At 38.0% G+C, this 144,179-nt stretch overlaps 6 protein-coding genes across 18 annotated transcripts; 4 read left to right on the forward strand and 2 right to left on the reverse strand.

Annotated features, from left to right (window-relative positions):
• Positions 1 to 7,350: 7,350 nt before the first annotated feature.
• On the forward strand, positions 7,351 to 9,528 carry LOC120319285 (7-alpha-hydroxycholest-4-en-3-one 12-alpha-hydroxylase-like). Its single transcript, XM_039367985.1, has one exon. It carries the CDS (start codon positions 7,740 to 7,742, stop codon positions 9,273 to 9,275), a length of 1,536 nt encoding a protein of 511 aa, XP_039223919.1. The 5' UTR covers positions 7,351 to 7,739; the 3' UTR covers positions 9,276 to 9,528.
• Positions 9,529 to 13,007: 3,479 nt separating this feature from the next.
• Positions 13,008 to 32,164, forward strand: LOC120296691 (5-beta-cholestane-3-alpha,7-alpha-diol 12-alpha-hydroxylase-like). The gene is made up of 2 exons (XM_039318593.1): positions 13,008 to 14,974; positions 31,840 to 32,164. The coding sequence occupies exons 1-2, from the start codon at positions 13,801 to 13,803 to the stop codon at positions 31,869 to 31,871; spliced, it is 1,206 nt and encodes a 401-aa protein (XP_039174527.1). The 5' UTR covers positions 13,008 to 13,800; the 3' UTR covers positions 31,872 to 32,164.
• Positions 32,165 to 36,781: 4,617 nt separating this feature from the next.
• On the reverse strand, positions 36,782 to 91,287 carry SMIM11A (small integral membrane protein 11A). 9 transcript variants are annotated; one of them, XR_005553561.1, is made up of 6 exons: positions 89,384 to 91,287; positions 85,077 to 85,191; positions 84,143 to 84,320; positions 68,331 to 68,373; positions 62,456 to 62,585; positions 61,861 to 62,002 (listed from the first exon to the last, which is right to left on the reverse strand). XR_005553561.1 is itself a non-coding variant. In XM_039318702.1 (4 exons), exons 2-3 carry the CDS (start codon positions 85,095 to 85,097, stop codon positions 84,153 to 84,155), a joined length of 189 nt encoding a protein of 62 aa, XP_039174636.1. In that variant the 5' UTR covers positions 85,098 to 85,191; positions 89,384 to 91,287; the 3' UTR covers positions 81,286 to 81,493; positions 84,143 to 84,152. The 9 variants fall into 9 exon arrangements, 1 of the variants encoding a protein (XP_039174636.1); XR_005553562.1 differs by lacking the exon at positions 68,331 to 68,373 and adding an exon at positions 81,885 to 82,032; XR_005553560.1 differs by lacking the exon at positions 68,331 to 68,373 and adding an exon at positions 81,885 to 82,036.
• KCNE1 (potassium voltage-gated channel subfamily E regulatory subunit 1) lies at positions 37,241 to 70,147 on the forward strand. 2 transcript variants are annotated; one of them, XM_039318628.1, is made up of 5 exons: positions 37,241 to 40,811; positions 44,376 to 51,077; positions 53,633 to 58,307; positions 62,864 to 62,956; positions 67,413 to 70,147. In XM_039318628.1, exon 2 carries the CDS (start codon positions 44,410 to 44,412, stop codon positions 44,785 to 44,787), a length of 378 nt encoding a protein of 125 aa, XP_039174562.1. In that variant the 5' UTR covers positions 37,241 to 40,811; positions 44,376 to 44,409; the 3' UTR covers positions 44,788 to 51,077; positions 53,633 to 58,307; positions 62,864 to 62,956; positions 67,413 to 70,147. The 2 variants fall into 2 exon arrangements, with proteins under 2 accessions (XP_039174562.1, XP_039174554.1); XM_039318620.1 differs by lacking the exon at positions 37,241 to 40,811 and having other exon boundaries at positions 43,919 to 51,077.
• FAM243A (family with sequence similarity 243 member A) lies at positions 74,393 to 80,054 on the forward strand. The gene has a single exon (XM_039318606.1). It carries the CDS (start codon positions 76,716 to 76,718, stop codon positions 77,472 to 77,474), a length of 759 nt encoding a protein of 252 aa, XP_039174540.1. The 5' UTR covers positions 74,393 to 76,715; the 3' UTR covers positions 77,475 to 80,054.
• A 148-nt stretch (positions 91,288 to 91,435) lies between the features above and the next one.
• KCNE2 (potassium voltage-gated channel subfamily E regulatory subunit 2) lies at positions 91,436 to 109,599 on the reverse strand. Of its 4 annotated transcripts, none has more exons than XM_039318639.1 (3): positions 101,272 to 101,333; positions 96,122 to 96,263; positions 91,436 to 92,992 (listed from the first exon to the last, which is right to left on the reverse strand). In XM_039318639.1, exon 3 carries the CDS (start codon positions 92,974 to 92,976, stop codon positions 92,608 to 92,610), a length of 369 nt encoding a protein of 122 aa, XP_039174573.1. In that variant the 5' UTR covers positions 92,977 to 92,992; positions 96,122 to 96,263; positions 101,272 to 101,333; the 3' UTR covers positions 91,436 to 92,607. The 4 variants fall into 4 exon arrangements, with proteins under 4 accessions (XP_039174573.1, XP_039174582.1, XP_039174592.1 ...); XM_039318648.1 differs by having other exon boundaries at positions 96,122 to 96,199; positions 101,272 to 101,325; XM_039318658.1 differs by lacking the exons at positions 96,122 to 96,263; positions 101,272 to 101,333 and adding an exon at positions 109,430 to 109,599.
• Between the last annotated feature and the right edge of the window lie 34,580 nt (positions 109,600 to 144,179).

Raw genomic sequence — 144,179 nt, forward strand, 5'->3', positions numbered from 1 at the left:
CTGTCTAACCCACATTTTTTCTATCTTATCAAGTAATAGGTTGTGATCTACTTTATCAAATGCCTTACTGAAGTCCAAGTAAATTATATCCACAGCATTCCTCTGATCCACGAATTTTGTCACTTGGTCAAAGAATGCAATAAGATTTGTCTGGCATGATCTGTTTTTGACAGATGTTGGCTTTTAATAATGACTTTGTTTGCCTCTAGGTGTTTGCTGATTCGTTGTTTGATCATCTTTTCCAGGATCTTCCCACATATTGAGGTCAGACTGATAGGTCTGTAATTTCCTGGGTCCATTTTTTCCCCTTTTTTGAAGATGGGAACTACATCAGCTCTTTTCCAGTCCTCCGATAGCTCCCCAGTGCTCCAGGATCGTTGAAAAAATATAGTTCAATGGTTCTGAGATCACATCTGCCAGTTCCTTGAGAACCTTGGGGTGTAATCCATCTGGTCCCGGTGATTTGAACTCGTCTAGGCTGGACAAGTGCTCACTTACCATTTTCTTGCCTATCTTAACTTGCGTTTCTATTCTGTTTTTTATGGCACTATTTTTGGTAGGTTGGTCTGTTTTTTCCCTTTGTGTATTGACAGATGCAAAAAGCGAGTTAAATAGTTCTGTTTTCTCCCTGTTGCTTGTCACCTTCTTGCCACTTTCACCCACTAATGGACCAATCGTTTCCTTTACCTTTTTCTTGTTTTTTACATGTTGAAAGAAGCTTTTTTTTGTTATTTTTGACTTTGGTCGCAAGCCTTAGTTCATTTTGAGCCTTAGCTTTCCTCACTTCATCTTTGCAGGCTCGGGCTATTTGTTGATATTCTGATTTAGTTATGTACCCCTCTTTCCACTTTCTATACTTGTCCTCCTGATTTATTTTTTATATCTACAGAAATATTTACGAACATACGGAAAAAGTTTTTGATTCAGCAAAATACATTGATTAAAAAAGATACTGGGCAAAAAAAAAAAGACTAAAGTGGAAACTAAGAAAATAATGATGGGACTTACCAGAATACTTAAAAAAGAAACATTTGTTTGAATATGGTTAAAGAAATAGAAAAGTTTTAGAATATATATGTCATCTAAGAGGGATGAATTCTCTAAATATAATTAGTATGTTTTTCCCTTTTTTGTTCTCTTTCTTGATATGAGTAATATAAAAAAGTTGAAATGACTTAGATAAAGTAAATTTTAGATATTTAAATGTGATTGAATTTAAGAAAATTATAATGGATAAAAATGTTTTGAATAAGAGTTAAAGGACTAGATGACTAGATATATTAAATGGAATGTTTAAAGATTAAACGTATTTTTAATTATGGTTAAAAAGAATAAGAAATTTAGGAAATAAATACATATTAACTTAGGAGGGATATATATTTTAAGTAGCATGTTATTTTTTATGCTTCTTTACTCTTGCTTTTCTTTCTTTTTTTACTGTTTTATTTGGAGCTTTCAGAATTCTCAAGCTGCCCAGCATTTTCAAGGTGCAAGTGCTTAAGTCCTTTTTAACATGTTGCAAATATTCAATTTCAGAGGTGAGACCTTTCATTTTTTTCTTCTCTTACCAGAATCCAGCCTCTCTTTTGTCCTCATCTGTAAAGGCAGTATAAATGCCTTTTCAAACTCTGTCTGCAAGCTATCTCCCCCCCACCCCACCCCGCATCTACTTCTCCATTTCTTATCTTCTATTCCTCATGCCTTTGTGTGATCACCAAAGCCTTTCTTTCTTATTTTTCCTTCTTTCCTTCCTCCCTTCCTCCTTTCTTCCTATATATTTCCTCTCTCTCTCTTTTCTTTCTTTCTTTCTCTTTCTTTTTTCTTTTTCTTTTTCTTTCTCTACTTTAATTCTTTTCTCACTTTCTCTTCTCTTCTTTCTTTCCTTCCTTCTCTTACTCACCTTTCCTTCTCTTCTTCTGACTTTTCCTTCTCGTCTTCATTCCTTCCTTCGCTCTTTCCTTCCTTCCTTCCTTCCTTCCTTCCTTCCTTCCTTCCTTCCTTCCTTCCTTCCTTCAAGGTCATTCTTGTTGACCTGGAGCCCATATACCTACCTCTGACAGGTACATGACTGCTAACTGACCCAAGTTATATATTCCATGAAAATAAAATCTGTATCTGTGTTGGCTTCCTGGGGAGTTTTGCTTTTGAAATCCATTGCTCAACGAGCTGAGGCTTATTTAAGGTAAACAAAGCCAAGTGAGTCTGTGCAGTTGCTTATGTAAATGATCTTTTTGAAGATAGCGCTTAGTCATATTTGAGATGATAAGAACTGCTTCAGAAGATCTGAACGGACTTTGCTTATGGGCATTTTCAAAACAGGGAGTCCTCGACTTACAACAATTCATTTAGTGACCATTTAAAGTTTCACTGAAAAAAGTGACTTATGACCATTTTTCACACTTATGACTATTCGGGCATTCCCCATGGTCACGTGATCAAAATTCAGACCCTTGGCAATTGGCTCCTTTTTATGACCTTAGCATGTTCCAGAGTCACATGATTTTGTGATAAGCAAAGTCAAATGGGGGAAGCCAGATTCACTTAACAACCGTAAGAGTAACTTAAGAACTGCAGTGATTCACTTACTAACTGTGGGAAGAAAGTTTGTAAGATGAGGCAAAACGCACTTCCGGCTCTCCTTGTTTTGGCAATCCCAGCAATTTTTGCTAAAATGTCCCTCTCTCCCACACTGGAGGCAATGCCTGCAAAAAAAAAAAAATCCCTGTTATGTTCGCATTACCGGCATCTTTTTCTTTGCTGGAGGGGTTGGTGTTGTCTTTGACTACTATCCTCGTTTAACATTGCCAAGGCTTGTAGGTCCTCCCTCTTTCTGCACTACGTCTCTTTTCTTTCTCTCTCTCTCTCTTTCTGCTTCCTTTCTTTCTTTTTCTTCTTCGACCAATTTTTCCCTCTGGTCGAACACAAAGTTTGTGATTTTATGCAACTCTGAGATTTCTATTGCCGACCAGTTGGAGGCTATTTTATGAAAGTGCCCATAGATGTCGCTTTCCGATTGATCCACGAAGGCAGTGGCTAAAATTTTTTTGGTCTGTTTGGCAGTTTAAATCTAAATGAGCAAATGCCCCCCTGGCTTCTAGGAGGCAAACCCAGAAGGCATCTGGGATTTCTTTATCCCTCTGCATTATTCGCTGGAATTTGGACCAGTTCAGGGGCTTCCTCCCTGTCTCCTGGAGGGCTTCCATTAGGTTATGCTTAGCCCTTATCTATCCGTCCCAATGATTCGTGTAGTTATACTCCCAGTCTGGGCGGTTCAGTGGCCAGGTGACTCTGACGGTTGTTATTATTGGTCACTTGGCTATTTCCTCAATCTTTTTGAAAAGTTTCATTAATTCATCTTTCATCAGAAAGACATGCAATAGTTGGGTAACATTTCCCCATGACGGGTTGTGGGTCTACTCAGAAGAAGGTGGTATCCCGCTTCCAAATGACTAAATCAGCCAGAGAAAAGGGTGTGTGAGTTAAAACGTAGTCAAGCTGACCTCTCTGCCACCTGACTATGGGCCTGCTCAGCAGGGGCCATGAGTTTTGATTCTGAGTTGTCCAAGGATGTTTGAGCTCAATTTGTGTCTTGTCTAGGTTCTTTGATCTGGAGAGTTCAGCCCAGCAATACCAATAGGGTAGCTGAGCCAGTTCTATTCTGGACCTAAGTGCTTTCACGGTTTTAAATTTGAATTTACCGCCTTCTGGCCAAATCTGTCTCCCACACTCATTTTTAAGCAAATCCCATTTTTTGCACAATTTATCTACCTATCACTTTTCCATTCCTGGCTGAACAGGTAGCCGATTACCGTCCCAGGCCTCAAGCAAGTCTTTTGCAGGGGAGCCTACCTTGACCCTTGAACTAGAGCATCCCATGATACCTGTATTTCCAATGTAGGGATTCACTTCGGCTCTGCCGGGTCCTGACGACTTGAAGCCTCCTAGTGAGACTTCCACCAACCACTGCAGTTTTAGGACCAGAAAGGGGTCCAGGAGGACTCTGGTTCCCTAACAGAATACAGGTTGCTCCTTCAGGGATTCTCCTGCCACAGTTTCAGACCAAAAAGAGGTCTGCGAGGACTCTACAGCTGCCCGCAGAGAGTACAGGCCACTCTTTTACCGGCCTTACCTTCTCTTTTCACCTAACCACAGTTTGGAGACTTCCAATGTCTGGGATGACCTCTGCTTGCTTTTCAGAGGTAAGGGACGCTCTAGACTGGGGCTTAATTTTCTGAAGTCACACTGGCGGGAGGGCCCGGTCTACCAAGACAGAAATTTCTCCGACACTTTTGTTGCCCGCTCAGCTCCTCTCTCTTTCTCAGAAGGTCCCACGTTCCGGTGCCCCTCCTTGCTTTCCTAGATTCTACTGGTCATGGTGCCAGAAGAGCTACCAGGAGGCTGGGGAGGGGCGACTAGAGGGCACACGAAGGGAGTGGGATCCAGCTGTTGTCAGAGGAAGGTGCCCCACACATACATTCACACACTTCTTTTCTTTCTGTAGGACCCTTTTAAATCTAGAAATTTGAATTTGGCAGTACTCACCCTCTTTCCAAGTAGCTGCTTGAGTGCAAGTCTCAACGACTCCCTTTAATACCCCATTGCTGACCAGGCAAAGTCCGTGGAGGCTTCCCCGTGGATAAAGCATCCGCTGATGGCTGGGTAATGGCTCTTCCAGGCTCAGTCCAGTGGCTGGGTGAGCTGAGAGTTCCTTTGTGGTTGCCAGGAAATTGTTGAGAGGAACTCCCCCATTGGTTTTGTTTTTCCTGTATTGGCTAATATATTTTGTTTGCTTAAATTATATCCTTTTATTTATTTCTCATCAAAATCATCCCGGCTCCCCCCAAATTTTGGGGGAGCCCCATATTTAACCCATTTATTTGAATGTGTTGTAAAAGGCTGCCATGTTGAGATAATTCATTTTTTTTCTGCAGAGGATAGCTTCTTAGGTAAATGGTGCAATTCTTGCTCAGCCTTAGGATCACAATCTGTGTAAAATTATCTCCTGCATGGAAGATCAACCCTCTTTCTCCTCCTCCTCTCCCTCCTCGTCCTCCAGAATCAATGGGGCAGTGATTATAGCTTCCTAAGTGCTATTGTAGATAATTTTTATTTGAACACAAAGAAAATAAAAACATTCCCCTTCCCAATAATCCTGAGATAAACAGTCTCACATTCTGTCTTTTCTCTGTCTCTCTCTCTCTGAAAACCATCATCCTTCGGCTCATGGGTTCCCTCTAAATCAGTGGTTCTCAACCTGTGGGTCGCGACCCTTTTGGGGGTCGCACAAGCCTTTCACAGAGGTCGCCTAAGACAATCAGAAAACACATATTTCCGATGGTCTTAGGCAGGGCTTGTCAACCGCCTTCTCTCCCTCCCCCCCTCCACTCCACCTCATTTGTTTGTGGAAAATATGCTGCTTGGTGGCAGTCTGCACGAACTCTACCAAATGTGCCCTGGAGGGGGTGCAATTAGAGCGCAGGCGCAGAGCAAGGCCCTGCCCTCCCCAGAGACTCATTGTGTAGCAATCGGATTGACTTCTTCTCGTGCAGGCAGGTCAGCAAAGGGGAGGCCACACAGCACCCAACTCCTGCGCCTGTCAGCTGGCGACCCCCAAACTTGCGGTTATCAGCCGGGAGGTCTGGCAACGGCTACCAGTCTCCTTTGCCACCCCGCCCATCCTCGACTCCTCCTCGGCCCGTTCATGTCGAGCCCGCCGGGGCTTGACAGGGAGAGAGGGAGGGAAGGAGGAAGGGACTCCTCCTCCTCTCCTAAGCTTCAAAGCACGATCGGCTTCCCAAGGGTGCCACAATCCTCATGAAAGCAGGGGGAGAAGCAAAGGGGGCAAGAAAGCTTGCGGCCGGCTCAAAGTAGCACTTGTCAGCGTTGGTGATGAGAAATTCCCCACAAACCCAGGGAAGGAGTGGAGAAAAGGAGCCCCCTTTGGGAGGAAACCGCCACCTTCTTCTCCTTGGCTGTGCGCTCTTCTGTTCCTTGGAAGGCAGGCGGGCTGGCAAGCCTCTCCTAGCTGGAACTTCCTTTCCTTCCCTCCCTCTTGGTCTCTTCCTCCTTCCCTCCCTCTCCCATTGTCCCTTCCTTCCTTCCTTCCTTTCCTTCACCACCCTTTGTCCCTCCTTCCCTCCCTCTCCCGCTTGTCCCTTCCTTCCTTTCACCTCCCTCTTTGTCCCTCCTTCCCTCCCTCTTGTCCAGGATCCGGGCGAGCCTCTACAGCTGATCCGCACTTCTGCAGCTGTAGCTGCTCTCCTTGGCTCTTGCCCAGCAAACTTGCTCGAGCTTTGCTTGAAAACATAACACTAATTTAACAGAAGTGCGAATCAGCTGTAGCCCAGCACTGATCCTGGAGCTTCTGCTAACTTAGCAAGCAGCACATCTTTCGGCGAAGCTGAGCAAGTGAGCTGGGTGGAGCTCTCCTGTCTCTGCCTCTGCCAAGGCAGGTTTGTCAGCAGCAAAGCCCCCAGCCACGCTGGCAGCCTATCCCCCTCCCCTTGTCCCTTCCTGGGCACGAAGGGGGCGGATGAAGGAAGGGACGAAGAGGGAGGGAAGTAAGGAACAATGAGAGAGGGAAGGAAGGAAGAACAATGTAAGGGAGGGAAGGGAGGAAGGGACAAAGAGGAAAGGAAGGAAGGAAGGAAGGAAGGAAGGAAGGAAGGAAGGAAGGAAGGAAGGGACAAGGGAAGAGAAGGAGGGAAGGAGGAAGAGACTAAGAGGGAGGGGAAGGAAAGGAAGGAAAGAAGGAAAGAAGGGACAATGGGAGAGGGAAGGAAGGAGGAAGAGACTAAGAAGGAGGTGAAGGAAAGGAAGGAAAGAAGGAAGGGACAATGGGAGAGAGGGAGGGAAGGAAGAAGAGACTAAGGGAGGTGAAGGAAAGGAAGAAAAGAAGGAAGGAAGGGACAAGGGGAGGGAAGGAAGGCAGGCACCCACCCCAATCCCATCCCAAAGACCCACAGATTCCCCCCCACAGGCACTCTGCAACCTGAGTGATCAGCTGACCACGCCCCCCTGGCCATTGATCATGTGACCCTGGGACACTGAATGTCATAAGTATGAATCAGTTGTCAAGCATCCAAATGTAAATCACATGACCCTGGGGATACTGCAACAATCATAAGTGTGAAAAATAATCATAATTCGCTTTTTCAGTGCTTTTGTAACTTCTAACAGTCACTAAGCGAATTGTTGTAAGTCGAGGACTATCTATGCTTTCCCATTTTTTCCTTTTTTGGGGGGGTCAAGTTTTTGATACCCGCCCAGCCAGCTGGATGGGGGGTTGGGGGTCACCACAATATGAGGAACTGTATTAAAAGGTCGCGGCATTAGGAAGGTTGAGAACCACTGCTCTAAATATTCATATTTCTCCTGTTTCCATCTCTAAGGAGATTACACCTTGTTCTCAAGATTCCTGTTTGCACACCTTGAGTGTTTAACGCTTGCACTGGGTCAGGAAAACACATTCTCAAATGTAAAATAAACCCAGGCATATGTCCTGCCCAACTCACTTCCTGCTTGCTAATGATTTCTTTGGGATTTTCTGATGGAAACCCAATTCAAGGACTGAGGTTGGTTTCCTCTCTTCCTTTTTTTCTCCATTGCAAGGGTTAACTGCAATTCCTGGCTTGTTTGATCAATTGAAACTCCTCCCTGGCTCACAAAATGCCTATTTTTCTCCTAAGAGCTTATTTGTTAAAAAGGCTGCTTGTGCTGAACTACACACCCTCTTCAAGATGTCCTTCTGGGTGGCAGTCATGGTTGCCTTGGTGGTCGGTCTTTTCGGAGCCCTCTACCTGATGGGCTTCTTCCGCCGAAGACGACCCAATGAACCCCCTTTGGACATAGGACTCATTCCCTGGCTCGGACATGCATTGCACTTCCGAAATGACAATCTGGATTTCCTGCAAAGCATGCAGAAGAAACATGGAGACATCTTCACCACCTTGATTGCAGGACAATACTTCACCTTCTTGATGGACCCATTGTCTTTTGGTGGCATCATCAGGGAACCCCGCAGCAAACTGGACTTTACTTTGTTTGTACTGGAGCTGGTCCTCAGGGTGTTTCGATTCAAGGCCTCCCATGAGACTCGCAAGATTATCGAAGTCTCCAGTGCAAAACATCTGAAGGGAGAGGGCCTGGTGGTGATGACCCAAGCCATGATGGATGCTTTACAGTCTGTCTTACTCCAGTGGGAAGAAACCTCTGAAGAGGATCCAAAGTCCTGGAAAGAAGATGGCTTGTTCCATTTCTGTTACAACACGGTCTTTCGAGCTGGGTATCTGGCTTTGTACGGTACCGAGCCAGTTAAAGGTGAAAACCAGAAAGAAAAGGCGAAACGAAAAGACCAGCATCACACTGAAGAGTTGTACATTGAATTTTGCAAATTTGACAAGCTCTTCCCACGCCTATCATATGCCTTGTTGACCCCATGGGAGTGGGGCCAAATGAAGAACCTCTGGAACTATTTCTGGCAAGTTCTTTCAGTGAAGAACATCTATCAGAAGGACAACATCAGCCAGTGGATCAGTGACCAGGATCAACAGCTGGCTGAAAGTGGGATTTCAGAAGAGATGAGAGACCGGTACATGTTCCTGCTTCTTTGGACTGCTCAAGGTAGCACTAGTCCAGCTTCCTTCTGGCTTCTGGAGTACCTGATGAAGCATCCCAAAGCCATGGAAGAGGTCAAGAAGGAGATCCTGGAGGTGGTGAAGAAATCAGGCCAAGAGGTGACCTCCTGCGAGAAGCCCTTGAATGTCACCATGGAGATGCTAAACCAAATGCCCATCCTGGACAGCACTTTGGAAGAGACACTGAGGTTGGTGACAGCGCCATTGTTGATCAGAGTGGTTTTACAAGACATGGATTTGAAGCTTCACAATGGGAAGTCCTACCTGCTGCGTAAAGGTGATAAAATCGGCCTCTTCCCTTACCTCTCAGTCCACATGGACCCCGAAATACATCCGGATCCCCAGGTCTTCAAATACGACCGTTTCCTTAGCCAAAACGGCAACAAAAAGGAATTTTTTAAGAATGGCGAGAAGGTAAAATATTTTGCCATGCCTTGGGGAGCTGGGACCTCCATGTGTCCTGGCCGCTACTTTGCCACCAACGAAATCAAGCTTTTCACCTTCCTGATGCTGGCTTGTTTTGATCTGGAACTGATCAATCAGCAGGAGGAGATCCCTCCCATCAACAAGACCCGCTACGGGTTTGGGGTGGTACAACCCATGAATGACGTCCAATTTAGGTACCGATGCCGGTGCTAAAGGCCAAGGCTGCGATCCACACATGACAGTCCAAGATAATTATCTCTATATAATTGAATCACTCTCTCTTTCCTCCCTCTCTCTGTCTCTCTGTGTGCATGTGTATGTGTTTGTGTGCTAACCCTTCCTTTCATTTTCACACTTAGCTTGCACACGATAATCTAGGACAGTGGTTCTCAACCTTTTTAATGCCGCGACTCCCAACCGGTCATAAGTCGAGGACTACTCAACCAGTCATAAATCGAGGACTACTCAACTGGTGCAGCACCGTTTGCAGAATGGGACTTTTGGCGGGCTCAGCAGGGCAGAGACAGCCTGGACAATTCCTATTGGCTTTTGAAAGCCAATAGAATTAGACTCTATTCAAGAGAGTCTATTCTATTGGCTTTCAAAAGCCAATAGAATAAAAGGGAGTAGCACAGCTAAGGAAAAGGGGAAAAAATGGCGGACTGCGTTGTTTGGCGACCCCCGTGAAATGGTCATTCGACCCCAAATGGGGTCCCGACCCACAGGTTGAGAACCACTGATCTAGAATAATCAGGGACATGTCACTAGTATATTAATTTATCTGTGTTATGGAATCAGACTCTCTGTGTGTATGATTGTGTGTGTGTGTCTTTGTGTTTGTGTGAGTGTGTGTGTTAACTCCTTCTTTTCCCTTTGCACACAATCTAGGGTAACCAGGGATAGCTCACCAGTGAACTATAACATTATGGAAACACTCTGTGTGTGTGGGTGAGTGCGCGCGTGCGCATGCGTATGTACATCCATGTTTGTGTGTGTGTTAACACTTTTCTTTATTTGTGCACACTTGCAAACGATAATCTAGGATAACCAGAATATGTCACTGGTGAACTAATTCTGTATTTGTAATGGAATCAGACTCTCTCTGTCTCTCTCTCTCTCTCTCTCTCTCTCTCTGTGTGTGTGTGTGTGTGTGTGTGTTAACTCCTTTTCTTTTTCCACACTTAGCTTTCACATGATAATCTAGGACAGTGATGGCAAACCTTTTAGAGACCAAGTGCCCAAAAACTGGCCTCGCCCCCACTTCAACCCTGCCCCACCCCCATTCCGCCCCATCTCCCACCCTGCCTGCCTACAGGGCCACTCACCACCTCCAGGGCCTATCACAGATCACCCAGGCAGCCCAGCAGCACTATGGTGGTCACATCCTGTACCCGTGTCCTGCAACATCAACTGTGCACGATGGGGTATGAGGGCAGAGTCTTGTCTATGCTGCCTGGCTGCCATGTCCTTGGCTGTGCTGCTCCGCGTGGGCCACGCTCAGGGGCGACTCTCCTTCAGGGGGGCTGCTGGAGAGGAGGGGGTTGCGGGGGGAGGAAAGGCTGGGGCAATGGCACGTGTGCCCACAGAGAGGGCTCTAAGTGCCGCCTCTGGCACCCGTGCTACAGGTTCGCCACCACTGGGCTAGAATAACCAAGGATATCTCACCAGTGAACTGTTTATTTCTATGTTATGGAAACAGTCTCTCTCTCTCTCTCTCTCTCTCTCTCTCTCTCTCTCTCTCTCTCTCTCTCTCAATCTCTCTCTCTCTGTCTTTGTGTTAATTCCTTCCTTTCTTTTTGCACACTTAGCTTGCACTAAAAAATAATCCAGAAGCCTTCCTGAAATTAATCCTCCCAAATGGTTTTTCTTTCCTTCCTTTCCTGTTCAAGTTCAGCTTTCCAAACTTGCTATATTTTTTAAGTGCATCCCGAGCCAGCATATTAATGTACACAAACGGAGTTGTGTCTTTTGTTGATCTGAGGTTCCTAGTGAAATGTACTAAGGGGCTTTTGAAGAGACAGAGGAATTCCAGATAAGGGATTCTTCCTTTGTGAGTAGCAAAAATACAACTAGTCCTCAACTCAGGACCACAATTGACCCCAAAATCCCCAAAAATTAGCTATAGAACCTATAGCTAATTTTTTTGTTGCCCAGGCCCAGAATGGACTTCTGGAAGCGGCATGCACACAGAGAACCGGCTGTTCACATATTTGAATCTCACCACTGCCAAAATCTCTGTTGTTAAATGAGACAGATATTAAGTGAATTTTGCCCCATTTTATGACTTTTTTTGCCACAGTTGTTAAGTGAATCACTGCAGTTGATTAGTTAGTAACCTGATTGTTAAGTGAATCTGGCTCCACCATTGGCTTTGCTTGTCTGAAGGTCACAAATGGGGATCACATGGCCCCATGACACTGCGACTGTCATAAATATGAATCAGTTGCCAAGTATCCAAATTTTGATCGCATGGCCACAGGGATGCTGCAACGGTCATATGAGAAATTGGTCATAAGTTACGTTTTTTCAGTGCCATTGTAAACATGAAGGAACACTAAATAGAACTGTTGTAAGTCAAGGACTGCCTGTATCCATCACCTATCTTAATTCCAACTCTTCCTCAACAGAATCCCTGTCTGCTATGAAGAAGGAAATGCTTTGATAATAAACTGAAAATTATACCTACTGTGCCCTTGTTTTTATCAGATGTGGACAGAGGAAACATGAAGAAAAGTGAACTTTGGCTGTGGCAAACATTGACCAAAGTGTCATTTTTGCTGAGCTAGTAAAAACATGGCAATGATAGAGATTGCAAAATTTTATTTTATTTTTCCAATGAAAAGCTAAGAAAAAAGGAAATAAATACCCACCCCTTTACAGTTTGTTTTTAAAAGCCATGCTCAAAGGCAGCCAGAAACCTTTCTAAATCACTGGAGGTTTTTAAGAAGAGATTGGACAGCCATTTGTCCAGAGTGAATAGAGATTCCTGCTTGAGCAGTGGGTTGGACTAGATGACCCCCCAAAGTCCCTTCCAGCTCTGTTATCCCCTCAAATAGGAGATGAGCCCTATTTGAGGGGACAGAATCAAACCATCAATTCTGGTTGTTAAGTGAATCCGGCTTCCCCATTGACTTTGTTTGTCAGAAGGTCACAAAAGGGGGATCACGTGTCCCCAGGGACGTTGTGCCCACCATAAATATGAATCAGTTGTCAAGTGTCCAAATTTTGATCACGTGATCCTGGGGTTGTTCCAATGTCATCAAGTGCGGAAAAATAGTCATAAGCCCCTTTTGTCTGTACTGTTGTAACTTTGAACGGTCACTAAATGAACATCTGTAAGCACTGCTAAAAATGTGACTTACAACCAGGCCTCCCCCTTATGACCATCACAGCATCCCCACAGTCATGTGATCAAAATTGGGTCCTTTCCAACTGGCATGTATTTATGACTGTTGCTGAGTACTGTGGGAAGAATCCAGAGAAAGAAATATTTTGGAAAATATTAAAGAGGCAGAATATATTTCCCCAAAATATTTTAAAGGCAGAAACCAACTGCCCCCCAAGTCTCTCTGCCCCAAACAGAAACCAGGTCGGCAGAAATGCAGATGTGATAATCTTGTCTGAAAGATTGGAGTCAGGAAACTGGGATTAAGAAGAAAGATCCCTAGAATCAAAAATTCCTCACACCAAAAATCCAACAGCCATCAACCACAGCCCCAGGGAAGCAAGATATGACCTCTGGGACATAATAGGATTAACCCACCACCATCAGAATATCAGAAAGGCACACTCAGACTCAGATCAAAGTTCATGCCTCAGGAACAACTACAAACAAAAGCTCAAGAAGGTATAAAACCCACTCCCTACTACTTCATGTGCTCTTTTTTCTTCCAGAGCCATCTTTCTGTCTAGCTCTCTTCTTCAATAAACTGCAATCTTCTTTCTAAAGCAGTTACCATGTTGTTTATTCCTGGCTTGAACTGAACCCTGAAGGAGACTTTTCCTTCAACAATTTGGCATCCCAGATAGGACTCCAAGCTAACATCTCCAGTGGACTGTCTCATAAGTCCCATTTGTGGACGGGTTTCCCAGACCCTGGCCATGTGGAGCGAGGGTAGTAAAAGGGAGTTTTGAGTTTGAGCTCAAGGACTGCTTTGGAAAGAAGGTGGGTACCTCTAAATTTTAACTTTTAAAGCGCAGGGGAGCAAAGGAAATGTCTGTATGTCTCTGTGAGAATGAGAAGACCCTTTTTCCATCACAGTTGGATTTTGCTCCTTCCGGCTTTTCCTAACTGCAGAAAGGATTTTTTTAAATGACAGACCCTGGAAAGCATGGGGGTTTGGCCAGAGCACAGAACCTTTTGTTAGGGAAAAGGGAGAGGCTGTGTCTTCTGCATGCTTTTTTCTCTCTCTCTCTCTGAAAACCACTGTCCTTCGGCTCATGGGTTCCCTCCAAATATTCATTACATTCTCAAATGTAAAATAAACACAGGCACACATCCTGCCCAACTTGCTTCCTGCTTGCTAACGATTTCTCTGGAATTTTCTGATGGAAACCCAATTCAAGGACTGAGGTTGGTTTCCTGTCTTCCTTTTTTTCTCCATTGCAAGGGTTAACTGCAATTCCTGGCTTGTTTGATCAGTCAAAACTCCTCCCTGGCTCACAAAATGCCTACTTTTCTCCAAAGAACCTGTTTGTTAAAAAGGCTGCTTGCACTGAACTTCAGACACTCTTCAAGATGTCCTTCTGGGTGGCAGTTGTGGTTCCCTTGATGGTCAGTCTTTTGGGGGCCCTCTACCTGATAGGCTTCTTCCGCCGAAGACAACCCAATGAACCCCCTTTGGATATAGGACTCATTCCCTGGCTCGGACATGCATTGCACTTCCGAAATGACAGTATGGATTTCCTGCAAAGCATGCAGAAGAAACATGGAGACATCTTCACCATCTTGATTGCAGGACAGTACTTCACCTTCTTGATGGACCCGTTGTCTTTTGATGGCATCATCAGGGAAGCCCGAAGCAAACTGGACTTTATGTCATATGCAGCTGAGCTGGTCCTCAGGGTGTTTCGATTTGAGGCCTCCCATGACACTCACAAGATCATCGAAGTCTGCAGTGCAAAACATCTGAAGGGAGAGGGCCTGGTGGTGATGACCCAACCTATGATGGACACTTTACAGGCTGTCTTATTCCAGTGGCAAGAAACCTCCAAAGAGGATCCAAAGTCCTGGAAAGAAGACGGCTTGTACCACTTCTGTTACAACACGGTCTTCCGAGCTGCATATCTGGCTTTGTATGGTACTGAAACAACTAAAGGTGAAAACCAGAAAGAAAAGGCGAAACGAAAAGACCAGCATCACACTGAAGAGTTGTACGTTGAATTTTGCAAATATGACAAGCTCTTCCCACGCCTATCGTACGCCTTGTTGACCCCGTGGGAGTGGGTCCAAGTGAAGAACCTCTGGAACTATTTCTGGAAGGTGCTTTCAGTGAAGAACATCTACCAGAAGGAAAACACCAGCCGGTGGATCAGTGACCAGGATCAACAGCTGGCCGAAAGTGGGATTTCAGAAGAGATGAGAGACTGGTACATGTTCCTGCTCCTTTATCTTGCTCTTAGTAGCCTCAGTCCAGTTTCCTTCTGGCTTCTGGAGTACCTGATGAAGCATCCCAAAGCCATGGAAGAGGTCAAGAAGGAGATCCTGGAGGTGGTGAAGAAGTCAGGCCAAGAGGTGACCTCCCATGAGAAGCCCTTGAACATCACCAAGGAGATGCTAAACCAAACGCCTATCCTGGACAGCGCTTTGGAAGAGACGTTGAGATTGGTATCGACATCGTTTTTGATCCGGGTGGTTTTACAAGATATGGATTTGAAGCTCCACAACGGGAAGACATACCTGCTGCGTAAAGGTGATAAAATCGGCCTCTTCCCTTACCTCTCGGTCCACATGGACCCTGAAATCCATCCGGATCCCCAGGTCTTCAAATATGACCATTTCCTCAGCCAAAATGGCAACAAAAAGGAATTTTTTAAGAATGGCGAAAAGGTGAAATATTTCACCATGCCTTTTGGAGCTGGGACTTCCATGTGTCCCGGCCGCTACTTTGCTACCAAAGAAATCAAGCTTTTCACCTTCCTGAAGCTGGCTTGTTTTGATCTGGAACTGATCAATCAGAAGGAGGAGATCCCTTCCATCAGCAAGACCCGCTATGGGTTTAGTGTGATACATCCCATGAATGATGTCCAATTTAGGTACCGATGCCGGTGCTAAAGCCCAAGGCTGTGTTCCTCACACAATGGTCTAAAATAATAATCTCTATGTAATTGAATCATTCCCTCTCTCTCCCTCTCTTCCCCCCCTCTCTGTCTCTGTGTTTGAACGTGTGCATGTGTGTGTGTTTATGTGCTAACCCTTCCTTTCATTTTCACACTTAGCTTGCACAGGATAATCTAGGATAATCAGGGACATGTCACTAGTATATTAATTTATCTATGTTATGGAATCAGACTCTCTGTGTGTATGATTGTGTGTGTGTGTTTCTGTGTGTGTTTCTTTCTGTGTGTGTGTGTTAACTCCTTCTTTTCATTTGCATACAATCTAGGATAATCAGGGATATCTCACCAGTGAACTATAACATTATGGAAACACTCTGTGTATGTGTGCATGTGTGTGTGTTAACCCTTTTCTTTATTTGTGCACACTTAGCTTGCACATGATAATCTAGGATAACCAGAAGTATGTCACATTTCAATTTTCCAAACTTGTTGATCTGAGGTTCCTAGTGAAATGGGCTAAGGGGCTTTTGAAGAGACAGAGGAATTCCAGATAAGGGATTTTTCCTTTGTGGGTAGCAAAACTGCAGCTAGTCCTCAACTCAGGACCACAATTGACCCCAAAATCTCTGTTGCTAAGTGAGACATATATTATGTGAATTTTGCCCCATTTTATAACTCTTCTTGCCACACTTGTTAAGTGAATCACTGCAGTTGATTAGTTAGTAACCTGCTTGTTAAGTGAATCTGGCTTCACCATTGGCTTTGCTTGTCTGAAGGTCACAAACAAGGTCTGCGCCCTTGTTTTTATCAGATATGGACAGAGGAAACATGAAGAAAAGTGAAATTTGGCTATGGCAAACATTGACCAAAGTGTCATTTTTGCTGAGCTAGTAAAAACATGGCAATGATAGAGATTGCAAAAAAATATTTCCAATGAAAAGCTAAGTAAATAAAAAGGAAATAAATACCCACCCCTTTACAGTTTGTTTTTAAAAGCCATGCTCAAGGGCAGCCAAAAAGCTTTCTAAATCACTGGAGGTTTTAAAGAAGAGATTGGACAGCCATTTGTCCAGAGTGGAATATAGATTCATGCTTGAGCAGTGGGTTGGACTAGATGACCCCCAAGGTCCCTTCCAACTCTATTATTCTGCATTCTGTTTGTGTGGTTGCTAGGAGATGAGCCCTATTTGAGGGGACAGAATCAAATCATCAATTCTAGCTTTATATGGGCAGTCCTCAATTTACAACCACAAATGAGCCCCAAATTTCCATTGCTTAGTGAGATGGTTGTTAAGTAAGTTTTGCCCCATTGGGGATGCTGCAACAGTTGTAAGTATGAAAAACGGTCACAAGTGACTTTTTTTCAGCACCATTGTAACTTTGAACAGTCCCTAATCAAGCAGTCCTAAGTCGAGGACTACCTATACTTATTGTTTCTGCTTCACCATTGTAATAATTATTCTTTTTTCCATCAGACCCCCAAGGTACCCAAATTCACTTTCAAACAGAAATTCGTTTTACCTGAATTATCTGGGTCAGGTACATGGTTGTCATGGAAGCCATGAGCTCCTGAGAAGCACCGGAGGATTCGCCGAGTGACGGCAGGTTGAAATCCCCCAGTACCATAAGCCTGGGGAATTCCACCGGCAACCCGGCTACCCCCTCCAGCAGCTCAGGCAGGGCTGTTGTCACATAGCTGGGAGGCAGGTATGTCAGCAACAAGCCCAACTGAACCCTTGAATCCAACCTCAAGAGAAGGGACTCACACCCAACAATCTCTGGGGCCGGGATCCTGTGAGGTCTCAAGGATTCTCGGACAAGAATCGCCACTCCCCCATCCGTTCCCTGGAATCGCGGTTGGTGCATTATCTGAAACCCATCTGGGCACATCTCTGAGAGAGGAACACCTCCCTCTTGGCCCAGCCAGGTCTCAGTGATACATGCCAGGTCGGCCTCCTCATCCAGTATCAGGTCCCGGATGAGGGGAGCTTTATTAATAACCGACCTGGCATTAAGAAGCAGCAACCTGAGGCCAGGGTCCTGAACACCCCCCTCTCCAGGTATTGGAGAAGAGTCCAAGGGGCCGGAACAGGTAATCGCTTTAACACAGAGAGTCCTTGTTCCCCGAAGATGGCCCACCCCTTGGTTCCCGCCATATCTACCTCTCCCTACGATAACTGGGATGTTTCGGCCCACATCCACCCCTGAAAACTCCCCACCCACCCCGTAGGTCTCCCTCCCACCATCCCCCCCTCCCGGCAGTCCACATCTCACATTCATATCGAGCCGGGAAGTACATCCGCCCCCCCCCACTTCTGTTTACACACTCAGCAGAGGGGGCAACAGTTCTCCTTCCCAGCTCCATCACTCACACCCGTACACACCCTAATACAATAAAAACTAAAAGAAAAAGAAAAACAGTCAGTCATACTGTCAGCATACGCTGGCTGAGGGATTCTGGGAGTCGGAGACCACAAGTCACAAAAGGGCCACGTTTGAAAACCCCTGTATTAACACCACTGCAACAGCCAGGCTGGGACATCTCTTTCGGCTGTGCTCTTCTCCCTTCTGCAGCTGCTGGAGGCCATCCAGGAGCCGAGGGCTTGGGTATGTGTTAAACTACACATACCCAATTCCAGCAGCCTTTCCTTATATGCTTTAGCCTCCAATCCCCTAATCATCTTTTTTGCTCTTCTCTGTACTCTTTCTAGATTCTCAACATCTTTTTTACATTGTGGTGACCAAAACTGGATGCAGTATTTCAAGCGTGGCCTTATCAAGGCATTGTAAAGTGGTAATAATATTTCACGTGATCTTGATTCTATCCCTCTGTTAATGCAGCCCAGCACTGTGTTGGCCTTTTTGGCAGCTGCAGCACACTGCTGGCTCATATTTAAGTGATTGTCCACTAGGACTCTGAGGTCCCTTACTATTGAACAAGGTACCCCCCTATACCAGTGGTTCTCAACCTGTGGGTCGGGACCCCATTTGGGGTCAAACGACCGTTTCACGGGAGTCGCCAAACACTGCAGTCTGCCATTTTTTTCCCCTTTTCCTTAGCTGTGCTACTCCCTTTTATTCTGTTGGCTTTTGAAAGCCAATAGAATAGACTCTCTTGAATAGAGTCTAATTCTATTGGCTTTCAAAAGCCAATAGGAATTGTCCAGGCTGTCTCTGCCCTGCTGAGCCCACCAAAAGTCCCATTCTGCAAACGGTGCTGCACCAGTTGAGTAGTCCTCAACTTACGACTGGTTGAGTAGTCCTCAACTTACGACCGGTTGGGGGTCGCGGCATTAAAAAGGTTGAGAACCACTGCCCTATACTAGACCTGTACATTTGGTTTTTATTGCCTAAATGTAGAACCTTACTTTTTTCACCATTGAATTTCATTTTGTTAGATAGCGCTCAGTGTTCAACTCTGTCCAGATCCTTCTATATCCTAAGCCTGTCTTCTGGAGTGTTGGCTATTCCTGCCAGCTTGGTGTCATCTGCAAATTTGATGATTTCCCCATCTATCCCCTTGTCCAAATCATTGATGAAGATGTTGAAGAGCACTGGGCCCAGAACAGAGCCCTGGGGCACCCCACTACACATTTCCCTCCATGTAGATGCGGTTCCATTGAGGACCATACGCTGAGGGGCGGCACCATACGCTGAGGGGCGGCGTATGCGCAGGGACGGCACCATGCATGCGCAGTGCTCCCGGGCAGGGAAAGTCCTCAACTTACAACCAGTTGGGTAGTCCTCAACTTACGAACGGTTGGGGGTCGCGGCATTAAAAAGGTTGAGAACCACTGATGTAGATGCTGTTCCATTGAGGATCACACGCTAAGTACAGCCGGTCAGCCAGCTATGGATCCATCTGGTGGTGATGCTGTGTAACCCACATTTTTTCTATCTTATCAAGTAGCAGGTTGTGATCTACTTTATCAAATGCCTTACTGAAGTTCAAGTAAATTATGTCCACAGCATTCCTCTGATCCACTAATTTTGTCACTTGGTCAAAGAATGCAATAAGATTTGTCTGGCATGATCTGTTTTTGACAAACCCATGTTGGCTTTAAGCAATGCCTCTAGGTGTTTGCTGATTCATTGTTTGATCATCTTTTCCAAAATCTTCCCACGTATTGAGGTCAGGCTGATAGGTCTGTAATTTCCTGGGTCCATTTTTTTTCCTTTTTTGAAGATGGGAACTACATCAGCTCTTTTCCAGTCCTCCGGTAGTTTCCTAGTGCTCCAGGATTTTTAAAAAATATAGTTCAATGGTTCTGAGATCACACCTGCCAGTTCCTTGAGAACCTTGGGGTGTAATCCATCTGGTCCCAGTGATTTGAACTCGTCTGGGCTGGACAAGTGCTCACTTACCATTTTCTTGCCTATCTTAACTTGCGTTTCTATTCTGTTTTTTTATGGCACTATTTTTGGTAGGTTGGTCTGTTTTTTCCCTTTGTGTAAAGACAGATGCTATATATCATCAGCAATCTGCTCAAATTATTATTAATGGGGGATTGACAGAGACTTTTAATATTGAAAAGGGTACAAGACAAGGTTGTCCATTATCTCCTTTGTTATTTGTGTTGACAATGGAGATTTTGTTAATTCAAATTCGAGAGTCTACATTACTTAAGGGAATAAAAATAAATAACAATGATTATAGATTGAGAGCTTTTGCAGATGATTTGGTTTTAACTTTACAACAACCGATTCAATCGGTTAGTTATCTATTGGAACTTATAACTCAATATGGAAAAGTTTCTGGTTTTAAAGTTAATAACAATAAGACTAAGATATTATCTAAGAATATGACTGAGAAGGATAATGAAACTTTAGTTAGACTTACAGGTTTTCAGATAGTGAAGAAGGTAAAATATTTGGGAGTGTTTATAACTGCTTCTAATGGAAAATTATATAAGAATAATTATGGAGTATTATGGACAAAACTACCAAAGGATTTAAATGATTGGAAAAAATTGCAATTGTCGTTGTTGGGGAGAATATCAGCTGTTAAAATGAATGTTCTACCAAAGTTTCTCTTTTTGTTTCAAATGATACCTATTTTAAAAAAAGATGCTAATTTGGATGAGTGGCAGAAGGATATCAATACATTCATATGGTCTGGGAAGAAACCAAGGGTGAAGTTTAAGATTTTGCAAGATGCTCATGAAAGAGGAGGGCTTGAAGCATCTAATTTGAAATTATATTATGATGCATCCGCATTAACTTTGATAAGCAATTGGCTTAATTTAACAAATAAGAATATTCTTTCTCTCGAAGGGTGGGATTTATTATATGGTTGGCATGCATATTTAATTTTTAATAAGAAAGTTGATTGGGCTTTTAGATCACATATTTTAAGAAGTGCCCTCCTTCGAGTTTGGAAGAAGTATTATTATAGGTTAAATTATAAAATACCTATTGGGGGATTCCTGGACATGCAATAGAGGGGATATTGAAGGGGATGAATTTTGGAAAAATTTCATATAAAGAATTATTTGTATGGTCAGGTAATGACTGGCAATTAAAGTCTTTGGAGGTATTAAGACAAGAGAATATCTTACAGTCATGGTTTCAATATTCATAAATAGTGGACAGGTGGACTTTAGACAAGAAAGTGGGGATAACATTAGGAGATGAAAATCTGATAATACAGATTAAAGATCAGAACAAGGCTCATATACAAAGAATTTATAATATCTTAATAGAATTGGATTCGGAAACGGAATTGGTTAAAGATTGTATGGTGAAATGGGCTCAGAATATTCAGGAACCAATCCCATTGGATTTATGGGAGACAATTTGGATTAAAAATGTTAAATTTACACAGGCTCAAAATTTAAGAGAAAACTTTTATAAAATGTTTTATAGGTGGCATTTGGATCCTAAAAAGTTATCTTGTATGTATCCTAGTTTACAGCCCAAATGTTGGAGATGTGGTAGTTCTGATGCAACTTATTTTCATATTTGGTGGACTTGTAAAAATATTAAGGCTTTTTGGATTATGATTTGGTGGAACATTCAAAATATTTTTAATAGGAAGATAAAGTTTACTCCTCAACTATTTTTATTAGGGATTTTTGAGGATTTTGATGTTAAAGAAACTATTTTAATGTTGAATTTAATTACAGCGGCAAGGTTATTGATTGGTCAATATTGGAAGAAAGATTCGTTGCCTACATTAGAAGAATGGATATTTAAAGTTTCTAATTTGGCAGAAATGGCTAAAATTTCTGCTTATTTAAAGGATCATACACAAGAAAGATATATTATGGTATGGAGAAGATGGATAGATTATATTCAGATTAAATATGGAAATGAAAAGTTCCATTTATTTTATGATTAAAAAATAAGTTATTATTAATAATAAGGTTTAAAGGGAATTAAGGGTTAAGCATGATATTAATTGTTGCACAAATTGTTAAACTTGTTTAGCATATGATTGATATATTTGTTAACTTAATTAGATTATGTTTAATGTTTGTTATACCCTGTATTTGGTTCCGGGAAGTGGGGGGGTGGGGGGTAGGGGTGGGTGGGTTATTGGGTTTATTATGTAATTATTAATAAAACTTTTTAATTAAAAAAAAAGACAGATGCAAAAAACAAGTTAAATAGTTCTGCTTTCTCCCTGTTGCTTTATCCACATTCCCCTCAAACCTTTAAGAAATTGATCAGGTCAATAATATAATTGACAATTATATAAAATAATGTAACTATATGCCAATTTCTGCAGTTCAAATCTATCATTTTTTGTACATCAGGTTTCTTCAATTGTCAGGGCAAATAATAGATCTGTTCTTGAATGCTATCAATTTCCTTTATCAAATGTGCATTTACACATGCAAAAATTGAGGTAGTCACTTTTGCTCTCCCAGCCAAATGAGCAACCAGAAAAGCTCAAAACGTTGTTTTCTTTTTCTTTGTTATTCAATTTCCCATTTCCCCTTCCTCCTTTTTTCTTTTTCTCTTTACACTTTACAATTTCATTTTTTCTTTTTCATATTTTTCTTAACTTGTATTAGTTTTTTTATATTTGTACTTTAAAACTTTAATGAAAATTATTATAAAAGTTCAAAATAGTGGGGAAAAAAAATACACCTTTTTCCTCAGTGTTTCTCTCTAGAAAAGACTCTCCCCATAAATGTCCTTGTGGTAGTTTAAGCACTCATCAGTGGTGCAAGATGAATGGAAGGTGCTGAAACTCTAAAAAGTAAAACAACATTTTGCATACCAAATTTCCTGGATTTACTTCATCACTTCTTGAGTAATTCAGAAGATTCTGATCTGAAACTCTAAGCTAGGAATGTTTTGTATATGCAAATTTTAATGCAGCTTTAATTATATGTTGCAATAGAATAATACAGTTTCAATATATAGGTCAGAAGATTTCTTCCTTCATATTTCTGTGGCTCTCTGTTGCTACAGTCACCTGTGCAGAAAGCCTGCTACATTTGCTTGCATAAATCTTATACATTTCTTAAATATTAGATAGCAAGAAGTCTTATATTAATCTTATTATCTGAAAGTAAAGTAATAAATTATAAAATGTCCAGAAGCAATTCAACTCAAGAGCCACCTAGAGAACACTAAAGAAGACTTTTAAAGGTATTAGTTGCTTGATAAATCATCTGATGTCAAACTGCTCTCCTGCTATTTAGCCTAATTTTATGTATTTTATGATGGCCAGTCTTCTCAAAGAAGTTTCTTCTGTTTGGATCATTCTACACTTTCACAATGCAGAATGAAGTAATGTGGTAATCTATGGCCTCAGGTTGCACCTCTAAGAAGGTGAGGGACAGGTGTGCCTTTTTCAATTTTTTGAAAGCTACTTACTTACTCAAGTGATCTCAGCATCATTCAGGACTTCAGCAGATATGGTAGTGGCTGTCACTGTGTGACAGATTTCCCTTTTGAATTGGAGTTGTATTGTTGTGCGAGGGTGGCACAATTGACACAGAAAAATAAGAGTGAAGGCTTTTATGCTTTTTTACTATGTAGAGTGACAATATTTACTATAGGTATTTGCAACGGTGTATGCAACACAATACTACTATTCATCTGATGCCAAGCTTTCTCCTAAATCTCCTCCCAGAGATTATTCTCCTCTAGCTCTCCTGCTTTCTTTTCATTCGCCCTCCCCTTGTGTCCTGAGCCTGCAGAAGCAGGCTCGGGACAATGCTATGGTCCCAGACCAGACTGAGAGGCGCCAGCTGTGAGCGCATGCACAAGGCGCGAAAGCACGCCATTAACTGTTGCTTTTTTGCCCAGGGATCCGGTCACTAGATAAGAGGCCTGCGAGCCTCATTGTTGTTGGTTGGAGTGAGCAGAAGGTGAAATAAAGAGCTATTGGTTCTACCATGTGTGCTCTTTATTCACCATCGAACGGACTTAACACCCCCCATCTCCCTTTTCCATTTCTGGAATGAAAATGAAAAGAAAAGAATGAACTGGAATTCATTGCTGTGTGCTCACCACAGCTTGATTTTCTCCTGGATCTGCTCAGCCAAACACCTTACTGTTTCTGTCTTGGGGAAGAACCTCTTTCAGGTCTTCTCTTCCTCAGAGACGAGGGCTTCTCCACCCACATCCAATCTTCTCCTTGGTCTTGAGTGAAGCCACTGTCTGCAAACAACCAAATCCCTCCTTCCCATTCAAGTGAAGGTCTCTGAGTCTTCATTTCCCCAGGGATGCCATCCATAGACCTTTTTTCTTCTTTCCCAACCAAGAACCGATAACTGCTCCACGCACTCAATTCCTCTCTTCCACTTTTCTCTCCAGCCATTCGTTCACTTTGTTTTGTACATATTATCCTCCCTGCCTCCCTCCCTCCCTCTCTCTCCCTCTCTCTGTCCCTCTCCCTCCAGTCTCCCTCCAGTTTTCAAGTTAAACCAGCAGCTAGTAACTCAGCAACAACAGAGGTGGCTGTCCCTCCAGGGCTGTAAACTCCACTATCTGCCACTACATTCCAGCCTCGACTAATGGGACAAGCTGCCTCAATAACTCAACATACCAGCCCTGGCTGGCAGCCAGGTCAGCTCATCAGGCCTCATGACAGTGCATCTGTTCTTCAGGGCCAGAATTGAGCTTCTTTTTCTCCCTTTAACCCACTCCATTGGCTGGCTAATGCTAGCAGAATAGCAACCAGGCTAGGCTATTAAAACCCATATGCTACAGTGGGAGTGTTTACTGAGGAAGCAGAGTCATTCAAGTTGTGGCATAACAATCTGTGATTATTATGCAAATATAATCATCCTGTAGCAAGTGCACACGTGCTTCCCAAACATGCCCTCTCATAGAGTCTATTGTCTAAGGAAGGAAACCAAAAGCAGTTCCATTTGCACAAGTCATAGAGTTACAGAGCAGGAAGAGACTCCAAGACAACCTAAGGCAATTACTTGCCCTGAGGCAATGGCTATTTTAACTGCTTCCAATATATCATCTATCTGATCTTGGCGATTTCATGAGAAATATTTGCACTTGGTACTTCAATAAACAGGAAACAGCTTTTTGATGATCTCGGATCAGCTTCTTCAGAAAAAAATGTGGCTTAGCAGGCCAGGACTGTTTGCATATTTATCAAGGGGCAGATGATTTGGGGATTATATGACTAAATCAATCCAAGACATCAGACTATATCATAGAATGAAGACTCTTTGTAAACACAGAGAAGCGCTCTAAAGGATAGGGGAAACAACAACACGTATGCTTTGAACCTACTGAGTAATTTTGCCACAATCTTATGCATGTTTATTGGGGCATCCATTATTAGAAGAAACACATTTGTCTATACAGGTGGTCTTTGAGTTACAGCCATTCATTTAATGATCATTCAAAGTTACCACAGCACTGAAAAATGTGACTTGTGACCACTTTTCATACTTTGCAGCATCTCCATGGTCACATGATCAAAATCCAGATGTTTGGCAACTGGCATGTATATATGAGAGTTGCAGTATCCTGGGGATCACTTTTTGTGACTGTCTGACAAGCAAAGTCAAAGGGGAAGCCAGATTCACTTAACAACTATGATATCAATTTAACAATTGTGGCAAGAAAGGTCATAAAATGAGGCAAAAATGATTTAAGAACTGTCTTGCTTAACAATGGAAATTTAGACCTCAGTTGTGGTTGTAAAGTCGAGGACTACCTGTACAAACTTTCACTGTATATTCAAAACACAAATCTTTGAAGTTCTCCCTCCCCTTGATATTGATTGTATGTGTCTCCTTCTCCAATAATTTTAGAAAAAAAAGTTCTTTTAAACTAAATTTCAGAGAACAGAATTCTAGTAGGGTTGTTGTCTCATTACCTTTATATTTTATTTTTCCTAGTAAATTCCTTTTTACATCTATAAATTTGGCATTATTAGTTTTACAAGGGAATAACTTATTAAAACCTTTACCATGTGCAGTGGTATCTACACCAAATGATTCCAAAAGGACACATTTGCAAATGCAGCACTATACACCTGTATCTCAACATCTGATACAAGTATAAAAGTTCCACACACTGCACGTGGTATCATTTCATACCCACACTTACAGCTAATTCCTTTTATAGATGCTCTTGCCCATATGCAAGACTGGTTACACAGCAATCCTTTGTGTTTCCAGATTGGCCCAACGTATGCTAATGAAAGCAACTTTCTTTATTTTTCTACTGAAGGGGGAGGTTCCAGGTAGAAGACTTCAGAACACATCCAAACACACACCCATTGGGCAGATCAGGGAATATTAGAAGTTCAATCTGACCAATGGCAGCCTACTATAATTACATTTTATTTGGGAACCCGGGAAGAATGTTTTTAAATTATCCATCCTCCTGCTTTGAATCTGCATAGCCCAAGTAGACAGATATCCCAGAACAACAATTTGATTGTCACCATTGAACTTCTCATAATGTTTGCAGCCACAGATTGCTGTTGAGTGTTTCTAAACTGCACAGTAATGTTAGAAAAACATTATGAAGTCCAACATGATTAACTAAAGATTGAGACAAGACTAATCACAGACAAAAACTACTGGACAATAAAATAAAGTAAGCACATAAAGAAAGAACAAAAACTGCCTGTTCTGGTGCCCATGCTCCTGAGTGGTGCCAAGATAAACCAGTCAGTAATTCACCCAAATGGAAATATAATTCCCACTGTGCAGTGTTGAAGGATCAATGAGAAAATTTCTGAAATCGTTGCAAGTATGTGAGGATTTTGTGTTGTTCAACACTGGGCACGAGGAAAATCTGGTATCCCCAAAACAACAGACAAAGCTTTGAAAAGTAATTAATTTATTAAAGAAGTGAAACAAATTAAAACAAAATACATGTGAGGAATTAGAATGTTTCATGGATGTTACTACAGCAGGGAGAATCATCTATAAAATATAATAAACAGAAATCAGCAAGATCCAACAACAATAAAGTTTGAATTTCTGAGTCAGATTGGATAGAAAACTGTATCTATATTATTTTTTCGAAAAGTGAGTATTTGAGTAGATTTGGGAAAAAATAACAAAGTCAGATGGTACAATTTTTGAGAAAAGGGAATGTATGTAACTTAAACATAAAACAGAGACTGCTCCTAAGAGTAAGAGAACTATTTGATGTAAATTTCAGAAGGGTTTATGGAGAGGTTTATTAGCTTATAAAAAAGAAGTAGGAATACTTTTCTTTATCTAACGGGCCTGGCTGTCATAGAAATTGGCATAGCTTCTGAGGGGAAAAGAAGCAGAGAGATCCGGAAGAAGGAACTCAGCTGAAGAGCAGTCAAGAGGATCACCTTTGCTAAACACCAAGAATCCCTCTTCCCCTTCAAATGCTGGAATAAGTAAGGATCTTTCTCTCAATTTACAAAGCAGTTAGTAAATCAAAAAATAAAACTAAGAGGACCTGTCCAGATTTTGGAAATTGTTGATAGGGCTATCCATCAGAGAGAGAGATGATAGGAAAGCAGAAAGAAGAAGAAGAAAGAAAAAAGGAAAAGGGAAAACCTCACTTCTCCTTCCTGAGCTGAAGAGAGACGAGCAAAAAGACTTCTCAGAATACACGGCTGCTTGCAAATTAATAAATTGTAATGAGAGACCGATTTTTACCAAAGTTTTTTTCAGGAGTAAACAGATATGGCTGCATCGGGAAGCCTTGATATATTTGAACTGACAGATTATTCAACTATTTAAAGATTTTCGAAGTACAGAAGTTGTGACTATGTACTAAGTTACTTATAAAACCAACTTTACGGCCATTCGGTGTAAAAAAGAAGTTTCAAGTCAACGTAGAGAACACTTAGTGACTACTTTTATGGCTTTTGCTTTCAGCAAAGTCTGTAAAGAATTAAAGTATTAAAAGTAGAGCTCACAAAAAAGGAGCTTGCAGAAACCCAAAGCTATGCTTTTGCTAATGGAGGAGCTTCTCCTGTGCCTTTGCCAAACTGAAATTGGATCTTTTCTTTCAACTGCTACTATTTTTAACAAAATACTGTATGTGGACAGGTTTAGTGCATCAAATGAAAAACAATACTAATCTTTTATAAGGCAGAACAGAAGGAAAAAAGTGTGGAAAAAAATGAGGATGGAGGGAAAAAGTGATTCGTAAGGGCTAGTATTTTATGAGATCCTTCTCATAAAGAGAAATCTGATGAAAATGGTCTTTCAACAGGATTGCTAGGTTGGCTAATGTCCATATCATTTTCCTCTGAGCTGATGAAATGGTTGCCACCTACTGACAGTGGAAGTTTGTTGTACATTTCTCCCCATAACATTGCAAGCTGAAATTCAAACCAGGGCCAAGGTAAAGCTTTTCCACAATTGGAAACTAGATCTGTCAGTCACAAAATAATAATCCTCTTCTCTCCTGCTACCCAGCCTAGCATTTTCTTTATACAGGAAGCTGTGGGAGGGGAAACCTCAGTATTTACTGTCACATATTTTTCTCTCACTGATTCACTCCCATGCTTGTTGCGAGACCCTTGTATTTGTAAGGTATTGTAAACTGTCTTCTGAAGTGGGCAATACAATCATACACCTTTCACAATGTAGATGATCAGATGAAGCTGCTCTCCAGTTAATGAACTGCTGATAATTTCTGCATGAATTGATAACTTTTAAAATCATTACGATGCTTTGATTGTTCAAAAAAGTTCATGACAATTTGGAAAATCACTTTGAAACTATATAAGCATGCAAATCAATGTTTGGTCAATATTTGTGATATCTTGGCAATTCTCCTACAAAAAAAATAAATAAAACCCAAAGCCTTCTATCACTCAGCATTACCAAACGTTTCATAGCCATAATTCCACCTAATTCACATAATTCAACTAAGGATTATGACTTACTGTACATGTTGATATCATGAGCAAAAAATGAATTATATAGAAAAAAGTGCCAACAATTTCTTGTTCTTATGTGACCTTCCTCTATGCACCTTCTACATTAATATCTGGCTAGCCATTGTGCAAAATGAAATTTTGGACTTGCTGACTTCTCTCAAAAACATTTTTTAAATTTTTATATGATACTGCTTTATCTTTGGCTTTCAGTATTTTGTTTTAAACCAAATGAGTCATTTCCATTAACAAATGTAATTTATTTTCCCATATGATCATTAATAAAAACAAAAAAATTATATTGTTGGTAAAATCTAGTCTCTACCACTTTAGAATATCAGCTACAAGTCTGCATATTTTCCCAAATTCTACGGTTCTTTCTCTGAAGAAAAAAAAAACCTGCCATTGTGATTTAGTGGCAAATTATAGCAATGAGTCGTTTATTTTTTTCTTTACAAAGCCAATGTCATTTCAAATTTAATTAAAATGATAATTTTGTTATTTTTTCCAAAGTGGATCCATTAGGATGATGGGAATTTTTTGCTATCTGAAATGTTCAGATGTATTGGATTAGTTTTCTTGGTTATAATAATCAAGCCAGGAAGGAATGATCTGGCACTGGACAGATTATAAGGTCCTTCCACAGGAAAATTCCATTCAAGTTTCAAAGCAGCTCTCCACCTCTATATTCCTACAGTGTTGGAAAGCTGAGCTCAGTTGTTTCCATTTTAGATATAGTGTGATTGAAACTGCTGGGAATCTAGGGTTGGTTGACTGATTTTTAGATACTATGGCTATTCCCCAGCTGAATAAATTCCTACATCGCTCCTTACACTGACTTCCAGAGCCATTATACCTTGGGCATTATACCTTCCAGCTTTTTCATGCAGGGCTGTTTATCTATGATGGTCAGATCTCTGTGATTGTTTGGACAATAGAGTCAACTATAATAGTGACTGACCAGTAGTGATGATGAGGCTATATTGTGAATTGGAAAAGAGTTAGCTTCTTGCTGCCATTTATAGAGCAATACTACCTCATGCTTTTCAACTGCTATTGAGACTGCTTCTGCACTCAGGTTTGGTGTTCTTCTGGAAGCTTGATAAGCCCAAGTTTAAAAACAGCTTGGACAGCATCTGACAGATAAAGTGGCAGAGAGAAGGTGCAGGTGCAACCTCTAACACCACTTCTCATAGCTATCTTTCATGCTCTTTAGAATAGCAAAGCAATAGCATTTAGACTTATATACCACTTCACAGTGCTTTACCACTCCCTCTAAGCCAGTGGTTCTCAACCTGTGGGTTGGGACCCCATTTGGGGTCGAACGACCATTTCACGGGGGTCGCCAAACAAGGCTGTCCGCCATTTTTCCCCCTTTTCTTTGGCCACGCCCCTGGCACCTGGTGATGTATAAGTGGTTGGGGGTCACCACAACATGGGGAACTGTATTATGGGGTCGCGTCATTAGAAAGGTTGAGAACCACTGCTCTAAGCAGTTTATAGAGTCAGCATGTTGCCCCCAACAATCTGGGTCCTCATTTTATCAACCTTAGAAGGATGGAAGGCTGAGTCAACCATGAGCTGGTAAGATTCGATCTGCCAAACTGCTGGCAATCGGTAGTCAGCTGAATTAGCTTGCAATGCTGCATTCTAACCTCTGAGCCATCACGGCTCTTTCAGAAGGACACTAAACTTATGTAAGAAAAATCTATAGGTTTAGCATTTCTGAAAAGTTTTGAGTTTAGATAGTTCCAAATAGCAGCTGACCTATAGTGAGGATTGTAGCACAATGAAGTAGAAAAGAAAGAACTAGTTAAAATGTACACATACACACACACAGAGAGAGAGAGAGAGAGAGAGAGAGAGAGAGAGAGAGAGAGAGAGAGAGAGAGAGAGAGAGAGAGAGAGAGAGAGAGAGAGAGAGAGAGACCAATACACACACCGTTTTTGTTCAGGCTGCTAACTATATGGGCTGATGATCCGAATATCTCAGCTTGGAGACATAGCAAGACCTTCTTCTCGCCCTCCCTCTGTTACTTACCTCCCCTATCCTACTGCTCCTCAGACTGGGAAAGATGGTGACTAAAAAAGGGGCTAGTTCTGACAGAGGGTTAAATGGTGGGTACTAGCTGTCTCTTAAAACTCTTTCCAGTTACAACAGCGCTATCATTGTTGGAACAGCCTGTTTGGCATACATGGTGATGTACCTTGCTAGAAACCAGGAGGCTGTGAGTTCTAGTCCCGCCATAGGCATAAAACCTATCTCAGGTCAGTCACTCTCTTTCAGCCTTTGAAAGAAAGCAATGAAAAACCATTTTTGAAATTTTCCCAGGAAAACTGCAGGGACTTATCCTGGCAATTACCAGGAGTTAATACTGACTCAAAGGCTCCAAAAGAAAAAAGAAAAGTCACTGTTTGGTAGTTTTACTGCAGCTTGATGACATTGAGAAGGTTTCAGTTGGGAATGGGATCATCAAAATCTTTTGCTTTTCTGCCAGCTCACAGATGGAAAGCAATTTAACTGGGACATGGAGAGTTGCTCTGGATGAGATCAATACACGTGGGAGATTGCCTTTTAGTTTTTGCTAACCTACTTATTGAAATGTATGACAAATATGTTTTGTATTATGCTAGCCTAGCCAAGACATTTTTTTGGTATTATGACTTGACCCTGATGGAGTTCACTTTGTGCTCTCTTCTGAATAGGAAAGTCTCTAATTGGCTAATGTCTCCTTGACAGCACAGGAGGATGTTTGCATCTATTCTTCAGTACTTTTAATATTTTAACTCAGTGTTCCCCAACCTAGGAATGTTCAAATTTAGACTTCATATCCCATCAGTCTCAACTAGCATAGCCAAAGGAATGGGGATGATGAAATTTGGTACAACACGAGGAGAACAGCAAATTGAGAAGGACAGTAGTACACTATAATGTATCATACAGAGATCTCAATCAGCATTCCATATTTCAACCTTGCTTTAATGAGATGGTATCACCTATTCAATGCAGGTGCCTGCCAACTTATTTCATGTGACTGTCAATATCAATACAATTATTGCTGTAGGTCTTTTTAGCCTTGGCTGCTATATTATTTAGTTTTTAGTTAGGATATAGTATTCATTTAGTTGCTGTGTACCAACTACTCCTAATGTTGTGTTGAAATTTTTTTTTTTCTCTTCTAGGCAAATATCTCAAACCATCTGAACAATTTTGAATGCCTGTTCACCCCACTCTATGTGGTAACAATAAAACAAATGTTGCTGCTTTCTAGCATTTATATTTCAGATTTTATTTGTCTATAATCAGTGAAGTATAATAGAATATTTTTTTTAGATTACATTGTGACATTATAGCTAGCCTAGTAAATCAATGGGTACAGCTCATTTTGGAATTTTCTTTAAAGTTCAAGATATCTACTTTTGCTGTTTCTCTTTTTGGTGGTTTTTTTTTTTTTTTTTTTTTTTGCTATTTTTGACCTGTAAATTTGGAATAATGGGAATATAATTTGAACATATCTGAAGGCAACAGACTGAAGAAAGATAACATCCCCACCTTCTAGAATTAGCATGTGGTTGCAAACACTCATCTTCTTTCAGCCAATCCCATTTCATGGAATGTTAACATTTTGTTTAGCGCAGGAACTTACAGAAGCATTGAGACTTAAAAATATTTGTTCCTATGGAAAAAAAGCAATGTTCTTATGGCATAAAAGACTTGCTTATTCCAGCATTAAGTACAGACATTGTGTTTTGTCCATTGTTCTGCAGAGTATCTGATCTACCATTGTATATTGTCAGACTGGGTCTTATTACTCTTCTCAATGCGAGATAACAGATTTGAATTACAGCCATAATTATAGATGTAATTAGAGAGATTAGATTCCATTCTCACAGCTCCTTTCTTGCTGAATGAGCTACAAGATTCAATTCATTAATTGTTGTATATGATGAGGTCATACTAAAAGGAATATGCGAGATCTCTGATGATCAGTTTCTTCCGAGTTGTATCTAACTGCCTCTCCAATTAGCCTTCCAAATGCACTGGACTTCCCATCCCACAGTCTCCATCAAACATGCCCAAAGGGATGGTTAGAGACACAAGGTGATTTTTGTTGCTGTTTTTGGTCTTCTGCAGGTAACAGCAAGTTTAAATAATGGGAGTAATATGGAGAGAAGTGTTAACCCTTTTCCCAGGGACTTGATCACAATCCATTTCTTCATCTATTTACTAACTGCTTGCTTTTCTACCTTTAAAAAGTATTAAAAATTCAGTCACAGATCTCCATAACATTTGCAATGATAACTTTCAGCTATTCCTTATTATCCCCAGATAACTAATATTTAATGACATTTTTGTTCCAGTCTATTTTCCAAGTATATTTTGGAAAATTATATTTTTAATATATATATATTATTTTTATTTGACCATTAAAATAATGGGTCATTTCATAGTTCCAGACTACAAAAATCGTTAACAACTGCTTTTTGCAATAAAGAGATATTCTGCGCATTTTTGCACTTTTTATGAAGCCAACAAGAATGGGCTCAGTTGAAAGATTTTTACTTTTTATTTTTTGTATATGTTTTTCTACAAAGGCGCACACATAAATTTGTTTATCCCACTGAATGGCTTCCTGATGTTTTTCAAACCCTTGCTTTGTGTTCCTATTACCTAGGGTTAGAGTAAGGGCAAAATCAACTTCAGTTTGCCAAATATCCCAATCAACATGTTTTTCACTTAAGTTTCACCCCTCCACTGTCAGCCCTTCAAGGAACCCAGACAAGAAACCCAAATTTTTGTTGTAAAGTTACCATTAACAGAATCTTGCAGGTCTAAAGCATTTCTACCCTCCCTTGCTTTTACTTTCCAGAAAACTGGGGAAGGTCTCTTCTGAGATGCTTTCTCCACCCTCATACCTTCTGGAGGTTGAGATATCTCTTGTCAGATGATTGCTAGGCTGTGGCTCTTTCTCCCAAAGTTATTCTCACAGTCCATGTACTCCTCAGGAAAGCTAGCTATCAAGGAAACCAGTGATTCAAACTGTTGGCAATTTCAGAGAGCTGTTTTCTTAGTCTTTGCTGAGGACTAAGTGAAACAGGTCAATCCTGGATCTGCTGAATCCTGAGTTTCACAGAACTCAGTAGTTTCCCCTCCCTGGAGTGCACTGAATGAATTTGAGTGATGGGACTATATGACTGTAAATGGTATGGATGTTTTTGAGAAAGAATGAATCCAGGTGTTTGTTCGAGGGAGGGAAGAGATCAAAATTATTTGGCAATGCTGATCTCTCACTAGGAAACCACCTGCTCTTTATACAGACAATTTAAAGGGGGGGGGAGGATAAAATTTAGGGGTGTCCCCTCACTTCTCCAGATATCGGCCTTTGCAGGCATACCATTTTTATTTGCTTCCCCATAATTAATGTGGCCTTGAAGTAAAAAGAAAAACAATATTTTTCATTCCTGGTTTAGAGGATCTGGATTTCTTGCGTTTGTGTCAATATTATTTAGCAGTGACTTAGTTTAAACAATCATTGGGAGTGTCTTTTAAATATTTCTGGTCAATGTATTAGGTGTGATTTATCTATGTTTATTCTAAGATTAACACATATTTTGGTAGATACCTGTTTTCTTTCTACAAAGACTGATCTCTGTGCATATCTGTGCATATGTACATGTGGTCATTCATAGCTTCATTTGAAACACAGGCATACTTATTGATCAGCTGAACCAATGGGATGTCTCTTAAACCAGAACTCATATTCATATTATGCTTTATATACATAATGAAAGAAGTTTGCAGACATTGTTCCATAAGTTCAGTAACCTGTGAAATAAATCGGAGAAGCATGTCTAAGAGCACTCAGTAAACTCATGGCTGATGTGAGATTTGAAACTGGAGCTTCAAGAATGCATTCTTTCCATGTGACTTACATATATGGAGACAACCAGGCAGTATTTCTTGTACTTAAAACAAACAAACAAATACCTCTATCAGGAAGACGCCTAAATGATTAACTGATCAAAGAGATGTTTGAAGAGTCAGTTCTAGGTGTCATGGTTTTAAAATGTGTTCACTCAAAATAAATTTGCAATGGCTATAATCCAGGACAAAGTGACCCAGCTTCCAATTGGTCACAGTAATTCTGAGAAACAGAGATGTCCTTGTGCATAGCTGTGGCTGACTTGGTAGTATTGTTCTTGAAATAATTATGAGAGAGACAGTCACTTCCACCATAAACATGACCATGGATGTCTCATATAAACAGTTTCCCCACAACAACTGCTAAAGGCAGCATCCTTTCAAACAGAGGTATGCTAATTCATAAACATTTCCCAAAGTGTTACTATTTATGTACGTATACCTTTGACTTAGTTTGTCTGTTTATATAGGTATACCTTTGGCTTAGTTTGTCTCTGATGGCATAATCTAATTATTTAACCCACAATCTGCAATTTGAGACTGACTTTGAACTAAACACTTCCTGAGTGAACCCATTGTCCTAATTTTTGGACAGGCTTAATCTTTGCCAATCCCAGTTTTTATAACCTCTTTTTTTGATTAAGCATTCTGAAAAACTCAAACACTTATATACAGTTTGTAAAGTTGTAGACAGTTGTAGATTTTAGATTATTCTTTCATAGAGCAACTCTTCTTTTTATGAATATGACAGAATGAAACAATGTCATTGTGTAATATGATCTGCCAGACATACAGCATATGCTGTACTGTACTGTATGGCTGAGAAGCATGGAAAATAACTGGGGTAAAATAGATAAAAGCTTTCACACAGACAGGGACTCTCTCACCCTGAAGGAAATTAAAATGGGCTAAGGAACTGGTAGCAGAGTTGAAGAGATGGAGAAGATGGCTGGTAAACTAAGTGGGATTTAGATAGTTTGAGCTTTTGCAGTTCTGGGATAGATGAATCTATTGCATGATTCTAAGTGAATAAAGGTCACAAAGATGGCAGATTATCTGGAGGAGAAAGGAGAAATGGATCCAAAGAAAATATTAGCATTCTGCTAGCCATGCAAGATTGTCAGCTAAGTTTATCTGAAGCCCTTGATTAACTCCAAAGGGATCCTGGTTATAACTACACAAGAGACAATAATATCAACACACTGAAATCAGAAGAAGTACTACTTTGCAGGAAAGTAAATAGACAATAACTGAATGGCAAAGCAGTTACAATTATTTCCTGCTTTTATTATCTCCCAACCAAGTCAGCAGAGGAATCCAGAGTTATTTATTTGTTTTGGCTGCATAATGCTTACAGAGCTATCTAAATGCAAGTGTCAAAGTCTCAGAGAAACAACTCTTTAAATCTTACATTGTTACAAATAAAGAAAAAAAATGTAAATTGGTCCTTAAGATGGTTTTTGTTTGATGTGATCTCGTCTATATGTAACTCAATCAGATGCTGAACATGTTATATATGACTAGTGTTCTCCATTCTGATGCCTTCAGATATGTAAAAATTTTAATTTCATGCATAGCTAATCAGCACAGAATCCTATATATTTACGAGGGCAATTCAGAAATAAACATCTTTGGTTATCAGTGACAGACACTTGCAGATACAGAACTTTTGTTATACACATTAGAAAACTACAACATTATATTACTTTTTGACATAATCGCCATTCAAATTGAGGCACTTGTCATAATGTCTTACACGGTTTGAAATTCCTTAGCAGTAGTTGCTCAGTGCCAAATTTGGGCTATTGGGGGTGGGTGATCAAAAACATCCCAATGGAACTGCTTCAAAAGTTCTTGAGTGCATCTAGTGGTGTGCAGGCGAGCATTGTCGTGAAGCAACACCCCACTGGAAGTCAGCATGCCCCGACACTTGTTATGGATGGCTCATCTGAGTTTTCATAACTTTTCACAGTATACTTCTGAATTGATGGCCAATCCATGTTCCATGAACTTCACTAACAGTACTCCTTTGGCATCTTCAGATTTGGCGGGATTTTCTATGGCACCACTTCCGGTGTGGTGTTAGTTCACGATAATGCTAAGGAATTTCAAACCTTGTAAGACGTTATGACAAGTGCCTTAATTTGAATGGCGATTATGTCGAAAAGTAATGTAATGTTGTAGTTTTCTACATGTGTATAATAAAAGTTCTGTATCTGCGAGTGTCTGTCATTGATAACCAAATGGGGATTTATTTCTGAATTGCCCTCGTAGAAATGTCAGGTTGTAGAAGGGGGTTAATCTGATCTTCTCATTTACCCTTACCCATGGCCAGTGAAGAGTTTATACATTAAACAGTTGTGCAAATCTGGTTTTTGAAAAATATAAACGGACTGAAAGTAAAGCGAGAGGTATAATTCTATTCCAGCTCATCAAACTTTTGTTACATACATATTCTGAACCTGTATGAAAAACCAGTATGATATTTAAGCCTAAGGCATTTATTAATGCTATAACATTAAACTACCAGTTTCTTATTATTTACATTGGTCCTCTAGTTTTTTTTCTATTCAATGCTGCTAGTTGTTTGTAATTTCCTCCTGGTTGTTTTAGAAAATATGGAGATGGAAGTTTATGTAGACCTCCTTGAGCTCCTGGAGAAAAGAAGAAGATAAATTTAATAAATAATAAAATTATTATTATTTGACTCCTTGTAGTTTTATTTATGAAAGCAGGCAAGTATTGTTCAACCTGGGAATACAGGTTTCAAAAGTCGTTTCAAAAGTAGCATGACACTGAAATTTTCTTGTGACAGAAGGGGGGGGGGAATCATGCCTATTGGTAGCGACTGTATAAATTTCATTTGATTTCATTTTAGTTCAAATTTAGATTTGGCCCTGGCAACATTCACTTGTCTGTATTGGCTCAACCTCTAAAATCACCTAAACCAATAAATGCATTCATTTAAATTACATACTTGAGGCAAATGTACAAATTTGCTTCTGCTTGCTTGTTTGGATAAACCTGTTCTATACATGTTTGTGTTTTTCCTTTATCCTCCATACCTCAAGCTACACAAGTGCTGACTCATTCATTTCAGAATATAGATATGTTTATAGTCCATATGATTTCAGTGCCCTGAAATCTACATCAGTGTGTTCATCATGCCATGAATCATTAAGCCGCTATGTCCCAACAAGGCAGTCCTCTGGTGGAAATGATCCTATAATGGCCAAAGAATGAGCATACCTCAGCTGTGGATAGCCAACATTTTTATGGTCATGAATGGAAGTTGATAGTGCTAGCATCTATGCCTGTTTAATTATACAAGCTGTTTTTGAAACTGAGTCTCTTTCCTTTGCTAGAAAGTCACCAAATACTGACAAAACTCTTGGTTGTAAAAAAGAGAAAAAGTACTGCTTTACTTCTCCCTGGTTGCCAAGGTACTGCCAAATAACTGAAGATCTAAAGCATAGATCCAGAAAGCAAAAGATATTAAAATACACACAAGAAAATATCTAAGTATTTTCAAATTTACAGTGTTTGAATGCATTTAGTTTTCACCTAAATAAATAAAAAGACTACCTCTGAATTTGCAGAAAACACCTTTTATTTTTGTTCCTAAGCAGTTACAATCGTATCTTCCTTCCAAAGATGGTAGAACTTCCAAACAGATGATGTGTCAGCATTCCGCTGTTACCGATTAAGCACTGACTCATTTTTGTCAAATAAAATATATTCATAATACATAAAAATAAGGGTTCCCTAGACATAACATTCTCATTTGACTTTCCTTCTTTCTGCAATGCTTCATAAATAGACTCTTTCTCTGTTCTCTATTTTTATCTTAATTAATTTAACTTGATTTCATTGGAAACTCTTTCATTAGTAACTCTATAATATTAAGCGTAAATATCTGGAAAGTATCACTGAGTACCAGCAAAGCATTTTCACCCATATCACATACAATACTGCAAATAGCTGCCTTTGCTTCCTTACCCACAAAATCAATCACTAATACCAGCAATTTGTTTTGAAGATAAAATCAAAGGGACAAAAAAGAACATGACCTAGTACACAAAACTAGACACAAACTCATGCCAGCTAGACATATAAAATGGGGTGAGCAACTGATTGCAAATAATGCTTTCAGCTGAAGGTTTACTTAATAATTATAGAAGGTAGAGAGTTTGTGGGGATGCTAGTACTTTTTTTCCTTTTAAACTTTAAAAAAGTCCTTGCTTTTAAAAATGTAAAAACTTTCTACTCAAAGTTATCAGAGTCATGGCTCTAAAAAGGCCCAATTCTGCAGCATTCTGGGAGAAGCAATACCCATTATGTTGCCAAAATGATTTTATGGAGCTTCTGGAGAAGAAACATTGAAGTTGGAGAGAGTAAATTCAGATGCCATGCAAAATATCATTATTTCATGTGAAACTCTGCCCCATGATAAACAATATTTTGCTCTAAACAAATATATATCACTATGCATTCCTTTCAATATATATCCTCATGTGCATCTTTTTCTCTCAAGGAATGCACTGAGCAAGAACCAGTAATCCAATAGACACATACAAGCAGATCATGGTCTATTGACTATGGTACTGGTGTCCAAACTGGGTGTGTTCACATGACATATTTATCCAAGGCAAGTTGGGTACAATTTATTTAATAAACTCAGTATTCAGAATTTGCACAGCACCCTGAACCATAAACTAACTGTTGGATTGGATAGACACTCAGAATATTCTAGGGTAAAATGTGGTGGGCTCGTTTAAGTTTTAATATGGTGTTATCTGGCTTCCTGCCATTAGCAGCAAGAATCCAATCCCCCAAGTTAATTGGGGTAACTGATCAGATAGGGTAATTGTTTTATATTTTTCACAAGACAGAAAGATAAAGGAGAAACAAATAAGATGGGAGAGTTGTTTTATAAAGACAGAAGGAAAGGATTCATCCCAGCTCAGAACTGGTATGTGCATTATTGTTAGTTGCAAAGTCGTGTCCGACCCATCACAACCCCATGGACAACGTTCCTCTGGGCCTTCCTGTCCTCTACTATCTACCTCTACCATCTTCTGGAGTCCATGCTAGGTGGGAATTCTGGGAACTAAACTCCAATAGACCTGGAGCATATCAAGTGATGGAAAACTGCACACTCTTTGCCAAATTTGTCTCTTGTCCTGAAAGAGAGCTTTAATGCAACCTTTATGCAAGTTTGCAACTGCAGGCAGAATGATGAGATTTTGCCCAAACTTTCTAATACAAAGTTGCTTGGTCTATCTTGGTTCTCATCACTGCAAAATGATGGTTAAGGCACCAGGCTATAAACTGGGAGTCCTAAGTTTTAGTCCTGCCTAAAACATGAAAGATGGCCAGGTGATTTTGGGCCAGTCATTCTCTCTTTTTTTAAAAAAGTAGCTCCACAGAACTGAACCATTGGCTTTTTAAATTGCCCCTGCCTATTTGTTCTGTAATATAAGTCAGAATTATTTTGACCCTCGTGTTACAGATGATTGACTGATAGATTTATATAGTGATTAAAGTGATTTGTATCATTCCCCCCCCCAAATTGCAATTCTGGGGATCTATTTTTTAATGAATTTTTATTACATTTTTACAAAGAACATGAAAAGTAGCACAAACTAATAGAGTAAAAGCAGTAAAGAAAAAAAAGGGGGGGGGAGCAAAAGTGCAGAAAGAAAGAATAAAAGGAATTGCAGTAGAAAGAAGCAGCTTCCAATTTCCGTTGCAGCACATATCAATACAACTACAAAATTATCTCTCCGTCTACGAGTATAAGGGATTCTGGACAACTATTGTAGGATTAAAACCCATTGAGAATCAGGCAAAATTAAACAATGAATAACATGAAGAAAACCAGTCCAGGGAACTGGCTGATGATGCCACCTGAACAGCAGGCTCTTCTGTGCACATGGCCCATTTCCTTACTTGTTTGTACTCCTGAGCATTCCTTCTCTGCCTGGAAGCCTGTGTCACCTTCCTCTACCTCATGTTGCTGTTCTGCCAGCTGGTTATAGGCTGCCTTCTCCTCCTCTGCGCTCAGAGCATGAGGCTGTGAGCTCAGTCACTAGGTCCCTCCCAGGAGGTACAGCCGTACAAGCTGGGAGGAGTCCCAACAGCCGAACTTCAGGCTTCTTTCTAGCTATTCTCAGAGTGTGAGCCTGGCTCACAGCATCCAGGCTGCAGGCTCCCTCCTTCGCACAACTTGGTGAGTTGGCACGTTTTCCCAGTTTGTTTCTGCCCTCGCTTCTTGCTAATCAGAGATTTAAATCTTGCTTTCTGTTGGGTCACCTGAGGCAGTGCCCGTGCTTCTTTTCATTGACTTGATTGATTCTTTTTATTCATTGACTGATTTTGTCCTGAAGTCATTTCATACTGTAAAATACATTTTCTGCTGAGGAGAGAAGCATGAGGAAGAATTTATGCTTTGAAGCTCCACAGCACCTGAAATTATAGGTGAACCACAGGATTTAACTTTTAAATTATAGGATTTAACTTTTACATCCACTGTTATATTGGTTGCATACAATGTTGACATCATGCCTGAAACTTCACAATTCAGATATTGTGTGTGTGTATACATGTGCACAAGTGCATGTGTAGAATTGCTATGAAGAATTTTGAAAATACACATTATACATACAAATTGGAATGTCACAAACAATTCTTAACTGTTCACACTGATATAGTAATTCTTTACAATATTATATCCACTTGTTTGTAAATATTTTTAAAAAGATGAGATTACATTGTATGTAGAGACTGAAGCCTTATATTAAAAAGACCATATGGCATTTTTTCTTTCTTTCTTAATCCACATAGGTAGATACATATCCTTTTAAATACCATTTGATGTAAAGATCCACAACTGCTCTTAATGTGCATATTGCATATTATTTGGGGAAAGGGGGGGCAGAAATAAGATTTTTGTGGCATGCCTCCTCTCAGTGGAAAGCTGATCACTTTTCCCAAAATGTTAGCATATCCAATACATCTGTTAACATTCAAGGAAGATGGAGTAATTTGACACTAATCAGTTGTAATTATATAGACCTAAGAGTGATTGTATGGGCAGCCTGCAAACTTACATGTGCTCATGCATACTGTAGAATAGATATTAGGTGCTTCTGTCTTCCTCAAAGTCTTGTTCTCCACATATGCTTACTATTCCTCCCGCCCCAAGTTTCGCAGGCAAAGGCCATACTAAGCCAAACATTTAGGGAGTTATAATCCCAATACATTTGGGACGTGCTAAATTGAGGAAGGCTATTCTAAGCTGATATCTCTTGTTATTCTCCTGCAACTTCACACAAAAAGCTTCCCCAGAAAAATAACCCCAGCCTAATCAATTTAACACACTTGTGCTCATGAGCCCACATATGCGCGCGTGCACGCGCGCGCGCACACACACACACACACACACACACACACACAGAGTACAAAAAATAACCAAGAACTACAACTGAAAAGCAATCAGGTATACATATGGCATGCAGATCTGAGCAATTTTTTTAGAAACTGAAACCAATGACAGAATCAGTTGCAGGTCTGAATCCAACCCAATTATTTACACTAACAAAAGAACATTTTTTAACGAACAAATATCATTCAGCACAAACAAGAACTACTGTGGCCTTCCAGATTTCACTTAACTACAGCTCCCAGCAGATTACATTGATTTTGGCTAAGTCTGCTATATTACATACAGTCCTTCAGGCTGCTTTTGGATGGTTTAGAATAAAAGGGAATATTTTTTTTAACATTGGGATAGTTTAGGATATCTTAAAGCAGTGGTTCCCAACCCTTTCTACACCCCGCACCCCTTGAACGCTTCTGATATATTCTCGCACCCCTTACAAAAGTTCAAAATAACGGCAATGAATTATGCATATACACTATAATTTTGAAAACCCAAGTTTTTGCACCCCCTGGAATATCGTGTTTGTGCCATGATTAGGTGAGATAGAGGCATGGCCAAATATTTGGACATCTGATCTAGAAGTAGGATATATTTGTTTTGTATTAGCACTATAATTTTCTAGAAAAGATTGGGCAGGCGCAGAGGAAATTTCCATTAAACATGTCCTGAAAAATTAAAGAATAATAGTCACATGAAAATAAACAAAAAATTCTGAAATCTATTTTTTGCAGTAAAAAGTAATTCTTAATCACTATCTCATCCTACAATTCCAGGATATCATAAACAAAAACAAAGAAAACCCAAAATGTGCCACAAATGTAATATAAAACAATAAAAAATGGCAGTGTAGACTCAGAAGACTATACTAAGCATGAGAAAAAGACATAAAATTATGCAGCACCCGTATGCTTCATAAGGTATTAGGTAGCTTTGTATTCATAAGAGGAGCCTCTCCACTTATACAGATGGGGCAACTGCAATATCCCACCTGTATCACCAAACATAATCATCATCTTCATCTGAAACAAAAAGTCCCAGAAATTCCATGTTTCTGAAACACTGTGGGTCAGTTTTTGTGGTTCTTACTTGTTGTTAGTATGTTAATGCAGTAGTCACCAAATTTCTGAATGTTTTAGACACACTACATTTTGGGGAAATTAAGCACACTTGGAAGCCTGGATTATCAGCAGAGGCCTGGAAATAGGTGCACAATCATATCAGACCTGACCAGATACTCTGCATGACTCCATGGTCTCCAACTGCATAAAGAACTATCCCTACAGCTCTATTCAGAAATTAATTATATGGGTATTGAGAATGAAGGGTGGAGCCAGCAGAGCAATCCACTGTTCATTTTCCCCACTAGAACTCCTAATCCACATTAAAATTATCTGCCTACAGCACACATTATCTGCCTATTGAATGAAGTCATTTCATTCTCATGCTTCTAATTTTCATACCTGAGAAGTTAATTCATAAAAAGGAAATGGTGTTAATCTTTCATATCTCTTCCTACAAGAGTCTTGCTTTGAATTTAAAACCAAATCCAATCATCAGTTATTCAGTGTTACAAAATGGGTATCATGTAGCTTAACTAAAATTTAGGAAATGCCTAAACAACCAGGGAAGATAGCAATCTCTCTATTATTGGTTTCCCTTTTTTTATCTAACACATAATGAAGCCGAATAATTTTAGCGTACCAATATTGATGAGGGAAATGCTTATCATATTCTTATGAAAAGTATGAGTTAGAAGGTAATAACAGTAGCAATAGCACTTATATACCGCTTCATAGTTCTTTACAGTCCTCTCTGAGCAGTTTACAGAGTCACCGTATTGCCCCCAACAATATGAGTCCTCATTTTAGCCACCTCAGAAGAATGGAAGGCTGAGTAAACCTTGAGCAGATGAGAATCGAACTGCTGGCAGTCAGTAGAATTAGTGTGCAGTACTGCATTCTAACCACTGTGCCACCATGGCACATAAATTATAATTATAATAACCACTAAAGTACAGTAGATACTGAGAAGCAAGGCAATATATGTCATTGGATTTATTTTGTCTCTATTGTTAAGCATATTATCAAATGTTTCATTATTTTTTTTACATGAAATATCTTTCGGTACAAATAATGACAATATTGGGAGGTGGATGTTTGGCCCATGGTTCATAAGATTCATTCAGATGAAATAAAGATCTGAAGCTACACAGTTCAAGAACCAATCCCAAATTTTTAAAGTGTATTATACTTATATCATTTTTATAAAAGAAAGTCAGTCTGAAGACAGTATTAAATATATACTATAATTTTCATGCATTCTTTTTAACTATCTTTTTTCAAACTTCTCTAGATCTTGTAGAAACAGCTGCATCCTTCATGACACAATGGCAATGCTGTCCAACAACACAGACTTAACCTTGTTCCTCTCAAAATTGCTAGAAGACTACATAGAGAAGAAAAACCACCCCACGCCTGCACCCTTCATTGATTCTAGTGACCATCTGGAAGTAGTGTTTATACTTCTCCTGCTTGGATTTTTTGGATTCATCACCTTTGGGGTCATGATCAGCTATATACGCTCCAAAAAGCTGGAACATTCCAATGACCCTTACAATATCTACATTGCCACTGATCTCTGGCAGAAAAGGGACAAAGTCTACTTGCAGGCCAAAGTAGTAGAAAATTATAAATCATGTTGTATATGGGAAAATGAGCATGCTGTCGAACAACCTACTAATCATATCCCTGAAGTGAAATCTTAATAACAAGATAGTCAGCCTATTTTAGAGACATTGTGCTGTCCCTTCAAAAGTACTAAAGAAACAACAGTTGGACAAACTTTTCAAAAGCAAAGAGATAAAATCTACAACTTCTGTTATTGCCTCCCTTGAATTGGTGCCACACTAATGTGTTGGATGACATCTTCCAGCAATTCCTGACCAATATGTGCTTACTGTGTAGTAGAAGTAATTGTTATCTGAAGAGTAATTGTTATCTGAAGGCACCATGTTGGGAAAGGCAGCTGTTCTAACCTAAACAGTAAAAAAATGGAGGTATTTGTAGGCTATGATCTACCCCAGTATAGTTTTTCCACTTCAAAAATCTGGTTGTACTATGAATAGATCCTTGTTCTAAACTTCATTCTTTTTTTACAAAACAACAAGCATAAAAATGTTGCTTCAGTTTCACATTTTGCAGATATCTCTATCTCACCAACAGAAAACATGAAGTTGATTCATAAGAGATGGAGGAAGAGTAATACAGTTTTAAGTATAAGTCACATAATTTCTTTGTGTATAATATAGATCATCCAAATGGATATGGCTGGGGACAGATTTGTTTAAATTTAGGAAATATTTTTTTAATTTAGGATTTAAAAAACAATTTAGGAAATAATCAGAATCAGCCATTATCAACTGTTCAGTTTCACAAAATATGAATTTACAGGGAGAAATATAGAGAGGAGAGAGGGAGAAAGAGCTATACTTAAACTTAGCTACATGATATAGCTAAAAGCACTTCCAACACCAATGTTGGACACCATTTGGTGATCATTTCTGGCCCTCATTGATCTCATGATATTTGTTGGCGATTAATTCTGACTTTTGTCCTTTAATCTCAGTGGTTTACAAATCTTGTAGATGATCTGCTTTGCCACTGAGAGGATCTCTTGCTTCAATCTGGTCCATAGGCCCCATTTAAGCCAGTCCTTGCTCTCCCTTCCCCCAAGGTTCACATCCAATTCCTGGAGCTTCTCTTTCTCTCTATGCATTGCTTGGAATCTATTCCTTTTCTTACAATCCAAACAGGAAAGCAACATAAATATGCATAGCCGCTTAGAGTCACCCACTAAGTGAATTTAATAAATAAATAAATAAATATGATTTTATATATGATAAACATTTCACCGATAGATTTCTTATGAAATCAGTAGAGTGCAATTTTCCAAAAATCACTGTGCATCTTTCTTCAAACCTATTAGTTACTGATCAACCGTTTTTTAAATGACAATTCACTGATTCTTGTTTTAATTTGTATGATTTTGCCAATTTTCCTTGAATAAGTGATTTCTATTGAAGGAGTTTGTAATGTCTGGTTATTATATAACTTCTGTAGTATTTCAAACAAATGTTATTTTACTGTGGTTTTATATAATATCCTCTATTGAGGAACAATTGACTGGGAATGGTAAATAATGATATTGGAATATATCATTAAGGCTGCCAAGTGACCAGAAAAATGGGCTAGTTAGTTCTTAAGTCTTGATTTTAGAAATCAGCAAGTAATTAGTATCGATATAAATGCTTTCAAATAATTGCAACGTCAATTTCAACTTCAATCTTTTTATGTACATAAGTGATTGTAATTAGTCTATACATTTGTAATTTTTCCTCACAAAATGTAATAAAAATGCTAATCTCACACATGTTGCATATTGCCCAGTATATATATATATATAGCCAATTCATGACAAAGTTACTTTGGTTCTATCATCTTCCCAGAAATAATCTTCCTCTTGCTACTTCTTTGAATTTCACCAAGGTTCTCTTGGTATAGCAGCTTATCGCCATCAGAATAAAGTTTCAGAAAAATCTATTTTGTGTCCTCCGTTTTCTAACTGCTAGAATAAATGAGTGTTCGATATTTCATCCACTTAAAACAGTTCTCAATACTTCAGCCACCTATCAGTCCTTTTTGGTATGAGAAGGGAGGGGAAAGCTAGCTGATCATTACCCAGAGAATTTTGGGGCTGAATCTGGATCTTGTCTCATCTCCAAACCCAGGTCCCCAACTTGGTGCCCCTCAGTTCTGTTGCCTACAGCTCCCGTATCTATTTCAGCTGGGGGAAATGAGATTGTAGTCCTATACGTTTAGGAATATTCTAGGTCATGCATCAAATGATAAAAAAGTGTTTATAAGGAAATAGCAGCCAATTCAAAAAATTAATGGAATTAATATAACAAATTGTCAATGGAACCTGACTTTTGTTACATCCTGTATTATACAGAGCCTTGTTTTCATCATCCATTCAAAACAATCACATTTATAGAACTGTAGTTTGTCAAATGAATGAAGTAATGCATTGGTGTGCTTGCTTCTTTATCAATTCATAAAATTGACTTGGTAAAACACAGGATAACAAGTGTTTTATTTTAAAGAGAATTCTAACATAACTTTATTAATATTAATCACATTTTGTGTTCACTTAAGTCCCTCAAGACCTGGATATGCTACTAAGCCTGGGGGTCCAGAGACTGGGGAGATTTTGCAGTGGCTCCCTTACTGTAGTTAATATCTTCGTTTCTTCTTTTGTGTACCTTTTAATAGTTTTAAGTGTGCTTTTTAAAAATGTATTTATTTATTTTAGTTAAGTGTTGCACTCTGCCCAGAATCAATCCCTTTCAGATGGGCAGCTACTGTATATAAATATGATAAACAAACAAACAAATAATATATAATCTGGAAAAGTGAGATATTTTCCAAAGTAAGTATCATGTTTAAGCATGACTCAAAATATATATTAGAAACAATTTAATTTCTACATTTTATATTTCCCAATGAAATTACTCACTGGTTTTTTTTTTTTTTCATGCCGCAAAAGCCATCCATCCTGTTTGTAAAAATTGTAAAATTGCTACGTTTACCACATTTAAACTGAAGTTCTTGCTTAAACCCTTAAACCTAATAAGGGAACCTGGACACTGAGTCATTGATGAGAAGTTCCATTAACATTTCTTTCATGTTTTATGGAACCAGAGGAAAGACTAGAGCCTAAATATTATGCTTAACCATATTCTTGTTTGAAATAATACTAATTATGAAATCTTTTTGTACTGAGTGCTTTCTCTTTGGTTAATTCATTCTGTCACTATCTGCATTTAAAAAAGTAATATTCTCACCAACGTTTATTTTTTTTAATTCCTAATGCAGATTTTAAGAAACCTAAGGTCTTAATATCATACCATGATATCCAAGTACTCACACATTGGTCAATTATAACAATATACGCTTTCAAGAGATTTTAATTTTTTTGTAACAGCATATGCCCAGAATGTAAGAAAATCATGAAAGACATCAGGATTCATTTCTTCAAATTTGCAAAATAAAAAATGGGTTTCATTTTGTGTGAGCACCATCTGCTGGTGGTATTGTGTGAAAAGGCAACTGCCGAATGTAACATCATCATTATCATCCAAGCTGCTGGTAACAGATGTTTATTTATCCGTTCACTTATTTCAATGTATATGGTTGCCCGTTAATAACTCTGGGCAGTTGATTTAAAGCTAAATTTTGGAAAAACAATAACAATAATTATACATGTACATATAGTAGCAGCTGAGGTCAACAACAATCACTACAAATAACATCCATCTTATGGGCTTCATTGACCTCCCAATCCCCAAACCCAGGAAAATAGCCAAAGTCTTTCTCAAATGCTGGCTTGCTGAATTTTGGGATTATAATGTTCCAGAAAAACAGGCACTGCAACAGAAAAGGCCTGCTTTTTAAATCCCATCAAGTAACATTCCTTGATAAACAAGAATTGAACCGATACATAGGTGGGGAGCTGAATTTCTTTCTAATATAGGAGTCATAACTAGATAAACCTTTCCCACAGACATGTTTGAGTAGTCATTATATGCATGTTGACATTAGTAAACACTGAAAATATCACCTATGAAAAAGCCATGTGCAATGTACAGCTTGGAAAAAGTTATATTTTTCTTTGAGTTGTAACTGAAAGGGATTAACCAGAATTTTAATTCTTACGTAGAAAAGTTAGGTTACATATCAATCAGGAAACTAAATTGGGACTTTCTTGTATTTCCAGAAAATTTCTGACTTGATCTAGTTATAATAAAGTCTGTTACGCAATTGATTACTTAACATAATCACATTATCCATATTACAAAGTACATGCTAGGACCTTCTTTTGGGGAGGACGAGATCTCAGCAGGCCTTCTTAAAATACCATGGTCAGAGGTCTTTGCTATATAGTGTGTGCTGGACTATCCTATAGTACTAAAATCAATGGACTTGTGCTCCTGATGGATTTCACCACTTTCATCCCTTCGTGAAGGAAAGAACAAACAAGCCACAGATGGCTGCAGTGAAGAGCAGAAGCACTGAAAACTTATAGCATTTTAGATATTTGTCCTTTTGCAGGTATATGTTAAACATTTATGGAGGCAAACAATATACATTTAGCAGACTAACATCTTTAGAAATATGTACCCCAAAGTGCTTTGCCTCTATCCTTGCCAAAAACTCTAGGTTTATCATGCAGCCACAGCCATACATATATTAGTGTATCTGATGCTTCACAGAACACATGACGGTTCCAGTCTCAGAGCTAAAGATGATGGAATAGAAGTGAAGATGAGGTTAATTGGATAGAACAAAATGGAATTGTTTCATGCAGCCAATTAGATCTAGTTCTCCTGGGAGTATATATCCACATCTAGATGGGCTCTCCCTGGTATCATGGCTGAATGGAGCCAGCATTTCTTCCTGTTGCATAAATGTATTATAATACCATCCATGCTGCTGCACCATCCTGTAGGATGTCATCAGCCCTGCCCTTCCTCCCCCATTCTTATTAATCTTACAGATTCTCTGCATCTTTCCCACTTAGTCAACAGAATGCAACTGAGCTCATACATGTGGAACCTTGTCTAAATCAATTCTTTCTCTTTACCTGGGTGGAAAGGGTGCTATCACTGAAGTTCTTGTGGCCTCTCCCACTGAAAACACTCCCCAGCCATTTCCTAACAATCCGCTCACATTGAGGAAGCATTTGGTAATTATTTTGAATTACTGAAATGAAATTTACCTGCCAAAAGAAATGGCCAGCATGCCAAAAACTGAAAAAGAAGTGCCTTCAGAGAAGGATATTATTCTATTTCTGAAACTTACCTTCAGTGAACTATTAGGTTACCTGCTAATTCTTAGCCCCTTTTTCTACAATCAGGGTGTATCAGTTTTCAATAAAAGAAATAATCTTGCTTTCCTCTAATATGAGGCAGAAAGATTATGACTACAACACAGAATTATTGATGTTCATAGAGGTGAATAAACAGGACAAATTTCCATCTTTTTAAAAAACTGATTAAGAATAATTATTCTTAAGAGCAAAAATAATTACCATTCTGAACGACTGTTGTAACTTGGGGATAGAAATGAACTTATCTGGGATCTATTGGAGGATAACATTTTTACATTCCATTAAAACAGCTGCCATTACAGAGAAGGGAAACAAACAGTGGGTCTCATGAAAAAATAGTCCTTGGAACTTTCTGAATTTAGAACAGATTTAAAAAAATATTTTTTCTTGAAAATATTTCGTGTGGCTTCTTCTGAAGGCAAGCTGATATCTGAAAAAGGAGCAAGCTAATCTGGAGTTTCTGAGAAATTCAGCATAGCCTTCTTGGGAGAATACAGTATATCACCAATACAGAGTATTACTTCTGAAAGTCCATTCTCCCTGATCAGATAGTATAATGTATAAATATACAGGCAAGGTAAATCACATAAATTGCTTTTATTTGTATTTGCAGTTATGTTCAAACTTCAGGTAAAAAATTGAGACAATAATTGAAAAAAGAAACTTAGGGAAGGTTTGTGTTATGGCAAAGAAGCCAGGAACTTATGTTAATAAATCCAGATCTTGCAACAAGTAGGATCGGTCAGGTATTCTTCTATAATCACCTATTTCCTTGTCTGGAATTTTCATCCAGTGTTTTAATATTTTAAACAATAAATACTATTCTTTTGTTTCATAATCTTTGTATTTTTTTCTGTACCCAACTTCTCAGTGCAACATTGTGTAATACTTTATTTTCTTTATGTACTATGTTTCTTGAGTTTCTCAAGTCATTCCATTATATAAAAAAAAACATTGGAAGACATTAAATTTATTTTTGTAGTCTCTCTCTGTCTGTCTCTGTCTCTCTCTCTCTTGCAGTTTTGGCTTTGTTTTCTTTCCTTTTTTACCTTAATTATTAATTTCTGTTAGTTTTTAGTATCTTTTTAGTATAAACAAATTAGTAAGGTTATCTTTTTTTTTTTTTTTTTTTTTTTTTTTTTTATTAAAAGTTTTATAAATTTTACAAAAAAAAACAAGAACAATACAGAACAAAAAACAACATATACAAAAGAAAAAAAAATTAAACAATACATATAAAAAAAACCCCCCACCCCACACCCCTCCCAAAAACCCTCCCTTCCCCCCCCCTGAGCTTCCCAGAGCAGAATATAGGCTTAAGAAATAATAATAAAAAAAAAAAAAAAATAAAAATAAAAATAAAAATTAAATTAAAAACTTTATATTTATATATATAAAAAAGATATCTATAATATATATAAAAATAAAACTTATGAAAAAGCTATATAATATTTTTGTATACCCAATCTAAATTGTATAAATTTTATCCATTTGTCCCAGATAGCAAAAAACTTCTCTTGCGTTTGTTGCTTTAAGAAAGCCGAAATCTTTGCCATTTCTGCCAGATAAGCTACTTTAAAAAACCATTCCTGCAATGTAGGCAAAGATTCCTTCTTCCAATATTGTCCAATTAACAGCCTCGCGGCTGTGATCAAGTTTAACATCAATACAACCTCCTTTGTATCACAATCTGTAACAATACCTAACAAAAATAATTGCGGAGTAAATTTTACCCTCCTTCTAAAAATTCTCTGGATATTCCACCATATTTTGATCCAAAATGCTTTTATCTCTCTACATGACCACCAAATATGATAATAGGAAGCCTCCTTATAACCACATCTCCAACATTTAGGTTGCACGTCAGGGTACATGTAAGACATTTTTTGTGGATCAAGGTGCCATCTATAAAACATTTTATAAAAATTCTCCCTTAGATTCTGTGCTTGAGTAAATTTGACATTTCTCACCCAAATAGTTTCCCAGGTGTCCAATGAAACTGGCTCACCAAAGTTCTGCGCCCATCTAATCATACAATCTTTAATTAGTTCCGTTTCTGAGTCCAATTCAACTAAAACCCCATAAATTCTCTTAATGTGGGTTTGTCTTTGATCCCTCAGTTGCTTAATAAGATTTTCATCTTCTCTAAGAAAACCCACCTTACAATCCATCTTCCATCTATCTAGTAGTTGCCTATATTGGAACCAAGAATAAGTAAAATTTTCTTGTGCTAATTCTTCCCGTGATTTTAATTGCCAGTTTTGTCCATCCCATTTAAGTAACTGTCTGTAAGACACCATATCCATTTTAACCCCTCTTTTTATTCCTTCTATCGCATGCCAAGGTATAGCCCATAATGGTACTTTAAAATCACTTTTATAATATTTTCTCCAAATCCTAAGTAAAGAAATTCTTAAAATATGAGATTTAAAAGCCCAATCTATTTTTTATTAAATATTAAATAGGCATGCCACCCATAAAGTAAATCCCATCCCTCTAGATAAAGTATCTCAGAATTTGTCAAATTTACCCAGTCACTAATTAATGTTAAAACCACCGCATCATAATATAATTTCAAATTTGGTACCTTGAGTCCGCCCCTCTCACGGAAGTCTTGCATAATTTTGAACTTAACCCTTGGTTTTTTCCCTGCCCAAATAAATTTATTGAGACCCTTCTGCCACTCATTTAAATTAATCTCATTTTTCAAAATTGGTAACATTTGAAACAAAAAAAGAAACTTGGGTAGAATATTCATTTTTATCACTGCAATTCTTCCCATGAGGGATAATTGCAGCTTTTCCCAATTCTTCAAGTCTTTCTGTACCCCGACCCACAACCTTTCATAATTATTTTTAAATAGTTTTGCATTAGAAACAGACAGCATCACCCCAAATATTTTACCTTATTAACAATCTCAAAACCCGTCGAGTTAACCAAAATCTGCTTCTCCTGACTCGACAAATTTTTAGGTAAAATTTTAGTCTTATTTACATTAATCTTAAAACCCGAGACCAAACCATAATGGTGAATCAACTGTAATAAGTTTACTACAGAATAATCAGGTTGCGACAAAGTAACAACCAAGTCATCCGCAAAAGCTCTCAACTTATATTCTTTTTTATTAACATATATTCCTTTAATTTCCTGAGACTCTCGAATTTTAATCAATAATATTTCCAATGTTAAAACAAACAACAATGGCGATAAAGGACACCCCTGTCTAGTACCTTTCTCTATTGTGAAAACCTCCGACAAACCTCCATTAACAATAAGTTGTGCTGTTTGTTTTTGATATATTACCTTAAGGGCTTGTAATATGTTTTCACCAAAATTCATTTCTTCCATTACTCTTAGCATAAAATGCCAATTCAGTTGGTCAAATGCTTTTTCAGCATCTAAAAATATGAGCCCTGCAGGAACTTGGTTGTTCTTATCTAAGTATTCTAATAAGTTAATAATTTGTCTAACATTGTTTTTCATATATATACCTTCCTATTATAAACCCTGATTGATCTTTATGCACAAGATGATGCACCACCCTCATAAGCCTATTTACCAAAATTTTTACAAATATCTTATAATCCACGTTTAAAAGAGATATAGGCCTATAGTTTTTTGGTAAAGTAAGATCTTGATCCTCCTTTGGAATCAAAAGTAAGGTTATCTTTTAAAAAAGTTATTCCGTATGGATGCAAATGTAAATGCATCTGATAAAGTTAACTGTAGCTTATGACATAATAAGTATTTTAATCTTCCTGATGCCACAAAGCTTGCATTTTGCTATCTCTAATACATTTACTGTATATTATCTTTGACATTTTTTTCATTTTGTCAAATTTCTCCAATATCAAAAGATAAGAGGAAACCGGTTTCTTTATTAAAGTTATCTCTTATTGGGCATCTGAAAGAAACCTTTCTCTTTACACAGGTAAAATTCTTTACTTTTATTTTATTTTGCTTTTATGCTGTTTTTTTATCTCGCTCAATATTTTAAAACTTAATAAACTTACTGTAAGTTAGAATCCAGGGCTGACTCAATTATTGTGCAGAGCCTAAATTATCTTTCCAAATTACACTCCTAATCATACATCCTTAATTTTAACTATACAAATAGATAAGCATCACATCTGCTTCTGGTAATAGATTGCTCAGAGGAGAGTTGGCAAAGAAGTGTTTCCTTCAATTAAGTTAGTCAAGAGTAGAGCATAGGATTCTCACTCACCAAACCTAGGACAAGTGAAGTAAGTCGTTTCTGTTACTTATTATTTGGGTTTTGGATTGATTGCAGAGCACAGGATGGGAAAGCAATCAAATACGATTATTATATATTTCAGCATTTTGGAAATTGTTTTCACCCTTGTCTGGTACCGTTTCTCTGCCTTGAATTCAAATATAACCTTTGTTGCTTTGAATAATTGTAAATAAAATACAAAAGGTTTGTCTTAACTGTTTTTATTCAGACTTTCAGATCAGGAATTTTTATTTCATAATCAGTGATTTCAGAAATTTCTAGACTGGGAGGCTCTACTCTTACCAAGAAAAGGCACTGTTCAACTATAGGTCCAGCATGACTTTTACACTGATTTGAACATAGCTCAGCAGAGATGTATTATGATCTGCAAAGTAGTTGACATCTTCAAATTTTGAACTTTAGAGGAGACAATGAAAATACAAGGGTTAATTCATTATTCTTGGACAGATTTGGTTCAGTTTAGACCACAAGTTTATGCAGGCATGAATTATCAAGTTGGTAATGTAGTATTTTTAGTTACCTTTTAAGGCACTAATCAGGCTGATTGAAGGCCATATTTATTCCTAAAATGGCTACATCTAAAATAGATGTTAGCATGCCCTTTCCCAGCTGTCCATATATTACCTACTGTTTCCACATAACTAGTATTTTGAAAATGTTTGTATTTTGAATGTGTATCAATATTACTTTTGACATAGATAGATATATGGTATTGTCTAACTTCTGTGAAATAATAAATGAGTTTTGAAAAAACATATCGAATAAGGATTAAATGCAGATTCTGTATGATTAAACAGAAAAATCTTAACACTGCAGAATTGGTTAACATTTTTTTAACCCAAGTTTTTTTTAACAAAAGAGAAATGATGGCAGAATTCATTGTTCTTTTTCCAGTTCACCAAGTGATTCACAAACCTAATGTCTCTGGATATATTGAACAGCAGTGTAAATAAGACATTATCAGGTTTTCAGTCCTGGTCAGCAAAAAGTCCATAAAGGGTTGCCAGAATATCGTAAACATATGACTTATTTTAACCTTGATCAAATAAACCAACTTTATATCTCTTTCTTTTATTTCCTAAAATCTTAATCTTTATTTTATTCAAATATTGTTGTATGATTTGATCTCTCTTCAATTTTTCTTTGTCCCACTGCATGGGCTTCTTCAAGGCTTTAACAAATCTCTTTATAAATCCAATAATAAAGACACCATCCAAGTCATTCTCGTGGTTTATTATTTGCATTTCCGCTTTAATTTTTAAAATTTCAGCCAACTTTCTTTATATATCCAGTAAAGAGCCCTAATCTGAGTCATTCTTTTGGCCTGCCGCTTGTATTTCCCCTTTAAATACCTTTTCTATATTGAAATCCAGTTGTTTTATTCCAATATTACTGATTCCATTATTTTACATGTTATACTTTCATTAACATCCTTAGTCTATCCATAGAAACAGATATCATTACTTGTGATTATTGTTGTTAATCATTTCTAACCCCATTCTTCAAAGAGTTCTTTTAATATTTTAAAAGTTGTAGCATTTCATGACATTTTGTAAATTCCAATCTAAGACAAAACCACAGGCAAGGGTTTTTGGTTTTTTTTTGCCTGCAATCCTTAGCCCCCTTTAAATTATACAGTTCTATTCTATGTTATTAGTTTTGTTCAGAAATAAAAATAAACTCACCAGATGTCTTTTCAAATGTCATTCTGAAGATCTTTAATAGCCTTAAAATAGTTAAACAGGTACTTAGAAGGTTAGCAAATGAATTGTTGTTTAAAAGGTATTGATCCCTATGCCTCCCAGAATTCAAATCTGTGTGGGACTGCTGCCCTACAGTCTCCTTGCAAGGAGTGCCTGTTCAAAGAATATGTGGGTGATCTCCCATCCTCTCCTTGTCCAGAGAGGTTCCACTGGTTCTTCAGTCTTTGCCATGGTTATTATCTCTTTTCTCCACGGAGACCTATTTAATTTCTCATGTCTCCACTGGAAATCTTTTCCTTGTTTCTGTTTCTAAATTCAAAGCAGTAACTTAATATTATAAATCTGAACTAAGAATGGTTGGATGGTTGGTTGGTTGGATACACAATAATAGTGAAACATTCAACTAACTACATTCATTACTAACTACATTTTTGATAGACTGTGCTCATTATGGCTCTTGGAGATATCAAGAATCAAATTGGGGAACTCTGTTCTGGCGAGGTATTTTAGTAACTTAGTCCTTCATTTAATGACTTACAAAATCATCAAAACAAGTTACAATTTATAAGGACTGGCCTTGTACTGTAGCTGAGATGAATTTATTGGCAATAAATAATGCCAACTGAAATATTTAGCTAAGGATGTCACAGTCAAGAATAAAAGCACAAACTCTACCACTCACATTCTGCTTGTTTTATGATTGCTGTTAAAAATCATGGGGGGGGAGGGAGGGAGGGGGGGAATGTGAATGAGTCAGGGCAAAACACTGATGAAGCACTGATGTCATGTTCGTATGATCTTCTAGTATGAAGGTGGTGACTAGGAGACATATATTGTATATAAAATTCCATACTTGTCACAAAATTCTGGACAATAGATATATTATTGTTTGTAAAAAATGAGGTTGATTTAACTGAAGCATGCAAAAAGCTGCTTAAGACACTTGTCCCCCTTAATAATAATTGTTAATCTGCTGTTTCATAATGTTCAAAGTCTTTATTATACAAATGCAAAATCCACAATAATATAATGAACTCTAACCTATCCTCAGTTTATACTATCATCATCAACATAATGTGGGGAAAAAGTGGTGATAGGCTGAATTTATCCTGAAATTTAAAAATCTGAATGGTCAAATAAGGATGTATTAAAATGTTTTTAAATTTCAATTGGGATTGCTGAAAAGTAGATAACTAAACTATGATTGATTTGTTTTTAGTAACTGTGATTTCCTATCAGAAACTATATCATTTAATCACCAAATCATAGATAACTAATTCCATTGCTCAGGACAAGCCCTAGCCCAGTGGTTCTCAACCTTTCTAATGCTGCGACCCCATAATACAGTTCCCCATGTTGTGGTGACCCCCAACCACTTATACATCACCAGGTGCCAGGGGCATGGCCAAAGAAAAGGGGGAAAAATGGCGGACAGCCTTGTTTGGCGACCCCCGTGAAATGGTCGTTCGACCCCAAATGGGGTCCCGACCCACAGGTTGAGAATCACTGCCCTAGCCAAAAGAATAATGGTTTGTGAGATTAAACAATCCAGATTTTTGTTTAGACAATCTGAATTGTTAAAAGGAAGTACAGAATAATGCTGGCTCTCAGGAAAGATAGAAGGCATTATCATTCAGGGAAAAAGAAATTGTTTAGGTTGTTGGAACTCTCATGGAAAATATCAGGGCTTGTATTAGCAAATACTATAATTTGTATTGTTAGTCATGAAATGGATGTATAAACAAAGTGGTGCAATGTACACTGATACTTGAGGGATATGCTAACACTTAGCCAGATGCATAGCAGAAGAAGTGAGTAACAGGAAAGTGCATCACATCATTACTTCATCTCTGTCTCTTGCAGCAATGCTCCTTTCTTTCTTTTTCTCAGAATTTTGGTCTGAGGTATCAGTAAAAAACATGAACATATTCATTTACTCTGCACAAATATAGACACCAAAGCTCAGAGAGCAGTGGTTCATTCAAATACTATTTTTCCTGTTAATGGCAACTCATCACAGTGCTTGAAGATTTCCAATAGGCAGGAATCATTCTGTATCTGTTTCTAGAAGATAAAGCAAGAAGTAACTTGCTTGTATCCTAAAATCCACCAGTGAATTGTATTATTGGAAGGCTTTCTGCAAAACTTCCTCAAGCAATTCATAATTGAATTCACCTCATGGATGCTAGTAGGACTCATGCTTATGAGTAAGCATGTTTGGGATTCTAACTTCTGTCACATGACTTCCTTGAATATTTCTTAGAATGAAAGAGAAGCCACTCCCCCTTGCTTATGCTCTTGCCACACAAGGCAATTCAATTCTTGTCATAAGTATCTCTGTAAGGGCAGTTCTTCACACTTGACAGACTAGCATGAAATGTAAGTATATTACTGTGCATTGTTTTTTTTTCACATGCTCCTTTACTAGATTTATACTTAATCTGGATTTCTTTCAATCTCAAAAAGCAAAAAAAACACACAAAAGAAATATGGTAACTTTTTCTTTCTTTTTTTTTGCTAGAGATCTTAAAATTGATTAATTTTGATTGATAATAAACAAAGATGTTCAAATGTTATATTTATATGGAAAACAATCTAATTTTCTTCATTAAAAAAACTGGGAATTTTTGACCATCTTTTGAAAGATAGTTGTTGTTTAGTCATTTAATTATGTCTAATTCTTTATGACAAAAGGACATTTCAGCAAGATAGTCTGTCAGTAACTGTTTCTTTGTGTTCTTGGAAGTGCTTGTTTATTTCACCAATTGTAGCATTGAACCACTTTGCCTTCTGAGCCCTCTTTTCAATTGCCTTCAGCTTTCCTATCATTAGCATGTTCTCCAGTGGCTATTGCCTTCATTTCATGTGTCCCAAAGATTTTTGTTTATTAATGTTTCCATGGTAGATTTTAGCTTCACCTATACACCTACACCCACTGGTGGGGGGGAGAGGGAGAGAGAGAGAGAGAGAGAGAAAGCGCAACAGGCTGCTTTTTGCACTTTTTTACTTTGAACAAGAGATTCCTTATGTCTTTCTTACTTACAGCCATCAAAGTGATATCATCAGAATATCTGAGATTATTAATACATTGAATTGCTAATTTTAATTCTAATTTCTATTTCTTGTAGTTCTGCATTTGTCGTTACATATTCCACATATAAGTTTAATAAATACACTGAAACTATATAAACTTGGTAAATTCTTAAATAAATCTTTCCTATTCAATCCTTATACTCAAATTTCTTTGCATTGCTTATTTAAATATAAATCCCTGCCACTTCATGTTCTCTAGAACTTACATTTTGTTGAACAAATTTTCCTAGATATATATACACACACAAATATATTTTTCATTCTGGTCACTGACTACAATATAACTACCTACAGCTGGTGGAACAAAATACAACAGTGTGTGACTAGTTCATAAATATAGTCAAAGTAGATCTAATTTTGCAGAGACAGTAATGATATTTGCCCACTGTGGAAACTCAGCCCTACTGGTCTGATACTAATAACTTTGTATAGAATAAATTGAGGTTGCCAGTTTATTCTATACATTATTAAATGGAGAGTAATACAATGGGCCCTTCCTTCTTATAAAAATATAGCAAGATATAGACACTAGTTTTATTTTATTCTATATCAATAGACAACCATTTAATTCTTTTACATTTCTAGATATTTCTCTTTGTATCATTTTTTATGATGCAACAAATTTTATTTCTAGTTTCTCTAGACATGTTTATCACTCTAATTCACTTCATCTATTCTTCATCACATAATCATAATGAATATTACTTTGATCATATCTGATTATTTTGTTTTCTCTGTTCTAAGTTATTATTTTAGGTGTTCATAATCTATGTTGTGGTCTTGTTTTTGCTGTCTGACTAGAGCTTCCATTTTTGCTTGTAATACGGTATAGATAGATAATTTTATTTTGGGTTTTCCTGTTTTTATTTTCTGTTTTTCTGAAGATCTTGTGTAATCTTTTAGGTCGATAAGAGGAAAAGTATTGCATCTTGTTTGGCAGAATTATATTGGTCTCCTGCTTCCTTTCATATACCAAAGCCAAATATTCCCCATTACTCCAGAAGCTATTTTACTTCCAACTTTAGCATTCCAATGTCCTATAATTACTATGGCATCTTTTCTGGTGTCAATAAGATGTTACAAGTTATAATAGAATTATTCAGCTTCCACTTCCTCTGTACCTGTGGTTAGACCATACATAGATCACTGTACCAGCGATTAGCTAGCCTTCAATTTTAATTGAGATCATCTATCTTTTTGGGATTGTATCCAAGCATTTGTACATATTTATTTATCTATTTATATAACATTTATATAACCAAACATCTACCCAGGAAACTCTAGGTGGCAATCAGAATTTTTAAAAAAATTATCCAAATTTTACAAATCAAAAAGAGAAACATTTGCATACATTTTTAGTAATAAAATTCCTGGAAAGTTGATATGCAATCTGTTCTGTCCCAGCCTACGAGAGTCCTTGTTATGCTCACAAGGAGAAACCCCTCTTCCAACAAGCAGGCAGAAACCACAAGAAAAAACCAATCCCTTTTATTCTCTCAAACCTGAGTCAATGTCCAAGGCAAACAAACAGTTCACAGAAACATGATCCTCAACACGAATGGTTGCCTTTGGCAACCAGCACCTCCCACACCTTCCCTTTTATAATTCAGCCAAGGCATGGCTTCCTAATGCCTTTGCCTTTGGAGCAGCCCCATTGCATTCCTCTGTTCTACTCGCTTCTCTTGCCTGCGTGCATCCTGGATGTTTCCCAGCTGTTCTTCATCACTGTCCAACTCAGGCTCCCAGCACAGCTGTGTCTCAGCCTGAGCACAAGTAGAGGGGCCAGGCTCCTCGTCGGACTGTAAGTCTGGGAGCTCCTCAGAGCCTTCCTCTGATTCTAATGTCACTCCAGGCCCCTCCTACTCATCTGATTCCTCAGACTCAGCTGCTGGATCCACAGGCTGGTGAGGAATCACAACACAATCTTGGCATTTCTGCCTGGACAACATCAAGTCTTCTTTGGTTCATAGTTCTGGCATTCTACTTACCAATGATATATTTGCTTTTGAAACATCAAACTGTCCAAATGCCTCTGGGCACATCACATCTAGATGTCCATTCAGCTTTAGTAACTGTAAAATTATCAGTGCTACTTGCCCTATACTTTTCCCTAGTTGACTGTTCAATACCTTCCAATACAGAGGATGGCTAATTTCCCAATATCAGGCTGGCATTGCCTTGACTGTAAATGTCTATTTGGTTTCTTGATAAAATACTAAAATACTACTATTTCATTCTCCAGGGAAATAAGATATTTAGGTTACAAATGAGTTCTCTGATAAAAATTGAAGGGGAAAATTTCTCTCCCCATTTATAAACACTGCAAAGATTTCTGGAATGCTTTTTACTGCGTTATGGCAAGTTAACAGATTCTTGAAAGCTGTGCACGTTTCTCTCCGTCCCATCTTATACTAAAGAAAATCAAGGCATATTTACTTTGAGGGGTTTTTTTTCTCTCATTCTTTTTTTCTCAGAGCTGAGTAATCTTTTCACAAACTGTTCACTTAACAATTTTGCTCATTCCTTCCCTTTTCTCAAAGCTAGCTCTTCATTCTTCCATAGATAGTGAGCTTCTGTAGGGTAGTCCAGAATCTAGATCTCTCCACTCCTAGTAAGCACCTTAGCCTCTGTGTTATGGAGGCTAGTGGAATCTGAAAGTAAGTGCTGTTTTTGTTAAGCAAGGGCTTTTGAGCCTTTAGTTTTTAAAAGTAAGATATTGCTTTGGGTAAACAAGGACTTAAAAATTTAGGCATACTTGAAATATTTGGAAAAAAAATCTTGAAAATAAAGATCCCTTAACCGGAACACTGAAACGCTTTTTGAAAATAACACACTCTGCTTTGAATAAGCCAGTTTATTGAGACAAGAGACTCCTATCAAATCTGGAAGCAGAGCAATGCTCCAAGACAGCTCAGCAACTCAGGTGAAGTCTCTCTGCAGTTGGAGCTCCAGCACTCCTTCTTTTCCCCTGCTATCACCTGCTGTAAATAAAACAAAAGCAAAACAAACAGGACTTCCTGGGGTGAGTTTTTAAACATGGAGACTCCTCCAAAACAAAGTCTGCCCCATCCACAGACAGCAGGTACGCAAATATGCTCGTCATGATTTGAAATGATACAAAAATATTGGTAATACTGGGGCTAAGATGCTATTAGGATGCCTTGATGTCCTACTATATTGATTTTACTTGTTACCAACTATTTGTATCCTGCTTTTCAAAACAATGTTCTTCCCAATGCAATATAAACCATTACAAATAGAAACATAATATATGGTTCCTCTCACGGGGCAATTTATGATCTCACATATGACAAGAAGGAATATATTAAGCTTTTATTTCCATGATTGTTAAGTGTTCATGGGAGAGACATATGGGGGAAGGGACAAATGACAAAACATACACGGATATGTCACAACACCTTCCTGTGACTTACCTGCTTGCTTTTTGTACTCTTCCTAAATGCCCATTTAAATCCATTCTCATTTTTCTTGTAGCATTTATTTGTTGGTTTGTTTATCAGACTTAGATGCCTCTTACATCATAGACTCTGGGAATTTACACTCCTAAAAATATAAACAAACAGTTCTCAGATAAACTAGTAACAATCCACCAGATGAAATGAAGTATAGAGGATCACTAAGCCTAACCACCTAAATTCCCACAGTCCAGCCAAAGTGGACTGAACCGAAACAAGCCATTTCTACAAAAATCTCATAAATCAACTCTTCCTTCCTGGCTTACAATGTTAGACATTCTACATAATAAACAACTGGCAGAGAGCTAACAGAGAGCATCCCCACACTCTCTATCAATAGAATAACCAATTTTTCTCATTTTCTAGGGAGTACTGAAAGCTATGGGTAGTGAGTTCAGTTATTTTCCCAATCTATGCAAACTACCATTTGCGGCACTCTTTGGACAAAAAGCCTTCAAGGTAAATGGGCACAAAACTGTATTTTAAAGTACAAAGATAAAATGTATTGACTTCTCTGATCAAGGATGACTAGCAGACACTGAGAGGGCAAGAATTTTATGAATTTCTTTTTCTTTTCCATCTTTAAATTTCAGGAAAGTTGAATGACAAAGCTTATGACAAAGCCTTTCCACTCTAAACTTGGTTTTTGCCACCTCTTTGCATCCTGAAAAAAAATCTTCTTGGACCTCTGATGAGTTAGTCCTCTGATTTTATCTGACCATACTTATCTGTTACAATATTATGTTTAAATTAATAAATCATCAGGAATGAATTGTAGAGCTGTAGTGTCTCACACCCCATCTACCACATTTGCAGACTGTAAAGTTGGAGTGAACTTTAGCAGTTTTGAAGGGAACACGTTTGGGCAAAATATTCACTACATATAGAATATTTCCATTCCAAACAGCTGGTAATAATTCTTTTCTTCCATTATTCTTTGAACAGAAGAGCTCAGATGGACACCTCACCAAAAATATTGCTGGGGTCCTAAAGTTGATATAATGGATAAGGTATTTACAAGGTGAATTTGGCATAATTATTATTATTGTTCTTGCAGTGGGGTATGGTGTGCCCCCCATTAATTACATATTATCATCAGTGGCTTGCAATAGTGATCAATTTAATATCTGTTGTGCCAGTGGTGTAATATCCGTGGGCTGAAAATGCCAAAACAAGTCAGTGAATGGCTCTTCACTGGAGGGGATTCTTGGTTTCTTCCTTCTCCCACCTTCTAGGACTTTGATAATACCATGATTAGATTAAGAAGCCAAATCCAGAATTACTGCTATACCAGCTATGGGCATCTGCACATTACAAGAGATAGAGCTTTGATTACATTGTCACTTTTTCCATCTTGACTTTTTTTGACACCTTCTAGCCCGATACCATAATTAGGCATTTGAAAAGCAATGCGAGTTTCTCATAGAAACTTTAGGAACAGTAGTAATTCAGTTTATTTTTTATGATGGATGGGGAAATGGCACGTGTACATACGACTCAGATGAGGCAAAAGGAAGTACTGAGTTACTAACAGGTGCTACACTGGGCACAAAGCCAATAAAGCCTTGTCACCACTCTTATCTGATCAAGGAAATAGTGAAACAAACAAGGGATTTGAAGATGATTTAATTTCTTAAAAGGTTTCTATACCACGTGTCAGACAACTTTGTAAAGGTTCTCTGGCTCCTGCATTGTTATGATTGTAGGCATAGTGATGTTCATTTCTGATGACTTAAACCTATGTCATTTTGTTTGTTTCTTCTGGAAAACCGTTCCTGGTTCATGAAAATAAATAAATAAGCCTATTAAAAGTAGATTTCAATATAAGAACTAGGAAGTTTATCTGGAATTTCACAATAATTTGGTCAAGGTCATACAATATTATCTTCCTAGAAGCACAGAGACACCATACCACTCAACACATTTTTAATTTGGTTTCCTGCAGTTACTATTTCAGCTGGCTGTGCTAATTTTGTTGGCTGTTTTTCTCTTGACAAACACAATACTGTCTCACAAATACATATATACAGAGGAAATACCAAAAAGGGCAATCAGAATGATCATCTTATATGGCAGGCATGGCAACATGTGGATTTTGTAGCTTAAAAAAGCAGCAGAGAGGCATGATAAAAGTACAATAATGTAGGAATAGAAAAGATTGATAGAAAAAAATATTTTTCAGTTAAAGCTAAAGAGGATCATGCAGGACTGAGAAAAAGAACCCCCTTATTTACACAGCATTTAAGTAAACTATGCAATGTGTTGTCATCAGATTTGATCCATACCAATTTAGGAAGCTTAAAGAGTGACTAGATCAATTTCTGAAGACTGTGACTACAATGACTACTCGATCTATGGATCCACAACGTCTCCCAAATCCCAGCAGCCCTAGTTGCTGGCAATGGAAACAGATTATCCTCAAGCCCTACTTGTAGGTGTTTTCAATAAAGGAAGGTGTTGGGTCATTAAAGAAGACAGAAAGCTAACCTAAATGGGTGTTTGATCTGATCCATCAGAACTCTTAGGTTTATATTCACTCAGAACCCTGTCTCTGTCCCCATCCTTTCACCCTTTTAATCAAAGATCTTATTTTAATTTGGTCTTATCCCCAACACCACTCTTTTCCTCCTCCCAAATTATTTTAACACTTTTACCACCAACTTGCATGAGAATCTTCTTTCTCCTGTTCACCTGTCCTCCCTCACCTGTTTCCCTCTCACTCCACCCATTTCCCCTTTCATCCCTCCCATACACCATTGGTATCAGTGCTCACAAGTGACCTGGGGGAAAAAAGAGCAAGTAATGTTCTCAACTGAAGATTCTTCTGGTTGTATGCTCCATAATGTACAGAGGGTCCGTTTCTCTGACAACTTACTATGGATACAAAACAAAGATAAACTGTGTGTGTCTGCTGTTGTAATTCTGTGAGTTTTACTATTAAGCAACCCTCATGTATGAAGTGGAAAGTTCACTCCTTCAACTCATGGGACCTAGGATCTGTTTAATATTAATAGGTGCTAGATTCCAGGTGACTCAATCACAAGCCTCATGCAGAGTAAACACTCACATTAAAGTGTAATAATACTAAAGGAGGAAGATAAATGGCTAACAATAGCAAAACTGAATCATCCACAATGTTCCCACAATTCCTCGTGGCCAATGATAACTCATATTTGGATCTCACAAAAGGGATCCAAAATAGTCCATGGATGGAAATGCCTTGCTATCCACATTCAAAAGTAAGATTTGACACAGAGTCAGAAGAGCAGATGGTATAAAACAAGTGTGGAGACCAGACAGGAAAGGAACAGGTGAGACAACTGAATACAAAGGAAAGATTTCAACTGGAGCTGCAATAGTGTATATTGAGCTTGCTGTCTCATTATGATCTCTTCCCAAGGCATCTTTGGTCTGCTGTAAGTCTAACATATATACTTATTTCCATATGTGGCTTATTTCTTAATAGATATCTTAATAGATATAACCAGTGCTTTTTTCCTAAAAAAAAAAAAAAAGGTGCCGGAACTCACACACATCACACACCCCGCCTTGCCTACCCTACAAGGTTCCATCCAAAAAAGGTGCCGGAACTCCGTCCTGGGCGTTCTATGAGAAAAAAAGCCCTGGATATAACCATTGGGATTTTTTGGGTAATTCCAAATATACAATTATATGAGTTTTGAGTTATCCCAATGCACGGATCTCTGGATCTACATACGGCATAAACTATATTTGGCTTAAGAATTTTGGTGATGATGAATGAGAAGCATATTATTGTCAGGATCAGACAACGTATCTGAAAAACAGGGATATGAGAAATAAACATATCCTATAGTTATGAAAAAATGGTTTCTCCGTATTAAAAAAAAGGGGGGGGGGGAACCTGTAAGTACCGAGCACAAAGAAGAAAGTAACTCAGTCCAGGAGTTTTCTATGTTGAGTAATGTGATGGAATGTATCTACAAAGGGGGAGAGGGTGTGATGGACTACAATGAAGCAGCTTTTTCCCAGGAAGACAGGAGCATATTGGGGGGAGGGGCAGAACAGAAAGAGCATAATCCAGAGCTGGATCAAAGAAAGAGGGAGAGATTGAGCATAATTATTCCCTAGAATCTCCACAGGTTATATGTGTTAGAGTTAGAGTAGCATAGGTTTAGTTTGGCAAGATTCCATATGTATTGTGTTAGCAAATTATTGGCTGGCTTGTTCTATGTCATTCTTGGGCGTGGCTTGACAATATTTCTTATTCTAGAAATTAATAGTTTTGCTTATAAATCCAGCTTCTGATGTTACAGAACACAGGAAGACAAATCATTATCATGAATTATGTTAAGTTTCTAGACCCAAGGAGCACTTTGAAATAATTTAATGGTTTCCAACTGGCAGCACAAATTGGATGAGTCCTCTTTATTTATTACATTTACATAGGTTATAGAGTTTTCCTTAATTTTTGCTCCACAATTGTGTGAAGTAAATTGGACTAGGCCAGGGATAGGCAACCTCGGCTCTTTTATGACTCATGGACTTCAACTCCCAGAATTCCCGAGTCAGCACAGCTGACTCGGGAATTCTGGGAGTTTAAGTCCATGAGTCATAAAAGAGCCAAGGTTGCCTACTCCTGGACTAGGGGATAGTAAGTACTTTTGTCATTTTGAAAAAAGTGCTATCAGACTCTTTCTAGTCAGTTAGGGTTTCAACATGATCCAAGCATAGATTCTCAATTCTCATATCACACTGCTACTATAGCAATATTTGTATCTCATATGCAGCTCCTTGAGAAAAAAATGGTAGAAAAAAATTGTTTGTGGATATTTGGTGTGCTTCTCCTATCCTAATGGGAAGTACGTAGTCAAAACAAGTGACTGAATATTATTTTGTTTCTTTTCTTTCTTTCTTTCTTTTTTTTTTGTTGCAGCTCAGATGACATTATAAAATGAATGTCAATCCCACAGAAGTAAAATCTGTTCTGAAGAGTTTGCTATATATCTATATGCAAGACAGGGAAAGGAAACTGAATTATACAAATCCATCTCTTGTACAGCAGGAAGAAATCTCAGCTTCTCTATACATCCTGATTATTATTGGGTTTTTTGGCTTTCTCCTTTTCTCTATGATGCTCAGCAATATTGTTCTCAGGCAGCGGGAAAACTACATAGACCATCTCTTTCAAAATAAATTTCCAGGAAACAGGAGGATAACTTCCTGCAACAGCATAATGATTAATGCTGGAAAGGGTGTTACAACAGAAGCTAACTGCCAGTGCCAAAAGACTGACAGTTGCCCAATGGCAGAAATTCCAAGCATGGAATCAGTGCAGAAAAATGTATGAAGGTGCAGTGTCATGACCTATTTTTAACTGTGGATTATTTTGTTGCCGTCTAAAGCATTAGATCTGATTGCACTAACTTGGTCCATTCCTGGCAAGCCTCATTTGGAGCAACCTTCCTATCTACAGTGCAAGAAAAAACTTGTTTATTTCTAAACTGCATTATATTTTTCCTATTCTAAGCTCCATTAAGTTTCCACTAATAATTTGGTAATCGAGTTTAAACATGTATGATTTCTTTATATTCATGTTCATCTGCACTTTTATGATGTATCCTACATGGAATAAGTAAGCCATCTTCCTTGTTTCTTAATTGTGTGTTTTGTGAAAACTTTTGTTCTTGTAGCTATGTTATGTTGTGGAGACCTCTTCATAATCTAAGAGAAATACATAAAAGCTGAAAGAGTCAAATCAAATTCATATTGACTAGAAGGTTAATTCTCCTGCCCTGGTTTGTTATTGGTCCATCATCCATGGATAGAAAATTCAAAACAGAAAGAGGTATACCTGGAATCCAAGGCTGCAAGTATCCCCTGAACATCAGCAGTCTCTGAAAATTGTCAAATTGTCATGATTAATGCGATAAAAAAAGAAACCTTATTAAAATCCATGACTAGAGAATAGGCAGGTTAATTATGCTGAAGTTTAATTAAATTTAAATGGAAACAAACTGAAGTCAAGTTTAGATTCTAACTCACCATTCAAAACCTTGTCAAGGAAAGGTTATGCATTCCTGGCATTAAATAATGAATCCAGGACATGTGTTTTGTGTACTAGACATTGTCAAAACAAAGATGGATTGAGAAGTTGATCATTTTTTACTAACCCACAATTCTTGTAAATATTTAATTCTAGTGACTGCTTATACATAATAAAGAAGGGGAGGGGGAAAACCATTTTGAAAAGAAAGGATTATAATTAGGCATCATTCTTCCCATAATGTAGTTCAGCTTTCTTTTGACATGCTGACTGGGGATAATGGGACTTGTAGTCCAACATATCTGCTGGGTAGGAAGCTGGGAAAGAAAGTCCTTTCGGGCATTTTTCTCCAGGAATAAAATGAGACTCAGTTGAAATCTGCTGTTACCTTCACTATTTATCACTTATTCTATTTGCTAAATTCTTTAAATCCTATAGCCAAGTTCTCCGGATGAATAAAAATAAAAGCATGTGCAGTACAGTAAAATGCAAAATAAAAACACCCATAAACTATGCAGCTGAAAATTGGTCGGTCAAAAACTAAAACAATAGAAATTATAATGGAATTAAAATATATTTAAAATCCAGTTAAAAAGGCAAAGAAAACGAGAAGATTTCCATCTGGAGTGAAAATGATGCTAGCATGGGTACCAGGCAAGCCTTTCTAAGAAGAAATTCCATTAATGGAGTTCCATCAGAGAAAACCTTTGTCCCTCTTGTAGAGACCCATCTTATGGCTTTTGGTGATGAGACAAGGAGGAGAACTTCAATGGAAAATAGGTAGGTATATATGGGAAATGGTGCTCCTGATCCCAAATTGTTTAACAAGTTAAAGATTAAAAGCAGCATTTTGAATCTGATCCAGAAATGGACCTGCAGCCAGTATAGATAGCAAAGAACCATCATAACCAATTTATTGGCCAGTCCCAGGAAGCAGTCTAGCCACCTTATTTTGAATTAAAATAATGTTTCTGAACTGTTTTCAAAGGCAGCCTGTTGTACAATGCACTGCAATAATCCAATGAGTTGAATAACTATTGTTGAGATTGTCTCTGTCCAGGTAAAGTTGCAGTTGATCAATCATAAATGGCACTCCGTGCCACTGAGCCAATCTGGATCTCTAATGATAGCAATGGAACTAGAAGTATCCCCCCCTCCCCTTAAATTACGAACTTTTAGAGTGCAGACCCACTTAGCTGAACTGATACATCACCCATAAGCAATATTTCGGACTGAATCCTAGTTCATTGGCCTTCATCCAGTCCATTATCCTGCCTAGGAACTGATTCAGAATGCTGACTACCTCATCTGCATTAGTAGAACTAGATGTCCTCTGATTATTGATGTCACCTTAGCCCACTTCTCTGGATGACCTCTTCCAGCTTGAAACTGGCCTGAAATTGATCTAGATGAATCAGTTTCAATCAAAAGAGCCTGAAATGGATGAGCCAGCAGCCATTCAAGCAAATTGCTGTGAAAGGAATATTGGCCACAAGCATATAAGATTTGGATTCTTTCGAAATGGCCTGATCTCTAACTCTTTGGGGAGGCTAGGACTGATGAAATAAATTTAACACCTGGACATCCCTAACTTGCACCGCCATTTATGGGATAGGTTTTTTTTTCACCATCTCTGCTCCTATCCACTCCCCATCCCAGTGTGTTAAATACTATGAACCTTTTAATTTAGACCTTTTATACAAATTCCTGTTCATCTCAATAGAATAAGGAATAATCTGTCTTGAGCTGAGTAGAGGATTTTGCTTTTTTTGATTTTATTTGGATTTTAAATTTAAAGATTTACTTTTATTCCCTCTTTTTGTTTTCTTCTTTTGTTGAAAGGGAAAGTAAAATGGCGATCGGCAGGCTTTTTGGTGTTTGTTTGTTTTTTTTTAAATGACTGGAACAGAATGGAACGGATTTGATTATTTATAATGATTTTTTGATGTTGGGTTTGGATTTTAGGAGGATTATTTTCCCTTCTATTTAACTTTTTTTTATTTTTTGAAGGATTTTTTTTGTTGTTGTTCTTTGTACTTTTAAAAAAATGGAATGGATTTTTTCTATTTAATTATTTTTTTCTCTTTCCCTTTTCCTTCTCTTTCTTAACTTTTTTCTTTTTATTATAATGATCTCCTTTTGAAGGAGTTTTTGATTTTTTGGAGTTAATGTCTCTTTTTTTTTGTTTAACTTTTTTTTCCCTTCTTTTTTTTGGGTAATTTTTAAGAAGGAGTAAAGATTTTCTAAGATGGCTCCAAAACGTCCAGTAATTCCTACAGCTCCTAAGGTGGTTTCTTCTTCGGTGATATCATCAGTGCAACAATCTAAATCAATAGCTTCACCCTCTCCTTTGGCACAGTTATTAACGGTGAAGGATTTGCAAGACATAATGGGAAATGCTATATCTCAAATCAGGGGAGAAGTGAAAGAGATTTTAGTGGAAAATAATAGGATTCTGAGGCAAGATATAGTTTTGGCTTTAAAAGGAGTTGCCTCTGTTCTTGAAAAGTTGAATTTTCGTAGCAGACAAAGTGGAGCTGATGGAAGGAAAATCTGAAGGCATGGAAAAGGAGATGGAAAATTTTCAAGATGAGATTCTTATGCTTCAATATAGAGAAATGGAATATGCTTTAAGAATTAGAGGCTTGAGAGAGTCTCTGCAAGGAGATTTGAGAGAGATGGTTGCAAATGACTTTGCTGTGATTTTGGACAGAGAAAAAGAGGAAACATTTAGTGAAATTGAAAAAACATTTAGAGTTAACTCTGTGGTGGCAAAGCAAAGAAATCTGCCAAGAGATGTGGTAATTTATTTTGGGAAAAGATCCCTGCGCAATGAAATTATACAAGCTTTTTACAATAAGAGGTTTCAAATTGCTTCACAAGACATTATAATTTTAAAGGAGATCCCATCTAAAATTTTAAGAAGAAAGGAGTTTGCTTTTTTAGCAGATGAACTTAAAAAGAGGCGAATGTTGTTCAGATGGGATGTCCTGAGTGGAATGGTGGTGAATTATCTGGGGACACGTTATAGACTTAATACTGTTTTCAAAGCAAAAGAGTTTTACACTTCGGTCCTGGGGGTATGTTTATCGCCACCTATTATGTCTAAAGTTTCGGAAGGGAAGAAGGCAGAATTGCAGTCTGAAGAGCCTATATTGATGAAAATTGGGAAATTTCAGACTGAGGGGCCTCAACAAGTTGAGATGAAGGAGCAGAGGACAACCCGTGTAACACATAAGCGTAAAGAAAAGGAGCAACAGAAGAAGGAGGTTAAGGAAGCCTCACAAGTATTGGTTTCTGAGTCTGCAGGAGAAGCAAGATTTATAAACTTTTTGGAGCAACCTTTAAGGGCAGATTTCCAAGCACTTCTCTCGAGGTTTATGGATAAGAGAGATTGATAAAGAATGTATAGATTGTTTTTAGGTTACTGATAGATTACAGTTCACGGTGGATGGAATTGGTTATTGGTAAAGAGGAGAGAAGATTATGGAGATCGAATGAAAATTTTAGATAAGAAGTTTAAGTTTAGCAATTTAAGGAGTATTCAAAAGAGTACCTTGTTTTAATGGTATAACTAACGTTTATATGTTTATTTTTGTGTTTGAGGATAAAGAAAGAGGGAGAGATTAGATTTTATATAATATAAGCATGGTATTATGGAGATTGAATGAAAATATTAGATAGGTAGTGTATGAGAGTACCTTGTTTTAATAGTATAACTAACGTTTATATGTTTATTTTTGTGTTTGAGGATAAAGAAAGAGGGAGAGATTAGATTTTATATAATATAAGCATGATATTATGGAGATTGAATGAAAATATTAGATAGGTAGTGTATGTTTAGATATCTAAGGAGTATTTAAAGGAACATTTTGCTTTAAATATGTATAAGGGAATTTCAATGTTATAAGTAATGTTTACATGTGTGTCTTTGAGGGAGTTTATAAAGAATGATGGATAAATTTTAAATAATATAAGTATGACATTAGAAAATGTTTAGAGTATTTTATAATGTGTTTAATGATTGTAATCATAATTTTTTTTTTTGCTTTTTATATATTGGTCTTAAAGTATTTTATAATTTGTTTAATTATTCTAATTAATTGTTTATGGCAGTGGCTCTCAACCTTTCTAATGCCGCGACCCCATAATACAGTTCCCCATGTTGTGGTGACCCCCAACCACTTATACATCACCAGGTGCCAGGGGCATGGCCAAAGAAAGGGGGGGGGGAAATGGCAGACAGCCTTGTTTGGCGACCCCCGTGAAATGGTCATTCGACCCCAAATGGGGTCCCGACCCACAGGTTGAGAACCACTGGTTTATGGTGTATTCAGCTCTGGGAAGGTTGGGGGAGGGTTGGGGTGGGTTGGGAGGGTTTGGGGAGGGGAATTTTTTTTCTTTTTGTAAAATTTTAAAAATTTTCAATAAAAAAGGAATAATCTGTCTTCCATGTTGTTGTTTTAAAATATAAATAACATAGAAATTTCTGTACTCAGTCACATGACATATCCATAATCTACATTTTATGTGAACCATGCAAATAAACAGTACATAAATTGGCTGTTGAGCTCTGTCATTGATATAGCCCAAGCAATTAAGTCTGAATGTAAAATCAAAAAGTCAATTCATTGTTCAGAGAGTAGCAAAACTGTAACGTGAAATCATTGTGCAAAGTCCTATTTGTGGGCCTGAAGTTCATACAAATAGGATCATAATGGAGACGGCATAAGGAATGAATAGTACAGTATATTGCAAAACAATTTTACTTATAGAAAAATGATCCTTGAGATAAGGTGTCATAAAAATATGGGAAGGTTCCTACACAAATCGTCTACTTTTTCTTTGGATGCTTCTACAGTATCTGATGGGAAAATTCAGAAAAGGGCAATGGAAACCTGATATATATGATGACAATGTCAAAATGTGGGGGTTTCTTTTCATAGAAACAGCTTATTAACACAGAAATATGGTCAATATTACTGTATTCTTTCTTTCACAGCGGAGACAGAAAATTAAGGCAGTCATTTTGATTTTGACAAGAGTGGTGTTTTCATTCAACATGACAAGGTACTTATGTATCGTTCCTTCATTTCAGATTACAGCTTTGCAAAGCTTCTTCCATTTATCTGCCTGTACTTTGCTGCTAGAGTGTACCGTCTGGCAGCTTTATTTATGGGATTCAGTAGAGAAATATATGGGGCCCAGGAATACAGAACCTAGTTAATTGACCTGAAGAGAACAAATATACTTCTACCACATGTATAAACACATCAGCAATTAGATATCTAATTCCTGAAATGCATACAATTGTCCCTGTACATCTGACTCTTGCTTTCTGCAATGTAGGCATAGATTATGGAGTGAGAATCTTTGGGATGGCCAGGAAGACAGGATTCTTTTGCACATTAATTACAAGCAAAAGCTGTGAAAGTCAAACTCAGAGAGTCAAGAAGCAGAGTTAAGAAGGGTCTATATTTGAAGCAGCCTTTTTTCAATCTGGCATTCTGAGAGTTACAGAATTATAAAATTCTGGAAGTTGTAGATTCAATGAACTTGGAGAAAGCCAAGTTAAATGCTAGCTAAGACTCAAGATTAATAAAGGCAGTAAATAATAAAAGGCAGCTGATTACTAGTTCTATGATAAAGAGCTATAAAATCCACCTTCAACTCATATTAACACTTAAATTAATGCAATAAATATTAACGTTAAAGGTTTTGTTTCAATAATATATTTGTATAATACAAATTGTATTATTAAAACATTTTAATAATACAAAACACTTGTAATCTTATGGTGTGATTGAAATGTTAGGCCTATAGGACGTAAGACGTAAAGAATCTCTTAGTTAAAGTTAGTTAAAGTTACCTAAACATGTAAAGGAATGTCTTTTCGTTCAGTGCCATTATAGCTTTAGTTTCTGAATACATCATTAAACAAGAACGACCTATATAGGAGTTGTAGCATAGTAAGAGGGTAAGAAACCCCAACATTCCATCCTCAATCAGCCTGATGACCTTTAACATTCCATCTCCTTAACAACGGACTTCCTCAGCATTGTTGCCACTCTTGAAGAAGCCATTTTGCCTAACAAGAGAAATAACTCCAAATGTATAAACAAGACCTGCCTAGTTTCCCCCAAGTGGCCAGCGAACCAGATCCCTAGGATTTCCCACCATGTAGCTCTCAAACATGTTTGCTTTCTCATTTTTCAGGCTTCCTCATTATTGGAAAACAGGCATGCAATGATTGTTGCAATAAATATGGTTCTTTCTCCTCAGTGTTGGGTTCTGAACATCTGACTTTTCCACAACAGTTAATATTCGAAGTGCTTTTGTGCTTCACAAATGTACCCTATTAATCATTCTTCTATCTTGGAAATATTTTTTTCTTTGATGTTCACTTTTATGATAAATTAAGACATACCAAAGAGTCATTCACTGCACAGTTGAAAAAATTATTCTGAATTTAAGACCACACACCATGCCTCAAAGAAAAAAGTCAGAAAAAAAGTGACAAGAATTCTGAGCATTGCTTAGTAACAGCTGACCTTCAGGCAAATCTTCAGATATGTTCTTGCTTTTCAGCAGGGATGTTTGCAGATGTTTGCGCCATCGACCCACTCCTTTCTTACCAACTGTTACTTTTATTCTTATTAGAAAATGTTAAGATTCTGCCTCATTCCACCCCATCCCCTTGCATAGCAATTCAGAGATAATTGGAGTATAAAATTTTGGCTTCCTATCAGGATAAGTCATGCTGTTTGTTCCAATTTACTTTTTTTTCAGGTGCACTTCATTTTTCCCATTATACTGGACAACATTTTTTTTCAAGTTTTGCTTTCTTAATTTGGTGATTATGATGGACTCCTAAAAACTGAACCTAAATATAATTTCAGAATGACTATCACACAGGAGTCTTGAGAAATATGAAATTAACTTTGAATGACTATAATGTATTTAATCACATAAAGTTTTTGACATGGTGCATGAGTTCAACAGGGCTAAAAGTGTTTTGCTGCTGAATTTCATTTCTATTTAATCTCCCATGCATCTCACTTCAGTGTTCAACCATGATCAGCCAGCATTGAATCCTGTTGCCCTGATACCATTTTTCTTTTGTGGTAAATCCTTTCACCATGTTTGTGACTGACAGCCCCTAGATTTCCAGGAAAGAAATCCAAGTGTGAATGCCGAAAACGAATCTTCAGTGACATGTTACACTTCATGGTCTTGTATGCTGTAAGAGGTTTGTCAACCAGGTGAACGTAGCTTGCTGCTTTGTAGTTGCCAAGAAAATTCTCAACAACATTTTTGAATGTTTTCCACACAATTTTCTCTGGCCCCACCAATAGATCTTCAAACTGCTCGTTATTGATGATGTACTATATCTGATCTTTAGACCAACAAAATGCCCTCCTTAATCTTGGCATCAATTATTCTTGAAAACATTTGTCTCAAATAACAAAAATGTTTATTGTTCATCAGTCCAAAATTTACATGAAGCAGAAGCAAAAATATCTTTGTCACATCAACAAATGGTTCATGTGCCAGGTTTTCCTGTCCCAGAACCAAATTCTTTTGGGGTGGCCCTTTCTTTTTAATATAACGTGACTCTCTTGCATGTTTGTTCTATGCAACAACAGTACTCAGTATGTGCAAGAGCCACTACTTTTAAACCTCCACAGATATTGTATTTGTACTCTGTGTATTGGGTGTGTTTTAATAATAGTTCCATATTTTCATATGTTTCTTTCATGTGTGCAGCATAGCCAACAGATAATGAATGGTGTATATTGTCATTGTATAAAAATGTGCAGAAGACTTCTATAAAATGATACTTGATAAGTTAAATTATAAGTTATTTTCATGACTAGCAGCCATAAACCTGTAAAATACACCAAAAGGTGTTCAGGAAGCAAAATCCTTATTGTCCGTGACACATGAATGCATAATTCAGTTTTTGTTTCATTTTTTTTTCTTTTGACGACATTTTAATCCCTTTATCCAGGGTGGAGTTGGGGCGACTGAAAGGAGCTGAGCGTTCCCTGGCCAGATGCCCTTCCTGGCACCTTTAGTTTTTATTTCAGTATTACTAAATAATACAGGCAGTGAAATCCATTATGAGATCATCACTATCCCTGTGCATCATTAGAACTTTCTGTGCAATTCAATTTTGCCAGGAAATCCACAATGCATCGCATTGTAAACCCATTATTAAAACACATTATTCATCGGAGTTCTCACGATGCTACATCAAGAAAATTATGTCTGCAATATTTGAAAAGCTTAAGAACTCTGCATCTTAATGACTACAAGACTATATTTTTAGGTGAAACTGATCTTTCTGAAAGTCTCATAACAGGAGACAAGTTTCCTTATGAAGATAATCTCAACTGGCCTGCATGGACAGTTGTACATGCTGGCAACAGCCAAGGATGGATACCCTGGAGATACAGAGTATATCTAAGGGATGACTTACCCTTAAGGCAACAAGATGACATGTTTCAAGAATTCTGTGACTTTCTCTCTATTACTTATGGGAAGTGTGCCATTGTGGTCAAAGAGAAAAAACGCTTAAGGGTGAAGACTGAAGGATCTAACCAGGAGGGGGACACAATTCATCCTCAGGCCATTTCTCACCCAAACTTGTTGAACATCAAACACTGCCCTGAAATTGCCAGGGCTACAGGTCACGAACTTCTTTCAGTGCCTTTTGATTACAATTACTTGCATCCTATGGATGCTGTCTGGTCATCTTTGAAATGGTTTATTATCAATAACAGAAAAGACTTTTCTCTGACATCCTTGGAAAGGACCTATTCCTATCAATGCATCCTGTTCAGTGACCTGATTGGGAAAGGAATAGAGGCAACGAGCCCAAGCAAATGGAAAGTGGCTGTTAACAAAGTGCGGAGATGGGAAAATTACTACTTGGATAAGTTTTCCTGACTTTCTCCAGTCGTTTGTCAAGTAATCTTTGGTTGAAAATAGGTTAATTCATATGAACTAAATGTACATTTTCACTTTATAATTCTAGGTCAATTGTGATAATAAAAAGAATAGTTTTAAAGTGACTTTTAGTGTTATAGTATTAGATTCACATATGCCATTTAAGTAGATTAATTTAATTTTGTTTGATGTGGACAAACAGCTATTTGTAGATATGTAGATACTTTAAGGAGAAAAGGAGAAAAAGAAAAATAAGGCCAGTTATTAAGAATTAAGAAATTAAATTTTCTTAAATTAAATTTTCTTAAATTAAATAACTAAATTAAATAAATTAAGAATTAAGTTATTAACAATTAAGAAAAACAAAGATGTAATCTAATCCATATCCCAAATTTATGAGGATGTACACTTTAATTGGATCACATTGATTCTCATATTGGTGTTAGAACAAAGTATAAGAGCAAAACATTGATGGGCTCCAATAGAGATATTTCCTTCTCTTCTAGAATCTTTTCATATTTTGAATAAGAAAGAAATAGTCTAAGTCAGTCAAGAGATAATGGTAGTCACCCCAAGAAATAGGTGGGTTTGGGGGAGAAGTATAGTTAAATCTTTGTTTTTTACAGACACTCTTCTCTGAAAACTTTTTCTCTCCCTAAATCTAGTTACCAGTCAGAATTCCTGGCCCTTGGCTGCATTATATTTTAAGCTGATTTATTTTGGTCAAATTTCATCCAATTATCACCAAACCTCCAATACTTTTTGAGGTGATTAAGAGATTTATGAATTTCGTATTTCTGGTTCATAAAATGACTATACTGTATTTTTGGAAGTAGTACAATTCAGAAGAATAAAAATAAACAGAAGAGTTCAACCAATGCTAAATAAATCTACACTTAAATTTGAAACCATTTTTGTGATGCTCAAGTAATAATCAGCCATGATTATACTCTAGCAATGTACACATTCAAAAGAGCTTCTAAAGAGGTCTTGTGGCTGTATCCCTGAAAACATAAGTTACAGTAAATATGAATACTGTGGTAGAGACTCAGCCTCCAAATAGGATGCATGTAGCAAGACACTGGTCATGTTCAGAGGATAGTTCCATGGTTTAAAAAAATAAGGCAAAAAGTAAATCTGTGACATATGTTATACAAGGAAAGAGAATTACAGTTAACACAAATTCTCTCTTGGCTTCTCTATGTCTACTAGTCACTTTCACCTTCCTTTTGGTTCTCTTTTTTTTTTCTCATTTCAGACTTTCTATGCCCCATTTCTCCCCTTGGAGTTAAGTTTGCCAGTATTACCTGAAGACTTTTTTATCTTCTAGCAATTGACACACTGCTAGTTTAGCTAGCTGAACAATATTCTTGAAAGATTCCCACCTATTTTATTGTATATCTTTTTATCCAAAGATTTTTTTAAAAATAATGATACTGGTATCATTTGAATCCATCTTTAGATGGAGAGGATACAAGCACTTCCTGACATTTCTGCTATACCAGCAACGAAGAAAAAAGGCCTTCTGAATTCAGTAATAGTAATTTCCAAACATATACAGTATTCCATTGTCAGCCTATGGTATTTTTTTCTTATTTAGGGTGACTTTAATCATGGTTAGCAACAGCAAATCATCACATTTCCACAGGATGGCAGTACATGATATTAATGTGCCATAGACCTTGGTGTTCTAGGGCAAGCAATGCCTCTCATTCTTAATTCATGTTTAAGTGAAAAAGAAAAATTGGCAACATGGGTTCCTTCAAATGTTGTCCAGTTCTGTTTATCAAAAGCCCTGGCTAGGATGGCTGATGAGAGTTGTTTCCAGCAACATCTGGAAGCTGGCCCACGGACTGATTTTCCAACTTATTAATTAAAACAAAATAAATCGGATAGCAGTGATCAGTTTTCTCAGCAACAAGCAGAAGAATATGTTTCCCAGCTACAAAAAGAGAAACAAAACCTTTTAAAAGCCACGTGGAAGACAAATGGAGATTTTAAAAAGAGCCTAAGTAAAATTCTCATCAGATTCTCAGAGTGAAAGCTTGTGTCCCAATTGGTGCACCTTGCCTGGAAACAACAGAATTATAAAATAAATATTCAGCATTTTCCCATTTTCATTCCTATAGATTGTACCTGCTGATACGGCTTGTACTCTGTGCAAATTTCAGGTACTTTTATAATTAATCTGGTTCATCAAATCATCATATTAGATTTAAGTGGCTGCTTCTTACTTTAAACATGGAAGATGAAAACTGAACCTAATAAGCCTTATACAGTAACAGTGGGGTCATTATTTCATTTGTATAAAAGGGGCAAAGGAGAAATTTTTTAAAAAAATCTGGTAAGGCAATACATCTTGTCTCACATTAATGAGAGACCTGTATCTCTTGGTTATTAGAAAAAGAGAGATGAATTAGGCAATTTGAAATGTATTTGCAATTATTAGGGCAATGCAAACAATCATGGACTTTTTAAACTATGTATTAATTTAGAGCCCATATTAAGGATTTTAAAGCTCTGTATTCATGTCTAACTTCAAGTCCCAGAAAAAGCAACACAAGAGCTTATCAAGTTTTTCTTCAACTTAGTAAAGTTGCAGCACCTTTAATATTTACTAAAAAACAAGCCCTATTATATTGAATGGAACTTTCTGCCATGCAAGAGTGCAAAGAACTACAGCCTTTGATTTTGTGGTATATTATGCCCAAAGTTACGAGTGCAGTCATCTGCAGGCCCACTCTAAAGTCTGATTCACTTCAATAGGAATCACAGCAGATTTTAAACTTTAGCACATGGGTGTCAAACTCAATTTCATTGAGGGCCACTTCAGCATTGCGGTTGCCCTCGGGAGGCCGGGGGTGTGTGGCCAGGATGGGTGCGGCCTACTGGGTGGGCATGGATGGAGTGGGTGTGGCCTACTGGGTGGGCATGGCCAGCTCTACATCTTTCGCGTCAAGGGTGCCGATGGGGGCCTGGGCAGGAGTGGGACAGATCTGAGGGTCTCTGGCAGAAGGGGATGGGACCGGGGCAAGCACCAAGACATGGTCCATTTCTTCATTCCTCACAAAGGGTGACATCTCCCCAGCATGCACCCAGGGGGCAGGCCGACGCGGCAGGAGCTGGTTCCTCACTGTTTCTAGACGGCCTTGTGGAGCTAAGACTGAATGCATTTCAGCATAGATGGCCACCACAAAATTGTACATTGGCTCCCGGCCGGCCTGGGCCAGGGCCAAGACAGCGGGGGCCATTCCCTCACTGTTTCCAGGATGGCTTCGCGGGCCATATGAAACCATTTTGCAGGCCACATCCGGCCCCTGGGCCTTGTGTTTGACATGTCTGCTTTAGCATAATCTTTTTTTCCACATACAGTTTGTACCTTCAGCCTGGAAAAGCATAACAGAGTGAGGAGTAATGACTTAATCAAATGTGAAATTTTAAGACTGCACCTCTGTACTTGCCCCAAAGTGTCTTTTCCAGAGCAGATAATGGGGAATGAAGTATCAGGGACTGCAGCCACAGAGCATACTTATTCTGCTAGCATTATCTATTTTACTGGGAGACAGACAGCGGTAGATGTAATACCTGGTTCCTTTTCCCTTTCAGTTCAAAGTGTAGTTTTAAAACCAATAGAACAGTCAGGACTAATCTAATTTATTTATTTCCAGTAGGATGTATTCATGAGCAACACTGACCAGATTAGGCTGCAAAGAGGAATAGTTTTCCTCTTGCATGGCAGAATAATCAATTATCTATTTAACTGGGAGGTATTTAAACAAATGGAATACAACATGCAAGATTGCAAATGATACCAGTTTTGCAAAGGAAGATTTTACTGAATAAGTAACTGACAATATCCGGCTACTATCTGTAACAAAACAACAAAATTAAAATACATTGTTGTTCAAATAAATCTTGATCTTAGGAAATTCATTTCTCCAGCAAAGCTCTCCATTTCAACGAAATCTTCAATGCTTCCCAGAAAGGCATCCAAGTCAACTGCCGTATGTCTGAAAAATCTGCACACAAAATAGAATGATTCTATTTGCAGCAGCTAGTAAGTCTCCATCTTCTCATGCAAAAAGCAACATGCGAGTTGGGAAATTTTGCTTTGATGTCATAGGCTCCTAAGCAACACTGCAATCCCTTTCATCACAACTCCTAATGCTACTGTACCTAAGGTCCACCTGACTGCTCGGCTTCAACTTCACAGCTCAAATCTCAGCCCACTCTATTCTCTGCATAAAAAAATTTAGGAGTAGAAAGGAAGATGTGGACCTGGGGTTTGACTCTTCCTTTTCTTGCTACTTCCTCCCAGCTTACTTTTTACACAATTTGAGATCTTTATTTTGTTTGCAGAAGATAGCGCCAAAGTTTTATAATGTAAGCCAAAGGGCACAGTCATCCTACCTGGTAGGTTATTTTGAAGTACACAATCTTTATTCATTTGAAAGCTGACAATGTTGGAACTAATCTGGAAGCCGCATACAAAATGGGTGGAATGTGAGTTACGCAATCCATTCTCCTTTTGGCTCTCCCCCCCTTCTTTCCTTCCTTCCTTCCTTGTTAGAAAATAAAATCAAGAAAGAAACAGACAATTTTTATCAAAAGTCTGAACTGACTGTTGACAGAGGGATTCCAAAATTAGGATAAGTCACACTAGGAAATAAAGAGAAAGCCTTATATACATTAATAATAGGGAGCAAATGCTCAGCCCTAGATAAAGGTCTTACTCTTATAAAGTCTTACTCCAGATGCCATTCTAAACTGAAACATGAAGTGTAGTCTTATCTTCAGTGGCTTGATATGGAATCTGCGGTCCAAGAGGTTCAATTAACTCCCATTCTCCCTTCACTCAGAAGATGACACAACATTTTGCATGCTATTACTCAACTTTTATTCAAATTATTTTTCTTAAGTTCAATGTACAAAATGTAATTTATATTTGGGTTTCAAGATTTGTTTCTTGCTGTTGTTTCAGATTTTGTGATGCAATGTTTTAACACAATATCATTTTATTTTGAAATGTTTAAAATAAAATAGTTCCAGAAACCTAATCATTTGAATTTCTAAGATACCAGAAAGTGGCACTCAAGTCAGTTTACAAATGCACATGCCATTTGAGGTTCAGAGCACCATATAACATTTCATAATTTCATTGTTTTCCCAGAAAACAAAATTGTTTTGTGTTCTGAAACTCATCTTTGTAAATCTCCCATTCATGCAAGTTCTAAATGCAGCAATTATCATGTATCAAATAATAAAATATGCCAATCAAAAGCACTATAATAAGAGAAGCCTTACACTAGTCTAAGAGATCATTAATTACTGTTCCCAATTGTCAGAGTGCTAATCACATTTTTGCACATATTTGAAGGTAAATGTTCTGTTGTGATAGACTGAGGTCTGTATGTATCTCTGTGTATTTGTGTGTTAAGTGCACGTGGATTCAGGACAAATATTCCATATATAATAAAAGGAATTAATTTTCAGTTCTTTAGAATGCCTTGAAATTGCAACGCTGATTCTTTCATTTAAAAAACAATTGGAGCTTTTTCAGCCACATTACAAGGTTGCCCCAAAGAGGCCCAGCAAAATAAGCAGTGCAGCTTATTCAAATAAAATGCCTAACTCAAATATATTCTTCCGGAGCTCCCGTTCCAGTATGTTTTATGTACTAAGTTAAATGTTTTAGTTGACACTGTTCCCATAGTAAACCTCCAAATGATAATCCTGGCATAAGCCTTTTACTACAATTGAACAGGAAGACTGGAAGATCATGACTTGAAGAAGGAGACATATGGGTTTTTTTTCTGTCTTGGAAAAAGTTTTGTCTTTAATAAGGCAAAGTCAGAGAATGGAAGGTGATAATGGGAAGGTAGCTGACAGGGTCTTTTTCTCATATTAAATGTTCCCATACTAACGTATTTCTGCCCAGGAAAATAAGAATAACTTATCTTGCTGTACATATTATTTAAGGAGTGATGGTCATATTTAAAGGAGTGGGAGAATAGGAATTTGAAAGCACTCCTCCTACTATGACAGTTGAAGTTTTCAAATACCTATGAGATATATAAAATCTAAACTGAAGTTCCAAAGAATTGCAGTAAACTCACCAAGCATGAAATTATTCAGAGGAATGTGAGTTACGACAACACTCCCACACCTTCAAAGGAAGGCTGGATTCAACAATGAACCACTGATTGTTTAATTACAGTTTACTGTATATCCCATAACAGCCTGTTCCAACTCACATTACATTGTAAATACCAACCCATTTCTAGCTGCATTTTTATTAGATTGTATGCTTTTAATGCATTGGGAAGCTGTACACCACCCAGCTGAAAGCACCTTCAGCCCTGGAAAAAATCAAGAATTAATATGTATGCATTTGTGTATTGAGGCATGGGGCCGCATATATGAAGATCACCAACATAAGTCATCCAGGTTTTCAGAACTGGCAAAAGAGTTGTTTATATGCCCAAGTGTAACACTGTAGAATTCTTTCACGCAAAAAAAAAAAGAGGGGGGGAGGAGTCTTCTGACCAATTCTGAAAGTAGAATGGGCCATGTCACTTCACAACTTCCTTCATGCACTGTTTCAATCAATAGGGTATTCCTCTTAACTCCATTGTTATAAAACATTATTAATTCCAGTGAAAATATACCTTTAGATCTTTACTTTTCTTTTTTCTCCAGTTCTCTTTTCTGCTTTTCTTCTTGTTCCTTTTTCAGCTTCTTTTCAAGTCTTTTCCTTTGATATATTTTTACCCCAGCAAACGCTAAGCAAAGAATTAATGTTTTAGCAGCTAAAATGTACATTAGTAGTGGAAAATGTTCCAGTGCCTAAAACAGAAAAAAAATCACTTAGTTATTTTAATGTAATAAAATAAACAGAACAGCTAGAAAATGAACATTTGAGTCTGTAAAACTCAAACTAATTCCTTGAAACAGCTATTCAAAAGGCCTTCAAAGTCATGGAATAGTTATAACTTTCATCATATTAACAATGCCTTATGAAGATGATCTCAGTTAAAATACTGTACATGTACTTTATAATTAATTCTCTAAACATTCCTTTGCTTCCTGGGGGTTAATTTGTGATGGTATGTACAATGTTCTTTTAACATTACAAATAGGCTCACTAAAAAGCTAACCATAGTTAGGGAGCCCCCAGTACAAGTTTTGCTGGCTTTAACATAATCTATTAAAGAAGAACAGAATGATTATGTAGGCTACAATTTTATAAAGTGTAAAAGTAAAACACACGCATCAAACCCAAATCATGTAAACAGAATCTGTTCTGTACAGAACCAGGATAAGCTGACCACACGGATAAAGTACAAGAATACACAACCTGAAGTGTGTAGTCATTGACTGAGATATGTTCTTGCACAGCCACAGCTAAGAAACAAGATAAAGAGTCCATAGGAAGAACCTGCTATAACCTTGCTACAAAACCATTAATTTATACAGTACAGACTGTAGTTTTCTAAATATATAGGCATCCATCTATAAATAAAATATACAGGTCTGTTTCTTCCAGACTCACTAAGAAATCATGAGACCAAAATTTAAGAGACAAATTAAAATTTCTCTCACCTTCCAATTCAGGAGCATCATTTTAATTCTGTATCACTGTAATCTTCAACTTAGGATGTGACAAAGAATGCGGGGCAAATATGTAAGAATGCAATATTTTTTTGTAAAAAACCACCTGGCGAAGGAAAAGAAGTGATATATTCAAAGAACCCATTTGACCCACAGAAAATAGAAAATTGCTAGGGGCAAGCTCATCTGCCAAAATAGCTCACTGATTTATTTCATCAAAATGATGAAATGGGATGGTGCTTGCATTATGATTGTCCAAAACTGCTTCTGTCATCGTCTCTGTCCCCTCTGAACACCATAGTGTCTAGATGCCTGTTAAAATGGTACAGAATCCCAGGGCACGGATTGCTTATTTCTCTCTGAAAACATATATCTGCCTGTAAATGAATTGAACCAGAAGATTCTAATGGCCATAAGGCAGTGGCAAAAATTTAGGAAGCTGCACTTCAGTTACACTTGCAACCACTAACTTGGCCAAAGGATAAACTATTCATCTTCCAAATTTGGTATATTACCTGCAAAGCTGTCCACAAACTGCTTGGAAGTCAACAACTGGGCTTCAGCTTACCCACCCAATTCTTAGCCAATAGCAATAGAAGCAATAGTTAAGATGAATTTAATGGGCTCTGGCAGTAAACAAGAGAATGAGAATTGCAATAATAAAAGATCCATGCTGGAGAATTGGAAAATCCTGTGTGTTAATAATGTGTGGCATAGAATAAAATATACAATAAAGAAAAAAAAACAGCAATTGAAAACTGAGCACTAATGGTAACATTTTCACTATTAAATTTAAGGACTTGCCCTGTTTATATTGTAGGTTCCATATTCCGTCCCCTATTTTCTGAAACCAAAAAACATTTTAATTCTTGACTGATTTTTTTTTTCCATTCTAGAGCAAAAATTCTGAAATGGGCATAGCAACGAGCAAACAAATTTTTTCTACATTGCTCAGTATTATTTTAAACAATCCTGATTTATCTGAATCAAAGCCCCTTCTGAAAATAAAATTCAAGAATTTATACCACCAATTTATACTTGAAATACATTAAGGAGTTCAAGAGAAGTTAATTCTAAACATACGATTAATATGTTACATATTTCAATGCAAGTTTATTCCAAAAACATTAATTTATATTTATTTCTAGTGATTTTTCTGTCAACTTCTAGGACTTTCTCCCAGTTCAAACAATTTCTCTTTATTTTTCACTTTAATTTATATGTCTCTGCCAAAGCCCTAGGTGGAAAGCCATTTATTTTTTAAAAAAATTAAAAATGCATCTGATAAGGTTCTCTAGTGATACAATAATAGAAGTATGATTTATTCATAAAGACTTCCCAGAATTATGTTCTTGATACCCTCAGAATCATGTAGACATATCAAGTTCCATATTTATCTTTTTCCCCCTAAATGGGTTGATATGAGATAATTATGTGAACATGGTTTGTTTTCTTATACTTGCAGTTTTTCCTAATAAAATAGCAAGATCTAATGCTATGCCAGGACTTTATGTTGTTTATTTATTTGGATGATTTATATTTCTGTTCACCTAACAAATGACTCCGAGAGACTTACATGCAGCTAAAAACAGAAAAATCAAGTAAACCAAAAGCAAAATACACAAATGCCACAATATAGCCAAGCCACAATATATTCCAGTGCAGTCATTTAAGAATGTGTTCAATCAATGTTTTGGCCCAAGGAGGCAGGAATCAGGTTTCCAAGATCTTATGAAAAACTAGCAGTGTCAGGGTCATCCAAATTAATTCACAAAGTCCCGTTAATGTAACAACCTGGATAGCATTCTGAATAATTGCTATTTATCTATAAACTAAAGCTATACGGTGCTTCAAATTTGATTTTCAAGAGATGTTTCAGAGTATATGGGTATGCAAACTTAACAGCTACCTACTACTATTTAAAGCACCCACATGCTTTCTGGGATATACATACAGAGAGCAGCTGTACAATTAAAAGAAAACAGGCTGTTGTTCAGTTGCAGTTACTATGTCTTTAAAAAAAATCTTTCTATTTAAGGCTTTCGGCTGAGACTTATAAACCAAAATGAAAACACTTCAGGCTGGAAGAAAGTACTGAAAATATATGTTCATTTTAATTAAAATCAAATTTAGTTTTACTTGTGGGTTCATTAGAGAATGACTTAGGTATGGCTGAGTGCAGCCTACATTAAAAATTTGTTCAGCTCTTGTTATTATGGATAAGACAAATAATCAAATGTTGAACTTTCCAAAATGTGAAGACCTTGATCTAAATTAGCCCATCATTGGGGCCTGGAATATAAGCCATCAGGATGGTAAATCTCCCATGAGATTCTAATAGGAAAAAAAAATGGCACAATGTGGATTGGATTATATTACTGTTATATGGAATCAGCTGACTGAACAATTGTACCCAATTAATATACTCCATGTCAAACTGTATAGAAACATCAAGTAGCTGTCAATGCTGCTAACATCGGATGCTCTTGCTTTGACAACAGATGAAAATGCAGCCATTTTCTCTATTGCATTTAGAATTAGTTGCTACTGGGAGGGGGAATAGGGATGAGAGTCCAGCTAGTCATAACAATAATAACTTAATCATGGAACCTAAGGACATTGGGCCCAGAGCTCATACTGTTTTGGCAGGCTGGAGAGCTGGGAGAAAGCCCACACTTCAAGCTAATTGGGGAATGTGATTTATGACAGTTTATTGGAGGAGGGAATTGCACTTTGTTACTTTGTATCCAGGGGAGGAGAATTTAGTTTCTGGTTTCAATTATATAATGCCAATACTTTGTTTCTCGAATAAAAGATTCTTTAAGGTAAACAATGCCTGGAAGTTCTTTTGAAGAGTTTCATCTATCAGAACCATGACATTAGCATATTGAAAGCTCCTTTTTTTTTTTTTTTGAGTCCTGTACTGTGCAACATATTCTTAAGAGACTTGGATGAATGGTTAGAAAATATAAAAATTTCAGATCACACAAAAATAGGGGGATAACAAACACCTAAGAGGCCAGTATCAAGATTCAGGAGGATTTTAATAAACTGGAACAATGGGCATAAGCTAGCAACTTGGGCATGCTGCTACCGGTACTATAGTGAATTTCTACCCTATGCAGGGAGCTGAACTTCCAAACCCTTCAATTCTATGGCTCTATGAAGTAATACTGCTATTTATAGCACAAGTTGTAGATACCGTTATAGGAGTTCTGGAGTGATATACATGTTTTAATATTCATGTTTGACTGTGTAGCTTGTTAGCTAGTTTAGCCCTATTGCCTTTTAATCCCTGTTTTTTTATTTTTTAAAGAATTTAGTTTAACTCTCACCCAATACTATGTGCAAATTTCCATATAAGGATGTAACATACTAAAGTGATCTGATCACTTAATTTAGCTATAGTACATATATTTGCCCTCATTGTTTGATATTCTCCATCCTGTTTTAATCTGCATAACAGTTCATTCTCTTGGATTTCCAAGACATCCAGAACCATAAACTAGTTATATGTGCTGAATTTTTAAGATGTGATCAGCTACTTTATGGTTCTGTGTGATTTTCAAATTAGATACTGTGCATGTTCACGCTAAAAACCCAATGTGATTAACTCATTTGTTACTAGGCACAACTTAGACTGCGAGAATGTAAATATTTTAATCCAGATTAATCGGTAATACAAAATGCAAAGTTTCATTGTAAAATTGACATTTATTTCCTAAGAATTCCATAACATAAACAGAATTGAAGTCCTAAGCACATTTTCAGTATAATTTTCTATATTCAGAAATATAGTCTATTGATTCCTTTACTCCTCCCAAAACTTTAACCACACCACTATGAAACATGAGATAAACGCTAGTTATTTCCGGAGAAAACTACATGGCCTGGTCCGGCTTGCAATATACTTCACTATCTTTCTACAACGATGATTCGAAAAACGGTTAAACCTATGCAAGTCGAAAACAAAGATAACTTCCCTTATGTTAACTGATAACTTCCCCTGCCTAGTCTGTATTGTGCAACTGAATTCCACGCATGCTGGTTCAAACTACGTGCTTTGGTGTTCAACAAAGTTAACTCCAAATGCAGATTTACTGCTATAAGATTCTGAATTGCAAAGAATTTACAAGAATTTACAAATCATTGCTCTTACTGCAATGTAAAGGTTAAAAAAAATGAAACATAAGGTCCACAGCACCGTCCCTTTTATGGTATGCTTTTTGTTTAAATCAGCCTTTCTGATAAATTAGTCTAACAACGCTGCGTAATTTGTTATGCAAAAGCTACAGTACCTTAACAGCGAGGAGCCATTAAACACAGGAAACTACTAGAGCCTACGACTCCCAGAACTCTTGCTGCTAAGGCATCCAATACGTCAGCAAAGGGGGGGTTAACCCTTTCGATATTACTACGAAGGAAATGAGATTTACTATTCGAATCATGACTAAAAAAAGAAAAGGCTCCCCCTTTTACTACCACCGGTATTGAAGGCAGAAGCACGTTCTCTCCTCTCTTAACAGAATAACAGAACAGAATAACAGAGTTGGAAGGGACTTTGTAGATCATCTAGTCCAACTCCCTGCTCAAGCAAGAGACCCTGTAGTGCCATTTTTGTCAAGTGGCTGTTCAGTCTCTTCTTGAAAGCCCCCAATGATGAAGCACCCGCAATTTCTGAAGGCAAGCTGTTTCATTGGTTGATTGTTCTCACGTCAGAAAATTTCTCATTTCTAGGTTGCATCTTTCCTTGATCTGTTTCCATCCATTGTTCCTTATCTGGCCTTCGGGTGCTTTGGAAAAGCTGGGCTGCTAAATTATGAAACAGGGCAGCATGGAACTCTTTTATTGAGACATAGGTTGCTAAATCATTTATTTCAACAACAAGGTTTTTAATATTTGGCATGACTCATTCAGAGACCTTTCATCACCTAACTTTTTTTTTAAATTATCATCATTCATTGCTCAATGAGTTTCTGTTAAGCTGAATAAGCAAACAAATCACCTGACAAGATGGCAATGGTATTCTCTAAGGATACTGTGTTGAATATGTACACAGATATGCATTATTTATTTGATAAATTAAAAAAAAATAACATGGGTTTTGCTAAAAATAAGGTAATTTTAAAATCAGACGGGCATGATCTGAGGTTGTAAAAAAAACATTGTGCCATGTTCTTATGGCACAATACGGTTAAGGTAAAAGTAGATTTTAAGAATCATTATATCAGAAGTGCCATATTGGGAATAGATCTAAATCCAAATTGTGCTTAAATTGTCTTTAGGGGTCTCAACACATGAAGCATTTTACAGGAAAGAAACAATAAGTAAAAGATGGTTATCTTACTGAGAATTGTTGGAACAGGAACATGGAGAATATGAGATGAAGAGAGGACTACTGCAGAGGGGTTTAGTTTACAACTAGACAATCCACGACTCCTTGGGTCATCGTTTCAGAGATATTTCTTTACTAGATTCCTCAGTACTTTCAGCAGTGACAGAACTTCTAATGTACTGCCTTCAGTGGGAAAGTTAGGATACAATGAGAAAATGTATCTGTCTTGAAAATGGCACATTGAACTTTTTAGCACAAACTTTTCAGCACAGGAAATGTTTTGTGACATTTGCATTATATCATAAATTGTTTTATGATAATTTTATATCATAAAAGTGGTATAAAACTTATTCACTATACTTTATTTCATTTGTTTCTTTTCTAACAGTTGTATTTTTTATCTTGTCAACCTTTTTTAAAAAATGAAAATGCTGAAAATATTCAGTTATCTAAAAGTAATTGCATTTTGGATTAATGTATCCATATGCAAAAGTGGGAGGATCACAGAAAAGCCTTGGTAGTGGTCAACATTTGCACTGTTCATATTGATCAAATATGGTGCTTATTAGAGCATGATGTTACATCCTTGTACCCCGAGCACTAGCAATTCCAGGAGTGCAAAGACTTTTCCAGGTTTTGGTTCCCCACAATCAGGTCACTGAAGTTGGCTTATGGTGTTTGGTAAAAGGTAATTAATTTACAGGCTGAATGTAAATGTATATTCATTTACAGACTAAATATACATTTAAATTCAGGTACAGGCTGAGTATGGAGGGAGATTCAGAACATTAGCACTTCAAAAAATGTTTGTTCAGTCATTAAATCCTAAAGTTGTTTCCAGAACTTGAATATAATATTGTCTGCCACACCCCAGAAGTAGAATTCAAATTGCTTCCTTTTTTCTTTCTTTCAACTGAGAAATTGTATTAATTAATTAATCAAAGTGTAATTAATCAAGTGTAATCAAAGTGTAGACTACTGTAAGATAAGCTTCCAAACAAAAAGCTCTACTATATATAATGATAATCTTTATACAATTGAAGTATCAGATAAGAATCATGTAACAACTACAACTCACAGTGTTAATGGATTCTAAATGATAGAATGTCCATACAGTCATAAAAGAACTGTGATTTTAGGTTACATATAAAAAAAGAACTTTCAGTTATTCTATTAATAAGTTCCTTAGTAAATATGGAATCTATTGATTCATCTTCCCATGTTATTCATCTGATTCACAAAAGAAGCAGCTGATACCCATTTCATAAAAACAGTAAAGATAAAGGTTTCCCCTTTTTCCCCAGTTGATTCTGACTCTAAGAGGTGATGCCCACCTTCATTCCCTAGCAAGGGAGTCAGCATTCTCCAAAGATATTTCTGTAGTCATGTGACCAGCATGATTATAAGCAGAGGTACATGGAATGCTGTTATCGTTCCACTATTGCATTGGTAAGCTTTTGAACTGCTAGGTTGTCAGGAAATGGGGGGCAAGAACAGAAACATACCCCATCATGCGCTGCTTGGGTCTCAAACTGCCAACCTTTTAGTCTACAGACCCAGAGATAATTATTGCAGCTTTCTTTTCTCTTCCTAGGTGGCAGATTCCAGGGGTTTTACTGAGCAGGAAGGATCCAGTTATAGCTTCATGAAGCAGGACAGTGTTGGAGGTAATAGAGTTTTGGTCCTCTGTCTTCTTCCATTGGCTGGGTAGTTGAAGGACACATACCAAAACAGCGTGGTGGTGGTGGTGGTGAAGGCTGAAAATCTCTCTAAAAAGAATACCATGATGTTCGGGTGGAATTATCCATTTTCTTCAACAAAGCAGTCAATGTATTTTTATAATTTGTTATAATTTCCTTCAAGGATCTTAATTTAATCCCTCAATCCTGTAAAAATTCTGGAATTTCAGAATGTAAACTAGCTTCCCTGATTTAACCCACTTTGTAAATTCTTGAACTGATGAAGATGTCTAGAAAGCTTTGCTTTGATTAGAGCGTATGCATAGTTGTTAGTGCTCTGCCTATAGATATTAAATCTTTAATATTTAACTTAATCTGATATCCTATAGTTATGTATAGAATATAAGTTCTGGCACACTGTATATTGAAGCCACTAAATTGGGGACTAACCCCTCATCTCAATTCTTCAGTACTTCTTCATTCAGGTTTTTTTTTTTTTTTTTAGTGATTATGGACTACCTTTGCCCTTGGCTCCACAATTTTCATGAACAATGGATTTAAGATCATCTTGGAAAAGAATCTGGTTTTTTAGCTTTTCGCTCCAATCATCCACAATGTACTGATGATAAGGGTCATTGGAATGCTCTTGTCTCTTTGATTTCACTGTGCTTATTAAGATTGCCACAATAATAAAAGAGAAGATGCCAATCATTACCATAAGATACAAAATTACATAATCTAAATTTTCAGCATCAACTTTTTCTTGCAAGGCATCTTGTTCCATAGTGGTATTTCTACGCCAGTTGTTCATATAGTCAATGAAAATCTTCTTGAAAGCCTCTTCCAGAGAATGAGTGAAGTTTTGCAAAGCCGCCATATTTCAGTTAACTAACCTTAAAAACAAAAATATGTGTCAGTCATCTACATATGATAGAATTCATAAGAATTCACAGTTATAATCAGAGAGGAATATATGGCATTTGTCTATAAAACATCATGCTTATTAGAAATTTTTGGAAATATAGACTCAGTACAGCATGTTGAGCAAAGCTAGAAAACACAGAAAAACCTGTATATGCAGCTACATTTTTCTGAACAGAAATAAAGGACATGCTTGAAACATTTGCATTTTAAATTCAGAATACCATGGATCAACCATCATTAGAAATACATTTTTATACCCAGAAACAGACCTTTTAGAGAGCTGCAGCAGAATAACCGTGACTCAGTGCAGCTCATGATTGGAAAACAAACAGTGAGTACCTGGCTTGACATTAAAATGGCCTTGAAGTTAATTTATTATATTTGCAAAACTTCATTGCAGGGCCAACTTTAACATTATTGTAAACATTGTAACCAAATGAAGTTTAACGTTTTTAGAAAATTAAAAAAGACTTTGAAAGATTACAGGCTTTAAGGATTAGATTTCAAGGCTGTTACGATATATTTTTCCTGCATAAACAATAGGTTTTTTATTATTTTTTTAACAATGAAAAACAATTATTGCTAGAATCTTTATAACTCATCTATTTATCAAGTATTGCCAAGAAACTTTGTTCTTCATAAAACCTATATATTCTATAATTGAATTATACCAATACATTTTAACTTATAATTTTATTGTAGTAAAACAACATATTGATGATCAACATCTCCAGCCCTTTGCTGGTCACCAAGAAGTGGCACATAGCTAGAATATCTGACTAGACACTTAAAAATATCATAAGAGTGCTTTGAGTCACAAAAGTATCAATTTATATTACATATAAGAAGACAAATAACTTCACATTTTTTTAAACAAGTTTTTTATAGATCTTATGTTAGAACTTTAGAAATAATACATTTCTTAATGAGCAGAAGTGATGAAAACATCTAAAACTAAACTCAAGTTATTTGTGTAAGCTTTAAAAATTAACTGGGTGCATAATAATAATAATAATAATAATAATAATAATAATAATAATAATAATAATAATAATAATAATAAAGTTGGAAGGGATCTTGGAGGTCATCTAGTCCAACCCCCTGCTTTTTAGCTTTTAAAATTACTAATGGTTTATATTTTATTTTTCTTACACTGGTCTATGACTGTGATAAAGATTTTAAAAAATCTAAACAAAAATGCATTGAAGTATTTGGATAAACCTAAGTCATAAAGGAAAAAATAAAATAGGATTTCACTCACAGTAGATTCAGTCATCATAAAGTTAACACAGAAAAGAACAATATACAATAGAGAGGTCTCCAGCACAAACATATTTTACATTTTAACTTTTACATTTTAAAGTTTAGATGAATAAACATAAGTTTAGATGAATAAACATTGTGCAAATCTGTAAGTCTTTCACAATATTTTGCATTCTAAGGATATAACTATATCCCATGTGGACCCTGGAGGCAGTCTAAGAAAATAAAAATTATTAGTGGCTATAGCATATTGCTTTATTTAAAAATGAGGTAATTTGTCCATTTAAAAGACAAAAGTAAGGAAGGGGCGAAATATACAGCATTCTTATTGTTCCAAGGGGAATCTGTAGATCAACTTTCTCTGTTAGTTTTCTAATAAACAGACTTTTTATGATATGGCACATAGCAGCCTTTTTGTGACTATGTCCATATGTTCCTAAAATTCAGATATACCTACCAACTTAGAAAAATTGGATTAGGGTTATAATAAGATTGTAAGATTATGGATGAATGGATGGATGGATGGACGGAGAAATTACATGGATGAAACATTTGCTGCTGATGTATTGCAGATAGAAGTTTATTTAATTGATGCAGCAAGGTAGAATAAAGGCTATGAATTATTTTCTGATCCATATCTTAATTTAGCCATTGAAAGGTCTTAAGCAAGTTGAATTCATACATTAACCCATGGCTCGATTTACCTTACCAGATAGTGGTCTGATTCATCCATAGCATTTAGCCATAAGCTATTATTTACAAACCACAATGACTGGGTTGACACATGTTGTCAGAATCAAATTGCAGTATACCTTAACGCAATGTGTGAACTCAATCTCATAGCCCTATCCACAATTTATAATTAGGTTACCTGATTTTGCCGTATTCATTAGGTAAAGTATATTTTTAAAGAACTTATGGATAGCATTTGACAGATTTCCTTTCCAAGTTTATCGCTCATCCTATTTGGAAAGAATTTTAGTTTGTATATATCATAATCATATAGATGAATAAAACACACCCTTTGTGAGCACTTTGGGAGTGTTTGTGATCTCTAAAATAGTTTGTGGGAACTTGTCTGTACCAGCTATAATGTAAGTGTAATGAAGGATCCTTGCTTTACCAATTGGTACCTTTTGAAAATGGTGTAGCTAGTTTTTGTACCAGCCATATCCATGCAAAACCACTCTCTGAGAATGGAAAGTATAATAAATAATTCACTCTGGTTGTCTATATAGTATATGGCATATTCTGCTGGCAATTTTGTATGGGTCATAGACTGTCACTTAATCCTTGACATAGATGAGTTATTCTATCTGCACAATTAAAAAGCAAAGAAGGAACCTAGTGATGTTTGTGTGTCCTGTAGTTTGCCCTTGAAAATGTTGTCTAATCTAATTGTAATTTAAAAGCCTTAAAAGCTCTTATTGAATATCTTGTTCCCTTCCCCAACCTTCATTTCACTTTGCCATTTATATTTCAGTTGTCGAACCTTATTATATCTCTTCTATTAAATAGCTGAATGCCAGTAACACATTTCATAAATAGGGTTAAAGTGACATGTAGTCTCATTCAAATGGAAATCAGTGGAGCTGAAGACCATAATGAATAAATTTTCAGTTGAAATATATGAATGACATTGGCTTAAGTATGAAGGAAATAAGTCTAACTCATTAAATTCTTTGCTTAAGCATTTTATGTATTCTGGTTTCCTCAAAATTTTGCTTAGTTTCTTATCCATCCTGACTCAGTATACTATTTTTTTTTTTGCTTAATTTCAAATTAAAGTTAACAAATTATTTAAGGAAAATTAGTTATTGTTATCAAAGACTTACCTCTTCTGGATATCTGTATAAAAAATTCTCAGTAGCAAAGAACGTGTATTAATACTCTTGTGATATTCTTGAGGAGAACTAGGAAACCATCAAGCAGAAGAATCCATCTTATTCTATGAATAATTGCTTCATTGTAATCTGTCTTTAAAGTAGATGCATTTGTACATTTAATCTCACTAGAAAGTTAAATATTGGCTTACTCAACAAGTAACCTTGATACTTGGCAAGGACATGAAATACTTTTGGTCTTGTAAATTATTGGAATATAAAAATTTAAAGTTGCAGTCATGTTTTTACACCCAGCTGTAAAATTAGACAATATCTCTATTGAAGTTGTAATAACATGGCTTAAAACTGAAATTGTAACTTTCAGTGGGAAGGGAATAACTTTAAAAATAAAACAGAAGGGTAGTCACATTTATAAGCTTTTTCTTTAGAAGTATTTTTTACACTAAGCTTCTAAAACTCTGTTTTCTCAACCCACTGTTTTTAGACAAATAGGTGAACTCCCATCCAATAGAGTTATGGAACATAGTACATGTTTTTAAAAACGTGAAATTTTCTGGACAGGATATGCCCATCAAATTCCAATTTGTTTCCAGGCAGTTGCAAAACTTTAAATCAGTTGGGAAACTTTCGTGGTACTGATTTACTTCTCTCTTTTTCAAATGGGGTTTTATTCAATAGAGTGGGGAAAACAAAATGAGATTTGTCAAGGGTACTCAATTCAAAGGTATTTTGCCTTTTCTGTTTTAATACATTTTCTCTACAAGAAAATTACAGAAGATGAAGTGGAGGACTGCAAACCTCTGGACCTCTCATAAGAGTAAGTGAATACAGGAAGTCCTCAACTTACAACAGTTCATTTCATGACCATTTGAATTTAGATGGAACGTGTTAGTGTTCCTGATTATGATTTTCTGGGAATCTAATTTGGAGAAAAACCCTCAGCCTTGTAAATATTGCAGAGCCAGTGGTTTGAAAAATATGGCTTTGGACATATCTTGTGATCTGAGAGTTAAAGATAGGACCTCACAGGCTTTTGAAGCTCTAAGCTTGTCCTTGGCTTCTTAAATACTAGAAACCATATTCCATCAGATAATTAGGTTTGGGAGGAAAGCTTCATTTTATTTAATTGAATTGGGGGGGGGGGGAGGACTCATATTATTATAGGAAGAGTGGTGCAAGCTCTTCAGCTTCTTCTGAGAGAAAATCTTAAAGTCAGAAGAGATTTATTTATTTATTTATTTATTTATGAGACTTATATACCGCTTTAAGTGCAAGCACTCTCTAAGCGGTGTACACCAGTAAGCAATGTATATATATATATGTGTATATATATATATATATATATATATATATATATATATATATATATATATATATATATATATATATATATATGTTTTCTGAGGTTTTCGCGGGTGTTTGTATGTAGGTCTTTGGTTGTTCGGGTTTTCTCCCGCGTAAAATTGGAAGTGTCTTGGCGACGTTTCGACGAAGTCCCATTCGTCATCTTCAGGCTGGTGTTTTCAGCTTCGTGCTTCGAGCAGCAATGTGTGGTCTTAGCTGTTTCTTCCTTTTAACTGCCAGTGGGGGTATGAACTGATTGGGTGGGAGCTTGGCTGTGTTCTGATTGGGTGGAGGTGTGTTCTGATTGGTTAGGGGCGTGGCTGTGCTCTGATTGGCTGGGGAGTTGGCTGTGCTCTGATTGGCTGGGGGAGTGTTCTGTTTGGTTGTGCTCAGGTTAGTCTGAGTTGCAGAGGGGTTTAAGATTTTGGGCTGCCTTGCTATTTTTTGGCTTCGCGTTTGTGGTCGTGCCTCATTTTCATGGAGGGTGTCAGTTTGCTTCGTGTATGGATTGGAGGGCTTTAAAGTGGCTAATGATAAAAATCGGATCACAAACCCAAACTCTGGCTCAGATACGTAGACGACACCTTCATAATCTGGCCACATGGGAAAGAAAAACTGGACAACTTCCTCACACACCTCAACAGCCTACACCCCAAAATACAGTTCACCATGGAAACAGAAGCTAACAACCAACTTCCCTTCCTGGATGTCTTAGTCTACAAGAAATCCAATGGCTCCCTAGGACACACCATCTACCAGAAGAAAACACACACAAACCGCTATCTGCACGCTCTCTCACACCACCACCCAGCACAGATCAACTCTGTAGCCAAGACACTCATCTCCAGAACAAAACGCTTAGCTGACGAACAACACCTAAAAACCGAACTACACACTCTCACCAATGTACTAACATCCAATGGATTCCAAAGAAATAAGATTACAAACCTAATCCAAAAAGAAACCCCCACTAAAATCCAAGACAAAGAACAAGAAAACGGCAAAGCCCTCCTCCCATACATAAAAGGCACCACAGACAGAATCAGTAAGATCCTCCATAAACACAACATCAAAACAGCATTCTGCACAAACAGAAAAATATCCACCATCCTTAGAAACCCCAAAGATAAAATTGAATTAGAAAATCAAGGAGTATACGAAATCCCATGCACCACTTGTCCCACCACATACATCGGACAAACCAACAGAAGAATAAGTGCACGCATTGAAGAACATAAGAACTCAGTCAAAAAAGAGGAACCAACATCTTCCCTGGTCCAACACCTTAAAGCCACAGGACATGAAATTGACTTTAAAAATACCAGAACCATTGCCAAAAGTGAACATTTTAATAACAGAATAATCAGAGAAGCCATCGAGATAGAAAAACGCCCACACAGCATGAACAAGCGAGATGATACCTCCCGCCTACCAGCCATTTGGAAACCCGCCCTTATTGACAAACGACTCCCTAACACAAAAAATGATACCAGACCCACACTCACAAAAACCACACAGGATGTCACCACCACACATCCACGCAAAAAGCAAACCCAAAGCCACACCGATGATGAGGCACGACCACAAACCAGAAGCCAGACCAGAGCTGCATCATTAGCCACTTTAAAGCCCTCCAATCCATACACGAAGCAAACTGACACCCTCCATGAAAATGAGGCACGACCACAAACGCGAAGCCAAAAAATAGCAAGGCAGCCCAAAATCTTAAACCCCTCTGCAACTCAGACTAACCTGAGCACAACCAAACAGAACACTCCCCCAGCCAATCAGAGCACAGCCAACCCCCCAGCCAATCAGAGCACAGCCACGCCCCTAACCAATCAGAACACACCTCCACCCAATCAGAACACAGCCAAGCTCCCACCCAATCAGTTCATACCCCCACTGGCAGTTAAAAGGAAGAAACAGCTAAGACCACACATTGCTGCTCGAAGCACGAAGCTGAAAACACCAGCCTGAAGATGACGAATGGGACTTCGTCGAAACGTCGCCAAGACACTTCCAATTTTACGCGGGAGAAAACCCGAACAACCAAAGACCTACATATATATATATATATAATATATATATATATATATATATATATATATATAATATAATATTTTCTGAGGTTTTCGCGGGTATTTGTATGTAGGTCTTTGGTTGTTCGGGTTTTCTCCCGCGTAAAATTGGAAGTGTCTTGGCGACATTTCGACGAAGTCCCATTCGTCATCTTCAGGCTGGTGCTTTCAGCTTCGTGCCTCGAGCAGCAATGTGTGGTCTTAGCTGTTTCTTCCTTTTAACTGCCAGTGGGGGTATGAACTTAGTCTACAAGAAATCCAATGGCTCCCTAGGACACACCATCTACCAGAAGAAAACACACACAAACCGCTATCTGCACGCTCTCTCACACCACCACCCAGCACAGATCAACTCTGTAGCCAAGACACTCATCTCCAGAACAAAACGCTTAGCTGACGAACAACACCTAAAACCCGAACTACACACTCTCACCAATGTACTAACATCCAATGGATTCCATAGAAATAAGATTACAAACCTAATCCAAAAAGAAACCCCCACTAAAATCCAAGACAAAGAACAAGAAAACGGCAAAGCCATCCTCCCATACATAAAAGGCATCACAGACAGAATCAGTAAGATCCTCCATAAACACAACATCAAAACAGCATTCTGCACAAACAGAAAAATATCCACCATCCTTAGAAACCCCAAAGATAAAATTGAATTAGAAAATCAAGGAGTATACGAAATCCCATGCACCACTTGTCCCACCACATACATCGGACAAACCAACAGAAGAATAAGTGCACGCATTGAAGAACATAAGAACTCAGTCAAAAAAGAGGAACCAACATCTTCCCTGGTCCAACACCTTAAAGCCACAGGACATGAAATTGACTTTAAAAATACCAGAACCATTGCCAAAAGTGAACATTTTAATAACAGAATAATCAGAGAAGCCATCGAGATAGAAAAACGCCCACACAGCATGAACAAGCGAGATGATACCTCCCGCCTACCAGCCATTTGGAAACCCGCCCTTATTGACAAACGACTCCCTAACACAAAAAATGATACCAGACCCACACTCACAAAAACCACACAGGATGTCACCACCACACATCCACGCAAAAAACAAACCCAAAGCCACACTGACTATGAGGCACGACCACAAACCAGAAGCCAGACCACAGCTGCATCATTAGCCACTTTAAACCCCCCCAATCCATACATGAAGCAAACTGACACCCTCCATGAAGAGGAAGCACGACCACGAACGCGAAGCCAAGGAATGGCAGGGCAGCCCAAAATCTTGAATCCCTCTGCAACTCAGACTAACCTGAGCACAACCAAACAGAACACTCCCCCAGCCAATCAGAGCACAGCCAACCCCCCAGCCAATCAGAGCACAGCCAACCCCCCAGCCAATCAGAGCACAGCCAAGCCCCTAACCAATCAGAACACACCTCCACCCAATCAGAACACAGCCAAGCTCCCACCCAATCAGTTCATACCCCCACTGGCAGTTAAAAGGAAGAAACAGCTAAGACCACACATTGCTGCTCGAAGCACGAAGCTGAAAACACCAGCCTGAAGATGACGAATGGGACTTCGTCGAAACGTCGCCAAGACACTTCCAATTTTACGTGGGAGAAAACCCGAACAACCAAAGACCTACATATATATATATATATATATATATATATATATATATATATATATATATATATATTTACATTGCCCCCAACAATCTGGGTCCTCATTTTACCTACCTCGGAAGGATGGAAGGCTGAGTCAACCTTGAGCCGGTGAGATTTGAACCGCTGACCTGCTGAACACAGTCAGCTAAAGTGGCCTGCAGTACTGCACTCTAACTGCTGCGCCACCTCGGCTCTTAATCTGCAAGTAAGGGGGGAGAGAACAATAAAATGAAGGTGTCCATAATTGTTACATTAAAAGGTGCAACAGTATTTTAATAACACTTTTTAAAATAAACTGCAGCCATCCTGTTGATTTCAGTAACATTTGCTTACAACAATTCAAAGCTTGGCAGTATTTTGTATATTCTCACTGAAGGTCACTTTCACTTAAGAGCCACCACTTTCACTTGATATCTTGCACACTTTCACATATCTTAATTAGCAGGCTTATATTTCACAATTAAGAAAGGTGCATTATTAAGCCTTTCTTTAGATATCATACTGCCCCACCCCATCATACGCCATGCAGACCTTTTGGAAAGAAGTAATCAGAGCTGTTTCAGAGGGCCTTTAATAGTTTGTTTATTTTCAATAACCTTGTATGACTGGTGGTTAAAGACATGGTCCAATACTCTTCAGAACATTTGAAGTATTATTCAAATTGGTATTCCAGGCTACTAATTTATATATTTTTACTTACTTGTTAGAATTCTTTTAGGAGCATAAGGCATTTTACAAACTGGATGTTCTTCTGCAGCCTTCCTCTCTCAATTTCCCCCCATAATAACAACAGTGTGAGATAGGTTGGGCTGAGAGAAAGTGACTAGGACAAAGTTTTCCAATAAAGCTTTGATGGGGAAAGGTGGATCTGAACCTGGATTTGCCCTTTGCCAGTCAGTGCCAACCACCTACTGCTCTTGGGCACCATGCAAATACGGTACTTTTCATGTGAGGAAATATCTCACCAGAAGATTTATCATCTTAAATAAGCTTTCTGGTTGTAAGTGTTTATTGACCATAGTTGTGACTTTACAACCTTATTAAAACTTCTGGCTCTTAAAAGCCTATCTGCTTTCAAAAGAGAGAAATATCATTCCAGCGTGAAGGTTCTAGTGTTCCATAACAAACAATGCTACATTCAACATTTATTTTATTCTAAATTCTGTCATATTTCCATTTCCTTAGGTTTGTTGGTTTCTTACCCACATTAAGATAACTCATACAGGTATACGATGTATGCTTGGGGTATGTATTCTTTGAAAATGATTCCAAAGAGGTGCCTTGTAATTGTTGGGAGGTTGTTTTGGCTGTGGTACATTTGAAACCATTGCAAAAATGGTGGCTCATTTCCTCACAGAGAGAGCCACATTCCATCCTTTGTCTTGGTTTCTGAACATTAAGCAAAATGCTACTCCAAGGCTTTGCCTGCTCTTTCTCCCTCAATAATGTAAAGGAAACAGATGGGTAAAATTGACTTAGTTTTGTCAGTTTCCCCTTTGTTTCCAGCAGAGGAGCAGCATGAAATGGCTTTTGCTCCCATGTCATGTCAGCAGAAGTGAAGACAAACCTGTCTTACCTTCAGACGACTTCCAAACGTTTGGACAGTGAACATGATAGTGGTAGACTATGTAGGCTTGAGTTATCTTGTTGCTATTGCTAAATAGTTAGAATTTAGGACTACATTAAATTAACTAATGGTATGATTTAAAACCTGTACTGACTTAAATATCTAGCATGGTTTCCATATTCTATTCAGTGAATCCCATGTTAACAAGTCAGTAGGAGGGGCTACTAAGTTCATCACAGGATATCCTGGCTACGTGCCAGCAGTTTGGAATATCTTTGACTGAGATAAGCATGGGTTCACCGAAGGACAGACACGGTCTTAATTCACGCTAGAAGTTGATGTGAAGGAATTAATGATTTTACCTACAAAGATGAATCAAATATGTAACATTTATTTATTTATTTATGAGACTTATATACCGCTTTAAGTGCAAGCACTCTCTAAGCGGTGTACACCAGTAAGCAATGTATGTATATATTTACATTGCCTCCAACAATCTGGGTCCTCATTTTACCTACCCCGGAAGGATGGAAGGCTGAGTCAACCTTGAGCCGGTGAGATTTGAACCGCTGACCTGCTGAACAGAGTCAGCTAAAGTGGCCTGCAGTACTGCACTCTAACTGCTGCGCCACCTCACGTGAGTTCTACCAGTATTCCTGAATAAATATTTGTTTTATAATCATCTTTGCTGAGTTATCTGTCTGGCCTTGAATTACAAAGCATCTTGATTCAGGTTCCAGAACACATGATATACTTCCATATAGATTCATTGCATTAAGACTATGAGGAAACTTCCACATGTAGAAATCTACAGTTTAAAAGCAGCTTTGCCTTTTTGTTTTGTTTTGTTTTTATTTTTTTGTTTGGCAGCAAACACTAGAAGTTTACTTTCAAAGAACAGATGATTTAGCGGTTCCCAATCAGAAACATCAGGTGGAAAATGGTGAAAAGGAGAAAATATGGTCTGTGGCAAAGCCATAGGCATCACTTTCTAACTACAGTAATGACAAAATAACAAAATGATGTTGTAACACATCTCCATCTGTTCATACTTGCATTATGGCATTGCATGCAAATATATAGGGGTGGAATTTACTTACCAAAAGCCATGGAAACAGCCTTTAATAAATGTGTAATAAAGGCTTTCCCTGATTACATCTCCCTTTTTCTCTAGCCAATATACACAATGATAGGAATGGCTTGGGATGATGTAATCCAAATATTTGGACAACATAACCTGAAATGTTGCTGGTGTTATCAGGAATAACAATTGTAGTCAAGCTCAGTAGAATGATCTGAACGAGCCGTGTCACACTTTTAAGATATGAGAGCCTGTTCCTGTTACAGTTCTTGATATTTTCAATAACCTTGACTTGGAATGTCCTTATACTTGTCTTTACCTTGGTAAATCTTAGCAGAGAGAATAGAAGCAAACTCAGGAGGTCACCAGAAAATGGGGAAGCTACCAAGTTTCTGTGGTGACAGTAAGAGAAAGCAAAGCAACACACGATGCCTGTCACACTGCCCCTCCCCAATTTTCACAACTGTCATTGTTTCTGCCAACATCCAGCCAAAGCCATAGTACAGTTACATCCGAGGCATGTACAATGGTCTAGATGCACGTCAGAAGCAAGAATATTGCTTCAGAATACTGTAGTGCAGATTAAAGTATCTATAAATTTTGTGACAATACAATATATGTATGTATGTATGTATGTATGTATGTATGTATGTATGTATGTATGTATGTATAAATACTGAATCAGAAACTGCCCCGAGGTTTACAACAGAGGGCCTATATCCAGTTTCGTAGAGTGGTGATAATTGTTATTAAGTCACATTCTAGATAAGTTGCAGAAACATGGGTGGACTATCTGTACATTTCATAGAAATGCAAGTAATATGTCACAACATACATACATTTATATATTTATTTTTTATTTATTTTATTTACTACATTTATTGGCCACCGATCTTACCATAGGGTAACTTTAGGCGGCTTGCAATATTAAAAAGATGAAACTATATAAATAAAATCCTACAAACATATAAATATACAAAATACAATACCTAAAGGATGGGAAGGGAGGGAGTAGGATGAGTGGGGAGGGTAGGAACAATTTATGAAGCCATGATTGGGAGTAGGAGGGCAAATTTTTAAAATCCTTTCCATGCCAGCTATTTTTCAACTCAAAATTGTCATGGTGGCAATTTTAGGTGTTTATTAGACCCTGTGCAGAGGAAAAAGAAGCAGTTTCAACTGATAGAAGGTATTTGTTTTGAATATGTATTAGAGGAAATTTCTCTGTTCTTGGCTGTAATAATTGCTTTGATAACTTTTCTGAAAAACAGAATGCACCCAAGGTATATATAAGTGCAGCTAGCCTGCTGGCCCTGCCAAAATCAGAGTCTATATACAAATAATTTTAATTGATGTAAGGCAACAGCAGTGAGGAAATTTGGCACAGTGGGGGTAGACTTGAGGGGGAGAAGAAGGCTTAGCAGCAGTCTGCCAATTGCTCTCCTGTGCCTGGTGCTGGCTTGCCTGCAGATGGCAGAAACTCATCCTGGAACCTTCGACATGTAAAGCAAATGAGCCACAGGGAGTAGACTAAAAATCAGAGTCAAGACATAATGTGAAGAATCATACTTATTTCCTACCTAGAACATGAATATATAGACCAAAGTAGTTACAAATCTTTAAATGCATATATTGCTTTTGCACTATAAACTAGAAAACGCCAGGAAAAAGTCCTAGAATCTGTTCATAATACTATGGCTGAACTTGAGGAAATATGAAATAATAGTGCTGGACTTCAGCATATCCAGGCTGCCTTGCCTTTTCCACCAAAACAGTCAGCTCTAAACATCTCCATCTCTGTTCAGATGAAAGCACTTCAGAGAGTAGAGAGTTTGCAAAGAAGCCAAATCCTGTATATTTCTCATCCGTAGTTTCTAGCACGTTAATCTATTTTTGCATTTCCTTCTCTCATAGGCTGCCCATATGTATAAATACGTGCTTGAGAGTCTTCCACAAGGCCAGAGTTTTGGTCCCTGTCTCCATCAGCAAAAAGAAAAGCACTGCTCTTTAGCAGCTGGGGTTAACCCAACCTGAGTACTGTACTTAAACAGAAATATATGATATAAAATACAGCCAGCCTTCTGAAACTCTTTCTTCATGCTTACCTGCTCATTATTTATTTTGATCCTAACAAATCTGTTTGTCCAAATCTATTTTTTACAGGTAGGTATAATTTGTGAAGCTATTTTAAAAGCAAACATTGGGTTCCGAACATAAATCAGAATTAAAATTTTTAAACAAAAGAAATACCCGTTAGTTGAATTTTGATCCCTGAATTTGAGATTTTACCCTTTTAAATTGTTTAAACAATAAGCATGGTATGACTTAATTAACATTCAGCAACAAAAACTTTATTTTTAAAGCCCTTCATAATTTGAAGCTTCCCTTCCCTTGATGTGTTCAAACAGAGGTTGCTTTTATTTGGATTTTTGCACTGAACAGGGGATTGGACTTCATAGCCAAATGGTTCCTTCCAATTCAGTGATTGTTCAGTGCTTAAGATTAATACTATTAAAATTCGTAACCATAAAGAAAGAGGGAAAGCATTTTTATTTTGGGAAAAATACCACCAAAAACTTATATTTCTGCAGCTTTACAGAAAAATCTCCCATTTTATTTTCTAATAATCATTCTGCAATTCTGGGCCAATTGAACATGCACTTGTAAACTTGTAGTACCTCTTAGCACCTACTTTTTGCTTCTCAGTAGCATTGCTTCCTACTTGCAATTACCACCATCTTTTGCTTTTAGAAGGAGCACAGTTTCCACTATTTATACTGCATCTTTCTTTAAGTAAGATTGTACCTCCTATCTATCTTGCATAGGAGAGTGTTCTCATTAACCGGTCATAATGTCTGCCACCCATAATTCCAGGGGGAAGTTTTAATACTACTACACATTCATGTGTACCCTTCTTTGTATAGGCAATTTACAAAGCATTTCATGTTTTTCTGTGATGTCCTTTATACCAAGTCAGCGGCTCTGAAATAGTAACATCTTGATAGCCAGGGTTTAGAAGAATGCTTTTTTCTTGCTTTAAGATAAGTCTATAGAAATATCTGAGAGCTGCCAAGTGTTATTTGACTATAATTGCCATAAAAGCTCTGGATTTAAAGCTAGAAATGCCTACAAGTGGATTTATCACTGCAGATTTATAGCTGTTTATCCATGAGGCATCATTTGTTTTTTTACTGGCTATTTCCTGTTTGAATTTTATTTGATTGTACTGTGCTGATATCTTTGACTGTTGAGGTGTTTGAACTTGAATAAACTAGCTAAATAAACTAACCCTCCCTCTCCACCCTTGATACCACCTTGTCCAAAATGAAGTACTTTTTTTTTCAAAATATATTTTATGTCTATTTTATGAAGAGGCAAGAAATATTCTGTACTGAGATCTGGCAATTTTTTATTTATAGACCTAAGAAAAATAAAGACTGTTTGATATCATTTCAGAAGAGGTTGTTGGAAGTAGAATACAGGTAGTCCTCGACTTACGACCATAATTTAGCCAAAAATTTCTGTTGCTAAGCGAGACATTTTTAAGTGACTTACAACCTTTCTTGCCACAGTTGTTAAGTGTATCACTTTAATTGTTAATAACACAGTTATTAAGTGAATTTCCCATTCACTTAGCTTGTCAGAAGGTTGAAAAAGGTGATCCTGTGACCTAGGGATACTGCAACTATCATAAACAACCAGCAACCGAATTTTGATCACGTGACCCTGCAGGTGCTGCAAGGGTTGTAAGTGTGAAAATTGGTCATAAGTCACTTTTTTCAATGCTGTTATAACTTTGAATGGCCACTAGATGAACTGTTGTAAGTCAAGGACCACCTGTAGTCTAGCTCTGTATACATATCTTTAATCTGCTTTGGATGATCAAACAAATACTAGCTGAACTGAATTTTTTTTTTAAAAAACCATCAAAACATGGACAAGCAACTTGCAATAGGTAAATGCGTACCCTTTTATAGTATCTACTTAGTTTAATATCTAAGAGATATTAAATTTTTGAATACCATATATTCCGGCGTATAAGACGACCCTGACTTCGGCACCGAGTCACATGCCTAGAAAGTCATTTTATACGCCGGAAACTACCATTATTTCCAGTGTATAAGATGACTCGGTGTATAAGACGACCCCTGACTTCAGCGCCGATTTCAACGCTTTCAAAAGTTGTCTTATATGCCGGAAAGTATGGTAAGTATAATTTCAGCACATCTTTGAAATCAGCTTGGAATATTTAGGCCTTTTCTTGGTCAGAGTTCATTTAGAAAGGATGTGCTAGATGGGTGGCTATTTAAAAAAAAATGAATGGAACGCAAACTAGGCTAAAACCTTACAGAGTTGTTTATTCTAACCATATTATTCTTTATGTTGTGTGGCTTCCTTTGCTATTGGAAACAAGAATTGGAGAGGTAGTTACCATTTCCAAAATGACCACAGTGTGTCCTCAGAGTGCTATAGTGTATTGTTAAACAGTCCAATGAAATGATTTTTCTAATCAAAGGCTAGAAATGAGGCAGAAATTTGTGTGGTTCATAATTTAATATGAAACAACCAACTTGCATTTTTTTAAAAAAAATCAATAAAAAATATTGGAATACAGGTCTCCTGCTGCTTTTGAACTTTTTCTGAAATTGAAACGCAATATTCCAGTGAAGATACTTTATAAAAACTGGCTAAACAAAAACATGTATATATTACAACAAATGTACACAAATAGGCATATATTTTAGAAAAAATATACTGCATTAATTTTTAGACAGTTATACTAAGAAAAATCATAATTAGTTTGGCGAGAATCACTCTAGATCTTTAACATTTAAAATTCTCTTTTTGTCTCTTCCTAGATTTTGTCCATACTAATATTAGCAAGTAGCTATGACTTTTAATTAAATATAATTTATTACATTTAGTTGCTATCCAATTCCAAACAATTCTGATTATTGATCTATTGATCAATTATATTTTATTATTTATTTATTAATCACATTTCTACAGCTACCCATCTCACTAAAAGAAATCAACATACTCAGTTATTTTTTATATTAGGTTTATATGCTGACTTTCACTCAGGAGCTCAAAGTGGCAATTATGGCTTACTGGGAATCAGTGGTAGACAGCTGAACAAGTTTGCACAGACAAAGCCTAAAACATTTAGTTTTATTTCTACCAACTCCAATTAAGTAATCACAACTAGCAGGATTAAGAAAGATCTAGGAGAATCCACATCTCTGTGGGTGAATAAGGAAATTAAGAAAACTAATTCTTTAACTCCCTCTCTCCCTTCCCCAAAACGACAATTGATTTGGATCTCATACATCTCAGCCACATTACTAGCATGAAAAAAAGATTCTTTAAACTCCTCTGTACAATGTGGAAATCAGTAGAAGTCTTTGCAGTCATCCCCTTATCCTATAAACCTTAGTAGAAACATCCCATATGAGAGTGAAACAAACCCCCCAGAAGTCACATGCTTCTAGAGAAAAAAAACTTAAACTGCCTAAGAGCCTAAGACATTTTAGTATATAATTAAGCAGCATACGGTTGCACTACAGTAGCAAAACTCTTACTTAGCTTGCCTTGAGCCTTAGTTCTTTGGATGTCCTTGAGAGTAAAGCAGTAGCTAGGTACTGCTTGAAAGCAGCTCAAATTTTGAATCGTAATGCTGCAAAACTGCTGTAAAACAGCATTGGCTTGAACATTCTGTTCAAGAACATCTCTGTAGCTTTTGAAATGAAACAAGGATGTCCTTTCTTTGGGCCTTTCCCCATTGTGGAACTGAAGCGCTCCCTATTTGTCCCCTTCTCACTTGTATCCAACCTGCATTGCTTCAGTTTCAAGTTACTGTAGTTACCTGGTTTCCCCCTGTTTGGAACGTGGCTCAAGATCCCAAAACAAACAAAGTCCAGCAACAAGTTTTATTTAAAAAGAAGCATTTGCAAAGGGTTGGTGAATGAAGCACACGTAGGAGTCCAGCCACACCTTAAAGAGCTGTTTGACACATTTTTATATCCTACCCCCGACGCAGATTCCCCCCTCCCCTATCGCTCTCAATGCCCCTTCCCTAATCATCCGATAAACTAATCCAGACCGCCTAAAACCATTATCCCCTCCCATGTTCCAGGAAGTCTCTTTGTGCACATCTTATCTATCACCATCTAATTTTCTGTTAACAAAGCTCGGTTCCTATAGTTATTTCTATATTTCCTATGCTTGCAGTTTCAGTTAGCCAGCAACTTCTGCTTTTCTTATTTGTATATAGTTAACTTGTCTGAGTTTATGACTTTCAGGTGGCTTCTCCTACAGACCTTTAGATTCATTAGAAATTTATGATTAATAATCTACTCCTGTTACTCCCAACGGAAGGTGCAGTGGTTCACACCAGTTCGGCAGAATCGGTAGCTAATTTTTTTCTTGCCCAGGCCCAGAACGTACTCTCGGAAGCAGCATCCACACAGAGAACCGGTTGTTCACATATTTGAATCCCACCACTGGGAAGGTGATAAAAACATCACACACCTGGAAGCAGCCCTTGGTTAGTGTCAGAATAATTGGAAAGATGCTGTTTTATCACTTGTGCAGATTAGTGTTTGTTGTTGTTGGTTGTTTTGGATTGTTTGTTTGTTGGATTAAAGCCCCAACTAGGGCTCCAAAGATGACAACCAGCACCTTATATTATACCCAGAAATCTACAGGAAGCCAGTGCACATGGCAGTGGTATGGCATAAAGCATACCATGGAAGAGTACCCAATATTATACAGGCTGCTTCATTTTGGACCAGTTGAAGCTTTTGAATCCTCTTCAAGGACAACCTCATGTACAGTGGTTGTAATAGCCCCAACAGCAGTCAAGCAAGGCATAAACAACTGTGAACAGTGCCTCCCAATGTAGGAACAGGGACAACCAATGTGCACAAGATACAACAGTGCAAGGGTTCTCATGCTTTCATATGGAACAGATAATAAGTGAGTGACTTTCTTTCTGCGGTAAATTATCTGAAATGTAACAGCAAGCTATTTAGGTTAGGTTTCACTTCTTTGGACTGCTCTGTCAACAATTAGCATATTTTCTCCTTCAGAATACTCCAGTAATTACACATCATTCATTTTCATTCCCCTCAATTTCTCCAAGACTAAGAAAAAATAAAATTGCTACCAGAAAAGTCAAGTGAAGAGATCCAGACAGGTCATAGCTGAACTGACTCCTCCTGCCTAGGAAAAAAAAATACAGTTTATTAAAACTGGCCAAGTCAAGCTGCTTTTGGCCTCTTGACCCCCTTCCTTCCCCAATGAGTGAAACACAAACCCTTGGTTTTTCCAAGCTATAGCAAAGGAAAATACCTCAGTCCAGTTCTTGAGTCTGTTAAAACAGCACAACTTCTAAGCAACAAGAAGTTCTCTATAGATTTACAATGTTAGTTTTTCTGGCAGATGAAGGGACATTGTACCTGTTTGCTGCTTACTGGGTCCTTAGAGACATTTCACTGACCTGTATGTTCTTGTATATCAAAAATATTTCTTTGGTACAAGCACAGCTAAAATGAATTAAGGCTTAAGTCCATAAGATGTTAGTTACTATTTATTTAATCTTTACTGGCATTTTAGGATGATTAACTTCATCAATAATTTTTGAAATCTCCCTCAGTGATTCTCTTTAAACTGGTTACCACTTTGGAAATTTTAAAATGCCAACAAATATCTGACACAACAAGGTGAGTTGTCTTATTTACCAAGTCTGAACTTTGCTCCGTGTCACTGTGCCCATTATCCAAATTTTCAGGCAGGAAGACTTTTCTAACCTGGACTGTGGTGAGCTCAGGTGTAGTAAGATGATTTTCAAATGAACTACAGCCATCCCTTCCAAAAGGCCCTGATTCTGGAATTGGTTTTTGGAATTCTAATTTAAAAGGATGGGAGAAAAGTCTTTCTTCTCACTGGGCATGCTCTGCAAATATTATTAGTAACTGAGTTTTGGATCTTGCTCAAATATAATACAGCTGCTTCTGTTATTAACTAAAGCAGAAACATTCTTTTTCTGTCTTCTGTGAAAGCATAAAAAAAGATGTCATTCCTTGAAGATACTGGCTCACTACACGGATGCATGAAAGACAACATGGCTCCACTATTAACAAAAAAGAGGTGTTTTATTTATGTTCACAAGAGGTCTGAAGTATAAGCTTGTATATGCACAACCCTACTGCACCTCCTTTACAAAAAGTGATAAAAATGGCATGGTTAAAGAGCAGTCACATTTCATGCATCAGCAGTTTGGGATAAGTTTTCTTTAAAAAGTGTAACATATTTTCCATTTTCTTTATTATGGTTTTACTTTCTACAGTCTTATACAGAGTAACAAAAACATTTTCATGTACAACTTTAAAACAAATAAAGAGAATGAGTTATCTGAACCTTCTTACTAAATTAATGTTTTGTAATCATAATATTCCAGGCAATGACAACCTTGCATTTTGATAAAATTACATTGGCATTGGCTTACTGGTGAGTGACTAGTTGAAATAGTTCTAAATGAGTTCCCTTTCTTGTCATTGTAGCGCCTGGCTTGATAAAATATAAGTATGAAGATTTTTATATTCACCTTAGGGCTATACAATTTGTTATAAACAGGTCCTTTCAAAAGTGAATTGGTATAAATGAAGCATTCCTCCTTAAAGTGTTAAAGTGGTCATATCCTCTAGAAGTCATGGAACAGATGCTTTCAACATTTTTTTTCAGTTGTGCCCCCAATGGTAGCCTTGGTGCTCTCTCTATTAAGTGCGCAGAACTGCCATTTTGCTCCACTAGTAGTGCCAGTGAAAATTTTCTCTGAGCATGGAAGCTCAGCTTCAGACAACCATCCAAATGATGCAACTACTTCGGTGCTTTGAGAAGTTCTTCATTTGCGCCAATGTATTATACAAAATGCCCCTTTCCAATGTGCTGCACAATCCTCATATAGATAAGAAGAGTAAGATTTAACATAAGTATACAGACATATCCCATGCTGGGAATCATTAGGAAAAGAACATAAATAACACATATCAGGCAAATTTTGGTATATATCTTTCTGCCAACTAAAGAATGAATGGAGAGCAGATGAACTTACCAGTGGGGAAAGGCCCTTCATAGTGGGAAACTCATTGTCATGGCTGCTTAATTTGAGTTCTCACTTGTTCATGTTTTTCTACCTATTCCATTTTAGATTTCCAAAAACTTCTCATCAATTTCTTGCTGACAACAATGTTTGAGTTACTCAACTGGGAAAGTTAATTGCAATTGAGTACTTGGTTTCTCACTGCATTATAAAAAAGATGTGATTTGTCACTGAAACATAAACAAAATAATATGGTGCGACTCATCAAATCAGACCACTGTAATCCAAAGCATATACTGAACTGCAGGATATGTTTAAAATGGCATACTTGAAATTTAAACAGTTAAATTGAAAGTTAAATATCTACATTTTAAAAAAAAATGCTTAAATGAAAATAGACATTGTTTAATTCTTATGGGAAGATAGATTTCAACCAAATATTTTGGTAAATGAGAGGACTGAATTGCTCACATTGGAATAAATGCTTACTTATATTATCTTTAAGACCATTTTTTGAATATGTTAAAGCTAATGAGGATGAGTTGCAATTGTTACATATATATTTTATACTGATAGCTACATGACTACCCTATTTATTTACACGGAATACTCTCTTTGCCATACGTATGATAGAGTCAGTTTTTCATATGTCACATTCTGTGAAATATCTGATTCAGAAGGCTTCTATAGCAGATGTGAGAGTTAATGGTCTTTCTTAAGTAAAATGCAATGAACATAAGATTGATCTACTGTCCAAACATCTATTTCAGTCTGTGCAATATGGGGTCCTCCATCTGTGTAGGACTATAGTTTCAATTGTATCCTATTAGAGGATTGGAGTGGCAGAAGATGCCCAACACTTTTGGAGAATACCAAGATCAGAAAAGCTGTCATATTTAATTCATTATTTGGTTCATATATAGACAATCCTCAATTTACGACCGCAATTGAGCCCAAAATTTCTATTGCAAAGTGAGACATTTGTTAAGTGAGTTTTACCCCATTTTACAACCTTTCTTGTCACCGTTCTTAAGTGAATCACTCCAGCTGTTAAATTAGTGAACTGGTTGTTAAGTGAATCTGGATTCCCCATTGACTTTGTTTGTCAAAAATTTGCAAAAGGTGATCTCTGGACACTGCAACTGTCATAAATAGGAATCAGTTACCAAGTGTTTGAATTTGATCACGTGACCATGGAGATGCTACAACAGTTGTAAGTGTGAAAAATGGTCATAAGTCACTTTTTTCAATGCCGTTGTAACTTTGGATGGTCACTAAATGAACTGTTGTAAGTCGAGGAATACCTGTAATGACCAAGTAAACATTGGTTCTTCCATGATGTCAGATCTTTGAAGCAGACCAGGTAAAAAAAACAGACTTCAGAAGAAACATAACCGTAATTTACTATGTAGGCAATCATAACAGAATCCTGAAAAACAGATAGCATATCTCAGGGGTAGGCAACCTTGGCTCTTTTATGACTTGTGGACTTCAACTCCCAGAATTCCTGAGCCAGCATGGCTCAGCTTGGAAACCTCTCCCTTTTCTCTCAGCATGGCTGGCTCAGGAATTCTGGGAGTTGAAGTCCATGAGTCATAAAAGAGCCAAGGTTGCCTACCCCTGGCATATCTCCTTTACTTCCTTTTATGCTAAAAAAAGTTGTTTGAGCGGTTTTAAGTTTCTTACTTAAACTGTCCTGATTTCCCATTAAACATCAGAATTTGCTAATATTCTGAACTCATGTTTTGCTAACGGTCTCCACATATCTTCTCCAAAGTCTGTGCTCTGGCTACACCTGAGGAAGGGAGGTTTGGTTTAGTTTTGTTTTTACTTTGTGATACTGTACCACATAAATGTATAGAATAGTGTGACTTCCTATCAGGCATGTGCATCTGTTTCAGAACAACAGACAACCATCATGCCATTTTATGGGTTAATCACTGCTAAAAACAAATTAACCAAAATCAGCTTCTTCACGGGTAACCATAGCAGAATTGTAGCCAGAAAGTAAGTAAGCCAACTGAAACCTAGAAGAGTTTGGCACTGAGCTTCTACCAATAATACTGAAATAAATACTTGCAGTTTTTACTTGTGCCTCTGGGTCCATAGGGTTTCTATTAGTGCTGAATATTACAAAGCAGGAATGTGTGCTTGATGTAAGCCAGAGAACCAGAGAAAATTAAGTAATCCATAGAAATAACGTATTTTATGACATGCTGGATGTAGGAGCTAACGTAACAGTTAATGCTATATAGCTTGTCCTGGACTTATGACCACAATTGAGCCCAAAATTTATGTTGCTAAGCGAGACAGTTAAGTGACTTTTGCCCCATTTTACAACTCTTCTTGCCACAGTTGGTAAGCGAATCACTGCAGTTGTTAAGTTAATAACATGATTGTTAAGTGAATCTGGCCTCACCATTGACTTTGGTTGTCAGAAGATCACAAAAGGTGATCACATGACCTGGGTTCGTATTTATGACAACCGTCATAAATATGAACCAGTTGCCAACCATCTGAATGTTGATTACATAAGTCACTTCTTTCAGTGTCGTTGTAACTTGGTCACTAAATGAATAGATGTAAATTGAGCACTATCTGTATGCAATAAAGAAAAGTTTGTATATCTGTTAAAAATGGGGAAGTTCTCTTAAATGTAGATAAAATGACAATAGAGCCTTGGGTCCAAGATGCTGACTGTGAGAAAAGACAAAAAATACATAAAGTTCTTTAGGCACATTTGGAACATTTTCCTTTTTGCAAATCTCACTCTTCTGATCATATGTGATGCTTCCCAAAAAGCAAAATATTGCTGCAGTGCTTTGAAAAGAGCAAAACTTTGGTTTTTAGTTTTACATACTTGCCTGCACTAATGTAGATAGGTGGGTTGTATCTGACTTAGCTCCAGAAATTCCATAATAAAATATAGTGGTTTGGAGCCAGAAAGCTAAACCTTTGGCAGAGTGAAAAAAGCCTGCGAACCAAGCAGGGGCATTTTTGTTAATTAACTTCAGATAAAATGTCACTTGCAAAGGACTTGGTTATGAAATTAACCCTTTAGTAGATTGATGAAAGTAAGTCAACTGTGGGAGTGCCTGAGATATTTTCCTAATATCAGGTGCAGTACATAACAGGGAATGCCTGGACTTGCTTTAGTTCATGTTTTTTCAACATGGGGGCAGGTGGGTTAATTATTACATTTTGAATTTTAAGTACTTATGATATATTGCAAAAATGGTTGCTGCAGTTGGGTCTTGTTCTGTCATAAAATGGCTATTGTGGAAGATATAGTTAATTACAAAGTTAGAATACAAAATTACAAAAATACAAAGTCAAGAGTTATTAAAATTTTAATTGTCACCCATTGTAGCCTCCTTTCACAGACATTCTCTACCATTTCTGTATTATGTGGGCACACTTGAACATAGAATATTAACCTACTATAGCCTCCCATATGCTAAAGCTTTCAATCCCATTTGGAGACCAAAGACATTCTTGAAAATATCTGACCTGAATGAGCAGTGGTATACATCAGACATTTTTACCCTATATGTCATGTTGGGGATTCTTGATACCAAAGGTGTCGTGATAAACCAGGTTTTTTGTTACTCAAAAACTGTCTCTGAAACTAACCACCCCACAAGATGACAAATGGCAGCAATGATAGGAAAGATAGAAGGAGAAGTTATGTTATACTTGGACCTACCAGATCTGTACTGCAAAAATCTGGACAAGAACCAGCTGGCAGTAAATAGACTCAAATATACTAAATTTTTGCTGTCATCTAGTAGGCACATAGTGTTTTAGTCCAGATCTGGTAAATGATTGGTTGTTTGAGGAACCACTTTAGACCTAACCTCTGCTTTGATTTATATCTCTGCAGAAAAAAACCCTTAGTACATAAAGTGACCAGGAGTTTGCCTAATTCTGAAAGGAAGGGGGCAAAAGTCAAATATCTTAAGTGCTCCTGCTCTCTTAGTTTGTTTTCATATGAGAGTTTTTATTATAGTTGAATTCAAAGATAAAATAATCCAGAGCCTAATATGGCTTTTACTGGCAACTAATCAGGTTCTCAGCAAAAACTGACAAGAGTCAACCCCCTACCCATGTGGTTGTACTTGGCTTCTTTGAAAATATTTCAATTTAATAGGATGAGATCAATCAGAGTGTGACTGAGCTCCTAGTTTTACTATTTTTTTTCATATCTTGTTAATTAAGATAGGTGATGAGGATTTCTGAAGCAAGCCACAGGATGATTGTGAAAAACATTTGACACTTCTCAGAGTTCTGAGACATGCAGTGTACAAATTATTGTTCATAGTTTATTAAGTTTATTCTTACAAATGGTTTTTCTTTATTTGCATCTAAGCATGGCTCAGACATGCTGTAGTTACATGTATTTTCAGCCAAGTCCATGTGACATTGTTTTAGCCTCATCTCCAGTTCATAAATAAGGCATCCATAAGTTGCCTTTATATACCCATTAAAGTAGCACTTTCCTCTTTTTCTGACATATTCAATGGCAGTTTTATGGTTATAGCTTTCTCAGGCTATACCTTAAAGGAAAATTAAGTGATCGGTAGAGATGTGGAACAGAGGCAGTAGAGGTAGAACACAGACTGGCCAATTTTTTATTAGCATTTTATATTGATTCAAGAATGTACAAAGAGCATTTCAAGTTTTCTGACTCTTCTGTATAATAAGCAATACAATTTTCTTCAAATATTATTCTATTTTGTCACTTTAAAATGTTTGTCTTAATTGGAAGTGGAATGTTTAAGAAAACAGTGATATTTAATAAAACTGTGATCCCTTGAGAATAAAGGTCTCAAAATTTTATATTTGGCCTCTTTATTTGATGAATGAGTGGCTTCCATTAGTAGAAAATGCATTTTTTTCTATTTCAGCTAATTATTTATTGGTTTAACTGTCACCAAGGTGCAATTATCTTGATTTCATAGAAATAGCCATGTTGATAGTAATCTCCTTATGTATTTAAAACATTTATATAGCTGCCCATATACCAAACTCTGGGCAGATCCTTAGAGCTGGTTATGTTAATTCCAGATAATTGATCTTACTCTTGTGTTGACATCAAAGAATGTGAAACAATGGAGGATAGTAGAGAACAAAAAATGGTAACAACCCATTGTCCACTAACTAAAATCGACAATTTCCATTGACTTTTATAAGTCCTAAAATTTGGGCACTTACTGTATCAGATGGATTATGTGCATCAACCATAATGTGCTAGAATTCTTGTTCATTCTCTACATGTGTATCAGCCAGACTTTTCCCTGGCAATCTGCTGTTTGGGAGAAGGAAAAGTTATATGAAATGAAATGGGAATATCAGAGACAAAGAGGATGAGTTGCCTTATCCTTTTTTTATAACACATTCAGAAAAAAATGTACATTCCTGATGGTTAATTGACTGGTAACATTTTCATTTAAAAAATTGAAATTGCCTCAATTTCAACTACATCAGCTTTTTCCAACTATTACCCACAAAATATGTTGAACTTTGCTTCTCATAATTCTCTGAGAACATGGTCCTTTCCATAGCTGCAGTTCTTCAACCAGATGTGAAGCCTTCTCTGCTCTCTGCTAAATTTGTACTTGGCAGTAGCCGGGAGTAGAATTTCAAGGCCACTATCAGCTATACCTGGTACTGGGAGCTAGAGATCATCCAATAAGCTTTTCAAATCTAAAGTGTTAAATAATTGTCTCTCCATCTTCTTCTGGGAAATGATACGTGCAGGTGTGACTTTATGACATTGTCATGGTTCCGACTAATGAAACATTCCAAAGAACTTCCAGGCATTCATTTTCCTAAAAGTCTTTTATGTCGGCTCAGGCACAACGGAGGTTTTTTTGCCAGAATCTGAATTCCTCTTGCTGGCATCTAACTTTTCTTGATAAACCCCTCCCTTATCTTGCAGTCACAAGTCACATCTTCCAATTAGCCCAGAGGGCAGAGATTCTCTTCCGTTCCTTTTTTTTTTTTTGGCTTCTGAATTAACTCTTAAAATACCAAACAGTTCTGTGTATTGTCAAAAGCAAGAATATACAATATTTGAAGCGTTGACATCCGGCCCCCCTTACAAGAAGGACAAATCCTGTAAAGTAAACAAAAGCATATGTTAAGGGCTATCTTTCGGTTTGTTGGGGTGTTTCATATGAAACCTTTTGACCAATCTGTCAGCTTTCACTTCACTGGATTTCACCCAGGTGGCTTCAGACAACGGGTATCCCTTCCTTTGGATTAGGTACTGCAATTTCCCTTTAAAAATTCTAGAATCAAGAATACATTTTACTTCATAGTGGGTCCGCCCTGCAACTATGAGGGGCCCAGGTGCTTTCTTTGGGGGAGGTCTTAAAGTGGAGCCCTGATAAGGCTTCAACAAGCTGCAATGGAAAACTGGGTGAATTTTCCGTAAAAGTCTAGGGAGTTTTAGTTTTACTGTGACCGGGTTAATGATCTTTACTATGGGGAAAGGCCCCAAGAATTTTGGTCCCAATTTCTTGCTGGGCAATTTGAGGCGTAGATATTTAGTTGACAGACAGACCTTTTCCCCAACTTGGAATGTTCTTTGGGGAGCCCTCTTTTTATCAGCCTGCTTTTTTATAGGTTTCAAAAGTTTTTTTTTAAAGCAGTTTTTGTGTTTTTCCAAACTTCTTCCCACCCTCTCACCCACTGATCAAGTGTCTGGGAAGCGGAGGGCAACTGAGGATATTCAGGTATTGGGTTAAATTCTTTCCCTGTGGCTACTTTGAAAGGCGTGTAGCTGGTGCTGCTGTGCACAGAATTATTGTACACCACCTCCACAAAAGGGAGGAGATCAGTCTAGTTCATGTGTTGGTAAGAAACGTAGCATCTAAGATATTGCTCCACCATTTTGTTAGCGGCTTCTGCGGCCCCATTGGTGGCCGGATGAAAAGCAGATGATAACTCTTGAGATGATCCAATCAATGTAAGGAAATTTCTCTAAAACTTTGCTGTGAATTGCACCCCCCTGTCTGAAATTATTCGCTTAGGGGCGCCATGCAGACGGTAGATATATTTCAGGAAAAATTTGGCCAGTCATTGGGCAAATAGGACTCCTTTGCAGGCGATGTAATGAGCCTGTTTCGAGAACAGGTCTATTACAGTCCAGATGACAGTATTTCCCCTACTTTCAGGTAGGTCTACTATAAAGTCCATAGCTATTTCTTCCCAGGGTTGAGAAGGGTCTGCCACGGGTTGTAGTAACACATGAGTTTTCCCCGGGATTCTTTTCATTGTGGCACATACAGTACAACTTTTTACATAGTTTTCCACATCCTTTTTCAGCCCCGGCCACCAGAATTGCCAGTGGGTGAGGTGTAGGGTTTTCAAATATCCAAAGTGTCCAGCCTGCTTTACATCGTGGCTGTGTTTGAGAGCATTAAGACGGACCGCTTCTGGCAAATATAGCTTCCCCCCTTTGTAAGCCAAGCCATCCATGCAAGCTGTCATGGTTCCGACTAATGAAACATTCCAAAGAACTTCCAGGCATTTATTTTCCTAAAAGTCTTTTATTGTTACAAAATGTCGGCACAGGCACAACGGAGGTTTTTTTTGCCAGAATCTGAATTCCTCTTGCTGGCATCTGACTTTTCTTGCTAAACCCCTCCCTTATCTTGCAGTCACAAGTCACAACTTCCAATTAGCCCAGAGGGCAGAGATTCACTTCCGTTCCTTTTTTTTTGGCTTCTGAATTAACTCTAAAAATACCAAACAGTTCTGCATATTGTCAAAAGCAAGAATATACAATATTTGCAGCGTTGACAGACATCTTACATAGAGAATGCAATATCTCAAATGTATCATAAAAATAGCAAAAAAGTATTCAAAGTTAAAGTAGATATACACAACTTTAATAAATCAGCATTGCCTTTTATGCTTGAATAATTGCCATTAAAATAAATACTGAGATTTTGAATTTTGTAGTTTGTGTCATGAGGGTAATTGCAAACATAGGGTGGGGCGATATTTAGGCCGGCAAGGGTCACACAGTACTATAGAATTGCTAAGGGAAGAGTGTCAATTCATATCTATGACTGAGACTGTCTTTAAAAAAAACTATGATATGCCTCCTTTAGAGTTATGGAAAGAAATTGAATAATGTACAGTGAGGGGGAAAATTATTTGATCCTCTGCTGATTCTGTACATTTGCCCACTGACAAGGAAATGATCAGTCTATAATTTTAATGGTAGGTTAGTTTATTTTAACAGTGAGAGGCAGAATAACAACAAAATAATCCAGAAAAACTCATTTCAAAAAAGTTATAAATTGATTTGCATTTTAATGAGTGAAATAAATATTTGATCCCCTATCAATCAGCAAGATTTCTGGCTCCCAGAAATTTGTCCTTTATACAGATAATGAGCTGAGATTAGGAGCATTCTCTTAAAGTGATCTTCACATTTGGAAGAATGCCTATGTCTCTTTCCATAGTCCCTTTCCTTATCTTGTAGTTGTATCTGCTATAAAATAATTATCTCTGAAACGTGGGGTCTTGCTAGATGAATGCATTATTGAATGAACAATATTTCATATGAATAAGACCCAGTTTGGACTAGAGGTTACGGCACCAGGCTAAAAAGCAGGAGACCAGGGGTTCAAGTCCCACCTCAATTAGAAAACTAACTGTGTTGCCTTGGGTCAGTCAGTCTCTCTCAGCCCAAACCACCTCACAGGATTGCTGTTGTGAGGAAAATAGGAAGGGGAAGGTGTGTTGGATACATTTGCTGCCTTATTTGTACTAATAAGAAAGGTGAGATACAAATAAATAAAAACATACTATATATTCTAGAACATATTCTATCAGAATACAATATTCCATTCAATATATTTGTCAAAGTTCTGACAGAGATGAATAAAGCAGAAATCCGAGGCTTGCAAATTCCTCAAAGAACATGTTTATTAGTTACAAAGTATCGGCACGTCAAAAGTGAAACCAAGTCTGGAGACACACGAAACAATTCCCCAATACAAAGTTAAAAAAATCCCACCCTAAAATTATGCAAGCAACTACGTTCCCCAATACATCTTCTCGGCGGGCTTTTTACGCAACGCCCAGCCTGTGGTGTCTGGAGCAGCCGATGACCTTGGTTCCCACAGGACAAAAGATTATTTTGACTAGTGAAGCATCTGGGCAACCCTCCCTCCCTCCATTCTATGTGGCAACCAAAAATGAGTAGGAAAAAATGTCTGCAGCCATGCTCATTTTAGAGTTGACAATATTACGATCACTATTCTGTATAAGATTCATACAACTTTGATTCTCTTGCTCTTGGCCCCATTGGATAAGATCAGTGACTCACTATTCCAATCTGCTAGACTTTGATCAGAAACAGTTGTTGGAACCTCTCAGGTTGTTGCCATTTATTGGATGAGTTTTCTATCAAAGAACTTATATCATAGTTTTCCTATACTGTATTTCATATCTCAAAATGACAGAAGCCTCTGCTATCATATTTCAGGAGTCATGGTCAAATTTCATTATTATAATTGAAAGAATATCTTCCATGAGTGAAACTGGGATAAGGCACTTAAAAACATACCCTTCTGGATACATAGAAAAAAGAACTGATACTGTGTGTTCACAGATAATACCTTCCTATTTGAAGGCATCAAATGCCACCATTAATTGAATTGCTTTAATAACTACAAGTTTACTTAATAGGTATTACCCAGGTTTACCTATTTGCTGAAAAGAAGCACAAACCATTTTCAATGCTAGCAATATTCTAGAATTTAGGACATATTGTGAATTTATTTTAAGCAGATGTAACTATCAGTACTACAGTTCTTGAGTTATTTCAGAATGGGTTGTATTTTTTGACAAATCAAATATATTTAATACAGTATAAATACCAATATATTTTTTAAAAAGTATGTTTATGCACACGTGGACATATTCTGTAACATCCAGAATAAGACCTCAAAATAAGAAAAACAGAATGTGTTTTTTGTTAAGCAATAAGGAACTACAAATTTGTTACAAAGAAACTGAATGTGCAATAGCTACAGCATGCTGCATTTATCAAATATGAAGCCACAATTGCATCTAACTCTAGTTATCTGACCAACTTTATTGAAACTTATCTGCTAATACAGGATTGAAACTATCCTGCATGCTTGCTAATTCATAGCTGCCATGCTTTAAACTCTTGCTGTGCTCAGCAGCAGTTAAATTCTTCCACAAGACCCAGGGCTACTTCAGAAGAATTATACACAAAATTGTATGGTTAGTGTTATCTTCTCAGGACCTTGCCTTCATGCCTTTTTTTCTCCTAAATAAATGTGTGGAAGAGCTTTTAGCAATGCATTATTATTCACCTTAAAAATGATTATGTAGTCATACAGTGCTAATATAAATTCTCACTGCCTGCAAAGTTCATAAGAGGTAGACAGGGTGGTAGGCCTTCTCCATGGTAATCCCCACTTGTAGATCTCTTCCCCCTACTCTAACCAGGAAATATATACAATCCCCTAACTTGTTAATATTCCATAAACTAGTTAAATAGAAATTGTTTCAGCAGGCCTAATTGATTTAAGGGAGAGCAAATCTGTGATTTGATTGTTATATTTTATTATGTTGGTGTTGTACGGTGCCCAGAATCCTTGGGATTATAATTGATTATGGATATTTTAAATAAGTAAATACTTTTCATTATAAGATAGCATCAATTATTTTATCTCCCTGTAGGTTCTGCTAGCAATTCTGGCCTTGCACAACCTGTTATTGAATTCCTATATGTTTCTGAATTCCAGTCAGTCTAGTCAATAGTCTGGAATGATGGCAGGTCTTGAAAAAAGCAATGTTTATTTATGAATTTATAAACCACTTCAGTCAAAATGATCCTAAATGTTATACAAAAGCAGTAGCCATAATCAATGCAATCATAACAAGATAACATGGAGCTGGGTTACTTAGGGGATTGCCTCTCACTAGTTGAGTCTAGCTATCCAATTAGATCCAGCAGGTAAGGTATATTATCAGTCCTATCCGGTAGTGAGTGCTGTCTGCCTGGACCCAGGAAGAGAGCCTTTCAGTCATGGTGCCCACTCTGTGGCACATCATTCTCCCAGAAATCAGGCTAGCCCCCACCTTGTTGGTTTTTTGTAAGGCCTTGAAGACATAGTTATGATACAGAGCATAAAGACTGGAATATATGGCAGAGCCTGTAAGGTGATTGCATGGAACTTAAATTTTGATTTTATTTATACTTTTATCCACATCAACATAAATGTTAATTATGTATTTGTTGTTATGCTGTTCAGGTTGTACAAATACAATATATAATTACAGTAAGAATCGCAAGTAATACTGTTTTCCCAGCAGCAGGAGCTATGTAGCATTCAACTCTTAAAGACCTTTCAGAAGGTCATGAGAATGGGACCTATCCTTGCCAGAAAAAGAGAATCCCCATAGAGAATGTCTATTTTGAATTGCACTTGGAAGGATATGTGGCAAGTCCTGCAGCAATGATGTTGCATGGCAATATAAAGATAGCCCAGTCACCATCCAACATTGGGCTGGATAGAGATTCCCAGTCCCTGTGACATGATATAGCTAGAGCCTTGTGTTCTCATTTTCCAGGGCATTCCAGGGAGTTTATGTTCACCAGTGACCAAAACGCCAGATGAGATGAAGATCTTGAATCTCCTCATTATTGTCAAGTTTCCATTAACTACTGTTTTTAATAGGCTACGAAGGTGAACTCTGATCTAGTTGAAAAATAATTATGTTTAATTTTAAGTTAATGCATTTAATTTTCATTTATGACTCACTTGAGTACTTGCCGAATTGTAGTATGAGAGTTTTGAAAGTGCAGAGGCCATTTCAATTAAGCCTTTCAAACAAGCTGAATTTAATATTAGCATTAGCTGTTTGAAAATGTCTCAGCCAGTTTTTTTAAAAAATGGTTCAAAAATCTTTAGAAAGATTACCACAGAGAGAAGACAGAACAATATGATTATTTCTCACTTTGTTCATATTCCATCTTCAACATTGGCTTATCATCTAAAAAAGAAGGAAAATGTACAACACCCACCGAAGATATTTAAAATGTCAGACTACCGTATTTTCCGGCGTATAAGACGATTTTCTAAACCCTGAAAATCTTCTCAAAAGTCGGGGTCGTCTTATACGCCGGGTAGCTGTTCTCTGAATTTAAAACCAATCTGCCCCCTAGTGGCCAGCCCTATTTTTTTTACAGAAATAAGCACTAACACAGTGTTTCTCAACCTTGACAATTTTAAGGCATGTGGACTTCAACTCCCAGAATTCCACAGCCATCAGGACAAAGCATTCAAAAATCCCATTTAAATTTTTAAATTTTTCTTTACAAATGTAAACCCAGCAAACACACTGTTTACCAACTATTAAGTGATTTATGTTTTAAAAAAATCAATAAAATATATGGGGAAAAAAATACCAGCTGAGTTCAGGAAGCATTAGGGAAGCAGTGGTGGGCAACACTTGCTTTCTAGCAGCAAAGGAATGGAGCTCCTATTGTGCTCATCTATAAACAGAAATTCAATATTGTACTGTATTTTCCGGCGTATAAGACGACTTTCTAAACCCTGAAAATCTTCTCAAAAGTTGGGGGTCGTCTTATATGCCCAGTCGTCTTATACGCCAGAATATACGGTAAATAACTGTTTGAAGCAAGGAATAAGTTTTGGGGTTGTTATAACATCAAATTACATGATATTTAACTTATTGCATTATGCATGTTTGATGTGTTAGATATTAAAATACGATATGCTTCATTTATATAGGCTTATACATATTATACTGCATGACCTTCCATTCCACCCTCAACTGTAGATCCACAAGTATCATCTCTCATCTTTTTATATTATAGTTATGATTCCACTTTTTACCAGAATAGTCCAAAGAGAAACGGGGAGGTGGCAAAAGACCATGATGGCCACACAGTCATGCAATTGAAACCTTGCTCTTTTTTGTTGTTGTTTTGCATCACTTAAATTGTATGGTTATGGTTGGTTGGCTCTTTGATCCTCGGTAGATGTCCTGCAAAGCTCTGGATTCTTTTTTAAGTGAAAGCAGAAACAAAACCCCAGCTTTCAACTACTGTAACAATATATTAATTTCTAATATTTTAATATATCAGCCAAAAATTTTTCAATGTTCTCACTTCTTGATTTATAATTTCCCATAATAATCACAGTTTTGATAATAATAATGCTCTCAGCACAGACATGTCATTTCTTTTTGATATTAGTGTCTGTATATTGAAAATATCTATTTATATGATATAAAAATGAAACATCTCGTCTCTTTTGCTCCTGGTTCATGTTCATATCTTCTTGCTCCTTCCTGCTTCAAACTAAATAAATACTGCAAAGCTTGGCTTGGTACTATTGGGCATAAGAGGATTCTGGGCTATTCCTTGCAATAGATTGGGCCTCCTTTCACAAAGAGCAAATGAGAAAAGAATTTATGGTTTAAATTACATCCCAGTACTGGCCTTGCTTGAAGTGAGCATAATTAATGCTCCCACTTTCACAAAAACCTCATTTACAGCAATGTCTGTGAAGAATATTTTAGTTTAAGGAGGTCTTTTTCCTCCAGGTTATTTTTCTCTGTAAAGAATATTCTTCTTCTAAGTGTTATATAATGTAACATTACTGTAAACATACACAGCCTTCAGAAGCAATATATACCATCAAGCATTTATTCTACTTTCTTATCTGCTGTTGGGAGAACCAGCCCATTTGTCTTATTCAGTATCTGCTTATTCTAAATGGAATTTTCCCTGGCACACAACTATATATCCAAATATTAAAAAGCTGAGAAAAGAGAATTTCTAAAGACTTCTCATTAATATTAGACAACATACATTAAGCGAAAAGCTTTGGCAAGTCCCATATAAAACCTTTTAATGCTAGGATGTTTTCTTTCTTTGTTTTCTTAAATGACCCAGAATGAAAAAAATAAGTAGAAAAGCAGACAATAATGGCAACACATGGCAGTAGTGCTAATACATATTATGACTGTTTTTTATAAAGCTCTGATAGCAACTACTTACAAAAAAACCCCATCTGCAACCCTTGATATTTTTGCTGCACTTAATTTCATTTTGTTTGACAAGTCCAGCTGTTTAATATCTTATAAACAAAAGGAGAAGGAATTATTTGAAACAAAACACTTAATTCAATTTGCTTCAATGTATGAAATATGAACCAGTACTTCCTACAACATGATGGGATTTTATAACATTTGATCACTTGAAGTATTAACTTTTATCTTTCTATCATAAAATAAAAATAATAGATCAACTGGTGCCTCCAGGTAAGAAATATATTATGGTATAACTTGTTTGTGAAAAACAGTCTGCTTCACAGATCCAGGGAGTGTTATCCTGGGAAAAAAATACAGTACATTTCCAGATAGATGTGAGCAGAAGTAAATGCAGAAGTAACATCTAAATGAAACATTGAATGAATATTTACAAAATATCTATAAGGGGTTATTCAGGGAACTGATGGATATAAGCATTGTACAGTAATAATATCTCTTTGTTTCTGTGACATTCTGTGGCCTTGTTCTTCTAAAATTAAGACTACAGTAATCTGCAACAGTTCCAATTGCCACCTTCCATTATGGTAGCTAATAAGCGCAAATCCTTATAACAATTGCATGATAAGTTTTAATCTGGAATGAGCAACTACTCTCTAATGATTAAGTCACCTTCAAAAAATTCAAATGATTAAGTCACCTTCAAAAACCTTTTTTGCTCTGAGAAATCAAAGATCCAGTTTCATTGTCTTATTAGTAGTAGTAGATTTTGTGCATTGTGTATTTGTACGAATGTGTAGAGCAGTGGTTCTCAACCTTTTTAATGCTGCGACCCCCAACCGGTCGTAAGTTGAGGACTACTCAATCGGTCGTAAGTCAAGGACTACTCAACTAGTGCAGCACCATTTGCAGAATGGGACTTTTGGTGGGCTCAGCAGGGCAGAGACAGTCTGGACAATTCCTATTGGCTTTTGAAAGCCAATAGAATTAGACTCTATTCAAGAGAGTCTATTCTAATTGGCTTTCAAAAGCCAATAGAATAAAAGGGAGTAGCACAGCTAAGGAAAAGGGGGGGAAAAATGGCGGACTGCATTGTTTGGCGACCCCCGTGAAATGGTCGTTCGACCCCAAATGGGGTCCCGACCCACAGGTTGAGAACCACTGGTGTAGAGGGTTACAAATTTTAATTCTCCACCGTTAAAAAAACCTCTGTGTGTGTGTGTTTGAGAAAAAAATTCTCAAAGGGCTTATTGAGGTCAACCAATTTCCCATCTCTGTCTTAAGTTTAATGATGCTGCCTGTCATGTCCTGGGTCGGCAGGCGCAAGCTGCAGCGATTGGCCCGGGCAGACCATGTTGGATGCCTGGGACAAGAAAGGCTGCTCCCAGCCTTGCACACATGTGCATGGTGGGAAAAGATCCTTTGAAAGATTGGCCAGCAAGGTAGTGTGCAGGGGGGCTATAAAAGGGGGCTGCGCCATTTTAAAATTGGTTCTGTTGGTGTTTGCAATAAAGAAGAACTGTTGGAACTTGTTGCTTCGTCTCAATGCCTCTTCTTTTGAAACAGAACACTGCCCCCTCCCATAACTCTCTTTCCTTTCTTTGAATTTTTCTCCCTTTGTTCTTTTCTTTCCAGTTACCTTTAAGGACAAAGAAGCAGAGCAGCAACAGCAATAGTAAGAACATATACCCAATATGTCTCATCTCATACAAATGTTTCTTTCTTTCTTTCTTTCTCAGAACATTTGGCTACTTTGATTTCTCCTTCATAATGACTATAAATGAACAAAGTACAATTGCCAATGATTTCCAGAATCTGACAGTTACTTTAGTCATAAGAAACGCCATACCAGGGACATCCAGGTAAAAAAATCAAGAAGGCATTTGTGACTGCACAATTGAAGCTCCATCCCTCTTTCCGTATGCCATATATGCAATGCACATTAAAAAGATCATAATCCTAGGGTAAACAATTCAGTTAAATTAATCTAAATACATTTTAAAACTGTATTCTTGCCAGGAAAAAAAGAAAAGGAGAAATCATTCAAATGTCAACAGGGAAAACATACTAATTATCTATCATTGAAGATTAGATTTCTCTTAGGTCTATATTAATAATTCTCTTTGTTACATACCGAGCCTTAGAACATTGTTCTAAGTGCAATAATTAATCCTATATGCTAAAATGGACAAAGGGCAGATTTAACATCCAAAGGAACATAAGTTGTTCCACATGGTAAATAATGCAAAATGACTGAGGCTGAGGGAGTCACAAATCTAGACTGGGCAAATTGTCATGTTTTCTTCAACATTACCTTAATGTCATTTTAATGATTGAATTATCTTAAATCTTGATCCATTTTGTATGTTCCCTGATTCAAAATGATGAAAAATGCCTGGAAGAGTTGGAAGGGAGGGTGCATATGTGTAGTTTTGAGTCAGTCTTGACTCCTAGTAACTATATAGACAAATCCTGGCAGAGGTTTTTGGTAACATTTTTGGAAGTGGTGTTTGCCATTGCTGTCTTCCTAAGCTAAGAGAGGCAGACTGGCCCAAAGTCACTTAGTTGTCTTCTCTGTTTAAAGTAGGATTGGAACTCAGGTCTTCCCTGCTTGTAGGACCCTAAGCACTAGACCAATGTTAGCGAACCTATGGCATGCATGCCAGAGGCGGCACTCAGAGCCCTCTCTGTGGGCACACGTGCCATTGCCCCAGCCTCGCCTCCCCCCACGACCCCCTCCTCACCAGCAGGCCCCCTGGAGGAGAGTTGCCCCTGAGCGTGGCCCACACAGAGCAGAGCAGCCAAGGACATAGCAGCCAGGCAGTGTAGACAAGACTCTGCCCTCATGCCCCATCCCACACAGTTGATGCTGCGGGGTGTGGGCAGAGGGCGTGGCTGCCATGGCGCTGCTGACCTGCCTGGGCAATCTGCGGTGGGCCCTGGAGGCGGTGAGTGGCCCTGCGGGCAGGTGGGATGGGGGACGGGATGGGGTGGAGCAGGGGCAGGGCAGGGGGTGGAGTGGGGGGCAGGGCCAGTTTTTGGGCACTCGGTCTCTAAAAGGTTCGCCATCACTGCACTAGACCAAACTGCCAGCTTGGAAGAGCGTATACATCCCTAAAAAACCTTTACTTATTATATATATATATATTATACCACAAAGTAATAATAGCAAGATAGGCCCAGCTGCCATATATATGGAAGGCTGTTACATCCAGGCTGCCAAAATTCAGATAATCACTAATTGGCAGCAAATCTCTATGGCTGCCATTCAGTGGATATCTGGATTTTGGCAGCCTGGAGTTGATAGCCCTACATAAAACTGTATTATTTTCTATCTACAACAAAAAGAGGAAAAAAATAATGACCAGTCATAATTAAATATTCCTGAACTCTTGAATGAATGCAGAGGAGTAGCTATTGTACTAATTTAGTTTTATGATCAAAATAAGTTCATTTTTAAAGCAACCTGCTGTTGTGTTAAAAAGATAAGGCACTCAAGTTCATTATTCCAAAGGTCACATAATAAATTAACATCAATTTTATCTACCTTGTCCTCTTTCCGACAAACACAAGTTTTCAAAATAGAAATATAAGTTGAACAGAGAAACAACACAAATACTTCACTCTTTCTACAGGTTCTAAACCACATTCATTCCAAGTAAATTATTATGTGTGCAAATGTTCAATTAAACATAGTATGTTAGATGTAAGTGGTCAGATGAACACTATGTCTTCTTCAGTTTTTTTCCATGCATGTAACCTCTGAATACATGGGCATTCGTGATTTGTTTTTTAAAAACATTTATATAAAACATTTATATGATCATTTGCATATGCACAGAAAAACAAATAAATACAGGAATAATATTAGGACTTATAAACATCGACAACTCCTTCTCGCATTAAATGCAATCAGAACCATCACATTCTTTAGGTGTGCGTCATGTATGTGTTTCACTTTGAGAGCGGGCAATTAAATTTCATTTTTGATGTGTGCCATTGTTCCCACAGTATAAAAATGACAATAAAGGTTATCTTATCTTATCTTATCTTGTTTCTATTGTAGTCTGCAATACTTATTATATTATTCAAATAATATTAAATGCTCCAATTTCTTAACGGTGTAGTGATTAGAAAATATTGTAAATACTCTAGAGGCTACCGAACTAAATTATAACTCTTTCTAATTATACCAATAAATCTGCTTCTATTTTTTTCTTTCTGTCTGTCTTTTTTGGCAATAGAACGTATGTTAGTTGCTAAAAATACAGAAAGTTTCATAACATATGACTGCCTGATGCCCTTTGGCCCTCATTAATGCGGATATTTCAAAGTGTTCTAACAATTGTGTTAAAACATGAAATTCATGTGACTCTCAATGAGATATTTTGATTGACTATTGTCATGTGCTGCCTATTAATAAATTAGATAAAAGGGAAAGTGTTATTTATTTGTTATTTATTACAGTTAAATGATTATTTGTAGTTGTCAGCCGTTTTGTGGTTTTTGAAGAAATCTAGTGCAGAGATCATGTAAGTAGCAAATGTTAAGATTCATTTTATAGTCGTTGGATATCTTGCCACTATGATTGACATGCTTGACATATATTAGTTTTAAGACAGAATCATACAAATCTCTTAGCCACATTCTTTTTTGCCTCTGAATATCCTATTCCTAATTTATAGGTATATTATTATAGCATAATATTTGTCAGTCCGCTGGTGCTGTTATGTTAAATTCACCAGCAAATGTGTGCTGTTCAAAGGCTATACCTTTAGACTGAAAAAGCTGATTTAATGGTTTATTTATACAAGATGTGTTTGGGGTGTTGTTCCACTTCTATGAAACTTCTCTGAGCTTTTTCCATTTTAGCAGCTGAATTAAGACCAAGGATTGGATAGGAGGAGACCACCCTGCTACCAGAAAGTCTGGGGTCATATGGAGGCCAACCACTGTGCAGCAATATAAACCAACGCCTCCATAGTGCATACCCTTGCAAGGAGATTCCTTCACCTCTGTCTCTGAGGTCACCTGGAGGTGTTGACTCTTCTCCTCTGCTCTTATTTAAAACCAAAACATTCCATCCTTGCTTCTAGTTACTATTAGTTGCAAGAGCTAATCTATTAGAGGATCAGTTACAGCAGAACTGGCATAAAAATCAATTGAAGGTTAAAATAGGCATTAGTCTGATTTTATTATCTGAGTTCCTAGAAATCACTGCTTTGGTCTGGTTTGTTTATTCCTATATTTCTCTTTCAAATGTACTCGTTCCTTTCCACGCTTGTTTTATATATATATAACATGCATAGTTTATTCTCATTGTCATTATCACAAACCACAATTTGCCTACACTTCAAACCATAGTTCCCATTATGAGTCGGAGCACAACCATATAAATTGGATATTATACTGTATATGAATCAGGCCCATTTAAAAACAGTGTTTTAAATAATAAAAGAACGCTTTAAAATAGTGACTTTTAAAAAAAAAATTAACAATTGCAAGAAGAAGAAGAAAAAAAGCCAGTATTAATCAATATAATGCCTTTCTGTTGTTCATTCAATACATGCAAAGGAATGGGCTTTTGTATACAGATTTAAGATGGAACTGCAGGCCTGTAGATTTCATCTGTATCGCAGAAAAAGTATGGAACGCTGGTGTTATGTCCCGAGCCTTGCAAACGGCTCGGGCGTTTGCAGGCAGTCCCGGGCAGGTGCAAAGCTGCCCGGGACCAGACAGGCTGTCGCCAGCGCCGTGCGCATGCGCGGGTGCTGGCGCGGGAAAAGTATCACATTTACCCGGGAAGCGTCTATATAAGAAGCTGGGAGGTTTTGGGAGCTGCTGAAGCCATCTACTTGTAAGCTGAACGCTGAATAAAGGAAACTGAGAACTTCAACTGCTTCTCGTGTCTGCTTCCCGCCAAGGACTCAACACTGGCGACGAGGGTGGGATGCCTTACACCGCCTGGAAAGGAAGAAGTGTAAGCTTACCCAAGTGAGTCCTGAGCGGCGGAACGGCGTCGACTCGGCAGCTACCCGCCAATCCAGTGCGCATTCGGGGGTAGGCTGGCTGATAGACCCGTCTTCTGAAGATGGCGAAAATCGGAAGGCTTTCGGAATTCGACGTCTCACATCCAGAGCGGTGGGAGTCATACGTAGCCAGGGTGGAGAACTACTTCAAGGCAAACCAAGTGAGGGAAGAGAGCTTGAAGGCTGCCACCCTGCTTTGTGTTTGCGGTCAAGACGCCTTCGACATCGCAGAAAACCTTGCAGCACCTGTTCCAGTAGAGTCTGTCAGCTACGCAGATCTGAAGAAGTTACTGAAGGAGCACTTCCACCCCAAGATGTCCGTCATCGCATGGCGCCACACCTTCGAGCAGAGGGATCAACGGCCCGGTGAGTCGGCCAAAGAATTCATCGCCACATTACGGAAGGCCGCCAAGCACTGCGAGTTCAAAGACCTCGAAGAACGACTGAGGGACCGATTCGTGTGCGGGTTAAGGCATCGAGATCTACAACAAAGACTTTTCGCTAAAGAAGAATTGTCCTACCAAGATGCCTTAAGGGAAGTCACCGCAGAAGAAGCAGCAGGCGGCGCTGTCAAGAACATGCGGCCGATCAGAAACAGTCCAGAGGTTGCATCCGTGCACCAGGAAGACGCCCAAAGAAACTCCGAGGAGGATCCAGACGAGGAAGTCGACCGTCTCCACCCCACGACGGAAGAAAAACAGAAGGGAAGCTCTTCAGCTCCGCTCAAGTGCATCGGCTGTGGAGGTCGCCACAGGAGAACCGACTGCAAGTTCCGCTCCGCTACCTGCCGGGCATGCGGCAAACAAGGACACATTGCAGCTGTGTGTCTGGGCCGACGAAAGGTACAACCTCAGGAAGAACTGCGCCTGAAAGGTACCAGATTCCCCAGCCAGAATAGGGTAGGGTTTTGCGCTTCGCGAAGAAGCATCCTTAGGACAGGCACACACAAGCCATTAAGAAAAAGCTGTCACTCAAGGTGAAGCTACAAGGGGTTCCATTATCTATGGAAACTAGACACAGGGTCTGCCTTTTCAATTATCTCCTTGCATACATTTAGGAAGATTTGTTCCGGTAGTGGAACTCAGGCCAAGTTAAGGCCTTCTGACATTGTGTTAACAGATTTTCAAAATTCAAGAGTGTGTGTTAAGGGGGGCCACCTTAACGTGCAATACAAGAGTTTTGAAGGTCCACTAGACTTATTAGTAGTAGGGGGTGAACGAACGAGTCTCATAGGACTCGATTGGTTTGAGGCCCTGGGGATACACGTCACAGGACTCAACAGTTTACAAACACTCGACCTACAGGAAGTCTGCAAAGAATTTGCAGATGTTTTCAGCCCCCAGCTGGGCACATTCAAAGGACCCCTGTGTCCTTAAAGCTAGACCCCACTGTCACTCCCATTAGAATTAAAGCAAGAAGGGTCCCTTTTGCTTTAAAGAGTAAAATTGACACTGAGTTAGACAAACTGATTCAACAGGGAATCCTAGAACCTGTTGATTCCAGTCCTTGGGAGACCCCCATTGTCACGCCTCTAAAGGCAAATGGGGACATTTGCATTTGTGCTGACTACAAATGCACTCTGAATAAGGCATTGCAGCAACATGCCTATCCTGTTCCTGTGGTCAGTCATATTCTGGCCTCCCTCAAGGGGGGCGCGTTTTTGCAAAGCTTGACCTAGCTCAAGCGTATCAACAGCTGCCTGTTGATGATGATGCTGCTATAGCTCAGACTATTGTGACCCACAGGGGAGCCTTTAAGGTAAAAAGGCTGCAGTTTGGAGTGAATGTCGCTCCTGGGATTTTCCAAAGCGTAATGGAAAACACACTACGGGGTATACCAGGGGTTTGCCCCTACTTTGATGATGTCTTAATTGCAGGAGACTCCACACACATTCTAGCTGAAAGGCTAAGGGCTGTTCTGTTAAGATTCAGGAAGTCAGGCCTCAAGCTCAAAAAAGACAAATGCAAGATTGGGGTGCCTTCTACTGAATTTCTGGGGTTCAAAATTGATGCTGCTGGGATTCACCCTGCTGAATCCAAACTGACAGCTATTTTAGAAGCACCTAGGCCAAAGTCCAAGGCCGAACTTCAGGCCTTCCTGGGCCTCCTGAATTTCTACAATTCTTTTCTTCCACATAAAGCTAGTGTAGCTGAGCCTCTTCACAGGCTACTAGACAAACAAGCAGTGTGGCAGTGGTCACAAACACATGAGGCTTGCTTTAACAAAGTCAAGGCCTTGCTCACTTCTAACAGTGTACTTGCACATTTCAACGAATCTCTTCCTGTGTGCATCGCATGTGATGCGTCCCCTTACGGGGTAGGAGCTGTCCTGAGCCACCTCAGGTCTGATGGAACTCAGGTTCCTGTTGCATATTACTCCAGAACATTGTCTTCTGCTGAGCGCAACTACGCTCAGATAGATAGGGAGGCTCTGGCTTGTTGCTGGAATTAAAAAATTCCACGATTTCTATATGGCAGGCATTTCACGGTCTTTACTGACCATAAGCCTCTGCTGGGACTGTTTACCACACGTAAGCAGACTCCCCAAATCATTTCCCCTAGAATGCTTAGGTGGTCTATTTTTCTGTCTGCATATGATTTTTCTTTACTCCACAAGCCTGGGAAAGAAATGGGCCATGCTGATGGCCTCAGTAGATTGCCTCTGCCAGTAGTAGAAGCTGACCCTGCGCCAGCTGTCAACATTCTATCAATCCAAGCCTTGCCCGAGCTCCCTCTTTGTGCCAGGGATGTTGCCGCTGAAACAGGTACAGATCACACACTTTCACGTGTCCGTTCCTGGGTTTTGTCCGGTTGGCCTGAGCACTGCCCTAGTCCTGAGTTTCAGAGTTTCTGGTCCAAAAGAAACGAGTTGTCCCTTTCTCAGGGTTGTCTGCTTTGGGGAAACAGAGTTGTCATTCCCACCTCAATGAGGACTAGGGTCTTAGAATCCCTCCACGAGGGTCATCCTGGCATTGTTCGTATGAAGGCTCTTGCACGCAGCCACTTGTGGTGGCCTGCTTTAGATAAGGATATTGAGGCTAAGGTGCATGCTTGCCACCTGTGCCAACGATCTCGCCCAGAGATGCTCCAAGCTCCCGTGCATAAATGGGAGGAAACGCAGTCCCCATGGTCTAGGGTGCACATTGACTACGCTGGGCCCTTTCGGGGCCAGTTCTTCTTGGTCCTTGTTGACAGCCATTCAAAATGGCTTGAGGTTGTACCTGTCTCTTCCACCACCACTGCAAAGACTATTCAGGTACTGAGGGGGATTTTTGCTGCACACGGGCTTCCAGATGTCATCGTGTCTGACAACGGCCCTCAATTCACTTCCTCCGAATTCCAAGCTTTCTTACAGGCTAACATGATTTCGTCATGCCACGTCTGCGCCCTTCCACCCGTCCACCAACGGTATGGCTGAACGTATGGTGCGCATCACAAAGGACGCCTTGAAAAGACTCACCTACGGGGACTGGCATCACAGGTTGGCTGACTTTCTCCTTTCTTATCGCACCACACCGTCCACTTCTACAGGGAGAAGCCCAGCTGAACTTCGCTGGGGGCGTCAACTTACTACTAACTTGACCGGTTGCATCCGGACAGACTGCCTTCATCTACCTCACATCCTAGGGCACCTAGACAACTACTTGTGGGTGCCCCGGTTTGGGCTCGCAATTATGGGCCTGGTCATACCTGGGTCCCCGCTTCTATTTCCAGGGTCACAGGTCCTCTCTCCTACGAGGTTGCCCTGGACAACGGTCGTGTCCTGCGTCGGCACATCGACCAACTCCGCCCTAGGCGGGACTTTTCAGATGAGACTCCTGGGTCTTTTCCAGGGGGGGAGGGGGACCCTTTGGAGCAAAGGGAAGGGCACGAGCTGCTGCCCATCTCCACTGATGGAGCCACAAACGGCCCATCCCAGGGTTCCGCGAGAGCTCTGAACAAGAATTCTATGAGCCTACCTAACTACCAGGCATCCACGCCTACTCCAGCCAGGGAGTCACCCCGGGGGCATACTCACTTTCCACACACATCACACAGCACTCCAGTCACGGAGGATACCCGGGGGCACCCCAACAAATCATTCCCCGCAAGAGAGCTGGCACACAATTCCCAAGGTTGGCCTGACCTTACCCCAAATCCTACAGGGGGTCAAACATACACAGAGATAGTCGAGGAACCAAGTCCCGACTACAACACCTCTAGCACAAATCAGGGAACACCTGAGTTTTGGGAAAGTACAGAAACCCACACAAGCCCGAACACAGAACGGGGTTCAGGGAATGGACAGCCTCCTGACAGGTCTTGGACTGACCTAGGAGGTTCTACAGAGACGCCCAGCAGTGGCTATCACTTCAAGGGGCCCGAGGGTCTGCAGCTAGGCAGGTCAACCAGGTCACAAAGTGACAGAAGCCCTGGCCTGACGAGCCCGGTGGGCAAGCAAGCAGGCCAGGCATCGGGGCACAGTCCTTGGAAGGCACCAAGGCACAATAAGGAGAACAGGCTCACATCTCCCTCCAGTCAGGGAACTCATGCTAGTAACCCAGAGCTGAGAAGGTCACAGAGAGCAAAGAAGTCTCCTAAATACTTAGAGGATTACATAACATTGATGGCTAAACAAAAGCCAGGTAACGATAGGAGCACTGAGAAGCAGAACACTGCATAAAATAAATGATTATATGTTGGTAGTAGTTTTAGCCCGGGGGAAAGGGGTGTTATGTCCCGAGCCTTGCAAACGGCTCGGGCGTTTGCAGGCAGTCCCGGGCAGGTGCAAAGCTGCCCGGGACCAGACAGGCTGTCGCCAGCGCCGTGCGCATGCGCGGGTGCTGGCGCGGGAAAAGTATCACATTTACCCGGGAAGCGTCTATATAAGAAGCTGGGAGGTTTTGGGAGCTGCTGAAGCCATCTACTTGTAAGCTGAACGCTGAATAAAGGAAACTGAGAACTTCAACTGCTTCTCGTGTCTGCTTCCCGCCAAGGACTCAACAGCTAGTATCACTTTAGCTGCCAGCAGCCGATTCATAGATGGCAGTAAGATAGTAAGGTGGGCTCAAGAATAGAATCCAGATGATTCCACCCAGTTTGGGAGAATCCATTCATTTTTTTCCCCCTAGGAGCGAGCATCTCTCCACTCTGCCTTTGGGGGGGTGAGGAGTGACAAAAAGGCAGCAACACAGCTCCACTGAAGAGCCCAGAAATGCTGGCCAGAAGCACTAGGAACTAAACATGATATCGAGTGATGCCCCCATGACCTCCTAGAGAGTCCTGTTGCAATCCCAATCCTCCAGCAGGAAACTGTCTCTGTGTGTCTGGGTTCTGCTGGCTCCTCTTCCTATTGTTGGGCTTGCTTTGCTCCCAGCTGTTGACCAGTTTAGATTGCACCTCTGGACAAATCCCAGGTGAAAATCACTGACAACTTGTCAAAGAAGAGGTTCAAAACATCAGTTTATAAAATAGGGACATGAGCTCTTAAATGCTATGCATTCCAAGGGACAGAAAACAAGTTAGCTCAGCAGGTGCATTATCTCAAACAAAGTGTTACCGGGACTTCAAATAAGAAACTCGGGGGCACAGTGCAAAGTATGTTCACCCAGATGGCTTCAGAAAATTGCTATCTCCACTGTCAAAGAGTAGATTAGGAATTCTGCAGCTGAGATGCAGCAGCTGGATGAGTAGTGTTGAATAGCTGGAATTTAAGAAAGGGGTTTTAGTATGAGATTTGGTGTAGGGATTCTACATTGCTTTAGAAGCACAACATGAAGAACAAAAGTGAGGATTTGGGGTTTTCTTGAGAGCAGCAACCACTAGAAGGAAAGTCTACAAAAAAAAAAAAATGAGCTCTTTCAATTGCATGCTTTAAACCAGATGAGCTAGGTTTCCTCCCTGTCAATCAGCCTAAATTAAGAAGGAAAAACAGTGGCTTCAGAAGCCAGAGTTCCAATCTTTACTTGACATTTCCTGATCTGTGTCAGTTTATCTGGAATGGGAACGGAGTGAGGCCTTTCGATTTCCATGCAGCGGCTTCTGAGTGGTGGTCAGTTTTTCTAGGGGCTTTGCTTTTGCTTCCCAAACCTTTTTCTTACTCCAGCTTTGGCAGCAACTCAAAAAGAGAGGTATTGTTTGAGCTTCATTTTTTAAATTCTATTGGTTAGCTGGAGGGAAAAGTCATTGGTGCATGGTGTATCCTGCCTATTTCTCAATATTCTGAAATTGGCAGAACTTAAGATAATTGAAAGTCAGCTTCAGATGGCTTGTGAAGGATGGAGGTATGTGGAAACTGCTCATCTGTAGAAAGTACCCAAAGAAAATTGGCTTCCCCAAAACATTCTTTTCTCCTTCTTTATTCAATTTTCATTTGGCACTCTCCACATTTTCCCAATAGTCCTTCTATTTTTGTTTTAAAAAATTAAGAAGGCACAGTGCTTCTGACAAATGATACTTGGAGTCATATGTCCAAAAGCATTCCATGTTGCCCAAGTCAACTGTTAATTGTGCCTGTAAGTTAGAGGAAAGGCAGCATGATTCACAAGGTGTTTGCAAGACCTTTATTCATCACGATATCCCTTTGTACTCTGAAGGGAACTTGATTCATGATATCAAAGTGTCAAGGCAATTCATGGCACTGCTGGATATGGTAGAGGAGGCATTCAGAGTGACATGAATGAAGCAACATGGCAGCTTTGCTTTCCACAGCTTAGAACAGTGGTTCTCAACCTGTGGGTCGGGACCCCATTTGGGGTCGAACGACTATTTCATGGGGGTCACCAAACAAGGCTGTCCGCCATTTTTCCCCCCTTTTCTTTGTCCATGCCCCTGGCACCCAGTGATGTATAAGTGGTTGGGGGGGTCACCACAACATGGAGAACTGTATTATGGGGTCGCGGCATTAGAAAGGTTGAGAACCACTGACTTAGAAGGTCCTCCTGGATTACAGTTTACTAGCTGTATTTGGGGATGGATTTGCTGCTACTGCTTAACAACTGGGACTTAGTGGCTGTTCAAAGTTACAACAGACCCCTCAAAAGCTACTTATGATCCGGTTCTGGAGTCACAATGGCTGCACCCTGCCCCATGATCACACAACTGTAGTTCGGGCACTTGGCAACTAGCTGAACTTTGCAGCTTATTATAACATTCCATAGTCACATGACCATGATATACAAGGTGTTTTTTTTTTGCCAGTTTCCATCCTTTTCAGGTAGTCTCCAACAGAAAACACTATCGTGACATATGGATTTAACAACAAGTTGTAAAATTGGGTCTGGTCATGTGCATACCTTGACTTAAAACAATCTGCCCTTGAAAGCCACTCAGAAACTGCAGCTAGTCCAGAATATTGTGGCATTATGCACTTCAGGGCCTGCATCAGGATGCTCATGTAACATGTCTGCTATGCAAACTGCCCTGATTGCCAGTAAGCTTCTGGATACAGTTCAAGGTTCTGGTTGTGACTGAGAAAGCCTGTCATGGTATCGGTTCTGGTTATCTAGAGAATCGTTTCTCCCCCCCCCTCCCCGCATTGTTTTGGCCACAAAGTAAGATTTGAAAAGAGGCAGGCTCAGATCCCTTTGTTAAAATTGGAGGCAACATAGCCAATTAAATTTTCTTTTATTTATTTATATCCTACCTTTGTTAGAGCAGGTAGCACACACTGATCAAAAACTTTTCAGGCATAGAGAGTTGTTCTTGAAAATTATGCTTAGCTTGCCGAATGCCTCCCAACCACATTTAATATGCCGTTCAATTTCCTTTATTGAATCACCTACCATTGAGATCCGTTGGCCAAGGTATATGTATGGAGATATGGTTCATATACTTGTCTTGCTGAAATCTCCAACCTCTATGCAGCAGGATTATCTCAGCTTCTCTAAAAAAAAATGATGCACATAAGGACAGGATGATTTCACTAGATGACTAAGTGGCTTCCTGAAGACAGGGAGATGCAAACACTTTAGGAAATCTGCCTTGCAGCAGTACTTGTTCAAACTCAATTCATGGATGGACTGAGTGACATACCACTTACGAGGTGGACAAAAACATGTAAGTGCTCATTAGCAATCCTGTGCAAGTCCACTTATGGGTGCAAGCCCTAAACAATGGGTGTTATTCCCAGATAAGGGAATAAGGCTCATGTTTTTGAAACAATATCTTTGGTGACTGAGGAATGATACATTGTGCTCATTTTCCCTCTTTATTTTTATCTGAGGGATGCAAGTTCCAGTGTTTGTTTTCTCTCTAGGGTTTAAACATTTCATTTCTTTTGTTTGTTTGTTTGTTTGTTTCTTGCTGGAAATTAGAAGGAAATCACATTGTTGATATTTGCTGCCAAATTTCAGTTGGTCAGTTCAGAGATGAAGAGTAGGGGATGAAAAATGAAATTCAGGAGTTGTAGGTGACCTAGAAGTTACAGGTAGACAATTTTTGCGAAACAGAATTATTTATTTGCATAATCTTGCCTATACATAGATATTTCAATTACAAGTATTCATCATTAGGACTTTCCAGTTATCCATCTTCCAACAATAATTTACTATCTCCACTTTATAAATTGTTTACAAATTGTTCAATGAATAATTACAATATTACAGCCAATCAAGTAGGTATTATAAATTAAGAATAGTAAAACTTAGAAATGTAAAACTTTATATTCTGTAGGATGAATGATGTTTTTAGCATCATGGGTACTTTTACTTTTATTCATATTTTTTCAGGATGTCTTTGTCTTTTTTTGTTCAAGTAAGTCTTGACTCCTAGCAACTGCTTGGACAAATCTCTGCAGTTTTCTTGGCAAGGTTTTTGGTAGTGGTTTTCTATTGGCTCCTTCCTAGGGCTGAGAGGTGGGACTAGAACTCACAGTCTCCCAGTTTCTAGCTTGATGCCTTAACCACGACTACACCAAACAGGCTCTTATATCCTTTCTATCCTATTTAATCTAAATTATATTTACTTTCCATCCTAATTAATTCTAAATTATATTTACATTAGATTGCCATGCAATCAGTTGTGTCAGTGAGCAATATGGAATCCCCAAACTAAGCACATTCTAAAAACAGCTCTTTCAATCTTTCTGTACATTATTTTAAATTCACAAACCAAATTTTGATTAAAACAGCAAGTTATTGTTCATGTTTGACTCTAAAGATAAGGCTATTAAATCTAGGGGGCACAAACATTCAAATGACCACTAGGTGGCAACAAGGACAATTTTTGTTTAGTATCCCTTTGCTGCTACCTGGTGGTCACCAAGATTGTGTAACCCTAATAAATTAAGAAATAATTATATAAGTAGCAATATAATAACTTATGCATGGTGCATCAATAGAACTGCAAAGTCTGAGCATGACAGAGCTGCACAGAGTCATAATAGTTCATAAATGACATCACTGACAATATGCTAATGTTTGGGGATCAAACTGAATTCAGTATATCCAGCTTCTTAACAGCCTCTTTGAGACAGAAGATTTTACCATGTAAGCGTGTTTCACCTCGGAGATAATAGAGCCCTTCCCAGTCAAATAATTATATTCCCAATAAAAAATGGGAATTTGTAAATTTGTATTAGGTAAAAAGAAAAAGTACATATACACATCTTATACAACAGGAACTTTGACAGTACAGAATTCTTTTCAGAAAACTTATAGAGGAAATAGAAATTGTCATTGTGAATCATTTGCACTGAAAAGCACAGGGAAAAACATGAATAATAGCACAATTAGTAATGAGCTGGCAAAGAAAAAGGTGGGAGGAGAAAGTGTATTGTTGTTGCTCTGGATATATATATATATATATATATATATATATATATATATATATATATATATATATATATATATATAAATGGATAGATATACTTATGTTTTCACTTGCTAAATTACAGAAAGTATAACTTTCCCTCTAGTTACAATATTCTGATTTCAAGGCCCATTGCTTATGCTATAACAACAGAATTATCCACTCAGAAAAGGCAAGAACAGGTTTGGGGAAATTTGTACTGATGTAGAAAGTCAAAAAAAGGGGAAAAAAGTGATCAGAAACAAGTGAATGAAATAGAGGAGGAGGAGGAGGGGGAGGTGGTGGTGGTGGTGGTGGTGGTGGTGATGATGATGATGATTAAATTAATGGCCCAAGATATCCACAGGAGGTGCAAAAGAATCAACCAGTCACAATCATCATCTTCACTTGTTTTACTTCTCCTGCTGCTGATGCTGCTGCAGCAGCTCCAGTATGCAAAAAACTAAGAATGGCTTAACTCATGAATAGCATCAATCCTCATTGCAATATTATATTGCCGTTCTCACTTGTAAAGAGTGTTGGACTCTCTGGAGCAATTTTGTGAGTACGGAGAAGAGGAAGGAACTGTACCATTGGATTTTGAGTTTGTAAAGGGGGAGACAAAAGGATGAGCTTGTTGTGTTGTAGGAGTGAGTGTTTGCTATATCCAGCCTTGTCTACATGATGATTGAATGTTGTTATATTGAGTTTATATCATTTTATTTCTGTTTTGAATTTTTACTGATGCACTCAGTGGTGGGATTCAGCTGGTTCGCAACATTTCGGCAGAACCGGTACCTAATTTTTTGTTGCCTAAGCCCAGAATGGACTTCTGGAAGGGGCATCCACCCAGAGAACTGGTTCTTCACATATCTGAAGCCCACCACTGGATGTACTCCACCCAGACTGATTAATTAGGAGAGGGACTATATTATATATTCTGTAAATAATTAAAAATGAATGAGTATATAAATAAGAAAAAAAGAGAAATATGTATATAGATAATGGCATCTCATTGTCTATATGTATTCATTTCTGCCAACAAGCAATGTTATCACTGTAGGTCAGAATACATTCACCTTCCCTAAATAGATAAAAAATGGGATTCATTTCCATGTAAATAAAGATAAGTATTAACTATCTTAAATATTCTAAAAACACAGAAAGAAAGCAACATTTTCCAATTTCATTATCCACTTATTCAAGCTGTCCTACTGCCCACCAAATGCAATATCGTTCTATTTAGATTACATTATATTTTTCCAACCGATATATTTATCCTCACTAATTCATAAAAAGATTTTTGACAGATGGTTTCTTAAAATGCAGATAGCATTTTGATGAATTGTACAGA

This window comes from Crotalus tigris, unplaced genomic scaffold (genome assembly GCF_016545835.1).
Source record: "Crotalus tigris isolate CLP2741 ecotype Arizona unplaced genomic scaffold, ASM1654583v1 scf7180000017601.7605149639:7615979, whole genome shotgun sequence".
NCBI classification, from domain to species: Eukaryota; Metazoa; Chordata; class Lepidosauria; order Squamata; family Viperidae; genus Crotalus; species Crotalus tigris.

Bases quoted from the DNA above. Each gene is read 5' to 3' on its own strand.
- KCNE2 (XM_039318658.1), bottom strand. From the start codon at position 92,976: ATGGCGGCTTTGCAAAACTTCACTCATTCTCTGGAAGAGGCTTTCAAG.
- FAM243A (XM_039318606.1), top strand. From the start codon at position 76,716: ATGCATCGCATTGTAAACCCATTATTAAAACACATTATTCATCGGAGT.
- SMIM11A (XM_039318702.1), bottom strand. From the start codon at position 85,097: ATGATGCTCCTGAATTGGAAG. The intron at 84,321-85,076 runs GTGAGAGAAATT...TTTCTGTTTTAG, and splicing joins TGATGCTCCTGAATTGGAAG to GCACTGGAACATTTTCCACT.
- LOC120296691 (XM_039318593.1), top strand. From the start codon at position 13,801: ATGTCCTTCTGGGTGGCAGTTGTGGTTCCCTTGATGGTCAGTCTTTTG. The intron at 14,975-31,839 runs GTGATAAAATCG...TTTCTCTTCTAG, and splicing joins GACATACCTGCTGCGTAAAG to GCAAATATCTCAAACCATCT.
- LOC120319285 (XM_039367985.1), top strand. From the start codon at position 7,740: ATGTCCTTCTGGGTGGCAGTCATGGTTGCCTTGGTGGTCGGTCTTTTC.
- KCNE1 (XM_039318628.1), top strand. From the start codon at position 44,410: ATGGCAATGCTGTCCAACAACACAGACTTAACCTTGTTCCTCTCAAAA.